The following is a 130704-nucleotide window of genomic DNA, read 5'->3' as shown; positions in this document are numbered from 1 at the left end:
AAGTTGTTGGAGTGAATCCTGAGGGACAGGATGTACATGTATTTGGAAAGGCAAGGACTGATTCGGGATCGTCAACATGGCTTTGTGTGTGGGAAATAATGTCTCACAAACTTGATTGAGTTTTTTGAAGAAGTAACAAAGAAGATTGATGAGGGCAGAGCAGTAGACGTGATCTATATGGACTTCAGTAAGGCGTTTGACAAGGTTCCCCATGGGAGAATGACTGGCAAGGTTAGATCTCATGGAATACAAGGAGAACTAGCCATTTGGATACAGAACTGGCTCAAAGGTAGAAGACAGCAGGTGGTGGTGGAGGGTTGTTTTTCACACTGGAGGCCTGTGACCAATGGGGTGCCACAAGGATCGGTGCTGGGTCCTCTACTTTTTGTCATTTACATGATTTGGATGCGAGCATAAGAGGTACAGTTAGTAAGTTTGCAGGTGACATCAAAATTGGAGGTGTCGTGGACAGCAAAGAGGGTTACCTCAGATTACAACAGGATCTGGACCAAATGGGCCAATGGTTTGAGAAGTGGCAGATGGAGTTTAATTCAGATAAATGCGAGGTGCTGCATTTTGGGAAAGTAAATCTTAGCAGGACTTATACACTTAATGATAAGGTCCTAGGGAGTGTTGCTGAACAAAGAGACCTTGGAGTGCAGGTTCATAGCTCCTTGAAAGTGGAGTCGCAGGTAGATAGGATCGTGAAGAAGGCTTTTCTTTATTGGTCAGAGTATTGAGTACAGAGGTTGGGAGATCATGTTGCGGCTGTACAGGACATTAGTTAGGCCGCTGTTGGAATATTGCATGCAATTCTGGTCTCCTTCCTATCGGAAAGATGTTGTGAAACCTGAAAGGGTTCAGAAAAGATTTACAAGGATGTTTTCAGGTTTGGAGGATTTGAGCTACAGGTAGAGGCTGAACAGGCTGGGGCTGTTTTTCCTGGAGCGTCGGAGGCTGAGGGGTGACCTTATAGAAGTTTACAAAATCATGAGAGGAATGGATAGGATAAATAGACAAAGTCTTTTCCCTGGGGTTGGGGAGTCCAGAACTAGAGGGCTATGTTTAGGATGAGAGGGGAAAGATATAAAAGAGACCTAAAGGGCAACTTTTTCATGCAGAGGGTGGTACGTGTATGGAATGAGCTGCCAGAGGATGTGGTGGAGGCTGGTACAATGGCAACATTTAAGAGGCATTTAGATGGGTATATGAATAGAAAGGGTTTGGAGGGATATGGGCCAGATGCTGGCAGGTGGGACTAGATTGGGTTGGGATATCTGGTTGGCATGGACAGGTTGGACCAAAGGGTCTGTTTCCATGCTGTACATCTTTATGACTCTGTGACTCTCCATCTGTAATCTGACTCCATATTCCTGCCCTTCCCTCTATCCATTTAACATTTGATGAAGAAAAATCTCAAATTTAGTATTAACCTTTGATTTGTCATTTATTTCAGTTGTTAAGTTTCAACTCTCTCCAGCTTTGGTGTGGAACAGAGACATAGAACCGTTCGGCATTCTTTCGAGATTGCTGCTGCAGCATGTTCATTCTTGTGAGCTGACCATCTCCCTCAATGCCATATTCCAGTTCTGACAAAATTTGTGTGATTTATATTTCTGACATAACTTTTAGAACTTGGATTTCAAACCTTTACCATATGGTTGTTTGTTACATTTGTGAGAAAAAAAGGTCAATCAATCCTTCCAGAACCATGATCTCATCCAATCTGTATCAGAGTACAGGGAACCCCTGCACTGTTAATGGCAAACTATATTGCTACTGTAATGTATTTAGGGCTGAGAGTGTAAACATTAAGGGCCAGCAACTTGTTTTTGGTTTATCACAATCAAGCCTTATTGATGTTTTTACACAGTTTTGAAGAGACTGGCTGAAGTCAGAAACACAGAAAATAAACCCTCTGAGTAGAAAGTTGGTTTGAGTAAATAACAGACAGGAGCGGTCAGTTCAAAACTTGCAGTTTATTTACAGCCTATAAGCTTTCAGTTTTATTGGCACTGAAGTAAGAAGAAATGCCAGCTGAATTACATTTGAAGATTTGAGACAGATCTCTCTGCATTTGATTCTGTAAAGTGATGGCTTATGGAGCAGGTGAAAACTTTGCTGTGTGTTTAAGATCTTTCAAACTGTGTGTTGCATTTAGATTGCTTGGTGTGGTTTATTTTATTATTTTTCCTGTTATGCAATAATAACATTTTAATAACTTCACAGGTAAATCTGGTCTTTGCCAGCACAACTTGAGCTCTCAGTGAATTGACAGCCCATTTTACATTCTGCCTGACTGTCTTTATAATTATCCTCATGGTACCTGGGAAGATGGGGTCTGGATGGTAGAAGGAAAGGAGCTACATTGTCTGTTCTTGGTCACTATCCACTGTCCCTGCTGGAACCAGAATGTGTGACAGTCAGCTAAGAAAAAAGGAAAGGAATACGGGGGAATAGCAGACTGGCAATCACTATGGAACAGTCTCTCACTGAGGGAGTTAGTCCCTTCAGCAAAGGAGGAGAGGGAGTTGGAGGGAATCATGCTTTCTTTTCCTGTTTTACAGAAGGATTGCACTATACTACACCAGAGAATACAGAGAGGATATACACTGCAGATAGATCCTGACCATCATCCAACGAACAACTGCATAGGTGTGGGAAGACATCCAGTCCCTTCACAGCATTGCTCAACACAGAGAAGGTTGGGCAGTGAAACCATCATCTGGAAATCAGTTGGATCAGGAAGGGTTGACATATCATCAGATCTGAAACTGGTCAGTGGGGTGGAGCCTTCCATCAGAACCAACCTTTCTGAAGGTTCGGCTGTGGGTGATCAGTCAGGGTGAGGCTGGGAAGAAATGTGAGTGGCTCCAAGTTTGGTGAGAGCTTCAATCATTCATCGAACATCCAAGTGTCCTATAATTCTTTTATCACACAATGCACTTGTTGTACAGCTGTTAAGAAAAGACAACACCATGGAAGAGAAACGCTTCAAGTGTGAAGTTTGTGGTAAAGCTTTTGTGAAGTCTACTCACCTGTTGATACATCAGAGGATCCACACAGGGGAGAAACCATTCAGGTGTCAGGTCTGTCAGACAGCTTTCACTCAATCTTCGCACCTCTTGACCCACCAGAGGTTTCATACAGGAGAAAAACCATTCAAATGTCAGGTTTGTAATAAATCATTCTCGCAGTCATCAGGTCTCCACACACACCAACGTGTTCACACAGGGGAAAAACCGTTCATGTGCAAAGTTTGTGACAAATCATTCTCAGTGTCATCTGCTCTCCGCAGGCACCAACAGATTCACACAGGGGAAAAGCCGTTTGTGTGCAAGATTTGTGATAAATCATTCTCACGGTCAACAGGCCTCCGTGAACACCAACGCACTCACACAGGGGAGACACCATACACTTGTGAGATGTGTGACAAATCATTTTCACGGTCAGGGAACCTTCGCGCACACCAACGCAATCACACTCGGGAGAAACTGTTCAAGTGCAAGGTTTGTGACATATCATTCTCAACGTCATTGAAACTCTGTGCACACCAATGTAATCACAGGGGGAAAATCATTTAGTATCTGAAGTATATAACAAGCAAGGGAAACAGATATATGTCACGAACTCTTTTGGAAGAAAGTTGATGCTGCTAGAGTATGGAATCTTCCAAATTTATCCAGCAACTGTATGACATGCTCTGACATCATTAGAAACATTGAGTCTGATATACATTTTTTCTGAGATTAGGGAAACTACACAATGTGATGCAACTCTTCAAATGTTACAGCAGTTTGGAATGAAAAGATAGCCTGAAACCATCAAAGACACACCTGTGACTGTAAGAAAGAACTGGACAAAGATAAAAGGATCACTCAAGGTGGTATCTTTTACAAAGGAAGCAGCATCATTATTCCAAAAGAGATACTGAAGCACATCGCACACAAACCATTGAGAAAGAGAATCTAGTCTGAGGAATGTATGAGCAAGTATGAGCAGTGAGGTGAAGGACCACATCAGCCAGTGCAGTGCTGTTATAAACATCAAACTAAACAAGACAATGGGCTACTCATGACTCATTACATCACAGACAGCCCATGCATGAAACTTGCAATAGACCTCTTCACTCCCACTCGAACTGATTATTTCATACAGTCAAGTATTATTCAGACCGCGGAGAGTTAGAGCAGCTGATGTCACTGACTCCCAGTGAGATTGTAGAATGTCTGAAAGCACATTCATGACATTCCTGACGTTGTGATCAATGAAAATGACCTTAATTCACGACTGAAGAATTCAGACATTTATGAATGGTTGGAAAATTTAGCACCATACGTCATCTTCACAACTGCAGTCAAATTGAAAGGCTAAGGCCAAGGTAAAAGTTGCCAAAGGATTGTAAAAAAAAGTCCCCTCAATTCAGCACAGATGTGTACAATGCAATCTGAGAGGAGGAAGCACACTGCCTGAAGGCAGGGAAAGTTGTCTCATCTGCAACAAATGTAACAATGCAGCTGCAATACTCAATAATTAAAAAGCCATTCACACCAGAGTATTGGCAGTGGTAGAATGGTTCTGTCACTCATAATCAAGAACATGTTGAGGACAAGGGTTCGATTCTTACCATGGTCAATGATGAAATCTGAATTCAGTAAAGATTTGGAATTTAAAAGAACTAGTCTGAATGATAAACATGCAACGATTACCCCCCCCATGAACTTACCTCCCCCAGCTGGTTCACTGACACATTTGTTATCCTTACTGGTCTGACCTATGTGTGACTCCAGATTTACAGAGCAATTGGTTGATTCCTAACACCTCTCTCAGCAATTGGTGATTATTAGTAAGTTTGCAGATGACACCAAACTTGGAGGTTACCTCAGAGTACAACGGGATATTGATCAGATGGGCCAAAGGGCTGAGGTTTGACAGATGGAGTTTAATTTAGGTAAATGCGAGGTGCTGCATTTTGGGAAAGCAAATCAGAACAGGATTTATACACTTAATGGTAAGGTCCTAGGGAGTGTTGCTGAACAGAGACCTTGGAGTGCAGGTTCATAGTTCCCTGAACGTAGAGTTGCAGATAAATAGAATAGTGAAGAAGGCGTTTGGTATGCTTTCCTTTATTGGTCACAGCATTGAGTATAGGGGTTGGGAGGTCATGTTGCAGCTGTACAGGACATTGGTTAGGCCACTTTTAGAGCATTGTGTGTCATTCTGGTCTCTTTCCTCTTGGAAGGATGTTGTGAAATTTGAAAGGGTTCATAGAAGATTTACAAGGATGTTGCCAGTGTTGGAGGATTTGAGCTATAGGGAGAGGCTGAATAGGCTGGGGCTGTTTTCCCTGGAGCGTCAGAGGCTGAGGGGTGACCTTATCGAGGTTTATAAAATCATGAGGGGCATGGATAGGATAAATATATAAAGTCTTTTCCCTGGGATGGGGGAGTCCAGAACTAGCGGGCATACGATTTAGCATGAGAGGGGAAAGATTTAAAAGGAACCTAAGGGGCAACGTTTTCATGCAGAAGATGGTGCATGTATGGAATGAGCTGCCAGAGGAAGTGGTAGAGGCTGGTACAATTGCAACATTTAAAAGGCATCTGGATGGGTATATGAATAGGAAGGGTTTAAAGGGATATGGGCCAAGTGCTGGCAAATGGGACTAGATTGGTTTGGCAATGGATTGGATTGGTTGGCATGGATTGGATTGAAGTGTCTGTTTCTGTGCTGTACATCTCTATGATGATCTAGCCAGTAACATTGAATCCCATGTGATTTTTAAGAAGTGTAACAAAATCAAAGTGCAAATTGGCTAAATTTCCTTTTGATGGAAACTGCCAAGCTGTTGCTTGAACTGCATGTTGGGAGCTATTCAGAGTGCCAACATTCAATGCATTCACCAAATGTGAGCTCACTTAGCAACTGGGGACCGGTGTTCTGAAGCTGTCACCTGAGGTGTACACACTGCAGTTGAACAATCAGATGCATCATTGTGCCTGAAGATATCTATCCCTAACGGGAGAAGCTGCTCCTTCACACAGTTAGCTGGTAGGCAGGTCTGCTTTCACTGACTGAGGAACTGAACGACCGTCAGTTACAGAGGTCAACCACTTGCCAACAAATCAGCAACAACGATATTCTCCAGACAGGCAACTTCACCTCAGGAACCACCAGACGCCAGATGAACAACCACCAATTCACTGGCATGTCTTAAGAAGGCCCAGCGCTTTAAAGATTATACGAGTAATGCTGTGCAGAGACAGACAAAATTGGAAGAGACTGAAGTTTTTTTTATCTGTAGTAATTTTCATGATAAAATATATATGTGGATCATATTGTAAACAGTGTATATAATTTATTTTTCTTTTCATAAAAGTGACACATTTTGGTTATTCTCTTTTAAACTGGTTTGTCATGTTTATCTAACCTCTGATGTACCATGACATAAATATTTTGGGCAGTATCCATTTTCCACAACACATGTTTCAAGGCACTTGTATTTTCTTCTGGTTCTGTGAGCTCTCTCCACTTCAGGCCGAGTGATTCCTGTGTAACAGTCATAGAGATGTAGAGCACGGAAAAGGACTCTTCAGTCCAACTCATCCACACTAACCAGATGTCTTAATCTACTCCTATTTGCCAGCATTTGGCCCATATCCCTCAACACCTTTCTTATTTCATATACACATCTGGATGCCTTTCACAAGCTTTCAACACCCACCACTTCCTCTGGCAGCTCATTCCACACATGCACCACCCTCTGCATGAAACAGTTGCCCCTCAGGTCCCTTTTAAAGCTTTCCCTCTTGCCTTGAACCTAGGCCCTCTAGTTTTGGACTCCCCTATCCTAGCAAAAAGATCTTGGCTTTTCATTCTGTCCATGCCCCTCATGATTTTGTAAACCTCTATAAGGTCACCCCTCAGTCTCTGGCGTTCCATGAAAAATAGCCCCAGCCTATTCAGCCTCTCCCTACAGCTCAAACCCTCCACCTGCCAACATCCTTGCAATTCTTTTCTGACCTCTTTCAACTATAACAGTGTTAACAAGAGATCAGAATTAGAACACAGCAAACATTATGTCAGGTAGATGTTGGAGGAGCTTAGAAATGGGAAGAGTTGTGGGGGCTAGAGGGGGTTAGAGAGTTAGAATTTTAAAATCAAGCTGTTAATTGACCAGACATCAGTCAGTGACCACATCAGTTAGACACGAAATGGGACTTGCTGCAAGTTAAGACATGCAGCAGAGCTTTGGATGCCCTCAAGTTAACAGAATATGGGAGAACAGCCAAGAGCAAGTTGAATATTCGAGTTCAGAACCAAAGAAGATGTGAATGAGGATTTCAACGAAGGGGAACTTGGCTATCAGTGATAAGGATAGTTTCTTATAACTTGGCAGGTTGCAGGAGGTGAGGACATGCGAAGCGAAGTAAAGCCTTTTTAATCAAAAATACATTCTCTTGCCTTGCTTTCTCAACAGACACTATAAATAGACTCAATGACCGATGGAATACAATTGAAGGAATTTCACAGAAAGCGTCAGTCTCAACTCCCGTTGTAGTTGAGTTTGTATGAAAGACATGCCAGATTAAATTCTAGAAGGAGACAGCCATTTACAGAACTGACAAAGGTTAGAAATCTCGGCAGGAGAAGGAAGGAGCAAAAGTTTTTCCTTAAAATTTAATGTGGTCCGTGTCCAGTTCAGACCAGGTGATTCCTGTGCTTTCGGAATGCTGTCTAATCTTGACCAAGTGTTTCTGTGCTTTGGGATTTTCATCCAGTGTTGTGAGTAAACGCAACCGAAAGGATAAAAAAAGCAGTGCTGGAAATGTGAAATGAAAACGGAACAGATGCTGCAAAAGCTGGAGTAACAAAGCACCGAGTAAACAGCTCTCTCAGCTGGATCTTCTCACACAGCATAAGGGACATTTCCACCCCTGACTGCCCACAGGATAGTCAGACTGCCTGAAGACTGGTGTGGATATTATGGGATACAATTTGTATAAAAGCTGCTCCTTCACTCACCATCTCCTCACTTGGTTTTCAGTCCCTATAGGAAGTGAACCAGCTCTGGAAGAGGAAGAGGAGACAATGGGCAGAGTGGGTGAGCTCTCTGATTGACGTCTCTCACAGTCAATCCAAATATTTCTGGAGCAACATGAGTTTTCTGAAACTTGGGAAACTGACCGAGGAAATGGAGGTGACTTTGAGCAGCAGATCAGGTGGGGATTTAAACTTGTCATTGTCCCATCTGAATAAAACCTCACTTATTGCAGCTGCTGTCTCAGTTCCCCTGGTAAATGTTTGACAAAGAACCTAGGAACTGAAGTTTGGCCCAATGAGCCGACTGTACCATTTAACATGGTCGTGCCTTATTCTTGTTCCCCCATCCTGTGACACGTTAGTCACTATTTGTTTCCTGAAGAGATTCAGTGACTTGGCATCCATGGTGTTCTGTGATAGAAAATCCTATATGTCCAACCCCCTCTGAGTGAAGAAATGTTTTCTTATTTCAGACTGATATGGCCGACCACGTATCCTGAGATCATGACCATGTGTTCTGGTAATCCCGGCCAAGGGAAACATCATTATTGCATCCTGTCTCTCCTACAGAAAATTATACATTTCAATGAAATTCACTTTTCTTCTGAACTTCAGTGACTACCGCAGCGGGATACAGATATATCAAGTGAATGGGCAAGGGTCTGGCAGTTGGAGTACAATGTTGGTAAATGTGAGGTCTTCCATTTCGGTCGGAATAACAGCAAAGTGGACTGCTATTTAAAAAGTGAAAAATTGCAGTATGCTGCTGTGTACAGGGATCTGGGTGCCCTTGTGCATGAATCACAAAATGTTGGATTGCAGGTGCATGTGGGAATTAAGAAAGCGAATGCAATATTGTCTTTCATTGCTAGAGGGATGGAGTTTAAAAACAGGGAGGTGATGCTGCAGTGCACTGGTGAAGCCACACCTGGAGTGCTGGGCACAGTTTTGCTCTCCTTACTTAAGAAAGGATGTACTGGCACTGGAGGGGGTGCAGAGGAGGTTCACCAGGTTGCTTCCGGAGTTGAGAGAGTTGCCTTATGAGGAGGGATTGAGTAGACTGGGACTATGCTCTTTGGAATTTAAAAGAATGAGGAGGGGATCTTATAATAACATATAAAATTACAAAGAGGATTGATAAAGTAGAAGCACTGCCAGGTGAAACTAGATCTACGGGGCATAGCTTCAAAATAAGGGGGAGCAGATTTCGGACTGTGTTGAGGAGGAACTTCTTCACCCGGTTGTGAAGAATCTGTGGAATTCCCTACTCAGTGAAGCAGTTGAATGTTTTAAAAGCAAAAATAGATTTTTGAACAGTAAAGGAATTAAGGGCCATGGCGTACGAGCGTGTAAGTGGAGCTGAGTCCATGATAAGGTCAGCAATGATTTTATTAAGTGGTGGAGCAGGCTCGATGGGCCAGTGGCCTACTCCTGCTCCTATTTCTTATGTTCTTTTTCTCATTCATTTCATTCATGGGACATAGGTGTCACTAGCTAGCCAGTATTTATTGCCAGTCCCTAGTTGCACTTGAGAAGGTGCTGGTGAGCTGCGTTCTTGTTCCTCTGCAGTCCACCTGCTGTGGGTTGGCCCACAATGCCATTAGGGAGGGAATTCCAGGATATTGACCCAGCGATAGTGAAGGTACGGCAATATATTTCTGAGCCACAATGGTGAGTGGGAACTTGAACCTGCTGCTGTTGTCCTTCAAGTGGAAGTGAATGTGGGTTTGGAAGTTGCTGTCTGAGGATCTTTGGTGAACTCTGCAGTGCATCTTGTAAAACTGCTGCTACTGAGCATCAGTGGGGAAGGGAGTAGATGCTTGTGGATGGAGTGCCAATCCAGCGGGCTGCTTTGTCTTGGATAGTGTCAAGCTTCTTGAATGTTATTGGAGCTGCACTTATCCAGGCAAATGGGGAGTAGTCCAGCACACTCTAGACTTGTGCCTTGTAGATGGTCAACAGGCTTTGAGAGTCGGAGGTGAATTACTCACTGCAGGATTCCTTGCCTCTGACCTGCTTGTAGCCACCGTATTTATATGGCTAGTTCAGTTCAGTTACTGGCCAATGGTAATCTACAGGATGTTGGTAGTGGGGTATTCAGTGATTGTAATGCTATTGGATATCAAGGGACAGAGTTTAAATCCTGAATTGTTTGAGAACATCGGTTTCTGGCACTTGTGGAGCACTGATGTTACTCAGTATGTTTTTACAATTATATAAGGAGTTGGTGAGACTATGTCTGGGGTATTGTGTTCAGTGTGGGTCTTTTTACTTGGGGAAGGATATGGTGACCCTGGAGTCAGTTCAGAGGAGGTTTACCAGGTTGATTCCAGGGATGAAAAGGCTATCATATGAGGAGCAGTCTAATAACTTGGGCTTGTGCACACTGGAATTCAGAAGATTGAGGTTTATAAGATGCTAAAGAGGATTGATGAGATAAATGTTGAACAGATGTTCTCCCTTGTGGGACAGTCCTAAACAAGAGGCCACAGATACAGAGTGAGAGGAGGTAGATTCAAAACCGAGATGAGGAGAAACGACTTCTCCCAGAGGGTTGGGAATCTGGGAGCAACGCCCCAGATTACAGTGGAGGGAGAATCAATCAACAGATTCAGGAAAGAAATGGATATGTTTCTGATGAACCATGGGATAAAGGGCTCTCGGGAACAGAAAGGAAAGTGGAGTTGAGACCAACAATGTTCTTGTTAAATCACAGAGCACGGTTGAAGGGCTGAATTGCCTATTTCTACTCCTAATTCCTAAGTTCCGAACATGGACCATAGCCTCTGGCTGTTCTGATACCACCGTCAGAATGCCCTGAAGCCACTTTTTAAGATCCTTAACCCTGGCTCCAGGGAGACAACATCGTGGTGTTATATCTGTGGCTACAGAATCATAAGATCATAAGACATACAAGCAGAATTTAGGCCATTTCCATTCAGCCCATTGAGATTGCTCCACCATTCAGTGATAGCTGATAGGTTTCTCATCCCCATAATCCTTGGTACTCAAGAACCTATCTCCATCTTAAACATACTCAATGACCTAGCCTCCACAGCCTTCTGTGGCAATGAATTCTCTAGAATCACCACTCTCTGGCTGGAGAAGTTTCTCCTTATCTCTGTTTTAAGAGATCTTCCCTTTACTCTAAGGCTGTGCCCACAAGTCCTTGTTTCTCCTACCATCTTCTCAACATCTAATCTGTCCAGGCTATTCAGTATTTTGCATGTTTAAATTTGATCCCCCCTTATCCTTCTAAACTCCATCAGGCATAAACTCAGCATCCTCAAAAGTGCCTCATATGTTAAACTTTTCATTCCTGGGACCATTCTTGTGAACCTCTTCTGAACACGCTCCAGGGCCAGTACATCCTTCCTGAGATATGGGGCTCAATACTCCAACTGTGCTCAATACTCCAAATGTGGTCTGACCAGACCCTTATTGAGCCTCAGAAGTACATCCCTGCTTTTATATTCAAGTCCTCTCAAAATAAATGCCATCATTGTGTTTGCCTTCCTAACTACTGACTCAACCTGCAAGTTTAGCTTGAGAGAATCCTGGACTAGAACTCTCAAGTCTCTTTGCACCTCAGACTTCTGAATTTTCTCCCCATTTAGAAAATAGTCCATGCCTCTATTCTTCCTATCAAAGTGCATGATCTCACACTTTCATACCTTGTACTCCATCTGCTACTTCTTTGCCCACTCTTCTAACATGTCCAAATCCTCCTGCAGCCTCCCTGCCTCCTCAATGCTGCCTGTCCCTCTACCTATCTTTGTATTGTCTGCAAACTTAGCCAGAATGACCTCAGTTCCTTCATCTAGATCATTAATGTATAAAATGAAAAGTTGTGGTCTCAACACTGAGCCTTGCCAAACACCACTCGTCACCAGCTGGCATCCTGAGAAGGACCCTTTTATTGCCATTCTGCTTTCATCTATCAGTTCCCCTTGCAATAGTATCCCTGTTCATTATTGCTTTCTCGCTATCCTCCAGCCCGCTCCCCTTGCCTGAAATCTGCAGCACTCCTGGTTTCATGATTTTGCTCTCACTGCACTCCCCTGAGAAATAATCTCCCCACGCAGTCTCTAAAACGAAAAAATACTCTCAGAGAAGGACATGGCCCTATGGTACTCCTGTATTACCTGCCTTCTTCTTTTAAACTGTCTGGTGGTTACCCATTACTTTTCTGCATATGCACTCTTTACCTGCAGTGTGACCTCCACATTGTACGTTATCAAAGATCTCAGCCTTGTAGAGACTCCACACTGACTCCAGATCTGAAACACCGATTTCCAGTAGCTGCAATTGGGGAAACTTCCTCCACATGCAGTCATACTGTACGCTGGATATATCTTCATTTCCCACATTGGATAGGAATTGCTGCTATGCCATAACTTACCGTAAATTACTCTGCTTCCATTTACTTCTTCAGTTTTAAATATTAATTATTTACTAGGTACTTACTCTGTTCCTGAGACTTGAAACACTCTTCATCTAAAGACCAGTTTTTACTCAACCTGTCCAGAGATGGTATTCCAGATAAATGGGACCTAAACCTGGGCCTTTTGGCTCAGAGGTAGAGACACTACCACTGCACCACAGGAGCCCTTTCATTTTTTACTTTGGTCAGTAGTAATATTCACCTTGCTTAACAAGATCATCGCTGGTCCCTGGCTAGCACCCTGTCCTACTTGATGAGCTTATGTTTTCCTTGAGATGCGACACTTGAATATTTCCAAATCTTACCTCTCATGTATGGCTTTTTAACTTCTGAGTTTGTTTTGTTGTGACTTTACACCTATTTTATCATGAAAATTTCCTCCACTCTCTCATGCTGAGCTTTAAACCCCCTCATCTCACTGTGCATTAATTGCCACTTTTCCTACTAAAAGTGACTCCATTTCATTGGATATGAAGTGTTTTTTGTTATCCTGGGTTTGTGGAAGTTGATGCATAATTGCAAGTCTTTCTTTCATCATTCTGCTTTCTGTAAACTGGTAATTATAAACCCATTGACGGAGAAAATATCCAGCTCACAGTGACATTGACCAAAAGCAGTGTACAGGAGCCTTACAGTAGTATCCTGTGTGTTTCAGTGAATAGGAACACACCATGCTGACTAATCATGTGGTTTGGGTTGTTAAAAATGAATTTATTTTTATCTATAAATCTATTCAGAAGATTGATAAATGAACAAACTACGCCATGTTGAGCTTACAGCAAACTTTGAATCAGTCAAAACTGCAAATCATTTAAAAAATAACTCAAACTCTTTCCCAGAACAGAAAATGAATCTTTGAATATAAGGTGAACATAACACTCCATTATTACAAAAGGGTATGATGGATCAAGGGAGCTCAAATCTGTAGAGACCCACCCCCACTCCCTCCCCATACACAGGATAGCTGTCCTCCCAGACAGAACAGTACAAACATTTCCCATGGTATTCGTCAAACATCTGTCACTTGAAGAGGATCTGTCTGTAATTCACATCACCAACTGAAGCAGGATCTGATTCTAACCCATACCCACTCCTGAGAGCTGGCTCACTTCACTAACACACAAATGTTCAAAATACACAGGGGCCATGTTGGGGGTCTGCCCCAAAAATCATCAGATCACCTGGGAAAATTTCCTCATTGAAGCAACCACTCCTGCCCCATGTACGCAGGATGGACAGGCTGCTCCTCCAATCAAAGGCTTAAATTATCCTATGCTGGCTTCTGATTGGTTCACTCATAAGGACATGTGCTGTGAAGAGAGAAGGATTCTGCATGGGAGAGGGAGCTACAAATATGGGGAGGGTGGCAACTAGAGTGGAGAAAAGAAAGGAAGGCTGCATGAGTGGGAAAAGTGGGTAGGGAAGGTGCAACTGCAGGTAAGGGAGGAATTGGCTGCAAGAGCAGGGAAAGGAGAATGAGACTCCAAAGGGAAAGCAGAACTGTGGGCACCCTACACAATTGGACTACAACAGCTCAAGAAGGTGGTTACCCATCACATTGTCAAGGGAAATAGGGAAGGACATTAAATTCTGGCCTGCCTGGCAATGCAAACTTTCCCTAAACTAATAACAAAATGAAATTTCAAAACCTAAAGACAGAATAACACTTTGCGAAGTGGAATCAGGAAAAGTTGGAATCAGGAAAAGTTGGAATAACTGAGATAATGAATTACATGTAAATGAATGTAGAATCTCTAATTTAAGACTGTATTTATTGAATGAATACAATGTCATTTATTAAATTTAAATCTGTGATTCAGTGAAAAGGGCATAAGCCCTTCATCATTCCTGATGAAACGTCGATTCTCCTGCTCTTCGGATGCTGCCTGACCTGCTGTGCTTTTCCAGCACCAAACTCTCAACTCCGATCTCCAGCATCTGCAGTCCTCACTTTCTTGCAGTAGAAAGGGTACTAACTACCCAATTAAAGTATTCACATGTTGTGCATATGTGATGGATACATATGAACTGTGCAGAATGTTGTTTAAGATGTTGCCAGTATATGTCAATTATTCTGAGAAAAAAAACAGTATTGGGAGCGTATACCTATTGTGCAAGTTTAAATACAGTAACATTGATGAAATTACAGCTTTCCTTGTGTGTTGTAGCTTTAAGCTTAGAGATGTTGAGAATTATTGAGGATATTGATGAATTATTCTAATTCTGCTTCCATCTGAGTCCAAATACCTTTTATGTCAACACAAATACACAAGGTAACTATTTAACTCAATCACAATAAATGAGTTAATGAAAATGAAAAAGTAGCCTCTGAAAATCCAAAGGAGGCCAAAAAAAAATCACCTAGTGCCCTGGACAATGCTGGTGTTGTTGTCACTAGTTGTTTGATGGGAATGAAAGGTACTTCTTATTCTGTGTCCCAAAACCGCTGAACATCCTGCACTGTCAGATTGTGTACAGGTTCATACTCTTGAAGGCAGATTGGGCAAGAACTTGGCTAGGTAACTCCCATTTCGGTTCACTGATGTTCCAGGAATTCCAGTAAATGTGTGAAGAACTTGCGACAAATAAGGGTTCTCCCCTGTACACTGACTGTCCGGGAGATACGCTCGGTCTGGTCACAAGTTACTCCGGTGTGTGAACCCTGTGGTGTTCCAGAAGACATTGTGAAAGATGCATCATAAACCTCACACTCAAATGGTAACTCCTGAGTAATGCCTCTGATGTAGGAGGAAGTTTCATGATTGGAACAAGACGTTTTTGCACAAATTGCACAGGAATGTTTTGTCCTCTGTATGAATGCACTGGTGACTGTAGATATCTGACAACGAGAATGATTTGTTGCACATGTTCACACCGTGTCAATGCATTGGTATCTGCATAGGAACAATGAATCTGAGAATTCACTCATTACTTGTGAATGGCTTCCCGCTTTTATGAACGTGCTGGTGGTTTTAAATGACACTGAGAATAATTTGTCAAAACTTCACTTGATGGATTCTACTCGTGGAAATCCTGAGTGAGTAAGAGGTTCTGTAATCACAGGAATGTTCAGTCACACATATCACTAGTGGAAGAATTTTTACATGTGAATGTGTTGAAGAGCACAGAACTTTGATAACTCAAGAACATGATTTGTCACGTGCATTACGTGTGGACGCGTTGATGTCTGTGGAGGTTCCCCAGTTGTGAGAATGATCTGTCACATATATTGCACCTGAATGGTTTCTCCCCATTGTGAATGCTGTGATGGAGCAGGAGGCTTGAGGAGGCGGAGAATGATTTGTCACATAGCTCACATGTGAACAATTTCTCCCCTGTGTGAATACGTTGGTGTCTGCGGAGGTTTCCCAACTGTGAGAATGATTTGTTGCACATCTCACATGTGAATGGTTTCTCCCCTGTGTGGATCCTTTGATGGAGCAGAAGGCTTGATGAGTCAGAGAATGATTTTGCACACACCTCACATTTGAATAGTTTCTCCCCTGTGTGAATGTGTTCATATCTGTGAAGGTGCATTGTCTGTGAGAATGATTTGATACGTGCATCACGTATGAATGATTTCTCCCCTGTGTGAGTGCGTTGGTGTCTACGGAGATTTCCCAACTGTGAGAATGATTTATCACACACCTTGCACGTGAATGGTTTCTCCCCGGTGTGAATGCTGTGATGGAGCAGGAGAGTTGATGAGTCAGAGAATGATTTGTCACACACCTTACACATAAATGCTTTCTCCCCTGTGTGAATACGTTGGTGTCTGCGGAGGTTTCCTAGCTGTGAGAATGATTTGTCACACACCTCACATGTGAATGGTTTCTCTCCTGTGTGAATCATTTGATGGAGTAGGAGGGTTGATGAATCTGAGAATGATTTGTCACACACTTCGCACTTGAATGGTTTCTCCCCTGTGTGAATTTGTTGGTGAGCAAGAAGCTTTGATGACTGTGAGAATGGTTTATCACACGTATCACAGATATATGGCTTCTCCCCTGTATGAATGCGTTGGTGAACATGGAGGGCCGACGAATAGGAAAATGATTTGTCACACACATCACATGTGAATGGTTTCTCCCCAGTGTGAATGCGTTGGTGTGTACGGAGGTTCCCTAACTGCGAGAATGATTTTTCACATATCTCACAGATGAACAGTTTCTCCCCTGTGTGAATGCGTCGGTGTGTACGGAGGTTCCCGGATTGTGAGAACGATTTGTCACACACTTCGCACGTGAAGGGTTTCTCCCCTGTGTGAGTGCGTTGGTGTGTGCGAAGATCTGATGACCATGAGAATGATTTGTTACACACCTTGCATGCGAATGGTTTCTTCCCAGTGTGTACAGGCTGATGATTAACCAGGCCCGATGACCGTGCAAAGCTTTTGTTACATTCCTCACACTTGAAAGGCTTCTCCCCAGTGTGGATGCGGCGGTGGTTTACAAATACCGATGACTGTCTGAAAGCCTGATCACACACATCACACTTGAAGGGTTTCTCTTCCATGTAGCTGTCTTTTTACTATTGGAGTCTACAGTGCACTTTGTAGACAAAGAAATTTTCTAAGTCTGAGGAGCCGTCCTCACACACCTCACACTTGAACAGCATCTCCGCTATAGGAATCAGTCAGTGGTTCATGAGGCTTAATGAACGATTGAAGCTCTCACTACACTTGAAGCCACTCACACTTCTTCCCAGCCTCACCCTGACCGATCACCCACAGCCGAACCTTCAGAAAGGTTGGTTCTGATGGAAGGCTCCACACCACTGACCAGTTTCAGATCTGATGATATGTCAAAGCTCCTCTGATCCGACCAATTTCCAGATGATGATTTAATTGCCCAACCTTCTCTGTGTTGAGCAATACTGTGAAGGGACTTGATGTCTTCCCAAAGTTGTTCCTTGGGTGATGGTCAGAATCTATCCTCTCTGTATTCTCTGGTGTAGTACGTTGCAATCCTACTGTAAAACAGGAAAAGAAAACATGATTTATGCCAACTCTCTTGACTCCTTTGCTGAAGGGACTGACTCCTCAGTTTTTTTACATTTACACTTTCAAAGGATATGGGGGTCACAGGCATTGCCAGATCATCCCTAATTTCTCTTGAGAAGGTGGGGATGAACTTACTATTCAATGTTATTCAATTGTGCCACTTTTCATGAGCAACACCTAGTCCACACTAAAACACAACAGGTCTGACTCCATATCAGACTTCAAACATTAATTCTATTTCTCGCCACAGATGCTGCCAATCCTGTTAACTTTTTACAGCAGAGAAATTTATTTCAGATTTCAAGCATCCACAATATTTTGCTTTTACTTCAAACCAACAAGCTGTTTTCAGTTCCACAAGATAGCTTTAATGATCAGGAAACAGGACAAAACAGTGCATCAGACTTTTCTAATTGATCTGTTCAGAGATTTTACTGTATACCTCTGGAGCAGGTGGGACCTAAACACGAGCAACCTGGTACAGAGTTTGTGACACTACCACTGCAGCACAAGAGGGTTTCCACATCAGACATTTCTTTCTATCAAATCAGATTCCATTCAGCTGGTGAGAGGTGAAGAGGAACGGAGGAGTCATTCCTAATGTCCCGGCCAATACTAATAGTTCAATCAGCACCACTGAAACTTGGATTATCTAATCATGACCACATTGCTGTTTGTGGGAACTTGCCAAGCACACATTCAATACCATAATTCCAAAGTTACAACAGTGACCACACTTAAGAAGAAAGTCATAACTGTTGCACATTTGGAGATCAGGGAGAGGCTCCATACATAAGCATGTTTACTTTGTTTACTTTCCTGAGGGACTTACAAAGATAGGGCAGTGGGAAGCCTTGTGAGGGATTTGTAAAGACAAGAAACATTCAGAGTTCAACACAGAGAGCGATCTGACCATTGACAGTCCACAGGATGATAACAGGTTCCAAGACACACAAAGAATATAACAACAGGAAATCAGTAAGAATCCTGACACTCTGCACCTCCCAGATAACGACACCTCGCCTTCTCATATTCAAGAATGAGCCATCAACAAAACTCAGCCTGGAAATCAGAGGGAAATGCTTCCAATAAACACACTCAATATCCAACACACAGCTCCAGTCACACAGTTCAGCACAAAGCACCGAGTAAACAGCTCTCTCAGCTGGATCTTCTCACACAGCATAAGGGACATTTCCACCCCTGACTGCCCACAGGATAGTCAGACTGCCTGAAGATTGGTGTGGATATTATGGGATACAATTTGTATAAAAGCTGCTCCTTCACTCACCATCTCCTCACTTGGTTTTCAGTCCCTATAGGAAGTGAACCAGCTCTGGAAGAGGAAGAGGAGACAATGTGCAGAGTGGGTGGGCTCTCTGATTGACGTCTCTCACAGTCAATCCAAATATTTGTGGAGCAACATGAGTTTCCCGAAACTTGGGAAACTGACCGGGGAAATGGAGGTGACTTTGAGCAGCAGATCAGGTGGGGGTTTAAACTTATCACTGTCCCATCTGAATAAAACCTCACTTATTGCAGCTGCTGTCTCAGTTCCCCTGGTAAATGTTTGACAGAGATTTCAAGTGTGGGAGTAGTATACTTTCTTATCACATGTGAATCCCCAGATGTGTGTGACAGCAGATGAGAAGAGGAAGAACCACAGCATCCAAGGCAGTGGATGATGTGCAGAGATGGGATTAGCATATATACAGCAGGGAGGTGCACGGGAGCAGGGGTCACATTACAAAATTCTCTGCGTGTTTGAAGAGTGTATTGGAGAGTTGCAAAGTGCCCCAATGATTCCGGACATGAAGTGGAGCTCGTTATGTTAGAGTAGATCTCCCATGAGTTACCGAGATTCAACATTCACTTCATCTGATTCCTCTCCTGGGCTATCCAAATCCAACCTTGTTTGAGAGTGATATAGTGCAGCGTGTGGTGTACAAGGGTGATTGTGATCATTCACTCTTTCTGAACACGGTGATCCAGTCCCAGGTCTACCTCGTACCTGAAGCAGTTCTTTAACGTCCCACTCGCTTCTCTCTGCGAGCTCCCTCAGAAAGACATGGGCATCAAGAAACACCTCCTCGAAGTGAGCTGAGGGAAATGGTGACACCCACCATGGAAAGAAGGGATGGGTCTAGTCAGCTGACCATCAGCACACTCGCCGTAAAACACATCCCACACTGATGTTGTCAGTTTGAAAGTCTCTGAGGATGAAGAATACTATTCCCACACTAGAAATCTCTGTCAAACATTTACCAGAGGAACTGAGACAGCAGCTGCAAAAAGTGAGGTTTTATTCAGATGGGACAATGATAAGTTTAAACCCCCACCTGATCTGCTGCTCAAAGTCACCTCCATTTCCCCGGTCAGTTTCCCAAGTTTCGGGAAACTCATGTTGCTCCAGAAATATTTGGATTGACTGTGAGAGACGTCAATCGGAGAGCCCACCCACTCTGCCCATTGTCTCCTCTTCCTCTTCCAGAGCTGGTTCACTTCCTACAGGGACTGAAAACCAAGTGAGGAGATGGTGAGTGAAGGAGCAGCTTTTATACAAATTGTATCCCATAATATCCACACCAATCTTCAGGCAGTCTGACTATCCTGTGGGCAGTCAGGGATGGAAATGTCCCTTATGCTGTGTGAGAAGATCCAGCTGAGAGAGCTGTTTACTCGGTGCTTTGTGCTGAACTGTGTGACTGGAGCTGTGTGTTGGATATTGAGTGTGTTTATTGGAAGCATTTCCCTCTGACTTCCAGGCTGAGTTTTGTTGATGGATCATTCCTGAATATGAGAACCCACCGACACCCAAGTTAGAATCCAACAGATTTATTTAAAGTCACAAGCTTTCACGTGACATGACATAACCTGGTGTCATGTGACTTCTAACTTTGTTCATCCCAGTCCAACACTGGCGCCTCCACATCACGAAAATGAGAAGGTGAGGTGTATTAACTGGAGGTGCAGTGTTTGAGGATTCTTGCTGATTTCCCATTGTTGAGTTGTGTGTGTAAATATTATCCTTTGGACTATGGATGGTGAAATAATTCTGGAAGAAGAGGAGGAGAGAATGGGCAGAGTGGATGCACTCTCTGATTGACGCCTCTCACAGTCAATCCCAATATTTCTAGATCAGGCCATGAACAGAGATGCCTTTAGGAAGAAATTAGATAAGCACATGAGGCAGAAAGGAACTGTAAGGTCTGCTTATCGGGTGAGTTAAAGAGGGGTGAGAGTAGGTCCTGTGAAGCATAAACATCAGCACGGGACAAGAGGCTTGTTCTTCACTGTAAATCTGTTTTGTGTAACTTTCCATGGTTGGATTTGAATTCCGAGCCCGTTGATTGTGCGGACAGCACCACAGCAATTCAGGATCTATCCCTGGAATCACATTTATTGAAATATATTTTATATTAAGCACACAATATAAGTGTAAAACATCTCTCCTCCAGAACAACGTGATCTCATTTTACACTCTGCCTGACCGTCTTTCCCATTGCCCTCACGATGTTTGGGAAGATGGGAGTCTGGATGGAGGAAAAAAAATAGCCACATTGTGCGCTCCTGGTCACTATCCAGTATCCCTGCTAGAAACAGGGGGTGTGTGACAGTCACGTGAGGAAAAAATAAGAACTTGGATATGATCCCCTCCCATGCAGGTAGACTGGCACTCACTTGTGGAACAGCCTCTTACTGAAGAGTCAGCCCGTTCAGCAAAGGAGGAGAGGGAGTTGGAGGAAATCATGTTTCCTTTCTGTATTTTACAGAAGGAATGCACCGTACTACACCAGAGAATACAGAGAGGATTTTGACCAACACCCAAGGAACAACTGCACAACTGTGGGAAGACATCCAGCCCCTTCACGGCATTGCTCAACACAGAGAAGGTTGGGCAGTGAAACCACCATCTGGAAATTGGTCAGGTCAGGGGAGCTTTGACATCTCATCAGATCTGAAACTGGTCAGTGGGGTGGAGCCTTCCATCAAAACCAACTTTTCTGAAGGTTCAGCTGTGGTGATCGGTCAGGGTGAGGCTGGGAAGAAGTGTGAGTGGCTCCAAGTGTGGTGAGAGCTTCAACCATTCATCGAGCCTCATGAACCCCTGACTCATTTCTATAAATGAAAGACTGTTCAAGTATGAGGTGTATGAGGAGGGCTTCACAGGCTCATAAGATCTCCTGATGGTAGGGTGCATTATTGAAGAGATACATGGAAGTGAAACCATTCACACATGATGTGTGGAACCGAAACTACACTCAACTGAGAGCCATGAGAGACAAAATTATTGATAGAGGCCACAAAACTTTCAGCTGCAAGCTGTGTGACAAATCATTCTCACAGTCATCATCCCTTCATGTGCACCAACGCATTCACACAGGGGAGAAACCATTTACCTGTGAGGTGTGTGACAAATCATTCTCGGATTCATCAACCCTCCGCAAACACCAACGCATTCACACAGGAGAGAAGCCATTCTCGTGTGAGGTTTGTGACAAATCGTTCTCTGATTCATCAAACTTTCGTGCACACCAACGTATTCATACTGGGGAGAAACCGTTCACATGTGAAGTGTGCAACAAATCATTTTTGAAGGTAACAAACCTCCGTGCACACCAACGCATTCACACAGGGGAGAAACCATTCACATGTGAAGTATGCAACAAATCATTTTCAAAATTAACAAACCTCCGCAGACACCAACACATTCACACGGGGGAGAAGCTGTTCTCCTGCGAAGTCTGTGAGAAAGCCTTTACACAGTCATCGAACCTCCTAGACCATCAGACAGTGCACACAGGAGAGAAACCCTTCAAATGTGAAATTTGTGATAAAGCTTTTGCTACATCTACAAGGCTGCTGAGACACCAGAGGATCCACACGGGGGAGAAACCATTCAAATGTTACATTTGTGAGATGTCTTTTATCCAAACCTCTGATCTCCTGAGACACCAACGGATTCACACAGGGTAGAAAAGCATTCACATGCAAGGTGTGCAACAAATTGTTCTCACAGTCACCACTGCTCTGTTTAACCAAAGCATTCCCAAAGAGGATAAGCCATTCAAGTGTTTGATACTGGTGAAACAGCAATACATTCACACTGGAGAATTTGGTAAAAAAGCTTTCTCAATTGTTAATCCTCTGCATATACTGCCGTGAAGGAGAGAAACTGTTTATGTAGGATATCCACAAAGTTAACCAACATCTGCAGACATCAACATATTGACACGTGCAAGGTGCATGTAAAGCCTTTACTAAGTATTGAACCTCCTAGTTCACCAGGAAATCCACAAGAAGAGAAACCTTCAAATGTAAAATTTGTCCTAAAGCCTTCGCAGCATCCATGAGGTTCCTGATACACCAGATGTTTCAACACAGAAAATATCCTCCAGATGTGGGGATGGTGAGATGGCTTTCATCCAATCTTCAATCACATTAAGCTGCACAGGAGAGAATTATTCAAGCTTATAATGAAAGATTTATATAGTCATTGGAACTTGAGAAGCCAGTCACATGCAATGTGTGTGACACATACATTTCTGAGTTACCAAATCTCTCTGTACACTCATACGTTAACAGAGAAGTAACTTTTCCTGTGGAAGATGTGTCACAAATCATTCTAGTAGTGATAGAAACACATATAGGCCAAAGTATTCACACATGCGAACCAATTCATGTACAAGTTGTATGACAAATCATCCTCTCAGTTGTCAAATATCTCCTCTATCAGAGGATCTGCAGAGTAGATTAGCCCTTCAGGAACAAGGTGTGTGACAAAACTTTTTTACAGTTAGCATGCCTCCTCAACCATTGATACATTCACACAGGAGAGGAAGGTGATTGGTGAGAAGTCCGTCATAATATCTTCACACAGTTGAACCTCCTGGAACTATGAATCCACATGTGTGACAAATCCTTCCTGTGTGACGTGTGTCAGAATTGATTCACCTCTTCCTTCCTCACCAGACACGGACTTGAAGCTGAGTCACCTGCTTCCATTACACTGAGAGTTGTCTGTGTTGTTACCCTCCAGTACTCACACAGGGGGAACTGTCATTCCAAAGCACTGTCTGTCTCACCTGTGTCCGTCTCAAGCCTCTCCCACCTTCAGGCCAATTGTTTCAAGGAGGTCAATTTAACATTGTTCAGACCTCCAAACATCACCAAAAGAAGACATCAGTATGTGTAGAAGCTCCTGTATAAATTCACATCCTTTCAGTACAAGTCACTCTCACCTCTGACCAAGAAGACAATCAGATACTCAGTGGTTAGAAAGGCTTCAGCTTCTGATTGACTAGCACCAGGACCCAGGGGAGGAACCATTTCCTGGGGTAGTAATGGAGGTACTTCAATTAGCCTCAGTGTCTCTGGTCTGTGGAGCAGGAGAATCAGACAGGAATCCCATTCCTCATCAGAGAGCCCAACTGGGAAGTCAAGGGGGAGAATAGGATGTATCTTGGCTGTGACAGTCTCTATTGTCTCACAACATTCACTGTCTAGCTGTCCACGTGCTGAACGGACACTCGACCAGAGCACTAGAGGCCAATGAATATCCACAGTCTGTAGTCCAGGAAAATTGGAGGGAATATAGGAGGACAACAACTTGCATTTATATAAAACATCCCAAAGTGTTTAATATTGACATCATCAGACATAAAATTAACACCAAGACAAAGAGATATTGGGAATGGATTACCAAAAATATGGCCAAAGAGGCAAAAACAGGAATTGCTGGAAAAGCTCAGCAGGTCTGGCAGCACCTGTGGAGACAAATCAGTGTTCATGTTTCGGGTTAAGGGACACTTCATGAACACATATGGCCAAAGTGGTTGGATTTAAGGGAACTTATGAGCATGGAGCATGGAATGGCTTGGCTGTTAATGGTATAAGGAACGACTGGGATAGAGGGATGTACCGTAGGCCAGAATTGCAGGAGCATTGAGATTTTGGTGGGTCATGGGTCTAGAGGTGACAGAGATGGAGAGATGTGAGGCTATGCACTTGGCACTGGAATTTTAAATTGTAGACACTGGGTGACTGGGAACCAGCGTAGTTCAATGAGCACAGGACTGACAGATGTCATAGGATGTAGAATACAGTGTTTCAGTCATGGTAATGGAGGTTGGAAAATGGGTGGAGCTGGGCAGGAGGGCTTTGGAATGGCCTACTCTAGTCTAGATGCAACATCAACATGGGTGAGGATTCCAATAGCAGATGGTCTAATATGGGTGTGATAGCTGTTTAGTAATGGGCAGTATTATAGAGGGAGACAGATACAGCCATAGTGATCTACAGCACAGAAAAGGGCCCTTCAGTCCATCATAACTGTGCTGGTCAAAAACAATCATGTAATATTTTAATCCCATTTTCCAGGAGTTGGCCCACAGCCCTGTATGCCTTAGCATTGCAAGGGTACGTCTAAATGCTTCTTAAAAGTTCTAAGGGTTTCACCTTTAACTTCTTTATATCTTTACAGATGTAACATCTTTACACGCAGTGAGTTCCAGATTCCCAACACCATCTGGTGATAAAACCTTCCCTCCCATCTCCTCAAAATCTCCTGCTGTTTCCCTTAAATCTGTGCTCCTGGATATTGATCCTTTCACCAAGGGGAAACTTTCTCCCTGTCTACCCTGTGTGTTCCCCTCATTATTTTAGATGTCATTTCCTAACTAAGTTTTCTTTTCTCCAAGGAAACAATCTCAGTCTGTCCAATCTGTCTTCATCACTGAAACTCTCCAGTCCAGGGAACATCCTGGTAAATCTCCTCTCCAGTCACCCACCCCAGTGCAATCACATGCCTCCTATAATGTGGATTTCAGACCTCTGCGTAATGCTCTATCTGTGGCCCAAACAATGCTTTATACAGTTCCAGCATTACCTCACTGTCTTTAAATTCTACGTCTGCACACTACATGCAGACTAAAGTCCCTCTGATCCTCAGTGTTTCCCAGGGTCCGACCATTCACCATGTATCCCTTCGCCTGCATTTGGTACAACAAACAAGGATAGGGCTTATACAATGAATGTTGGGCATTGGGTAGTGTTACAGAACAGAGGGATCGAGGGGTTCAGGCACAACATTCTTTGAAGTCTGCATCACATATATACAGGGTGGTTAAAAAGGCATTTGGCACGCTTGCCTTCATTGTTCAGTCCTTTGTGTATAGGAGTTGGGAAGTCATATTGTGGTTGTACAGGACATTGGTGAGGCCTCTTCTGGAATACTGTGTCCAGTTCTGGTTGCCTGTTATAGGAAAGATACTATCAAGCTGGAGAGGGCTCAGAAGAGATTTACCAGGATGTTACTGGGTATGGAAGGCTTGAGTTATAAAGAAAGGCTGGATAGGCTGGGACATTTTTCATTGGGGTGTGGGAGGTTGAAAGGTGACCTTATAAAGTAACGAGGGATATAGCATTAATGGTAGTTGTGTTTTCCTTAGGATGGGGGATTTCAAGATAAGGAGGCACATTGTTAAGGTGAGAGGAGAAAGATTTAAAAAGACACGAGGGGCAAATGTTTTACACAGAGGGTGGTTCAAGAGGGTGGAATGAACTTTCAAAGGAAGTGGGTACAGTTACAATATTTAAAAGACATTTGGATAACTACACAAATAGGAAAGGTTGAGGGATACAGACCAGGAGCAGGAAGGTGGGGCTAGTTTAGTTTGGGATTATGGTCAGCATAGACAGGTCAGACCGAAGGGTCTGTTTCCTTGCTGGAGGACGCTATAAGTGTATCAACTCAGATTTATCTGGAGTCAATTCTATTTGCCATTGATCAGCCCATCTGACCGGCCCGTCTATATCCACCTGTAATCTAAGGTTATTAGTATCTCTACTTACTACCCCATCAATTTTCATATCATCCATGAATTTACTGATCAACTCTACTACTGTACATTCCAATCCAAATCATTCACATAAACCATAAGCAGCAAGCATCCCAACACTGATCTCTGCAGGACCCACTGGATTTAGGCTTTCAGTCACAACAATCCCTCAAATATTACCCTCTGCAACTCAGCCAAATCTGGATCCTAATAGCTAAATTTCCTTGGATCCCTTGGGCTCTGCCCTTTGCTATCAGTCTCCCATGCTGGAGCTTATCAAAGGCCTTGCTGAAGTTCAAATAGACTACTTCAAATGCATTGCTCTTGTCTACATACCTGGTCACCTTTTCAAAACAATTGACCTCCCCTCCCCTCTGTCTGTTCTTGATTAATCCCTGCCTCTCCAAATGCCGAATAATTCTGTTCCTCAGAAGGAGGTAATCTTTGTGATGGAGATGGTATAGGTTGGGGAAATCAGTGTTTGAAGAGGATAAGACTGACCAATTATTGTTGGAGATGACAGTGGAGAAAGCAATCGAGGGGAATTTAAGGAATCTAAGACTGGAATAATCCCTTGAGCCTGTGACACCATTCAGTTAGATTACAACCAATCCATATTTTAACCCTGTCTGCCTGCCTTGATTCTGCTCTGCTTAATCCCCTTGCCCAACATTAAATGGAGAAATCTCAGTTTTGAAACTTTCAATTGACCTCCAATTTCAACAGATTTTTGCGGGGAGAGAGTTCCAAATTGAGTCCCCTTTTTGTGAAGAAGTGTTTGCTGAATAGCCTTACTATAATTTTAATGCTCTGCCCCTTGTTCTAGCCTCTTCAACCACAGGAATCATTTTTCTCAAACTGCTGAATTAAGTAATACCTTGTTAGAACCTAAACTTGTTAAAAAAGTGATGTGTAGTTGAAAGTTTTCATCTTGGTCTCATCAAGACTGAGAGACAAGAACCCAAAATCTCAAAGGGAACACCAATTTATATGGCATGAGATGAGGGGCTTGGTGTTTTCTCGGCAAGTGAACAGCTTCTGTGTAGACATTGTAGAGGCAGAAGGCCACAAAGAGACAAGATCTCTCTCTCTCTCCTCCCTCTCTGCAGCAAAGTACCAAAACTTAGATATAGCTAATTGTTTTCACCCACCAAAAGCTGTAAGCTGTTGCTTCTAAGCAGTGGCTGAAAGACTGTAGACTGTATAATTTATGGTCAACTGCCCTGTGTCTTTGGTAAAGAACTGAAAGGATATGGAAAAGTGGGACTGGATAAAAAGAGCTTGGGAAAAGCACAAGGGACATCTCATTGAACACTATGGACTTGTGCTATTGAAGAATGGTTTCCTTCATTTTTTGCTTTCATACATAACATCCATGTTTGCTTGCTTGTCTATGTGTGTTGGTATGTGCGTGCAGGGATTTAAGAAGGGATCAGATGTAACATGTTGATAATTTCTAATTTGTTTCCCTGTGGTTAGAATTGATTTATTTGTAATCATCAGCAGGTTAAGTATAGGTACATGGTCAGTGTTTTGTGTCCGATGGGTAAATTAGTGATTTGATTAAACCTGTAATTTCTCTGTGAGCCTCGGAGTAGTGGGGCTAAGTTTCATAAGTGGGCTTTGACACCGTGCCTACAAAACACTGATCACAGTGTCCAGAACCACATGTGACTCTTATTATTAAACAGCAACTTTACTAAATCATCCAGAGCTGAATTAGACTGAAAGCCAATCAGTTAGGCTCACAATGCATTTCAATTTTGTCATGGTGTGGAGGTGCCGGTGTTGGACTGGGGTGCACAAAGTTAAAAATCACACAACACCAGGTTATAGCTCGACAGATATAATTCCAAATGAACCTGTTGGACTATAACATGGTGTTGTGTGATTTTTAACTTTCAATTTTGAGTTGTAGAAGTTACATATATTCACATAGGACCATGTTCTGTGCAGGTTAAAGGAGTCTGTTCATGCACCTTTTTGCTGGAGAAAAAGTTATGGATACTTTCAATCCCTGTGCATTTGCCATGGCAACACCCTGACCAACCAACACTGCTGACTCATAGCACTGTGGCTGTCTCTATACCCAAAAGTAGAGAGTTCAATAAGACAGATCACCACCACGTTCCCAAGGGAATTTAGGGATGTCGACTTGAGGTTAATCAGGTCGCTAAGGTTGACAGTTAATAGTTCCTGCTGCATCTTCACAGCAGTCAGAGTCCAACGAACCAGTACCCTTTTCTCATGCTGAATAAATTTGTGTTCCTTATCATAGATTGGTTGCTGTTTTCCATTTCTGATGAGAGCAAGATGAAAGATGTGACTTTTAAACAACTTGTTAAATCATCTTAGACACTTCAGTTAGATTGCCTGTTATTGTTCACATTCAAGAGAATATAAGGTCAGTCTGTGTGATCCGTCCTCATAATTTAAAGCACAAGGATTTTAAAGCAACTTCTGCCTGTAATATTCTGAGAGAGCTTCCCTGACATATGTGTGTGTTGTAAAGTGAGCCAGCTCTCAGGTATGGGTAAAATTGGAACTATTTTATTGGTGATGTGAATTATAGACAGATCCCTTTAGGTAATTCAAATTTGACTAACACTGTAGGGAATATTTATACTTTCCTTTTTGGGAGAACCACAATCCCGAGTATGGTGAGGGAGGTGGTGGGTGGGTCGGGTGAGTCTCTACACTCTCAGTCCATTATACCTCGATGTAATAATGGTGTGATATGTTCACCTTACACTCCTCTGAGATTCATTTTTTGGGAGTCATTTGAGTCAGTTTTGAATCTTATGTTATCTTGATTGACTCAAAGTTTGATGTCAGCTGAATATTGTGTTTTGTTTTCTGATGCTTTATCAATCCTCTGTATAGATTTATTACTGTAAATAAATTTACTTTTTGGGTTAACCCAAAATTCCTGATTTGTCAGTATGGTGTGTTCCTATTCACTGAAACACTTAGGATCCTAATGTAAAGTGCCCGATATACAATATACTGGTCAATGTCACTGTGGACTGAAAAAATTTCTCCATCAATGGGTTTATAATTTACAGTTCACAGGGAGCAGAACATTTCCCTAGGGAAAAAAGGAAAAAGCTTTGGTCCTTTTTCTTTCACTCAGAGGATGTGGTTGGGCTAGCAGTTATTATCCTTGAGAAGGTGGTGCTGAGCTGTCATCTTGAACCACGGCAGTACATGCGCTGGAGGTAGACCAACAATGCCGTCAGGCTGGGAATTCCAGGATTTTGACTCAGCAACAGTGAAGGAATGGCATCATATTTCCAGTCAGGATTGTCTGTGTCTGCTCATGTGTCTGCTGCTCTTGTTCTTCTCAATGTCAGAGTTGGTTAACTCAGTTGGCTGGATAACAGGTTTATAATGCTGAATGACACCAAGCAGTCTGGATCCCATTCCCATACTAGCTGAGGTTACCATTAAAGTCCGACTTTCTCAACCTTGCCTGTCTCCTGAGGTGTGGTGGCTCTCAGTTAAATCACCACCAGTGTAATATGAGGGAGCAACCTTATGATCCTCTGGGATAAAGGCAACTTTACCTTACTCTTCTGGGTTTGGAAGATGCTCTCAAAGGAGCCTTGGTGAATTTCTGCAGTGCATCCCGTCGATGGTACACATTTCCCGTCGATGGTCCCAAATTCAGCCTATCTGAAAGCATCTTCTCTCCAATTAAGTCCTTTGTGAAGTTATCATTGTAATGTAGCAAAGGTGGCATCCAGTTTGTGGACAGCCATCTCTCAGAAACAATGGTGTGACAGTGACCACACAATCTCTTTTTGTGAAGTTTATCGGGAGATCCTTTTATGGGCAGGGCATCAGTGATGACTAAGTGAAAGTGAGGACTGCAGATGCTGGAGATCAGAGTCAAGATTAGAGTGGTACTGGAAAGGCACAGCAGGTCAGGCAGCATCTGAGGAGTAGGAAAATTGACATTTTGGGCAAAAGCCCTTCATCAGGAATTCTAATCTTGACATCAGTGATTACTTCTTTGCTGTTTATCACATAGTGCTCTGGGATCTTTTACTTTCCATAAAAGACAGTTTTAGTTCAACTCTCTAAAAATTGACAGCAGTACTCCCTTAGTTCTCCACTGGATTAGGTCAAAAATCACACAACGCCAGGTTATAGTCCAATGGTTTTATTTGAAAACGCTAGCTTTTGGAGCACTGCTCTTCATCAAGCGTTAGTGAGAGAGGAAGATCTTAGACACAGAATTTATAAGGAAAAGATTAAAGCGTCATACAACTCATGCAAATGAAGTGAACACATAAAATGACTCTTAAATCTTTAATCAGTTAGAATGGAGTTCCAGATTTTGATTGATATGCAAATCCCAGAGTTTCTTTCAAGTCACTGCCCTGAGATAACCTATGGTGTTGTTAATATAAAGGAGGCAGCATCTCTGGTCAGACAATGTATTTTAGGCGTGAGGCCTTATTTGGACTCTGTGTCTTTTATTTCCAAAATAGGAGTTTATAAAATGCCATATTGACTGATTATCTAAGGCACAGTGGCTCAGTAGTTAACACTGCTGTCTCACAATGGCAGGGACCCGGGTTTGACTCCAGCCTCAGGAGTCTGTTTGGAGTTTGCACATTCTCCCTGTGTCTGTGTGGGTTTCCTCCGCAATCCAAAGATTTGCAGGTCAGAATTGACCATGCTAATGTTCAGGGATGTGTAGGTTAGGTGCATTAGTCAGAGATAAATGTAGAGTAATAGGTTATGGCAATGGGTCTGACTGGGTTACTCTTCGGAAGGCCGGTGTAGATTTGTTGGGCCAAATGGCCTGTTTCCACATTGTAGGGATTCTACTCTATTCTAAATTGTGTGTTTTTGAACAAAATGAAATATAACTGCAAACACAAATGCACTCCATCGATTTATACATATGTGAGAGAGGGGAGGTAGAGAGTGTGTGTGTTTAAGAGGGGAAGAGAGAGAGAGAGTGAGAGAATGAGTGTGTGTGTTTGAGAGTGTGAGGAAGTCTGTGAGAAAGTACGTGTGTGTGTGTGTGCGCGTGCACTTATGCGCCTGAGTGTATAGTGTGTCGGGGTCACTTATAGTGCAACATGAACCCAAGGTCCTGATTGAGGCTGCCCTCATGGGTACTGAACTTGGCTATCAGCCTCTGTTCAGTGACTCTGCGTTGTTGTGTACCCAGAAGTCTGCCTTGGAGGATGCTTACCCGAAGATCCTTGGAGGATGCTTACCCGAGGCCGAATGTCCACTGGATTGTCAGCTTAGAGCACAAGTCCCGAAGTGAGGCTTGAACCCACAACTTTCTGACTCAGAGTCAAGTGTATAGGCTAAGCCACAGCTGACAATAACTTGGAATATTTCTGTTGTATTCAGTTTCCAAAGTGATGAGTCCCAAGACAGTGTAAAGAATGTTGTCCCCCTTTAAAGTAACAGCCTGAAAGTTTGATTTGACTGAAAGTGGTAACTGGTTAGAGCTGCGGGTGTCAGGGTTGTCTTTGTGTCTGGGTTCCTGAAATGGTAAAATCCCTGGTATCAAGAGAAGGAAAACTGATGGACAAAAGTGGGTTGACTCGAGGAGTGAGAAACAACCAACAGATTAGATCGCCACACCTCAGGAAAGATATATTAGCCTTGGCGGGATCACACCATAAATTCACCCCAATGTTCCTGGGGCTAAACAAGTTAAATTATGAGAACAGTTTGCACAGATTGAACTCCCATACCCTTGAATGTAGAAATTTAAGGGGTAATCTAATTGAAGTATTTAAGATGATTATAAAATTGATAGCATAGTTAAAGAGAAATTATTCCTCTGGTGAGAGAGTCCAGAATAAGTTCTCCTCCAAACCACTCAGTATTCAGATTTGGAAATATATTGCTGTTCCTTCAGTGTCGCTGTGTGAAAATCCTGAACTTCCTCCCCAATTAGGTTGTGGGTCTACCTACAGTGAATGGACAGCAGCAGTTCAAGAAGGCACTCTCAAGGGCAACTAGAAATAGGCAACAAATGCTGATCTAGCCAGTAACACACACATTTCTTGAATGAATGAACAACATATATAGGAGATGGAATATTTAGCTGGCCAGGAGTGTGTTGATTTGAGTTCTGTTCAAGGAGAGGCCAAGTCCCTTGTATTGAGAATTGAAGGTATCGTGGGTGGTCAACAAATCTGTGGCAGTGTCTACAAATGTAGATAATTTCCTGGCCAGTTTAGTTTTGGCAGAGAGCAGACCAAGATAAATGAATTTCCCATCAAGATTTAATACCAGCACCAGGTCATTGATGAGATGAATAGTCATTGTCAAATAAAATGGGGCTATCACACAGTTTTGCTTGACACCAGTCTGGATTTTGAAGGTTTCTGTTTCTGATCTCCCACCCAAGACAGTTTACAATAATATTGTCATGAAGGAATTGCAAGATTGGGACGGCGTTTCTTGACTATTCACATTAATAGCACACATTCACAAAGCCCCGCAGTTTACAGAGTTAAATACCTTGGGTCACATCGATGAATGTAATGAAGAACTCCTGGTGTTGGTAGTTCCTCTGGAACGTCCAAATCCCAGTCAATGTTCTAAGTGATGTTTTGTATCACTCAATCCATGTGGGTGAATGATGCTGTTGGACAGAACATCAACTTGTTCAATCAGTGATGAACACCATGCAGCACCAACACATCACAAAGCCCATTGTCCAAGAGGAAAAGATCAGCATTGCAGCCCAAAAACAATCCGAACAAAGACAAAAATTCCAGAAACAGCTCACAACAAATCTGTAAAATCTTCATACATCAGACTCAATTCTCAGAACAATGGGATCAATATAAATTCAATTGTAGTATACTGCTGAATGCAGATCATTGAAGTTGAGCATCGCCACCACCTGGATTGGCTCAGTGAACACAACCCTTAAATATATGGTCTCCTGAACAAAAACTATCAGTTTTCATTACTGGGCTCAACAATCCAAAGGTCACAGCTCAAAAAGGCAGCATTTCAACAGGTTAAGTCTGTTGCCAATTGACACATTCAGAAAATCAAAGGATATGTGGTGGGAAGAGAGAGTGTGAGAGATCCGACAATGTGCTGAACATTAGTTTTTTAGGTGCATTTATAGACCAAGGTCAAATGATAAATATCCTTCTTTCACAGGATCATGATTAACCTCTTTGCATTGATTGTCTTCTTGGCCAGAGTGAGAGTCACTTGTACCTGACGCTGCACTAAAAGGATGTTAAGTTTACACAGGAGCTTCTATACATATTGATGTCTTTTAGTGATATTTGGTGATCAGGTCAAAGGTTACACATTCTTGAAATGTTTGGACTGAGAGGTTTGAGATAGACCTTGCTGAAACAGACAGTGCTTTGGAATGACAGCTCCTCTTGTGTGAAGACTAGAGGATAAATGACACAGACAGCTCTCAGTGCGACAGAACCAGGTGACCTCACTCCAAGATTGTGTGAAGACATCGTTATATGGTGGAAGAGGAGGCAGAGTGAAGCAATCTTGACATACATCACTTGAGAAATTTGTTTTCCTTGTGAGTTTGTTCATGTTCCAGGAGCTAGCTATCTAATGCACTGCTAAAACTTGTACTTTTAAATAAACCTGTTGGACTATAACCTGGTGTTGTGTGATTTTTAACTTGCTCCACCCCAGTCTAACACTGGCACGTCCACATCATACCTTCTCTGTATTCTCTGGTGTAGTACAGTGCAACCCCTCTGTAAAACAGGAAAAGGAAACATTTCTTCCAACTCTGTCACCTTTGCTGAAAGAGCTGACTCCTCAGTTAGAGACTGCTACACAGTGAGTGCCGTCTGTTATTCTTCTATGTGGAGGATCAGACATTAGCCCTACCAGCACCTCACGAGAAGGCAGGTTTGATGGCCCATTTCTGGGATCACTATTTCTGCTTGAAAACATTAACGTTTTGTCAACTTTGATGGCAGAATGTTGCTCTAATTTATTGGTTGTGGGCAGTTTAGCTCAGCTTATTGCCTGTTATTGTAGATGTTTATCCTTCACATATCCCTGTGTCACAAGGAGAGAGAGAGGGGAAGATAGAGAATGATCGGAAGGGGGTCAAGGAAGAGTGATAGAGGCAAAGAAAAGGAAAGATAGATCAGAAGAAACATAGCAGGAGACCATTTGATATATCTAGCCTGCTCCACAACTCAATAACATCATGGTTGATGTGACTGTGGCCTTCCCTTCAGGAGGGATAGACAGTTGATAGAGCAAAGATGCAGTCAGTGTGATGGGTTCCAGTGTGTCTATTTTGATGCAAGAAGTATCAGGAATAAAGGTGATGAACTTACAGCATGGATCAATACTTGGAACTATGATGTTGTGGCCATTACGGAGACTTGGATATTACAGGGGCAGGAATGGTTGTTGGATGTTGCAGAGTTTCGATGTTTCAAAAGGAATGGGGGGGAACTAAAAGAGGTGGTGAAGTGACATTGCTAATCAGGTGTAGTATCACAGCTACAGAAAGGGAGGTCATTGAGGAGGGTTCGTCTACTGAGTCAGTATGGGTGGAAGTCAGAACCAGGAAAAGAGCAGTCACTTTATTGGGAATTTTCTGCAGACTCCGCAAGAGCAACAGAGACACGGAGGAGCAGATTGGGAGGCAGATTTTGGAAAGGTGCAGAAGTAGCAGGGTTGTTGTCATGGGTGATTTCAACTTCCCTAATATTGATTCTAATCTCCTTAGTTCAAACAGTTTGGATGGAGCAGTATTTGTTAAGTGTGTCCAGGAAGGATTCCTGACTCAATATGTGGATAGGTCAGCTAGAGGGGAGGCCATATTGGATTTGGTGCTTGGCAATGAACCAGGCCTAGTGTCAGATCTCTCGGTGGGAGAGCATTTTGGTGATAGTGGTCTCAACTCCGTGTCCCTTACTGTAGTCATGGAGAGGGAGAGGAGCAGAGGGTATGGCAAAGAATTTAATTGGGGGAGGGGGAATTACAATGCCATTAGGCAGGAACTGTGGAGCTTAAATTGGGAACAGATATTCTCAGGGAAATTCACAATAGAAATGCGGAGGTTGTTTAGGAAGCCCTTGCTGATAGTGCTGGACAGGTTTGTCTCACTGAGGCAAGGAAGGGATGATAGAGTGAAAGAACCTTTGGTGACAAGGGATGTGGAACATCTAGTCAAGAGGAAGAAGGAAGGTTGTTTCAGGTTGAGGAGGAAAGGATCACACAGGGCTCTAGAGAGTTACAAGGTAGCCAGGAAGGAACTGAAGCATGGACTTAGGAGAGATAGAAGTGGTCATGAAGAAAGCTTTAGCAGGTAGGATTAAGGAAAACCCTTAGGTTTCCACATACACTTATGTGAGGAACAAGAGGATGGCCAGAGTGAGGGGACGGTCGATCAGGGATAGTGGAGGGAACTTGTGCCTGGAGTCAGAGGAGGTAGGGGAAGTCCTTAATGAATACTTTGCTTCAGTATTCACCACTGAGAGAGACCTTGTTGTTTGTGAGGACAGCGTCAAACAGGCTGATATGCTAGAACAGGTTGATGTTAAGAAGAAGAATGTGCTGAAAATTTTTAAAAACATAAAGATAGACAAGTCCCCTGGGCCAAATGGGATATACCTAACATTAGTATGGGAAGTGAGGGAAAAAATTGCTGCACCTTTGGCGATAATCTTTGCATCCTCACTGGCCACTGGACTACTGTCAGATGAATGGAGGGTGGAAAATATTATTCCCTTGTTCAAGAAAGGGAATAGGGATAATCCTGGGAATAGGCGAAAGTGAGGACTGCAGATGCTAGAGATCAGAGTCAAGATTAGAGTGGTGCTGGAAAGGCACAGCAGGGCAGGCAGCATCTGAGGAGCAGGAAAATCGATGTTTCAGGCAAAAGCCCTTCATTAGGAATGAAGGGCTTTTGCCCAAAACGTCAGTTTTCCTGCTCCTCGGATGCTGCCTGACGTGCTGTGCTTTTCCAGCACCACTCTAATCTTGACTCTTAATCCTGAGAATTACAGACCAGTCAGTCTTACGTTTGTGGTGGGCAAATTATTGGGAGCATTCATATTACAGGGGCAGGAATAGCTGTTGCAGGGTTTGAGAGACAGGGTTTATGATTACTTGGAAAACCATAGTTTGATTAGTCTACATGGCTTTTTGAGGGGCAGGTCACATCTCACAAGCCTTACTGAATTCTTTGAGGATTTGACAAAATACATTGATAAAGATAGAGCAGTGGATGTGATGTACATAGATTTTAGCAAGGCGTTTGATAAGGTTCCCCATGATAGGGCCGTTCAGATACTAAGGAGGCATGGGATACAGGGAAATTTGGCTGTCTGGATACAGAACTGGCTGGCCCATAGAAGACAGAGGGTGGTATTAGATGGACAGTATATAGCCTGGAGCTTGGTGACCAGTAGTGTTCCACAGGGACCTCTGCTGTTTGTGATTTTTATAAATGACTTGAATGAGGAAGTGAAAGGATGGATTAGTAAGTTTGTTGATGACACGAAGGTTGATGGAGTGGTGGATAGTATAGAGGGCTGTTGTAGTTTGCAACAGGACAGTGACAGGATACAGAACTGGGCTGATAAGTGGCAGATGGAGTTCAATCTAGAAAAGTGTCAACTGATTCATTTTGGAAAGTTGAATTTGAATCAGAATACAGGGTTAAAGACAGGATTCTTGGCAGTGTGGAGGAACAGAAGGATCTTGGGGTCAATGTCTATAGATCTCTTGCCCGTAAGTGTTCAAAGTCTATAGATCTCTCAAAGTTGCCACCCAAGTTGATAGGGTTGTTAAGAAGACATATGGTACCACAGTGGGGTTGAGTCATGCAATTATGCTGCAGTTCTATAGAGCCTTGGTTATACTTGGAGTATTGTGTTCAGTTCTGGTCGCCTCATTATGGGAGGGATATGGTAGCTTTAGAGAGGCTGCTGAGGGGATCTACCAGGATACTGCCTGGACAGGAGGGCATGTTCTTATGAAGAAAAGTTGAGGGAGCTAAAGCTTTTCGCATTGGAGCGAAAATGGGCGACAGGCGACTTGATAGAGGTGTACAAGATGGTGAGAGCATAAATGGAGTGTATAGTCACCTTTTCCCAGCGCAGAAATGGCTATCACAAGGAGGCATAATTTTAAGGTGATTGGAGGAAGGTTTAGGGGACATTGTCAGAGGTCGGTTCTTTACACAAAGAGTGGTGGGTATATGGAATGCTCTGCCAGTGGTGGTAGTAGAGTCAGGTACATCAGGAACATTAAAACGACTTTTGCTTAGGCACATGGATGATAGTAAAATGAAGGGTATGCAGGTTATTTTGATCTTAGAGTAGGATAAAAGATTGGCACAACATTCAGGGCCGAGGGGCCTGTACTGTGCTGTACTGTTCTATGTTCATCTTCGGCCTGCCCCACATAATCATGGACTTCCTTGCAGATCAAATCTGTGTCTAACTCAGCCTTAAATAAATTCAATGACTGTGCCACCACTGATTTCTGGGGAAGAGAATTTCAAAGACCAGGAACCCGCTGAGAGAAGAAATTCCTCCTCATCTCAATTTTAAAACTTGACCTTTCTTCTAGATTCCCCCCTTCTCCAAGACTGGTGAAACATAGACATTTGGATCGAAGGTAGGAGACAGAGGATGGTGGTAGAGGGTTGCTTTTCAGACTGGAGGCCTGTGACCAGTCGTGTGCCACAAGGATCAGTGCTGGGTCTCATGCTTTTCATCATTTATATAAATTATTTGGTCATTGGTAGTATAGTTAGTAAGTTTGCAGATGACACCAAAATTGGTAATGTAGTGGACAGCGAAGAAGGTTACTTCAGAATACAAGTGATCTTGATCAGATAGGCCAACGGGTTGTGGAGTGGAGATGGAGTTTAATTGAGATAAATGTGAGATGCTGCATTTTGGAAAGGCAAATCAGGGCAGGATTTATACACTGAAAAATGTGATGCTGGAAAAGCGCAGCAGGTCAGGCAGCATCCAAGGAGCAGGAGAATCGACGTTTTGGGCATAAGCCCTTCTTCAGGAAACGTCCCAAAACGTCGATTCTCCTGTTCCCTGGATGCTGCCTGACCTGCTGCGCTTTTCCAGCAACACATTTTTCAGCTCTGATCTCCAGCATCTGCAGTCCTCACTTTATCCCAGGATTTATACAGTTAATGGTAAGATTCTGGGGAGTGTTGCTGAACAAAGAGACCTTGGAGTGCAGGTTCATAGTTCCTTGAAAGTGGAGCCGCCGGTAGATAGGATAGTGAAGAAGGCATTTGGTATGCTTTCCTTTATTGGCAGAGCACTGAGTAGAGGAATTGGGAGATCATGCTGAGGCTGTACAGGACATTGGTTAGGCGACTTTTGGAATATTGTGTGCAGATCTGGTCTCCTTCCTATAGTAAGGATGTTGTGAAACTTGAAAGGGTTCAGAATAGATTTACAAGGATGTTGCCAGGGTTGGAGGGTTTGAGCTATAGGGAGAGGTTGAACAGGCTGGGGCTGTTTTCCCTGGAAAGTCTGAGGCTTAGGCGTGACCTTTTAGAGGTTTATAAAATCATGAGGGGAATGGATAGAGTAAATAGACAATGTCTTTTCCTTGGGTCGGGGAGTCCAAAACTAGAGGACATAGAGTTTAAGGTGAGAGGGGAAAGATTTAAAAGGGACCTAAGGGGCAATGTTTTCACTCAGGGTGGAGCATGTTTGCACTGAGCTGCCAGAGAAAGTGATGGAGGCTGGTACAATTGCAACATTTAAAAGGCATCTGGATGGGTATATGAATAGGAAGGGTTTAGAGGGATATGGGCCAAGTGCTGGTAGGTGGGATAAGATTAATTTGGGATATCTGGTCGGCATGGATGCGTTGGACCGAAGAATCTTGTTTCCGTGCTGTACTTCTCCATGACTCCATGCCTATATGACAGGCAGGCTAATTGAAGTCAAACACATGCCAGGATACAGATTCCACACTGTTGTTGCCAGTTTGAAACTCTCAGAGGATGAAGAATATTATATCTCTCTCAAAGATTTACCAGGGGAACTGAGACAGTAGCTGCGATAAATGAGGTTTTATTCAGATGGGACAGTGACAAGTTTAAATCTCCTTCTGATCTGGTGCTCAAAGTCACCTCAATTTCCCCGGTCACATGCTGCTCTGGAAATATTTGTGATTTGGAGATGCCGGTGTTGGACTGGGGTGCACGAAGTTAAATATCACACAACACCAGGTTATAGTCCAACAGGTTTAATTGGAAGCACTAGCTTTCGGAGCAACGCTCCTTCATCAGGTGACTGACAATTACTTCGAAAGCTAGTGCTTCCAATTAAACCTGTTGGACTATAACCTGGTGTTGTGTGATTTTTAACAGAAATATTTGGATTGACTGTGAGAGACGTCAATCAGAGAGCCACCCACTCTGCACATTGTCTCCTCTTCCTCTTCCAGAGCTGGTTCACTTCCTATAGGGACTGAAAACCAAGTGAGGAGATGGTGAGTGAAGGAGCAGCTTTTATACAAATTGTATCCCAAAATATCCACACCAATCTTCAGGCAGTCTGACTATCCTGTGGGTAATCAGGGGTGGAAATGTCCCTTATGCTGTGTGAGAGGATCCAGCTGAGAGAGCTGTTTACTCGGTGCTTTGTGCTGAACTGTTTGAATGGAGCTGTGTATTGGATATTGAGTGTTTACTGGAAACATTTCCCTCTGATTTCCAGGCTGAATTTTGTTGATGGTTCATTCCTGAATATGAATCATAGAATCCATAGAGTGTGGAGAGCGGCCATTCGGCCCATCGATTCAGTACTGACCCTCCGAAGAGCATTCCACCAGACCCAGCATCCCTGTAAACCCACATGAACTCTGGCTAATCCTCCTAAACTACACGTCCCTAGAAACTACAGGCAATTTAGTATGGGCAATCCACCTAATCTGTATATCTGTGAGCCGGTGAAATGAATAGTGTCTGAGGGTTCTTACTGATTTCCTGTTGAGTTCTGTGTGTGTGTGTTGGAAGCTGGGTATTATCCTGTCGACTGTCAATTGTTAATTCAATGCTAACCCTGGGGCAAGATCCTGAACTCCCCTTCTGGGCCTAACAATGCCTCCAGCCCAGGACCACCTGGAGAAATGTAATTAAGGATTGAAAGCAAATTAGTTTTACCTATATCCTGTTAATTTTGATTCGGAAAAGACTTGAGGAGTCAGCCCTTTTTGCAATGAAGAGAGATTTGGACGAAATCATGTTTCTTTTTCATGTTTTACAGAAGGATTGAACTGTACTGCACCAGAGAATACAGGGAGGATAGACACTGCAGATAGATGCTGACCATCACCCAGGGAACAACTGTGGGAAGACATCCAGTCCCTTCACAATATTGCTCAACACAGAGAAGGTTGGGCAGTGAAACTATCATCTGGAAATCGGTCAGGTCAGGGGAGCTCTGACGTATCATCAGATCTGAAACTGGTCAGTGGTGTGGAGCCTTCTATCAGAACCAACCTTTCTGAAGGTTCGGCGATCAATCAGGGTGAGGCTGGGAAGAAGTGTGAGTGGCTCCAAGTGTGATGAGAGCTTCAATCATTCATCGAGCCTCATGAACCGCTGACTCGTTCTTGCAGGTGAGAAGTGGTTTTTTGAGTGTGAGGAGAGTTCCTAGCCTGGTAGTATCTCTTTACACATAAGGTGCATCTGTTTGACTATTAACATAGAAAAGACTGTTAACTACATGGAAGAGAAACATTTCAAGTGTGACATGTGTGACCGAGCTTTTGCAAGGTCCTCGATGCTTGTGAATCACCGACGCAGTCACACTGGGGAGAAGCCATTCAAATGCGAGGAGTGTAACAAGGGCTATGCACGATTATCGGGTCTGGTGATTCATCGGCGAGTTCATACTGGGAAAAAACCATTCACCTGTGTGGTGTGTGAGAAATCATTCTTACAGTCCTCAACCCTCCTCATGCACCAACGCATTCACACAGGAGAGAAACCATTCACATGCAAGATTTGCAATAAATCATTCTCACAGTCCTCAACACTTGTTGTACACCAACGCATTCACACTGGGGAGAAACCATTCACATGCGAGGTGTGTGACAAATCATTCTCATCATCATCAGAACTCCGTGTACACCAACGCATTCACACAGGAGAGAAACCATTCAGTTGTGAGTTGTGTGATAAATCATTCTTTAGGTCATCAGAACTCCGTGTCCATCAACGCATTCACACCGGGGAGAAACCATTCACCTGCGAAGTATGTGACAAATCATTCTCATCATCATCGCACCTTCGTGTCCATCAACGTATTCACACAGGGGAGAAACCATTCACCTGTAAAGTGTGTGACAAATCATTCTCATCATCATCAAACCTTCATGTGCACCAACGTATCCACACAGGGGAGAAACCATTCAAGTGTGAGATGTGTGACAAATCATTCTCTCAGTCAGGAGACCTCTGCACACATCATCTCATTCACACAGGGGAGAAACTGTTTAAATGTGAGATGTGTGAGAAATCATTCTCCAATTCATCGAGACTCCTGCGCCATCAGATGATTCACACGGGAGAAAAGCCTTTCAGGTGTGAGATGTGTGGCAAATTATTTTCACAGTTAGGAGACCTCCACAGTCACCAACGCATTCACACAGGGGAGAAACCATACACGTGTGATGTGTGCATTAAATCATTCTCGCATTCATCAACCCTCCGCAGACACCAACGTATTCACTCAGTGGATAAACCGTTTGCTTGTGAGGTTTGTGATAAATCATTCTCAAAGTCATTGAGACTTCTGCTTCATCAGAGGACCCACAAAGGGAAGAAACTATTTCCATGTGAAGTGTGTCATAAATTATTCGCAAATTCATCGAATCTCCGCAGACACAAAAGCATCCACACAGGAGAGAAACCATTCACATGTGAGATATGTGACAAATCGTTCTCAAAGTCATGGAACCTCCTGCTCCATCAGAGGATCCACACAGGGGAGTAACCTTTCAACTGTGAGGTTTAACATTTTGTGCTGATTTCACTGATTTCATCTGGAACACTATCGGATTGACACAGGAGAGAAATTTTTCAGGTGTGATGTTTGTGACTATTTTTGTTTAGTCAGCATATCTCCTCGTCCATCAATGCTTTCACTAGGGAGACACCCTATCAGAGTCAGTTCACACAGTTGTTGGATCTCTTGGAACATCAGCAAACATACCAGAGCAACCGTGCCTGTGCCAGGATTGTTTCATATCCTTTTCTTCTCACTACAGACTAACATCTGCAACCGGCTTTGTAGCTGGGTCACCTGCACTGAGGACTGTCTGTGTTATTTACCATCCAGTGCTCAGACAGAAGAGCTGACATTCCAAAGCACTGTCTGTCTCAGCAGGGTCTGTCTCTAACCTCTCCCACCATCAGGCCAATCGTTTCAAGTAGGTCAATCTCACCTTTTGACCAGATCACCAAACATCAGCAAAAGAAGACACAAGCAGAGGGTCAGTTCAGCTATAATGTTTGTAATGAGCTCACTGTGCAGGATGTTCAGTGGGACTGGGACACAGAACAAGAAGCAGCTTTCACTCCCATCAAACAACTAGTGATGACATCACCAGTGCTGAGGGATTATGATGTAACAATGGAGTGACCCTGCAGTGTGATGTCAGTGAAACAGGACTTGGAGTAACCCCCAGGCAGTGAGGACAACCCGCTGTGTTTGTATCCAGAGCGCAAGCACAAATTGAACAACACTACACAGATTGAGAAAGAGAGCCTGCCTACTGATTTTGCTTGTGAGCTTTTTAACCAATAGTTGTTTGGAAGAGGGAAAGTGTTGGTGGAATCTGACCACATGCCAATTCAAAGCATCTTTCGAAAACCATTACTGAGTTCTCCAAAGCATTTGCAGAGTATGTTACTGTTATGACCAGAGTGCACCTACCTCTCTTTTTAGTCCCGCTACTCCACAGGCACAACATAAAGGTAACTGTTTTACCCTGTTCCCAATATGGCCAATCTTATGCTGAGTCAATATTAGACTTAGAATAAAAAGATACACCAACCTATTTGCTTTAATCGGAACAACGTTATTGACTTATTATGAAAGAACTTATTCATTGAAGATGTAGTAGTGGTTAACACACAGTTTGCAATCTGAAAATATAAATATTACCCCACCATCACCACACACACACACATACACATATATATCAGGTAAAGAAGAAAATAATGATTCTTTTGTAGAAATTTATATTGGAGAAAAGCACTCTTGGTGAATACAGGTTATTTCTTGAAGGAAAAAGAAACAAGGTGTGGAATGTGCAGCTAGCTATCAACCTGGTGTTCTGGCATCCATAGACAGGTCATTATCTCTGGATCTTGGCAGATGCACCTTGCCTAAGAAACACAGCATTGGTACGTTTGTAATACCAAACTGCACCAAAACAGTTTGGCATTTCAGTTTTTAAATGTTTCCACAAAAGCAAAAGGGTTGTGAATTATATATATTGGTGATTCCCTGTAGCAAATGTGGACGTATCTTCAAAATATAATCTTAAGGTTTCTTTGTCCCTGTGGATGATCTATTTTAGTGTCAATGAACTTTTCAGAAAAGTATCCATTGACTTCTCTACGTCTGGCTCATCTTCTTGTAACAGGACTGCATCTAGTCCCAAGTCACAGCATCAATTACTACCTTCAAGGGTTTAATGAAATTACGGGCCGCAACAATGGTCCATTTATTAAAATGACTTTCAACTCCTTGAAAGCTGTTTGATAATCATCTAAACAAAAACAGAAATTTCTGGAAAAGTTCAGCAGGTCTGGCAGCATCTGTGGAGAGAAATCAGAGTTAAAGTTTCAGGTTGAGTGACCCTTCCTCAGAACTTGTTGTTTCTGATTTAGAGCATCTGCAATTCTTTCAGTTTTGACAATCTCCTGACCTCGTTACTCTAATTTTCTTTCGTAAATCTGTCAGTGGAGCATAAACTTAAGATTGAAACCACCTATCCCTGAAAATCTTCCTAATTTCAGCTTTAGTTTTAGGGCCAGGGAACTCAACCAAAGTCTGTACTTCTGTTGTTCTCGGCAGCAGTTGTCCTTGCCCTATTGTAGGTTCTAAATGCTTTACCTGCACATTTGCAGACTTTGGCATCAAACCAGTTGATTATAATTTTCTAAAAGAACTTTTGATTGTTCCAAGTGGTTCTTCCATTATTCCTCACATACCAGTACATACACAGTGAGGAACACTGGCTATCACTTGGTGCATGAGTCTCTGGAGAGTGGCTCGGTTATCCTTTAACCCGAATCACATCACTCAGCACTGGAAAAGACTGTCCAATGTGACAAAGTTTGAAATCTCTTTTAGTTATGGTATCCCTTTAACAAATCTATTTTAGTAAGAAATCTAGTACTGTAGTCCCTAATGATACAGCTTTCTGACCAAGGAATTGAGTAGGCGTCTGGCTTTGTTACTGCATTAACCATTCTGTAGTATGCAAAATCTAGATTGAGCCATCAATCTTAAGCACTAACATGACTGGGGAATTCCAGCTAGGTTCACTTCAGTGGTTTTCCAACATGGATTGGATTTCTCCTTTCATGTGGGCCTTGCTTTACTCAACCTAAATGATAAGAATGTTATTTTATTCTGATGAGTCACCAAATTTGAAATGTTAGTTCAGATTTCTCCCCATAGATGCTGTCAGACCTGCAGAGTTTCACCAGCAATTCCTGTTTTTGTTTCACATCTTCAGCATTTGCAGTTCTTTATTTCAGGTCACTTTGTTGGTCTGCCTATGAATATGAGGGCATGATGTCTATCCTCTCTAACAGTTCAGTATTAACTAACCAGATAGTAACTTCAACATATTGATGTGACACACCCTATTCTTCTGGTGATCTAGGGTGTCAGTTCAAAAAATTGCTTTAGCAATCCTTTTGACTACCACAGAGGGATCTCTGAACAACACTTTAATTGGACAATGCTTGATAGCTGTTGGGGAAGCTCCTATATTTAATCATTAAGGAGGCTGTCGCCGAACACTTGGATAATTGTAAAGAGTCAGCATGGTTTTGTGGAAGAGAAATCATGTTTAACCAACTTATTGATGTTTTCTGGAGGAGTAATGTACTTTGGACAAGGGGAAGTCTGTTGAAGTACTATACTTGGATTTCCTGATGGCAATTGATAAGGTGCTACAGGAAGTTGGGACAATTCTGGATGTCTCGATGTCTAATGTTTTGCTTAAATGTAAGTTTTATATTAAAGTAAACTTTATAAAGTTTCTAATTGTATGGACTTTAGATTTTCATCACACAAGGCAATGTATTAGACTAATAATGTGACCACTTCATTCTTTTACATCGCTGTTTCAGTTTGTTGAGGCTGGCGCTTTGTGGTATGCTGTATTAGCTTTAGTTTTTAAATAGTTTTGAAGTGACAAACAACTTTTTACATTGTGCCTTTTGCGTTTTTTTTAAAGACTACTATAAACTCTTTCCAAGCATTCAAACACAGCAGAAACCAACTTGAATGAACAGATGGCTGTAAGAGAAACTGAACGGTTAGTCATAAGTGACCGACTTAGTGGAAGCTCCGACAACTAGGTGAGAATTGAGACATGAGCTTGGACATTGAATCCTGACTACAAATGGTTGCCTTTTATTAAACCGAAACACATAGAACATTTCAATCAATCCTCTAAACAAATAGTCATAAAGTAACAATAAACAGACCAGAGTGAAGAGGTGACATTAGTGAATGTCCATCATCCTTAACAGCCAATTAGAGATTGATCATGCATCTCATAAACCAATTAGCAATAAACCCTACCTAGCCGAGGTCATTCCGAATAATGATATAATTGATCTTGTTGAAGGATGTGACTTAGAAAGAGTTAAGAGTTTTGGTGATGAAAGTACACGTCAAGTTTGAAAATGAAGTTATTCTGCTATCCATGTGGAACAGAAGACCCTCAATGTGTTGTGTACAGAGACCAAGGACCGAATAACAACCTGTTCCCTAAACTGAACTGGGAAATAAGAGTTACAGTGTGCCTCTAAAATCAATGCCCTGCCTTAATAGGTATTGTTTATAATCTAAGTAAAGGTCACTGAGTTCTTGCACCAGACTGTTTCCTGTTGCTTAATAGTTAAAGTGTCAAATGAACCAAGTGATATTGGAATTTGAGTGTAGATTTTGACCCAGAGATCTTACACCAGCTTTCCACAATCTTCAAACTCAAGTCTTCAAAATTGATTAAAAATGAAGCCAATATACAAATGGGGACAAATTTTTTTGTTGCTTTGACCATCTTAGGAGCAATGCTACATAAAACCAAGAACTCTCTTTTCTTGATCACAATCCAATTCACTCCAAATTAATTGCCATTTTGACTGGACCTCTCATAACTGAGATATCTCACATCTCTCCAAAGGCAATGGGGGTTGCAGTTGTTGTAATGTAGCAAACACAACTACACACAACCAGCTCCCACAAAGATCACATGGACAATGACCAGATAATTGGTGTTCTGTTGTGTTGTCTGGGACAACTCCATTGCCCTTGCAAAAATTACAAAGGATCTTTTAAGTCCACTTGAGAACATGTTGGTCCTTGGGTTCTAGTTTAGCCAATACCTCCACTGCATCTGAGTAACACACAATAACACACCCTCAAACACATGTTCTAGTTTCACATGTACATCAGGTGTCTACTTGTTAGGGTGGGGAAAAGATTAATGTTGATGAGACTTATGTAGTTCTGGTGCAAAATTATGACTCTTTATTGAAATATTTATACTTGGTACAGTTACTTGATTAGATTGCTCAGGAATCCGTCCAGACTTGTGCTCCAGAACTACTCACACTGTGTTATCCCACAATGCTTTAATTGTCAGGAATTCAGACATCACACCCATATTTGGGGAAGGAGAGGGAGCTGATGGTCAGCTGATTAGGGACAAGGTCTCTGAGGCAGCCCACAGAGAGAGGCAGGATGTTGAAGAATTGTTTCAACTACTGGCTACATGTGGGGATGGATCACAGTATACCCAAGAAAAAGAGAATGGCCACAATCGTTCTAGTATACTGCACGCTGAAAAAGAAAGTCCAGTCTGGGACAGCCCAGGTTAGGAACAAGAAAAGATTAATGGAATGGGACATCTCAGTAGAGGTAAATGGATCAGGAAATCCTGAGGATGGTGAATGGACCAGAGGTGAACGGAATGGCTTGTCCGAGGACAAGAGTCAGACAAGGTAAATGTGAAGCCTCAGAAACTGGAACTGAGCAGCTGAAGCTCCACATAAGGTGGCCATTCGACAGGGCAGGACAGATATTAGGTCATGGGGCATCTACGCAGACAATAAGACATCTTTGCCTCCAAACATTCAATTATCTCAGTGAATCTCTCCAACCACCCAGTCACTGTCCTCTCACATTCCCTCCCGTGCCCCTCTCCACCATGCGTTTGCAGATCCCATCCTCACACCATCATCTCTGTCCCAGATGCTGTGGATCTTGCTCTTCCGATCTGTTGTCAAGCACATCCCCCACTGATGCTGCCAGTATGAAACTCTCTGAGGATGAAGAATGTTATTCCCACACTAGAAATCTCTGCCAAACATGTACCGGGGAACTGAGACAGCAGCTGCAATAAGTGAGGTTTTATTCAGATGGGACAATGACAATGTAAATCCCCACCTGATCTGCTGCTCAAAGTCACCTCCATTTCCCTGGTCACTTTCCCAAGTTTCAGGAAACTCAAGTTGCTCCAGAAATATTTGGATTGACTGTGAGAGACGTCAATCAGAGAGCCCACCCACTCTGCACATTGTCTCCTCTTCCTCTTCCAGAGCTGGTTCACTTCCTATAGGGACTGAAAACCAAGTGAAGAAATGGTGAGTGAAGGAGCAGCTTTTATACAAATTGTATCCGATAATATCCACACCAATCTTCAGGCAGTCTGACTATTCAGTGGGAAGTCAGGGGTGGAAATGTCCCTTATGCTGTGTGAGAAGATCGAGCTGAGAGAGCTGTTTATTCGGTGCTTTGTGCTGAACTGTGTGACTGGAGCTGTGTGTTGGATATTGAGTGTGTTTATTGGAAGCATTTCGGTCTGATTTCCAGGCTGAGTTTTGCTGTTGCCTCATTTCCGAACGTGAGAAGGTGAGATGTGATTATCTGGAAGGTGCAGAGGGTCTGAGGATTCTTACTGAATTCCTGTTGTTGTGTTCTGTGTGTTGCGAGCTGCTTTTTATCCTGTGAACTGTCATTTACACAGTTCTTCTGAGGAAATGTACACTTTTGGAGAGATCATACGCAGGAGAGAGCTACCACCTTGGAAGGGTAAAAATGAGGGTGTGCTGCCTCGTTTAGTGGGCTGTACAGATGAATAAGTATCAGACATTTGGTGTCTCCAGTATGTCCCATCATTCATTTAGATCATGGTACCTTTGTGATCAAACTCCATATTCCTGGCTTTCCTCCATGTCCCATCAAAACTTTAGTGAACAGAAAGCTGTCAGTCTCAGATTGAAAGTCGTTAATTGATGTTCCATTGAAGATGGTTTGTGGATGTGAATTTCAATTTCCTTCTACCCTTTGTGTCTCATACAATTTCCTGATTTCACTCCTGAAGGTTTTTGCTGCAAGTTTGCAATGATGCCACTGTTCCCCAACCAATGAAAGTAGTTTATCTCTTTCTTCCCCATTATACCTTAAAAACTTTAATTATATCAGCTTCTGAAGTGTTGAGAAATATAATTTCTGTTAATCTTTTCTCGTAATTTTGTCTTGCTGACAAGGGAGCATTCCAGCAAATCCATACAGCAGTCCCTCCAAAAACAATATATCTTATTCTGACACTATGTCAGGATTGTCTCAATCATGATGATTTTCCTCATTATTAAACTTTGTAGTGATCATTTACGATCGTTTACTTGGCCACTTTAAAGGGCAGTTCAGAGTCAGCCATGTTGTGTGGGACTGGAGTCACATGTGGACCACATCAGGCAGTTGTAGGAGGTTCCCTTTACTGAGGATAATATTTCAGGTTAAGAACAAGATTTTCATGTTTCTCTTATGATTTTGTTCCACAGATTCCAAACTGTATTAAATTTGCCTTCACAACATGGAGCCGTTAAGGTGAAGTGCAGAGACATCTTAAGGGGAAGGTTGTGTTACGACAGAATGAGCAAATGTGCAACAATAATTGTTTCCTTCAGTTCCAAAAGTAGTCAAAATATGTATAAATGTACACAAATCCCAATGAGACCATTAAAACCCAATTTTCTAGACTGAATAGCATTCAGGGTAGTCCAAGTTGGAGGATGGGGAAAAATATCGATGTAAGAACCCCTCCTTTTGTGAGGTATTTTCTGTGTTGGAGCTGATTTTATTGAATTCGAGGAACAGTAATTACTATTTTATATGCTGTAGCATTGTTTTGGAACTTTGGGAGGAAAAAAGATTAAAAGGAGGAGGAAGGAAGAGGAAGCAGATACCATGTGGGAAGTGAAACAAATGGAGAAGTAAACCTGCACAGCTGTCTTTCCCAGCAGTGAACCTGCATAGCTGTTTCACCCAGCAGTGAACTTGTACAGCTCACTGCTTCAGCTGTTTGTATTCAAGTATCTCTGGACATGAAGTTTGTCAAGAAAAATAAACAAACAGTGAAATTCACAGCTGGTGACATCTTGCAAAATGTCCAGATTACAGAGGAGGAAGTGCTGGATGTCTTGAAACGATTAAAGGTGGATAAATCCCCAGGACCTGATCAAGTGTACCTGAGAACTCTGTCGGAAGCTAGAGAAGTGATTGCTGGGCCTCTTGCTGAGATATTTGTATCATCGATACTCACAGGTAAAGTGCCGGAAAACTGGAGGTTGGCAAAAGTAGTGCCACTGTTTAAGAAGGGTGGTAAGAACAAGCCAGGGAACTATAGACCAGTGAGCCTGACCTTGGTGGTGGGCAAGTTGTTGGAGGGAATCCTGAGGGACAGGATGTACAAGTATTTAGAAAGACAAGGACTGATTCGGGATAGTCAACATGGCTTTGTGCGTGGGAAATCATGTCTCACAAACTTGATTGAGTTTTTTGACGAAGTAACAAAGAAGATTGATGAGGGCAGAGCAGTAGATGTGATCTATATGGACTTCAGTAAGGTGTTCGACAAGGTTCCCCAAGGGAGACTGATTAGCAAGGTTAGATCTCATGGAATACAGGGAGAACTAGCCATTTGCAGCAGAGAGCGGCGGGAGCAGGGTGGAAGTGAAGTCGGAGCGCAGAGCTGGTTGGGAAGGTAAGTGATTGTTATTTGAGTGGAGAAGGAACCCGAGACACTACATGTGTAGTGTCTCCCACCCTCCCTCCTCCTCTAACCTAAAAAATAAAGGACTCAGTCGGCTGAACAGGTAAGCTACTTCGTGTTCTTGTTTTGGAGACTAAGTGTAGAGTTGTGGCAGCGCAGGCAGTTGTTCCTCCTGCAGGATGTTTGAGGTAGGGGTGACCACCGAGCTCCTGCCGACTTCATCTGCAGGAAGTACGGCCAGCTCAAGCTCCTCACAGACCGCGTTAGGGAACTGGAGCTGGAGTTGGATGAACTGAGGATAATTCGAGGGGCTGATAGATAGAAGCTACAGGGACACAGTTACGCCAGAGAACAGAGGTAGCTGGGTAACAGTTAGAGGTGGGAAGGGGAGAAAGCAGGCAGTGGAGGGATCCCATGTGGTCGTTCCCCTCAACAATAAGTATACCGCTTTGGATAATGTTGGGGGGACGGCCTAGCAGGGGGAAGCTGCAGTGACCGCGTCTCTGGCACGAGGTCCGGCTCTGAGGCTCAGAAGGGAAAGGGGGAGAGGAGGAGAGTGCTAGTTATAGGAGACTCTATAGTTAGAGGGACAGACAGGCGGTTCTGTGGACATGGGCGAGGCTCTCGGATAGTTTGTTGCCTCCCGGGTGCCAGGGTCCGAGACGTCTCGGACCGTGTCTTCAGAATCCTTAAGGGGGAGGATGTGCAGCCAGAAGTCGTGGTGCACATTGGCACCAACGACATAGGTAGGAAGAGGGGTGGGGAGGTCATTCAGGAGCTCAGGGAGTTAGGCTGGAAGCTAAAAGCTAGGACGGACAGAGTTGTCATCTCTGGGTTGTTGCCGGTGCCACGTGACAGTGAGGCAAGGAGTAGGGAGAGAGTGCAGTTGAACAAGGATCAGTGCTGGGCCCTCTACTTTTTGGATGCAAGCATAAGAGGTACAGTTAGTAAGTTTGAAGGTGACACCAAAATTGGAGGTGTAGTGGACAGCGAAGAGGGTTACCTCAGATTACAACAGGATCTGGACCAGATGGGCCAATGGGCTGAGAAGTGGCAGATGGAGTTTAATTCAGATAAATGTGAGGTGCTGCATTTTGGGAAAGCAAATCTTAGCAGGACTTATACACTTAATGGTCAGGTCCTAGGGAGTGTTGCTGAACAAAGAGACCTTGGAGTGCAGTTTCATAGCTCCTTGAAAGTGGAGTCGCAGGTAGATAGGATAGTGAAGAAGGCGTTTGGTATGCTTTCCTTTATTGGTCAGAGTATTGAGGACAGGAATTGGGAGGTCATGTTGTGGCATGTACAGGACATTGGTTAGGCCACTGTTGGAATATTGTGTGCCATTCTGGTCTCCTTCCTATCGGAAAGATGTTGTGAAACTTGAAAGGGTTCAGAAAAGATTTACAAGGATGTTGCCAGGGTTGGAGGATCTGAGCTACAGGGAGAGGCTGAACAGGCTGGGGCTGTTTTCCCTGGAGCGTCGGAGGCTGAGGGGCGACCTTATAGAGTTTTAAAAAATTATGAGGGGCATGGATAGGATAAATTGGCAAAGTATTTTCCCTGGGGTCAGGGAGTCCAGAACTAGAGGGCATAGGTTTAGGGTGAGAGGGGAAAGATATAAAAGAGACCGAAGGGGCAACTTTTTCACGCAGAGGGTGGTACGTGTATGGAATGAGCTGCCAGAGGATGTGGTGGAGGCTGGTACAATTGCAACATTTAAGAGGCATTTGGATGGGTATATGAATAGGAAGGGTTTGGAGGGATATGGGCTGGGTGCTGGCAGGTGGGACTAGATTGGGTTGGGATATCTGGTCGGCATGGACGGGTTGGACCGAAGGGTCTGTTTCCATGCTGTATATCTCTATGACTCTATAAACCTGTGTGGGGGAACTCACAGTAGGGGAGCAGCTAAATGGCTAGTTTTAAAGTATAAACTTTCAGTTTATTTTGTAAATCAACAAGTGAGGAGAGTGGGTTCTTTTTTGATTGTGTTTTTATTGAGATCTGTTTCTTGATTAAAGTTTAAAAATATAAAACATAGCTATTAAGTTAACATCGAGTAGTGTTTTTAGAGTAGTAACACTGGGTTATTTTCTGGGTCTTTAGATTGTTAAGGTGCAAAGATGGCCTTTAGTAGAGTGACATGTTCTCCTGCCAGATGTTGGAGATTAGCGAGAATTTCTATGTTACTGATGATTATATCTGCAGGAAATGTGTTTGGTTGCAAATTCTATTGGATCACATGGATCGATTGGAGTGTCAGTTAGAGGCAGTGAAGAATTTACAGGGGCTGGGGGATGACAGTTGCAAGAAGAGAGAAACAAATGCATGTACATTAAGATAGATGGACTACCTCCAGGAATGGTAGGAGGGATAGGCAGGTAGCACGGGAGACACTTGTGGCTGTCCCCATCTCAAACAAATATGTTGTTTTGGAAAATGTAAGGGACAATGCACGCTTAAGGAAATGTAGCACTGACAGCCAGGTTCCTAGTACTGAGACTGGCTCTCCTGTAAGTAGAAGTATGTCAGATTCCAAGTGATCGATTGTGATAGGAGACTGCCCAGTCAGAAGTACAGAATGACAATGGTTGACAATGGATCAGGATATCTTGGAGCAAGTGTAGGATATTCTCAAAGGGGAAAGGGACTAGCAGGAGGTTGTACACATTGGAACTAATTTCATTGGAAGAGAGAAGGATGAAATTCTGATGCGAGAATATAGGAAGTTGGGATGGAATTTAAAAAGTAGGTCCTAGAGGGTAGTAATATCTGGATTACTCTCGGTGCCACGAGCTAATGAGGGCAGGAACAGGAGGATACAGCAGATGAATGCGTAGCTGAGGAGTTGGTGCAGGGGAGAAGGATGCACATTTTTAGATCATCAGAATCTTTTCTGGGGTAGAACTGACCTGTGTAAGAAGGATGGATTGCACCTGAATGGAAGGGGACTGATATGCTGGCGGGGAGATTTGCTAGAGCTGCTTGGGAGGATTTAAACAATGGGTGGGTGGGATCCAAGGAGAATGAGAAAAAGAGATCAGTCTGAGACTTGTGCAGTTAGGAAAGTGAGTCAGTCAAACAGTAGGGGCAGGCAGGAACAGAGAATGAGTTAGGACTGATGCATTAAACTGCATTTACTTCAATGCAAGAGGCCTAATAGGTAAGGCAGATGTACTCGGAGCATGGTTGATGACATGGAACTGGGAAATCAGTGATTAAGGAGATATGGCTCAGGGGTGGACAGGACTGGCAGCTTAATGTTACAGGATATAGATACTATAGGAAGGATAGAAAGGGGAGGCAAGAGAGGAGGGAGAATGGAATTTTTGATTGGGGATTACATTATGGCTGTACTTATGGAGGATATTCCTGGAATATGTCCACGAAAGTTATTTGGATAGAACTGAGAAATAAGAAAGGGATGATCACTTTATTGGGATTGTACCACAGAACCCCCCAATAGTGAGAGGGAAATTGAGAAGCAAACTTGTAAGGAGATTTCAGTTATATGTAAGAATAATCGGGTGGTCGTGGTAGGGGATTTTAACTTTCCAAACATGGACTGGGACTGCCATAGTGCTAAGGGCTTGGATGGAGAGAAATTTATTAAGTGTGTACAAGAAAAGTTTCCAATTCAGTATGTGGATGTGCCTACTAGAGTAGGTGCAAAACCTGACCTACTCTTGGGAAATAAGGCAGGGCAGGTGACTGAGGTGTCAGTGGGGAAGCAATTTGGGGCCAGTGATCATAATTCTATTAGTTTTAAAATAGTGATGGAAAAGGACAGAATGAATCTAAAAGTTAAAATTCTAAATTGGAGAAAGGCTGATTTTGATGCTATGAGGGAAGAACTTTCAAAAGTTGATTGGGGGCAGATATAAAGGGATGGCTGAAAAATTCGAGGAGAAAGTGAGGTCTGCAGACGCTGGAGATCAAAGCTGAAACTTTATTGCTGGAACAGCACAGCAGGTCAGGCAGCATCTAGGGAACAGAAGATTCGACGTTTCGGGCACATGCCCTTCTTCAGGAATGAGCAGAGATGGCTGAAAAATGTAAAGCCTTCAAAAATGAGATAATGAGACTCCAGAGATGGTATGTTCCTGTTAGGGTGAAGGGCAAGGCGAGTACGTGTACAGAATGCTGGATGACTAGAGAAATTGTGGTTTTGGTCAAGAAAAAGAAGAAATCATATTGTCAATTGAGACCAAGGAATTGAGTGAATCCTGAGAAGAGTAAAAGGCAGTGGGAGTATACTTAAGAGGGAAATCAGGAGAGCAAAAAAGGGACAAGAGATAGTATTGGTGAATAGGGTTAAGGAGAATCCAAAGGAATTTTATAAATACATTGAGGATGAAAGAGTAACAGAGGAGAGAATAGGACCCCTCAAAGATCAGCAAGGCAGCTTATAACTGGAGCTACAGGAGATGGGGGAGATACCAAACAAGTATTTTGCATCAATGTTTACTGTGGAGAAGGACATGGAAGATATAGGATGAGGCAAGATATAGGATGTGGGGAAATAAACAGCCACATCTTGAAAAATGTCCATATTACAGAGGAGGTGGTACTGGACGACTTAAAACGCATAAAAATGGATAAATCCCCAGGACCTGATCAGGTGTACCCTAGAACTCTGTGGGAATCAAAGGAAGTGATTACTGGGCCCCTTGCTGAGATTTTTATATTATCAATAGCCACAGGTGAGGTGCTGGAAGACTGGAGGGTGGCTAACGTGGTGCCACTATTTAAAACAGGTGGTAAGGAAAATGCAGGGAACTATAGACAGGTGAGCCTGACCTCAGTGGTGGGCAAGTTGCCTTCTAGTTCTGGACTCCCTGACCCCAGGGAAAAGACTTTGCCTATTTACCCTATCCATGCCCCTCATAATTTTGTAAACCTCTATAAGGTCACCTCTCAGCCTCCGACGCTCCAGGGAAAACAGCCCCAGCCTGTTCAGCCTCTCCCTGCAGCTCAAATCCTCCAACCCTGGCAACATTCTTGTAAATCTTTTCTGAATCCTTTCAAGTTTCACAATATCTTTCCAATAGGAAGGAGACCAGAATTGCATGCAATATTCCAACAGTGGTCTAACCAATGTCCTGTACGGCCGCAACATGACCTCCCAACTCCTGTCCTCAATACTCTGACAAATAAAAGAAAGCATACCAAACATCTTCTTCACTATTCTACCTACCTGTGACTCCACTTTCAAGGAGCTATGAACCTGCACTCCAAGGTCTCTTTGTTCAGCAACACTCCCTCAGACCTTACCATTAAGTGTATAAGTCCTGCTAAGATTAGCTTTCCCAAAATGTAGCACCTTGCATTTATCTGAATTAAAGTCCATCTGCCACTTCTCAGCCCATTGGCCCATCTCATAGAGTCATAGAAATGTACAGCACGGAAACAGACCCTTCGGTCCAACCCGTCCATGCCGACCAGATATCCCAACCAATCTAGTCCTACCTGCCAGCACCTGGCCCATAACCTTCCAAACCCTTCCTATTCATATATCCATCCAAATGCCTCTTAAATGTTACAATTGTACCAGCCTCCACCACTTACACTGGCAGCTCATTCCTGGTCAAGTTTCTGTTGTAATCTGAGGTAACCCTCTTCGCTTTCCACTACACCTCCAATTTTGGTGTTATCTGCAAACTTACTAACTGTACCTCTTATGCTCACATCCAAATCATTTATGTAAATGACAAAAAGTAGTGGACCCAGCACCGATCCTTGTGGCACTCCACTGGTCACAGGCCTCCAGTCTGAAAAACAACCCTCCACCACCACCCTCTGTCTTCTACCTTTGAGCCAGTTCTGTATCCAAATGGCTAGTTCTCCCTGTATTTCATGAGATCTAACCTTGCTAACCAGTCTCCCATGGGGAAACTTGTCAAACACCTTACTGAAGTCCATATAGATCACATCTACTGCTCTGCCCTCATAAATCTTCTTTGTTACTTCTTCAAAAAACTCAGTCAAGTTTGTGAGAAATGATTTCCCACGCACAAAGCCATGTTGACTATCCCTAATCAGTCCTTGCCTTTCCAAATATATGTACCTCAGGATTCCTTCCAACAACTTGCCTACCACCGACGTCAGGCTCACTGGTCTATAGTTCCCTGGCTTGTCCTTACTACCCTTCTTAAACAGTGACAGCACGTTAGCCTTCCGGCACCTCACCTGTGATTATCGATGATACAAATATCTCAGCAAGAGGCCCAGCAATCACTTCTCTAGCTTCCCACAGAGTTCTTGAGTACACCTGATCAGGTCCTGGGGATGTACCCACCTTTACGCATTTCAAGACATCCAGCACTTCCTCCTCTGTAATCTGAACATTTTGCCAGGTGCCTGTCCTTGAAAGTGGAGTATAGGAGTTGAGAAGTAATGTTGTGGTTGTACAGGACATTGGCTGGGCCACTTTTGAAATAATGCATGCAATTCTGGTCTCCCTGCTATATAAAGGATGTTGTGAAACTTGAACGGGTCCAGAAAAGACTTCCAAGGATGTTGCCAAGGTTGGAGAGTTTGAGCTGTAGAGAGAAGCTGAATAGGCTGGGGCTATTTTCCTTGGAGCACGAAGGCTGAAGGATGACCTTATAGAGGTTTATAAATTCATGAAGGGCATGGATAGGGTAAATAGGCAAGTCTTTTCCCTCAGATAGGGGAGTCCAGAACTAGAGGGCATAGGTTTAAGGTGAGAGGAAAAAGATCTAAAAGGGCCCTAACAGGCAAAGTTTTCACACAAAGGATGCTGCATGTGTGGAATGAGCTGCCAGAGGAAGTGGTGGAGGCTGGTACAAATACATTTAAAAGACATCTGGATGGGTATGTGAATAGGAAGGGTTAAGACAGATATGGGCTAAATGCTAGCAAATGGGAATAGATTAATTTACGATATCTGGTCCGCAAGGACAAGTTGGACCAAAGGGTCTGTTTCCATGCTGTACAGCTCTTTGACTTTATGACTGCTTCCAGAACTAAAGCAAACTACATTAAGTTCTTCATTAACAATAAAAATAACTCTGTTGATTGAAACACACTTAACTTTAACAAGAATAATGAAAAGAAAGGATATGCAAGTTAAACTATATTCCTTTATAACTCTGAATGCATTTATGCTCTTTAAAAGTGAAGATAGACAAAATTTCAGGCAATTTGACACATCTAATATGGGCGCAAAATTACTAGATAGTGACAGGGTGAACAAAACTCCTAACATCATTAACTCAGACCACAAGGTGAAAAATTGTTTTACACTTACAGTCCTTTTCTAAATTTTTGCAATGATAAGACCATAAGACATAGGGGTGGAAGTAAGGCCATTCGGCCCATCGAGTCCACTCCGCCATTCAATCATGGCTGATGGGCATTTCAACTCCACTTACCCGCATTCTCCCCGTAGCCCTTAATTCTTTGTGACATCAAGAATTTATCAATCTCTGCCTTGAAGACATATGGCGTCCCGGCCTCCACTGCACTCCGTGGCAATGAATTCCACAGGCCCACCACTCTCTGGCTGAAGAAATGTCTCCACATTTCTGTTCTAAATTTACCCCTCTAATTCTAAGGCTGTGTCCACGGGTCCTAGTCTCCTCGCCTAATGGAAACAATTTCCTAGCGTCCACCCTTTCCAAGCCATGTATTATCTTGTAAGTTTCTATTAGATCTCCCCTTAATCTTCTAGACTCCAATGAATACAATCCCAGGTTCCTCAGCCATTCCTCGTATGTTAGACCTACCATTCCAGGGATCATCCTTATGAATCTCTGCTGGACACGCTCCAGTGCCAGTATGTCCTTCCTAAGATGTGGGGACCAAAACTGGACACAGTACTCCAAATGGGGCCTAACCAGAGCTTTATAAAGTCTCTGTAGCACAACGGTGCTTTTATGTTCCAACCCTCTTGACATAAATGACAACATTGCATTTGCTTTCTTAATCTCTGACTCAATCTGCATGTTTACCTTTAGAGAATCCTCGACTAGCACTCCCAGATCCCTTTGTACTTTGGTTTTATGAATTTTCTCACCGTTTAGAAAGTAGTCCATGCTTGTATTCTTTTTTCCAAAGTGCAAGACCTCGCATTTGCTCACATTGAATTTCATCAGCCATTTCCTGGACCACTCTCCCAAACTGTCTAGATCCTTCTGCAGCCTCCCCACTTCCTCAGTACTACCTGCCTGTCCACCTAACTTCGTATCATCGGCAAACTTCGCTAGAATGCCCCCAGTCCCTTTATCCAGATCATTAATATATAACGTGAACAGCTGCGGCCCCAACACTGAACCCTGCGGGACACCGCTTGTCACCGGCTGCCATTCCGAAAAAGAACATTTTATCCCAACTCTCTGCCTTGTGTCAGACAGCCAATCCTCAATCCATAAAAATAGCTCACCTTGAACACCATAGGCCCACACCTTGCTCAGCAGCCTCCCGTGTGGCACCTTTTGGAAGTCTAGATAGACCACATCCACTGGGTTTCCCTGGTCTAACCTACTTGTCACCTCTTCAAAGAATGTTGTGTGTGTATACACTAATGATCATCTTTAATTTGACAGTTGATCAGGTGAACTGAGGTCTTCTCCTGTATGATTTCTATCTTTTAAAATTTCTGGGGTTTTCTATCTTTTTCTGCACAAGGAGAGGGAGAAGGATGCAGTCTATCTGCAAAATCTGGATTGTTTCACTCTCTGCTACCCTTGATGCCGACAGCTTTAACACTGCAGCTCAACTGATCAGAAAGCTGTTGCCAGGTGAATTTTCATAACTTGAAAGATTATTAGTGCCATTCAGTCTTGAATTTTCCTTTTTTTTAATTCCTAAAAGCTACATTGTACTAAGCTTAATAATACACACTATTATTCCAGGTTGTAAACAACTTTTTTAGTATTCCAGTTACAGCATTCCAATTTCCGTTTCTGCCATACCTGGTGACACATTTATTGTAATGTCTTTCAATGTCTTTTTTAAAGATTTTACCTGAAGGCTTTAGCTTTTCCCGTAAGCCTGAACTGTATTTGTCCAGTATTGTGGCTGAGAGTTGAATTTGGGTTGTGCGGTCTGAGAGTTTGCAGTGTATCTGATTTCCCAGTGTAGCTTCAATCAGCTACACTGAAGCAATATTTTCTTCAGCATTTGCTGACAAGTTTACTTTCTTCAAATAATTTTCAAAAATAAGGGGAAAAATTTCTTAATCGCCATTGAATTAAAACATCTCCTGAGTATTTTTTCATATTCAATACATACTCTAAGCGTAAACTAGTCTTCACCAGTATAACACAAGCTAATACTGAATTGAGAGCCAGTTTTATACCTGGCCCAACTATCATTTTCATTGCCCTCATGTTGCCTGAGAAGGTGGGGATCTGAGCAGAGGAAAAGGACGTAGTCTCATTGCCTGCTCCTGGTCAATATCCAGTGTCCCTGCTGGGAAGAGGATGTATGACAGTCAAGTGAGGAAATAGAAAGAACTTGTATCTGATTCCCCCACATAGGGGAATAGCAGACTGGCAATCACTGTGGAACAGTCTGTCACTGAGCAGTCAGCTCCTTCAGCAAAGGAGGAGAGGGAGTTGGAGAAAATCATGTTTCCTTTTCTTGTTTTCCAGAAGGATTGCATTGTACTACACCAGAGAATACAGAGAGGATAGACTCCGCAGATAGATGCTGACCATCACCTAAAGCACAACTGAGGGAAGACATCCAGTCCCTTTGCAGTGTTGCTCAACACAGAACAGGTTGGGCAGTGAAACCATCATCTGGAAATCGGTCAGGACAGGGGAGTTTTGACATATCATCAGTTCTGAAACTGGTTAGTGGTGTGGAACCTTCAATTAAAACCAACAATTTAAAGATTTGGGTGTGAGTGATTGATGAGAGTGAGGGTGGGAGGTGAGTGTGAGGGACTCCACAAGGTTACAAGATATCGAACACATAGAGTGGATTTGTTGTAGACCTGCTAAGGAAAGGACAGATTCATGGAAGAAAAACGCTTCAGGTGTGAGGTTTGTGATAAAGCTTTTGTGAAGTCTACTCACCTGTTGATACACCAGAGGATCCACACAGGGGAGAAACCATTCAGGTGTCAGGTCTGTCAGACAGCTTTCACTCAATCTTCACACCTCTTGACCCACCAGAGGTTTCACACAGGAGAAAAACCATTCACATGTCAGGTTTGTGATAAATCATTCTCGCAATCATCAAGCCTTCTTGAACACCAACGTATTCACACAGGCGAGAGGCCATTCAAATGCAAAATTTGTGAGAAATCATTCTCAGTGTCATCTGCTCTCCACAGTCATCAACGAACTCACACAGGGGAAAAGCCGTTTGTGTGCAAGATTTGTGGTAAATCATTCTCGCGGTCAACAGGTCTCTGTGAACACAAACGCACTCACACAGGAGAGAAACCATTCAAGTGTGAGGTGTGTAACAAATTATTTTCAAGGTCAGGGAATCTCCGTGTACACCGACGCATCCACACTGGGGAGAAACTGTTCAAGTGCAATATGTGTGACAAATTATTCCCTGATTCATCAAGACTTCTGCTCCATCAGAGGATTCACACAGGAGAAAAACCATTCGTATGTAAGATGTGTGACAAGTCATTCTCAACATCATCAAAACTCTGTGCACACCATCGTATTCACACTGGGGAGAAACCATTCACATGTGAGGTATGTGACAAATCATTTTCGGAATCATCAAACCTCCATAAACATCAACGTCTTCACACAAGAAATACAAGCAAGGGAAGCAGATGTATGTCACCGATATGCTGTTGAGAGCTGCCCTCTCTCTGAAGGAAGTTTATGCTGGTCAAGAATGAAACAAAGACATTGAATTGGACAGAAGGCGTCTGGATCAGAGGATCAAATCAAATTATACAATGACATGCAACTCTTCAAATGCAACAAGTGGTTGTGATGAACGGATGGCCAGAGACAATCTGTTGCCCTAAGAGAGAACTGGACAGAGACAAAGATATACAATAGGAGGGGGATTATTATTCCTGTTGTAGTGGAAAATCAAACCCAGCTAGGATCTCAGTACAGTACAACAGTGTTTACACAGAGGGAGGACTCTCTTATGAGTGGCCAAGCGGATTCCAATTATTCAACAAACAGCACTTACTTTATGTTCAGAAACCGCAATAAGCAATGTGTTCTTTTACATGTACGTGTTTACGCTGAAATATCACACAGCTACTGTCTACCACTTTAATGGTAAAAGTTGCTTTTGACACCTATTGATAAAGGTCTTGCTTTGCTTATTAGCACTAGTTGTAGTTTGTTGTCTAGATTACAATGTTCAGACTAACCCAATTCCTGGAGCCCTCAGCATTTATCAATGTAAGTCCAGCTCCCTTATGCTTTATGTTTCCCCATGCTCGATATCTCAATAATCCCAAAAGAGATGAGAAACAAGATATTGAAGTGTTATCAAGTCAATGAGTCTAATCTGATAAAAGTAAGAAAAGTGCTGTACTGACTATACTGACTAAACATCAGCAATGAATTTAAGGACCACATCAGTCAATGCTATGTAGTATGTCTTACCGGTCTCGTGGAAATGAAGTGTCACTATTCTCAGATCATCATAAAATCTCAAGATTTTTGTAAGTATGCAGGATTCTCAAATCTACCTATCTTTTAGACCCAGGTTTCACAGAAAGCACAGACCAGGTTTCTGTACTTAACAAAAATTACGATTATTAGAAATAAATCCTTTCACTAGAGATAAACAATTATGAACCATCAATATAAAACTGCAACCCATACGTATAATTCCCCTCTACACACTCATACAAATGGACGCACAAAATATGGGTGTTTTGGGCAGGCAATTCAGTGATCCTTGGCCACAGCTTTTGCTCAGATAATCCTTTCACTGATCAGAACACTGCTTCTTGATCTTCCTTCTCCAGGTACTTTCACTTGTTTACAGGAGGCACTGGGTGACTGGTTCACACTTATAAAGGTCTCTGATGTATTAATTACAAGTCACAGCTTACAGCAACTGGTGAAGTTCAGGCTTGAGCAGAAACAACTTTCCTTCCAGATGTCCAATTGCTTCTGCCTAAACATTCTCTCCCAAAAGCTGTTCACCTATCTTACAGCCAATCATATTGTTGTTGATAGGCTGGAGGCTTTTGTCATTGGTAACTAATCATTAGTCCACAGACCAATCAGCTATTGGTTGCTGGCCAAAGCTCTGTTCGTACATAGCTTAACTCATAGCTTTCCCTGCTGCTTGAACCAATAGCTGTGTAAACAGCACTTACAATGAGTTTCAGGTTATTTGCTTTTATAAAATGCAACAAGTGCATTAGATTCAACAAACCAAGATTTTTAAAACAGTTACTTTCCCAGGTAAGGATCCCATTATCATTGCTCACGTAGTTACCGCTGACATTGTCAGTATGAGAGGCTCACTGCCTAATAAAGAAGCAGAACACAAAAGGTCATAATCTGTACTTTAATATCTGAGCCACGTGTATATTGGCAGATGGCACATCATAATAGAGAGATGAATACTCAAAGACCGATTTAGGAAAAGTGGATTCTGCTTTGTGTGGCACCGGCAGCACTACTGGAGAAAGTGGGATCGGTACTGATAGGGTGGTCTCCACCTGTACCATGCTGGGGCCAGTATTCCTATTGCCAAAGAGTATGGTGCTGGAAAAGCACAGCCGGTCAGGCAGCATCGAGGAGCAGGGGAATTGACATTTCGAGCATAAACTCTTCATCAGGAATGCCTTTCATTGCTTTGAACATTCAGTATATGGGGGTTGGGACTTCATGTTGAGGTTGAAAGGAATTTTTGAGGTCGCTTTTGGAGTATTGTGTATAGTTCTGATTTCCCTGCTATAGAAAGGATATTATTAAATTGGGGAGGATTCAGAAAACATTTACGAGGATGTTGCCAGAACTAGAGGGCTTGAGTTATAAGGAGAGGCTGGATACGCTGGGACTCTTTTTCACTGGAGCATAAGAGATTGAGAGGTGACCTTGTAGAGGTTTATAGCATCATGAAGGCTATAGATAAGGTAAGGTCCTAGGGAGTGTTGCTGAACAAAGAGACCTTGGAGTGCAGGTTCATAGCTCCTTGAAAGTGGAGTCGCAGGTAGATAGGATCGTGAAGAAGGCGTTTGGTATGCTTTACTTTATTGGTCAGAATATTGAGGACAGGAGTTGGGGGGTCACGTTGCGGCATGTACAGGACATTGGTTAGACCACTGTTGGAATATTGCGTGCAATTCTGGTCTCCTTCCTATCGGAAAGATGTTGTGAAACTTGAAAGGGTTCAGAAAAGATTTACAAGGATGTTGCCAGGGTTGGAGGATCTGAGCTACAGGGAGAGGCTGAACAGGCTGGGGCTGTTTTCCCTGGAGCGTCAGAGGATGAGGGGTGACCTTATAGAGGTTTACAAATTTTGAAGGGCATGGATAGGATTAATAGACAAAGTCTTTTCCCTGGGGGCAAGGAGTCCAGAACTAGAGGGCATAGGTTTAGGGTGAGAGGGGAAAGATATAAAAGAGACCCAAGGGCAACTTTTTCACGCAGAGGGTGGTACGTGTATGGAATGAGCTGCCAGACGATGTGGTGGAGGCTGGTACAATTGCAACATTTAAGAGGCATTTGGATGGTATATGAATAGGAAGGGTTTGGAGGAATATGGGCCGGGTGTTGGCAGGTGGGACTAGATTGGGTTGGGATATCTGGTCGGCATGGACGGGTTGGACCGAAGGGTCTGTTTCCATGCTGTACATCTCTATGACTCTGTGACTCGATGAATGGGAAAGATAGGGGAGTTCAAAGCTAGGGACATATTTTGAAGGTGGGAGGGGAAACTTTGTTACATAGAGGTGGTTTGTGCATAGAATGGTGGTTTGCATCACTGCATCACAGAGGAAGTGTTGATTCCAGATACAGTTACAACATTTAAAAGACATTGGTACACAAAAGGGAAAGATTAGAGGGAGAGAGGGCAAATCCAGGAAAGCGAGACTAATTTAGTTTGGAAAATTTTGGTCGGCATGGACAAGTTGGTCTGAAAGATGTCTTTCTGTGCTGTTATGACTCTATGATTCTCGAAGAAGACATGGATTTTGACCTGAATTTCAAAAGGGTGCTGCATATTTAGGAATGACAGGAAATAGGAAAAGGTGGATAGGGTGGCTCTGTTAGAGAATGATCTGCAATTTTTCTCTTGCAAAATTTTTAAATAGATCATTTGGTCCTCTAAATAATTTGTCCAAATGAACATAAATCACTAACTATCAAAATATCTGTAAAGTGCACGCACCTTCATCCTCTCCAAAGGCAAAATACCATGAATGCTGGAAAGCTGACATATCTTCAGAAACTGCTGGTAATCCTCAGATCAGGTAACATCTGTGGAGAGAGGAGCAAATTCTTTGCAACCTTAGACATGCCTGAAACACAATATCCTCCAGTTTTCAGAAGAATTCATTCAGCTGATGTGAGGTTTGCTGGATGAGAATGCATTTATTTCCCATTCCTAATTGACTTGGAGAAGTCAATGGTGAACAGCCTTCATGAACTGTTGTAATCCATATGATGTGGGACATCCATAATGCTATAGAGGAGTTGCAGGATTTTGACCAAGCAATGCTTGGCACACTTGTGCCTCAACAGTGATAGCTCGAGAATCTCCTGAAATAGTTCATTTTTCCAGCCCCACAACACTCCTCTATCCTTGACCCCTATCTTATTCCTCAGAAACATACCAACAGATGGTGTCCCCAAACCATTTGATGACTTGAGCTCCAATTTCTACTTAAGAGACCCTATCTGATAAAATTTACAGCGACTGGTGCCCAATATTCAGAAGTTCAAATCTGAGTTCTGTAGAAAGGTCACTGAACCAGAGACATTAACTATGCTTTCTCTCCACAACTGCTGCCAGAACTGCTGACTTCTTCCACCTGGTTGGTTCCCTGGAGGGTTGGTATCTGTCTGCTTCATACACCCAGAAGGGGTGGGAAGGGAATTGGAGAAGAAGATGAGGAAAGTACCCTAGCCCACAGTGGCATTGTGTGCAGGACTCTTACTGTTGGATGTGGAGTGTTTTAGTGAATAGGAACATGTCATGCTGACAAATCAAGTGGTTTGGATTCAGCTGAACAGTGAATTTATTGTGAGTTATAAAATGTACTAGAAGGTCAGTAACCAACAAGGAGCAATAATACTCAGTTCGTCAAACAAAATAACAAAACATTTCAAAACGACATGCAATGAATCTTGGAAGAGTATAAAATGAGCTTACCAGACTGTTCTTATATTGAGGTGTAATGGATCGAGGAAATTCATTTCTGGAGAGACTCAATCCCCACTCCCTCAACATACTCAGGATAGCAATCCTCCCACAGAGGATAGTACAAACATGGTATTAGTCTAACACCCATCATCTGAAGATCTCTCTATAATTCACATCCCCAACTTAAGCTGGGTCTGATTCTAACCCATACCCACTCCTGAAAGCTGGCTCACTTTACTAATACACAGATACGTATCAGGGGAAACTTCTCAGAATATTACAGACAGAAGTTTCTTTAAAATGGAGATGATGTATTCTGCTTTAGTCTGGCTCCCAACTCTGATGGTCAGAAATGCTACTGAACTTTAGTGACACAGGATAGGGGCTTAAAAATGTGTTGCTGGAAAAGCGCAGCAGGTCAGGCAGCATCCAAGGAGAAGGAGAATCGACGTTTCGGGCATAAGCCCTTCTTCAGGATAGGGCTCATTTCCATCATACAAACCGACCAATGGTTGCAGAGATCCAGTGATCGTGTGGGTCCAAGGACCAATCAGTTTCCATTCCTGGAAGACTCTCTTCCCTCAGGTGAGTTGGACAGTGTTTCCTAATTCCCAACTCCCTGCCATTTGCCCTCCATTTACCAGTTGGCAGTTAGTGTGTAAAGAAAGTCTTAATTTATTTTAAAATCTAATTATGGTATTCATTTACAATTCACTCAGTTTAAATTATGAAGTTCCCAGCCTGAAACAAGCTTTGTTATTTTAATCAAACTTTTCAGGCATGTTATGATTCAACTCCAAATCAGGTGGAACCTGAACGCAGACCTTCTGTCCAACAGGCAGGGATAACATCACTGCACTTCAAGACTATTCTAAGCATTGGCATCTAATATTGGGAAAAATGCAGTAGTCCATTTCATTTATTATGAAAAATGTATTAACAGAACATTTGATAAACAGTGTTAGGATTGGACAGTCAGCACGAATTTATAAAAGAGAAATCGTACTCAACAAATCTATTAGAATTTTCTGAGGATATAACTTCTAATAGCTTTGATCAAAGGAACTACTGGATGTCATTGGACTTTCAGAAGAAATTTGGAAAGGTCCCACATAAGAGATTAGCTTTTAAAATTTAAAGTGCATGGATTGGGTCAGTGTACTGAAATGGATAAAGACCTGGCTGGCAGACAGGAAACAAAGAGTAGAAATAAACTGGTCATTTTCAGACTGACATCCAGTGACTATTAAGGTTCTGCGCTGAAAATGTGTTGCTGGAAAAGCGCAGCAGGTCAGGCAGCATCCAAGGAACAGGAGAATCGACGTTTCGGGCATAAGCCCTTCTCCAGGAATCTTCAGGCTGATGCCCGAAACGTCGATTCTCCTGTTTCTTGGATGCTGCCTGACCTGCTGCGCTTTTCCAGCAACACATTTTCAGCTCTGATCTCCAGCATCTGCAGTCCTCACTTTCTCCACTATTGAGGTTCTGCAAGGATCAGTGCTTGGACCCCAGCTATTCACAATATACATTAATGAACTAAATGTAATATTTTCATGTTTGCACATGACACTAAGCTGGGTATGATGGTGAAGTATGAGGAAGATGCAGAGGTGCTTCAGTGTGATTTGGACAACTTTAGTGAGTGAGCAAATGTATGGCACATTAAGTGTAACGTAGATAAGTGTGAGGTTATCCATTTTGGTAGCAAAACCAAGAAGGCAGATTATTTGGTTGGCAACTGATTCAGAAAGGGAGAGGTGCAACATGATCTGTGTGTCTTTGTACACCAGTCACTGAAAGTAAGCATTGTGTGCTGGGCTTTATAATGAGGGATTTGAGTTCAGGAGCAGGAATGTCTTGCTACAATTGTGGAAGTACTTGGTGAGACCACCTCTGGAGTACTGTGTGCAGTTTTGGTCTCCCTGTGTGAGGAGGAATATTCTGGTTATGGAGGCATTGCAACGAAGGTTCACCAGCCTGGGAGGACATATGAAGAGAGACAGGACCAGTGAGGATTATAATCACTGGAGTTTCGAAGAATGAGGGAGGATCTCATTGAAACCTATAAAATTCTAACAGGACTAACTGTTAACGCAGAAAAGATGTTCCTGATGACTGGGGAATCCAGAGCCAGGGGTCACAGTCTAAGGATACAAGGTTGATTATTTAGGACTGACATGAGGAGAAATTTCTTCATCCAGAGAGTGGTATTCTCTGCCACAGAAAGTGATTGAAGCCACCACATTGAATGTTTTTAAGTAGAAGTTACGTATAATTTTTAGTGCGAAAGGAATCAAAGGGTCTTAGGTGAAAGTGGGGAGAGGGTATTAAATTAGTTAAATCAACCATGATCATATTGAATGGCAGATCAGGCTCAAAATGCCAAATGATCTATTCCTGTTTCATTCTTAATGTAAGCAAAGTTTTCCATTTGGAAGAGTAGTTGGGCTTCATTAGCAAAGAAGCTCAAATTGGTTCCTCTGTAACTGGGCCTGTTGTATCAGAAGCAAATGACCTTGTCAATTTAGAATGATTGGACACTTGAGAAAGGGGAGAAAGGAGATGATATATTCTGTTGCTTTTGATTTTTCTAAACTTTTCAGCCTCACTATTTGCTGAGAATCCGGTAAGTAATTAAGATTTATTCTATTCCTAGGATTCATCGTGGTATTGCAACTGGTGGAAAGGTTAATAAAATATATAAATGCTTACATTTTAAAAATATATAATTAAAGTCTTTGTGTTTGAATGGCCAAAACAAAGATGGACTGACAGCAAAAATAGAAATAAGCAAGTCAGATTTGTAGCCTTTACAGAGACATAACTACAGGATGACATGGATTGGGACCTGAATATTGAAAGGTACAGGATACTTTGGAAGGACAGGAAACTAGGAAAACTCTGATAATTAATTATGATATTAGCACAATATGTGGAAATGGTTTGGCTGGAAATGAGAAACGATAAAGGCAATAAATCATCTGTTGGAATGATGTACAGGTCCTCTACAGCAATCACAACAGAGTGAAGCAGAAAAAAATAAATAATGGTAGCTTGTCTGGAAGGGTTATAATCATGAGAAAATGTCAGGTGTATAAATGTAAATGGATGAGGAGTTGAGAGAATGTTTTTGGATATTTTCTTAGAATACCATGTTTTGGAGCTGACCAGCTAGACCTAGTATTGCGCAATAAGATAGAATTAATTAATAATCTTCTCGTGAAGATTATTATGCATCAGCGATCATAGTATGATTGAATTTTATATTCAGTTTTGGGAAGACAGGAATAAGACCATATTTAAAACTTTAAATAAGATCAATTATGACAGCACAAAAGTAGAACTGGATAAAGTGAATTGGCAAATCACGTTAAAGGATAGGTTAATAGAGATGCAGTACTTAAGGGGATATTTTGCAATTTACAGAATAGATATATTCCAGTGAGTAGGAAAAATTCCAAGGGATGTATCTAGTATCCACAGTTAACTAGAAAAAGCAGAAATAGCTTCAGACTTAAAGAAAAAAACATACATTTATGCAAAAACAGATGACAAGTCACAAGACTGGACTGATTATAAAAACAGAAAGAATAACAAAAAAGAGGAAAATTACATTGAGAGAAAGCCAGTGAGAAATATAAAAACAAACAGCACAAGTTTTCATTAGTATCTCAAAAGGAAAATAAAATAACAAAGAGAGCGTTGATACTATAGAATTTGAGTATAGATAATTACTAAAATAAGGAGCTGGCAGATGAATTGAACATGTTTTCACATTAATCTTCACTTTCACTATACAGGATAGCAGGAGTTACTCCAAGTCCTCTTTCACTGGCATCACGTTGCAGGGTGACTCCATTGTTGACATCATAGTCGCTCATTTCTGATGAAGAGCTTATGCTCGAAACGTCGAGTCTTGTGCTCCTCGGATGCTGCCTGACTGGCTGTGTTTTTCTAGCACCACATTCTGATCTCCAGCATCTACAGTCCTCACTTTCTCACAATCCCTCAGCACTGGTGATGTCATCACTAGTTGTTTGATGGGAGTGAAAGCTGCTTCTTGTTCTGTGTCCCACTCCCACTGAACATCCTGCACAGTGACACTGTATACAGGTTCACACTCTGAGGACTGATTGGGCAAGAACCTGGCTGGGTAGTCCCCATGTGAGTTTGTTGATGTTCCAGGAGTTCCAAAAATTGTGTGAAATGTTTGTTATAGAACTCAACAGCTTTATGGTTTTTCCATTGCATGAGTGCGTTGATGGACCAACAAATGCACAGTCTGTGTGAAAGCCTTGTCACACATCTCACACCTGAATGGTTTCTCTCCTGTGTGAATGCGTTCATGTTTGCGGAGGTTTGATGAATCTGGGAACGATTTGTCGCACACGTCACATGTGAATGGTTTCTCCCCTGTGTGAATGCGTTGATGTACATGGAGGTTTGATGAATTTTGGAATGATTTCTCACACACTTCACATGTGAATGGTTTCTCCCCTGTGTGTATATGTTGGTGCACGAGGAGGGCAGATGACTGGAAGAATGCTTTGTCGCAAGTCTGACACTTGAACAGTTTTTCGCCTGAGTGAATCCTCTGATGGACATGGAGGATTGATAATCTTGAGAATGATTTCTTGCACACTTCACATGTAAATGGTTTTTCCCCCGTATGGATCCTTTGATGGAGCAAGAGTTCTGATGACCTTGAGAATGATTTGTCACACACCTCACACCGGAATGGTTTCTCTCCCGTGTGAATATGCTGGTGTGTGTGGAGGCTTACTGACTGTGAGAATGATTTGTCACACACTTTGCATGTGAAATGCTTCTCCCCTGTGTGGATGCGTTGGTGTCTGAGGAGGCTCTCTGACTGTGAGAATGATTTGTTACACTCGTCACATCTGAAAGGTTTCTCCCCTGTGTGAATACGTTGGTGTCTATGGAGGTTTGAAAACACTGAGAATGACTTGCTGCACACCTCACACTGGAATGGTTTCTCCCCTGTGTGAGTGCGATGGTGTGTGCGTAGGTTCGATGAGTCTGAGAAAGATTTGTTACACATCTCACATATGAATGGTTTCTTTTCCATGTAGCTGTTCTTTTGTTAACATTTATACAACAAAAGTACTTTGTACGTAAAGAGATCATATCACGCTCCGGGACTCTTCAGATCCCTGGTATTTGAGCAATCTCTCACTTCCAGAATGAATCACTAGTTCATGTGGCTCAATGAATGATTGAAGCTCTCACCAAATTGGAGTCCACTCACACTTCTTCTCAGTCTCATCCTGAGTCTCATCACTTCTCCTCAGTCCCATCTCTTCAGAAAGGTTGCTTCTGATGGAAGGCTCCACACCACTGACCAGTTTCAGATCTGATGATATGTCAAAGCTCCCCTGGCCTGATCAATTTCCAGAGGATGGTTTCACTGCTGAACCTTCTCTGTGTTGAGCAATGCTGTGAAGGGACTGGATGTCTTCCCACAGTTGTGCAGTTGTTCTTTGAGTCACGGTCAGGATATATCTGTGGAATCTATCCTTCTGTACTTCCTAGTACAGTACAATCCTTCTGTAAAACAGGAAATGAAAACATGATTTCCTTTAACTCCCTCTCCCTCCTTGCTGCAGGGGCTGATTCCTCAGTTAGAGACTGTTCCACAGTGAGTGCCAGTCTGTTATTCCCTCGTTGTGTGTGCTTTGGATGGAGGGGGGTGGGGGAGACACAATGCTTTCTTTTTCCGCATTTGACTGTCACACACCCTCTGATTCTGTCAGGAACACTGATAGTGACCAAGAGCAAACAACTACTTTATTTTCTCCATTCAGTCCCCTATCTTCCTAGGTACTGTGAGGGCAATGGAAAAGACGGTCAGGAGTGTAAGATGTTTTCTCAATTCACAATGAATTCTAGTCTTGCTGGTGAAGACCAGTTTACTGTTAGAGTATATAATATAACCAACATACAAGAGGAATGAAACATCTCCCTTGTTTTCAAAAACAACTTGAAGAAAACCCACTGAACAGAATGTGTCAGATCCTCAGGAATCTAACACTTCAGTGTATCTGATTAAAAGGTTCTGGCTTATCCTGGGAAGTTAGATGCACCGTACTCTTTCTGATTGCACATCCCAATTTCAGCTATCAGCTAAGGCACTGGGCAAAACTGTCAAATGTAACCCGAGGCCTTCAGGTAAAACCTTGGAAGGAGGCATTCAAAGACATTTCAATAAATGTGTCACCAGGCAAAGCCAATGAATTTCTATGATGCTGGATTAACAATTCAGAGATTGTGAGTTCAACTCCAATCCCAGAAAGGTACGTAGATAGCGTTACAGTGATAATTTGGCCTATTTGTTTCATTTTGATGTTTATAGTTGACACAAGTATCTTCTCACTCTCCTGTATCTTACCCTATCAACAGAACCTTCTGTTCCTTTCTCCCTCGTGAGCTTATCTAGTTTCATTTAAAGATGTCTCTCCTCTTCACCTCAACCATTCTGTGTTGTGAAGGTGAATTTAATTAACTTTGGAATTTGTGGAACAGAATCAAAGTAAAATGAAGGAAATTTTCAGAATGCCCAAAAAACACAAGTAATGTCCTTCAGGGAAGGGAAGCTGCTACAACTGTCTGGTTTTATCTCCATATAACTCTCATCCCACATGATAGAGTTGACTCTGAACTTCCTTCTGATGTGGCAGAGCAAACAAACTCTCCAAAGTTCATAATAAGAGGAAAGTCAATGTGAGCTAGAGAGAGCTACAGATTGGAAAACAGCTAATGTGATGCCACTGTTTAAAAAGGGAGGTAGACAAAATATGGGGAATTATAGACCAGTGAGCTTAACCTCTGTAGTAGAGAAGATACTTGAGTCTGGTATCAGAGAAGAAATAGCATGAGCTCATGAAGGGCAGGTCATGCTTGACAAATCTTTTGGAATTCCATGAAGACATTTTGAGCAAGGTGGACAACAGGGACCCAGTGGATGTGGTGTACTCAGATTTCCAAAAGGCCTTTGACAAGGTGCTGCACAAGAGGCTGCTTCATGAGATAAGGATGCATGGTGTTGGGGTAGAGTATTAGCATGGATGGAGGATTGATTGACTAACAGGAAGCAAAGAGTGGGGATAAAAGAGTGCTATTCTGGCTGGCAATCAGTGACTAGTGGTGTGCTTCAGGATCGGGATCACAATTTATACAGATGATTTGGAGTTGGGGGACCACGTGTATGGTGTCAAAATTTGCAGATGACATGAAGATGAGTGGCAGAGCAAAGTGTGCAGATGATTGTGATTCTTTGCAGAGGAACACAGATACATTGAGTGAGTGGGCAAAGGTCTGGCAGATGGAATACAATGTTAATAAATGTGAAGTCATACATTTTGGTAGGGGTAACAGTAAAAAGATTATTACATGAATGGTAAAAGGTTGCAGCATGTTGCTATGCAGAGGGACCTGGGTGTCCTTGTGCATGAATCAAAGAAGGTTGGTCTGCAGGTACAACAAGTGATTAGGAAGGCAAATGGAATGTTGTCCTTCATTGCTAAAGGGGTTGAGTTTAAAAACAGAGATATAATGTTGCAGCTGTGCAAAGTGTTGTTGAGGCCACACCTGGAGTACTGTGTGCAGTTTTGGTCTCCTTACTTGAGAAAGGATGTACAGACACTGGAGGGGGTGCAGGGGAGGTTCACTAGTTTGATTACTGAGTTGAGGAGGTTGGCTTATGAGGAGAGACTGAGTAGATTGGGATTATATTTATTGGAATTCAAAAAGATTGGGGGGGGGATCTTATAGAAACATATAAAATCATGATTGGAATGGATAAGATAGAGGTAGAGAGGATGTTTCCACTGGCAGGTGAAGCTAGGACAAGAGGGCAGAGCCTCAAGATTAGAAGGAGCAGATTTAGGTCTGAATTGAGCAGGAACGTCTTCACACAGAAGGTAGTTAAGCTATGGAATTCCTTGCCCAGGGAAGTAGTTGAGACTACTTCAGTAAATGTTTTTAAAGTTACAGTAAATATTTTTTTGAAAAATAAAGGAATTAAGGGTTATGGTGAGAGCACGTGTAAGTCGGTCTGAGTCCATGAAAAGATCAGCCATGATCACATTGAATGGCAGAGCAGGCTTGAAGGGTGGATGGCCTACTCCTGGTTCTTATATTCTTATGACCAGTGGGGATCCACAGGGATCAGTGCTAGAATCACAACTGTTTACAATATATAACTTGGAAGAATCAAGTGAATATACTGTAACCAAATTTGCAGATTATACAAATATAGATAGAAAGGCAGGTTGAGGGAGGGATACAAACAGTTCACAGAGAGATATTGATAGGTTAAGTAAATGGGCAAAAGGTTGGCAAATACAATTTAATGTGGGAAAATGTAAAGTTGTTCATTTTGGAAGGGAGAACAAAAGAACAGAATATTATTTAAATGGAGAAAAACTGCAGAAAGCTGCAATACAAACAAATTTGAGGGTACTCATGACAAAACACAGAAAGCCAGCACACATGTATGGGAAGTGTGAGGTTACAGGGATAGGGTGGGTCTGGGTCGGATGTTGTTCGGAGTATCTGTGTGGACTAGATGGGTCGATAGCCTGCTTCCATATTGTCGGGATTCGATCATTCTATTCTGTGTGCAACAGGTAATCAGGAAGGCTAATAGAATGTTAGCCCTTTCAAGGAGGTTGGTGTATAAAAATAGAGAAGTCTTACTGTAATTGTACAAGGTGCTGGTGAGACCACATCTGGTGTGCTGTGAGTTTTGTTCCCCTAATTTAAGCAAAGATATAATTTCATTGGAGACAATTCAGCAAAGGTTCACAAGGATGTGTATGGAGGGAATGAGTTATGAGCAAACACTAAACAACTTTGGACTCTACTCACTGGAGTTTGAAAGAATAACAGGTGAAAGAGGATGCTTCCGGAGCTTGACAAGGTAAATTCTGAGAGAATGTTTTGCCTCACAGGAGAATCTAGGACCAGAAGGAATAGTCTCAGAATAAAGGGGCTCCAATTTAAGAATATTATAAGAAGGAATTTCTTCCCTCGGCATGTTCACAGGCTTTGAAACTCCCTGCTCTTGGGGCAGTGTCCTTATATATTCAAGGCTGAGATATAAAGATTCTTGATCATAAGGGAAGTGAAGGGTAATGGGGAAACTGGAGGAAAATAGACACGATGAATGCTAGATCAGCTGTGATACTACTGAATAGTAAAGCAGGTTGTCGGGGCCGAAAGCCTACTCCTGTTTCTATTTCTTTAATCAGTAAGAATTCTCAGACACTCTGCACCTCCCAGATAATGACACCTCACCTTCTCATATTCAGGAATGAGCCATCATCAAAACTTAGCCTGGAAATCAGAGGGAAATGCTTCCAATAAACACACTCAATATCCAACACATAGCTCCAGTCAAACAATTCAGCACAAAACACCAAGTAAACAGCTCTCTCAGCTGGATCTTCTCACACAGCATAAGGGACATTTCCACCCCTGACTGCCCACAGGATAATCAGACTGCCTGAAGATTGGTGTGGATATTATGGGATACAATTTGTATAAAAGCTGCTCCTTCACTCACCATCTCCTCACTTGGTTTTCAGTCCCTATAGGAAGTGAACCAGCTCTGGAAGAGGAAGAGGAGACAATGGGCAGAGAGGGTGGGCTCTCTGATTGACGTCTCTCACAATCAATTCAAATATTTCTGATTTGGAGATGGTGTTGGACTGGGGTATACATCATACAACTTCATCAGGTGGTTGTGGAGTACAGGATCGTAAGACATAGAATTTAGAGCAAAAGTTCACAGTGTGATGTAACTGAAATTATATATTGAAAAACTGGATTGTTTGTTAAGTCTCTCATCTTTTGGAATGAACATGTTGGGTTCAGTTCTTTCATATGTAAATCGCAGAACTTTTTTAAAGTTACATTCTCACATGAACTTTAACAATTGGTGTCATATCGGCCCAGATAATACATTTAAGGTTTTCCTTTCTTCCTGGTGGTGGAAATTTGAATAAAGATTTGTGCACCTTGTGTCTTTCACTGTGTCTCACACCTGCACACACACAACATGGGTGCTGGAGTAAAAATAAGCACTACCGCAGTTAGGCGGTAGTGTGGGGGTGTAAAAACAAAGAGCAGGAGGACAGCCATCCTGTAAAAGAAAAAAAAGAGCAGGAGGTCAGCCATCAAAAAAAAGAAAAAAAAATACATTTAAGGTGTGAGGTTCCCTGTGTGAGACTATCTGTGCCACAATGTTCAGACTGATTCTAATCTAAAAAAGGGATTTACAGAATCTTACATGGATTCATACAGTTTTAGAGCAAAATAAAATAACTCTGCAAGTACAAATTCACCCCACAAACTTATATATGTGTGTGTGTGTGTGTGCATGTGGGTGGGTATTGGTGGTGGGGTGATTATGAGTGTCTGTGATAGAGTGTGTGAGTGTAAAGGGGTATAAGTCTGTGAGAGGGTGCGTGTGGGAGTGTATGTGTGAGCGTATAAGAAAGAGCAATAGCAGGATTTATACCTTCTTATTTAAGGCACACAATCAGGAAACTGATTGCAGCTACTGAAGGGGATAATGAGGAGAGTGTTCTTCAATTTTGGAAGAACTTTAACATTAAGAATGCCATTGACATCATTGTGGAGGTCTGGGGTGAAGTCAGTAAGGATGAGAGTCATAGAGTCATAGAGATGTACAGCACGGAAACAGACCCTTCGGTCCAACCCGTTCATGCTGACCAGATATCCAACCCAATCTAGTCCCACCTGCCAGCACCCTGCCCATATCCCTCAAATTCCTTCCTAGTCATATACAGATCCAAATGCCTTTTAAATGTTGCAATTATACTAGCCTCCACCACTTCCTCTGGTAGCTCATTTCATACGCGTACCACCCTCTGCGTGAATAAGTTGCCCCTTAGGTCACTTTAATATCTTTCCCCTCTCACCCTAAACCTATGCCCTCTAGTTCTGGACTTCCCCACCCCAGGGAAGAGACTTTGTCTATTTATCCTATCCATGCCCCTCATAATTTTGTAAACCTCTATAAGGTCACCCCTCACTCTACGATACTCCAGGGAAAACAGCCCCAACCTGTTCAGCTTCTCCCTGTAGCTCAAATCCTTCAATCCTGGCAACATCCTTGTAAATCTTTTCTGAGCCCTTTCAAGTTCCACAACATCTTTCCGATAGGAAGGTGATCAGAGTTGCACGCAATATTTCAACAGTGGTCTAACCTATGTCCTGTACAGCTGCAACATGACCTCCCAACTCCGGTACTCAGTACTCTGACCAATAAAGGAAAGCATACAAAATGCCTTCTTCACTATCCTATCTGCTTGTGACTCCACTTTCAAGGAGCTATGAATCTGCACTCCAAGATCTCTTTGTTCAGCAACATTCTCTCACCATTAAGTGTATAAGTCCTGCTAAGATTTGCTTTCCCAAAATGCAGCACCTCGCATTTATCTGAATTAAACTCCATCTGCCACTTCTCAGCCCATTGGCCCATCTCATCAAGATCCCGTTGTGGTCTGAGGTAACCTTCTTCGCTGTCCACTACACCTCTAATTTTGGTGTCATCTGCAAACTTACTAACCATACATCTTATGCTCACATCCAAATCATTTGTATAAATGATGAAAAATACTGGACCAAGCACCAATCCTTGTGACACTCCACTGGTCACAGGCCTCTAGTCTGAAAAACAACCCTCCACCACCACCTTCTGTCTTCTACCTTTCAGCCAGTTCTCTATCCAAATGGCTAGTTCTCCCTTTACTCCATGAGATCTAACCTTGCTAATCAATCTCCCATGAGGAACCTTGTCGAACGCCTTACTGAAAATCCATATAGATCACATCTACTGCTCTGCCCTCATCAATCCTCTTTGTTACTTCTTCAAAAGACTCAATCAAGTTTGTGAGACATGATTTCCCACGCACAAAGCCATGTTGACTAGTCCTAATCAATCCTTGCTTTTCCAAATACATGTACATCCTGTCCCTCAGGATTCCCTCCAACAACATGCCCACCACCGACGCCAGGCCAACTGGTCTATAGTTCCTTGGCTTGTCCTTACCACCTTTCTTAAACAGTGGCACCACGTTAGGCAACCTCAGTCTTCCGGCACCTTACCTGTGACTATCGATGATACAAATATTTCAGCAAGGGGCCCAGCAATCACTTCCCTAGCTTCCTGCAGAGTTTGAGGCTACACCTGATCAGGTCCTGGGGATTTACCCACCTTTATGCGTTTCAAGATATCCATCACATCCTCCTCTGTAATCTGGATATTTTTCAAGGTGTCGCCATCTATTTCCCTACAGTCTATATCTTCCGTATCCTTTTCCACAGTAAATGCTGATGCAAAATACTCATTTAGTATCTCTCCTATTTTCTGTGGCTCCACACAAAGGCCCCCTTGCTGATCTTTGAGGGGCCCTATTGTCTCCCTAGTTACCCTTTTGTCCTTAATATATTTATAAAAACCCTTTGGATTCTCCTTAATTCTATTTGCCAAAGTTATCTCATGTCCCCTTTTTGCCCTCCTGATCTCCCTTTTAAGTATACTCCCACTGCCTTTGTACTCTTCTAAGGATTCACTCCCTCTATCCTGTCTATACCTGCTTGCATATAGTTTGGCAGAAGCTTCTCCCAGATTTTCTTCATGATTTTAAAGGCGTTGAGCTGTCAGAGGAGCTTCCAGAAATCAAAGAACATTGTGTCGCTCTTGCAAAGCAAATTGGATTTGAAAAAGTGGAGACTGAGCTACAACAACTTGTTGCTGCAGGGGAAATTGAAGCTTGAGTTGAAATCCAGGATGCAGCACCTTGAGAACTTTCACTTCTCTTTTGCTTTCCACCCTGAGGAAAACTGAGAAGCAGATGCAGCTCTTCGAAGAAAATGATTACATGGCAGAAAGCAGCAGGATAGCAGTTCGTGGCATTAAGAGTTACCTGGCACCCTATGAACAGCTTCTTCATGAAAGAAGAAAGAACCAGATGCTTTTTTAAAGCCAACCCCCAAGAAACATTCTGAGGGCAATGAACCACAGGCGTCCACTTGTGGACTAAATATTTTCTTTTGTCACAACACTACACCCAGAACTGCACCGAAAGTAATGATAATGCTGATGATGATCCTCAGATGATCCTCTTAACACAGTACTGTAACTCAGCAAACTTAGAAACCCATTAAAGTGTTAAATTTATTATATTATTTCATTAAAATATATGATTTTAACATTTATTTAGATTATGCTATTGTTTGTGTTAGGCTAACTATTATTTTTGTTTCAATTTTTACTGATATTCTTGGTGGTTTGCTCCTAACCCTGTTTTTCCCATCGCCCCCATTATTTCTATTGCACAATTTTCTGTAACACAAGGTCGCTTGAGAACACAACTACTGCATTATAGTAGAACAGACTATGGGGATAGGGTGTGGGGCGTAGGGCTGGCTCTGTGTGGAATGGTCTTTGGAGGATAGGTGCAGACTAAATGGGCTGAATGGCCTCTATCTGCATTGGAAGGATTCTATGATTCACCAAACTCATCTAATCCCGTTTTCAGCATTTGGCCCATAGCCTTGTATGCCTTTGCATCACAAGTATCTACATACTTATTTAATGTTGGGTGGCACGGTGGCTCAGTGGTTAGCACTGCTGCCTCACAGCACCAAGGACCCAGGTTCAATTCCAGCCTTGGGCAACTGTCTGTGTGGAGTTTGCACATTCTCTCCGTGTTTGCATAGGTTTTCTCCGGGTGCTAACGGTTTCCTCCCACAGTCCAAAGATGTGCCGGCCAGGTGAATTGGCCATTCTAAATTGACCATAGTGTTAGGTGCATTAGTCAGAGGGATATGGGTCTGGTTGGGTTACTCTTCAGAGGGTTGGTATGGGCTTGTTGGGCCGAAGGGCATGTTTCCACACTGTCAGCAATCTAATCTGATAAGAGGTTCTGCCTCTACCACCCTTACAGGCAGTGTGTTCCAGATTCCCATCACCCCCTGGGTGAAAAGAAATCTTCCCTCACATCCCCTCTAAACTTCCTGCTCCCTTACAATAAATCTATTCCCCTAGTTATTGATCCTTCAATCAATGGAAAAAAAAGTTTTCCCTGTCTATGCGCCTCATAATTTATGCATCTCAATCATGTGCCCACTCAGGTTCCTCTGCTCCAAGGAAACAAACTCAGTCTGTCCAAACAGTCTTCAAAACTGAAACTCTCTAGCCCAGTGAACATCCTGGTAATCACTTCTGCAGCCATCCTCACCAGTGCAATCACATCTCTCCTGTAATGTGGATTTCAGACTATGCACAAGATTCTAGCTGGGCCTAAACAACTTTGTGTGCAGTTCTAGCATAACCTTCCTGTTCTTAAACTCTATGCCTCAGCTAAAAAAGGCATGTATACCATATACCTTCCTAACCATTTTGTATACCTGTCCTGATACCTTAAGGGATCGGTGTACATGCACATCAAGATTCCTATGATCTTCAGTGGTTCCCGGAGTCATCATGTCTTCCCTTGCCTTGTAAAAAGTGCTTTACCTCACATTTATCCAGACTGAATTTCATTTGCCACTTATCTGTATCTTATTGTAACGTGATGCTATTCTCCTAATATTCAACACACCACCAATTTTATTTTATTTTTCTGCATTTGGTTGTGGGATCTAAATTGGTCCATATGGATAAATCCCCTCTTCTTCTATGACATAGTGTCATGCGATCTTTAACATTCACCTGAGAGGATGGATGAGGCCTTGGTTTAACTGACTTGAAAGATCGTAACTCTTACGGTGCATCACTGTGTATTGCAATGGAGTGTCAACCACAGTGGTCAAACGTCTGGAGCAAATCTTGTACTTATAATCTTCTAACTTAGACAAGAGTGCTAATTTAGCCACAATTTGCATCTCTACACATTCCACATCAGACTTAGAGTCATAGAGATGTACAGCATGGAAACAGACCCTTCGGTCCAACCTGTCCATGCCGACCAGATATCCCAACCCAACCTAGTCCCACCTGCCGGCATCCAGCCCATATCCCTCCAAACCCTTCCTCTTCATATACCCATCCAAATGCCTCTTAAATGTTGCAATTGTACCAGCCTCCACCACATCCTCTGGCAGCTCATTCCATACACATACCACCCTCTGCGTGAATAAGTTGCCCCTTAGGTCTCTTTTATATCTTTCCCCTTTCACCCTAAACCTATGCCCTCTAGTTCTGGACTCCCCGACCCCAGGGAAAAGACTTTGCCTATTTATCCTATCCATGCCCCTCATAATTTTGTAAACCTCTATAAGGTCACCCCTCAACCTCTGACGCTCCAGGGAAAACAGCCCCAGCCTGTTCAGCCTCTCCCTGTAGCTCAAATCCTTCAATCCAGGCAACATCCTTGTAAATCTTTTCTGAACCCTTTCAAGTTTCACAACATCTTTCCGATAGGAAGGAGACCAGAATTGCATGCAATATTCCAACAGTGGCCTAACCAATGTCCTGTACAGCCGCAACATGACCTCCCAACTCCTGTACTCAATACTCTGACCAATAAAGGAAAGCATACCAAACGCCTTCTTCACTATCCTATCTACCTGCGAATCCACTTTCAAGGAGCTATGAGCCTGCACTCCAAGGTACCTTTGTTCAGCAACACTCCCTAGGACCTTACCATTAAGTGTATAAGTCCTGCTAAGATTTGCTTTCCCAAAATGCAGCACCTCACATTGAGCTGAATTGAACTCCATCTGCCACTTCTCAGCCCATTGGCCCATCTGGTCCAGATCCTGTTGTAATCTGAGGTAACCCGCTTTGCTGTCCACTACACTTCCAATTTTGGTGTCATCTGCAAACTTACTAACTGTACCTCTTATGCTCGCATCCAAATCATTTATGTAAATGACAAAACGTAGAGGGCCCAGCACCGATTTTTATGGCACTCCACTGGTCACAGGCCTCCAGTCTGAAAAACAACCCTCCACCACCACTCTCTGTCTTCTACCTTTGAGCCAGTTCTCTATCCAAATGGCTAGTTCTCCCTATATTCCATGAAATCTAACCTTGCTAATCAGTCTTCCATGGGGAACCTTGTCGAACGCCTTACTGAAGTCCATATAGATCACATCTACTGCTCTCCCCTCATCAATCGTTTTTGTTACTTCATCAAAAAACTCAATCAAGTTTGTGAGACATGATTTCCCATGCACAAAGCCATGTTGACTATCCCTAATCAGCCCTTGCCTTTCCAAATACATGTACATTCTGTCCCTCAGGATTCCCTCCAACAACTTGCCCACCACCGAGGTCAGGCTCACCAGTCTATAGTTCCCTGGCTTGTTTTTACCACCCTTCTTAAACAGCGGCACCATGTTTGCCAACCTCCAGTCTTCCGGCACCTCACCTGTGAGTATCGATGATACAAATATCTCAGCAAGAGGCCCAGCAATCACTTCTCTAGCTTCCCACAGAGTTCTCGGGTACACCTGATCAGGTCCTGGGGATTTATCCACCTTTAACTGTTTCAAGACATCCAGTACTTCCTCCTCTATAATCTGGACATTTTGCAAGATGTGACCATCTATTTCCCTACAGTCTATATAGACTATAGGGAAATAGATCTTCCATATCCTTTTCCACAGTAAATACTGATGCAAAATATTCATTTAGTATCTCCCTCATTTTCTGTGGCTCCACACAAAGGCCACCTTGCTGATCTTTGAGGGGCCCTATTCTCTCCCTAGTTACCCTTTTGTCCTTAATATATTTGTAAAACCCCTTTGGATTCTTCTTAATTCTATTTTCCAAAGCTATCTCATGTCCCCGTTTTGCCCTCCTGATTTCCCTCGTAAGTATACTCCCACTTTCTTTATACTCTTCTAAGGATTCATTCGATCTATCCTGTCTATATCTGACATATACTTCCTTCTTTTTCTTAACCAAACCCTCAATTTCTTTCATCATCCAGCATTCCCTATAGCTTCCAGCCTTCCCTTCACCCTGACAGGAATATACTTTCTCTGGATTCTTGTTATCTCTTTTCTGAAGGCTTCCCATTTTCCAGCCGTCCCTTTACCTGCGAACATCTGCCTCCAATCAGCTTTTGAAAGTTCTTGCCTAATACCGTCAAAATTGGCCTTTCTCCAATTTAGAACTTCAACTTTTAGATCTGGTCTATCCTTTTCCATCACTATTTTAAAATGAATAGAATTATGGTCGCTGGCCCCTCCACTGACACCTCAGTCACCTGCCCTGCCTTATTTCCCAAGAGTAGGTCAAGTTTTGTACCTTCTCTAGTAGGTACATCCACATACTGAATCAGAAATTCCTCTCCATCTAAACCTTTAACACTATGGCAGTCCAGTCGATGTTTGGAAAGTTAAAATCCCCGACCATAACCACCCTATTATTCTTACAGATAGCTGAGATCTCCTTACAAGTTTGTTTCTCAATTTCCCTCTATGTTTCAAGTGAAGAGAGGATTCAACTGTGTACCATCAACAAAAATATTTAATGTATACACAAATATTCAGAGAATTAAATGTAACTCAAGGGAGAAAATTCAAGGCAAGAATATAACAAACTTGCTGAAGTCACAGCACTACTTAACAGAATCAGAAGTGATGCTAAAATATTGTGGATGAAGTAAAATCAAGAATTTTAGGATGTGGAGTGAGTCGGAACACCAAAAAGATAAATACAATGGTGATTGAGAATACATTAGAAGAATCTAGAGAGAAGGCTGAAGAGGATGATGTCATGCTGCAACAAGTGGATGTGTTTATCTGTTTCAGTGTCATGAAGATGTGCTCTTTGAAATTGATTTTAATCCAGTTTCTGGAAGCTTCAACTTGAACTTTTAAAAATACTTTTTTTTAAAGAAAGAGCCACAGGCTAAGCAGGATGACTAGAAATTAGAATCAGAAACGGCTGCTCCAATTTGCATCCCTCTATACACTCCATTTCATTGAGATGGAGACACAGGGCCTGTAAAGACAATAAAACCCGTAGGAATATGGAAGACTCGATCTATGGGGCCATTAACAAAACATTAAGACAGGGATTTGAGTTTCAGCTGTCTAATCGAGTGGTCCAGAAGACAATCACTCAGCACATCTTGCCGGTATGAGCTAATTGTGCTCCCTTTTGGAAGACATGAAAATCAACCTTATTTCAATTTCAACTCCCTGACAATAGAGAGCAAGTCACATGACCCTTTTGTGCATTAAAGACATATTTGGCAAAGTATGAGTTGCTGCTTAATTAAGTTCAAGCAGCAGTGGCTGCTTAGCCTTGCTCTCTCTCTTTCTCCAAACCTCCTGGAAAGCTTCAAGTCCTGTCTGCAGATTGAGGCATATGAGGGGCAGACTGACTGAAGACACTTTTTATTGCATACGTTTTGCTCAACACCATCATCTCAAGGGGAAAAAAAAACAAATTAATGACTGTTATTTTACACAGAAACATCATGGCTAGCAGAGGAACATTTGACCAAGACAACCACTGGGTCATTCACCAGATACTCCTCACTTATACACTTTAATGTGATCTATCTATCCTTCCCTACTCTATAATTTGTAGTTGTGTGGGCCAACTGAGTGTGAAAGATGGCGCTTATTTCTATTAGGATGGATTCCCTGAGGAGTAACAATTTCTGGCCTTTTTTTAATGAAAGAAGGGTGCTCCACATTTCTGATTGGAGATTCTGCTCAGGTTTCCCTCAGAAATGTGAAATCTGACAGTCCTTTTGTTGCACAGAACTATCAGAGGAAGGTAGATCACACACCTTTTCAAATCAGTCAGCTGCATTATTCTGAAATGTAAAAGTCCTGACAGCTACTTTTAGAGCTGCTGGCAAAAGTAGGTAAGGGGAGAGCTGTGTTAAGTTTCTCCGTTCTGAGGGTCACTGGACCTGAAATGTCAATGCTGATTTCTCTCCACTGATGCTGCCAGACCTGCTGAGGTATTTTCAGCAATTTTGAGCAGTCTTAGGGTGCTGGGTGGATAGAGAGCCAGGGGGTATGAATACCAAATGGGTAGGGGTGAGGTGCCAAGTCGTTTGGTAGTCAGAGTGCAAAGCATCCCAATGTGAATGTAAACAACATTGCTTCTAACTGCATACTGCTCCGATGTTCCATGTATGGTGATTGGCATCACATACTGATCACAGCATTGACTTGCATGTCCAAAAGGCACTACTGCGTGCAGGCCTCAGAGGACCACACAGCTGGGAAGAAAATTGGAGGGACTGCTGGCTGGAAGGGTTGGTGTTGGGTCCGGTGGAGGCAGTGGGCTGGGGGATTGTATCTAACAGTGGTGCACCTCTGATCTACACAGGAAAAACAATTTTCTGGACACGAGAAAATCCAGGACATTACGTTTATCCAGATGAGCAAAAGTTTAATGAAAATACCCTTTTCTTCAATCTCAAGATTGCATGTTAGATTGGCTCTTTTATGAGCATGTAAATGGTTAAGCACATACAGAAGTACATCCTTCTTAAAAAAAACATTATGATCAAATAGAAGACAGCAGATGTGATGCATAAGTTTGAAGGACAGAGAGAGCCAGAAGTAATGCTATGACAATGAAGCTGTTAACAAGAAAACTCATGGGGAATTAAAAGCTCATAACATGCTAAATTCTTTCCACCTTTCTCTCTCCCTCAGACAATAATATCTGTAGAAAAGAATAAAGCCTTTGGATGTATGAGGGTGCCCCTCTGCCCACTCTCTCTAGTATAAGGTTGATGTAAAAAAGATCAAGATTTTATTGCATGCCAACATACCCCTTCACAAGAATAGCTAAGAGCAGCAGCAGAACATTTTCCCATTACCTGTCTTGACCTGAAATGTTAACTCTGATTTCTCTCTACAGATACTGCCAGACCTGCTGAGCTTTGCCAGTAATTTCTGAGCTTGACTTTATATCTGACTTGTTTTGCACCTTCTCTCTGAGTGCTTGATGGAACAGTGTCTGTGTGGAGTTATTCCATACCCATTTTAAATGTGGGGACATTCTTCCTTCAAGTTCTTTTCTGAGGTTTTTAAATGTTATGAGTGATTTCTGTCTCTATCAGTATTTCAGACAGAGTTCCAGACCATCACCATCTCTGGGTGAAAAATATCGCTCCTCAACCCCCCTCTAATCCTTCCATCAATGACTTTATATCTACTTCCCGGTTTCTGACTTCTGCACAGGAAATATCTGCTCCCCAGTTTCTGACTTCTGCATAATGAAACAATCCCATCAAATGCCTCTGCCACTTCCCTCTGTTCCACTAACCCACCCCCTATGGACAAACTTACATCAATACTCCTCCCGGCCCTAGCCCTGAACTGTCACCTGTGTCTAGTTTCTCTCCCATAAATTCGAATCACATCATCAAGTTCACTGATGACATGACTGTAATGGGTCTCATCAGCAGCAACAATGAGTCAGCATACAGAGAGGAGGTGCACTGGCTAACAGACTGGTGCAGAGTCAACAACCTCTCTCTGAACATGGACAAAAGAGATGGTTGTTGACTTCAGGAGGGCATGGAGCGACCACTCTCCATTGGACATCGACAGCTCCCCTGTGGAGATTGTGAAGAGCACCAAATTTCTTGGCATCCACCTGGCAGAGAATCTCACCTGGTCCCTCAACACCAAATCCATAGCCAAGAAAGCTCAGCAGCATCTCTACTTTCTGCGTCAGCTGAGGAAAGTCCATCTCCCACACCCCATCCTCACCACATTCTACAAAGGGTTCATTGAGAGTATCTAGAACTGCTGCATCACTGCATGGTTCAGGAATTGCACAATCTCGGATCGTAAGACCCTACAAAGCATAGTGAGGACAGCCGAGAAGATCATCAGGGTCTCTCTTCCTTCCACTACAGATATTTACAGATATGCCTCATCCGAAAGGCTTAGAGAGGAGTGGACAACCCCACACACCCCTCAATCAAACTCGTCTCCCTCCTGCCATCTGGCAGAAGATACCGGAGCATTCGGTCTCTCACATCCACTGCAACAGTTTCTTCCCCAGGCCATCAGGCTCCTTAATATTGTATGATCACTTTCTTTCCCACCTGAAATTCTTTGCACGACTTCAGATTGCTGCTAGAACAATGTCTATTAATTATCATTCTCTTATTACACTTTAATTTGTGTGTTTTGCACTTCTATGCATTTATGCCACCCTGTGCATAATTGAGAAGTTTGTGCTGTCCGTGTAGTACCTTGGTTCTGGAGGAACACTGTCTCTGGCGACTCTCTGTGTGGAGTTTGCACATTCTCCCTGTGTCTGCGTGGGTTTCCTCCGGGTGCTCCGGTTTCCTCCCACAATCCAAAAATGTGCAGGTTAGGTGAATTGGCCAAGCTAAATTGCCGTAGTGTTAGGTGAAGAGGTAAATGTAGGGGAATGGGTCTGGGTGGGTTGCGCTTCGGCGGGTCGGTGTGGACTTGTTGGGCCGAAGGGCCTGTTTCCACACTGTAAGTAATCTAATCTAATCTAATTTTTACTTTATCAGTTGTATATGGTAGAAATAACAAATAAAAGCTCAGCTACTACATCTCTCTGCATGCTTTTTTTTATGAGACCTGCCTCGTATTCCTCTATCTCCTGTGTTCCTCTGACACAACCTCTTTGCTCCTGTGCACATGCTGATGCCATCACTGCGTGGGATTGCAGCCTTGAATGCTGTGGATCTTCCTCTTCTGATCTGTTGTCAAACACATCTGAGATGACACATCCCATACTGATGTTCTCAGCTTGAAACCCTCTGAGGATAAACAGTGCTATTCCCAAACTGGAAATCTCTGTCAAGTGTTTACCAGGGGAACTGAGACAGCAGTTGCACAAAGTGAGATTTTATTCAGATGGGACAATGATTAGTTTAAATCCTCATCTGATCTGCTGCTCAGAGTCACCTCTATTTCTCCAGTCAGTTTCCCAAGTTTCTGAAAACTCATATTGCTCTGGAAATATTTGGAATAATTTGAATTTTAAACAATGTACCATGTGGTGTGTAAAATTGCTACTTGGCCCAAACAGTTTATTTACATAATAACATTGAGGTCACATTAATATAGGAAGCCACAATGTGAAGAGTTTCATAAAAACATTCCCATTTTCTTACAAAAGGAAAAAGACTGCATGCATTACAATTTGTGAGTGCCTCTACACACATAATTCATCAAGAATCACACATGAATTTTTTTAAAAAACTGTTCTTGCTATCCTGTTTCAAGTTTGTCTGTCCCTATTCCTTATCGCACACATTATCTTTAAAGCATTCAGGTCACCTTATGGTACATGTATGAGTTGTTATTGTCTTTTTGTACAGTGGCTGTTGGTTCCAGATGCAACAATGCCTTTTAGGAGAACATTGTTGCCAATTGATGAATATTGATGATGATTAATTGTTGCATTGGTTGGCAAATAGTCCACTTCTGGAACTGATAGTCATCAAGTGTCTTGCTCACTTGGTGAAATCAGATCTGCTTCATTGGCTGTCTGCCCCTCCATTTGCAGTGTTATCTATTACGTGACAATTTATCTTATCATTGACTTTCACCAAGTACAACTGAGGTGAAAATGTCTCTCCACACATCCCAAGTAGTCAAGTGAGCTGGCTTCTGTTGAATACAGTGAATGTCTGCACTCTGACCAGTTCACCAGCAGCTTCATCAAATTAAACTTTTGCTATCATTTCACTTTTATCGTGTCACTTTCTAATGTTACTAATTCTACCCTCAACAAGTTTTGGCTGATTGGAAGAGGAGTCTGGTGGAATGTGACATCGGTCACTTAACAGAATAATTATCCCTGACTTCAACTGTTGTGTTTTTCCAAAGATTGCCTTGAACACATCTATGCTTGATCTAATTGATTTGTAGATTATCCCTTTGGCAATTCTCACTGCTGTGGAGATAGTATGTTGTGCTAAATTTCCCAAACACTCAAGAAGTTACTGAATTCTTCATGCATGAATTAAAAATGACTGCTATAATGCCTGAACTATGCAATGACAGCAACTTGTATAAATCCCCACCATATGAATAATAGAAAGTGAGGACTGCAGATGGTGGAAATCAGAGTTGAAAAATGTGGTGCTGGAAAAGCACAGGCGGTCAGCCAGCATCCGAGGAGCAGGAGAGTTGACATTTTAAGCATAAGCTCTTCATCAGGAATTCCTGATGACGCGCTTATGCTTGAAGCATTGACTCTGCTGCTCCTCGGATGCTCCCTGACCGGCTGTGCTTTTCCAGCACCACACTTTTCGCCATATGAATAGTAGTTGACTGTGATAAGGTTATGAGTTCCAGTGAACGAAGAGATCTACTCCAAGTTTCATCCAAAGGCTGCCTGGGATGTCACAAGTCATGAGCTGCTCTTTATCATGTTTAGCTCAATGTTCATCACAAATATTGCTACTGGCTGATGTGGTCCTTCATCTCATTGCTCATGTTTGGCCAGGAGAGCACTTCTCTTATCTTCCTCAGACTATCATTGATTCCTTGATGGTTTGTGTGGAATGTGTTTCAGTATCTCTTTTCTCTTCTCTACAGAAAATTACCCTTTGAACAGGACACCATCTCAGGTGATCAACTATTCTCTGTTGGTTCAATACTCTGTTAGTTACAGGGATATCCTGGATGGTTTCAGGCCATCCTTTCATCACAAATGCCTGTTACATTCACCTTGCTGTGTAGTTTAATGGTCTGAGGAAGATGTCTGTTTTGTCAGATCCAAGATATCTGCTGGGTTGATGATTTCCAGAGCATGTCATGCTGTTGCTTCTGGTTGAATCTGGAAGATTTCATACTGTGTATTAGTATCAACTTCCTTTAAAGACAGAGCAGTTCTCAACAGTGTCAGTGATGTACCTCTGCTTCCCTTGAAGAAGTGGCTTGACAAAAATATTCTTAATTATCTTGTGGCTAAATTCTCTCTTCCAAACAGGTACTGGTTGAAATCCTGACAAGAAAAATCAATAAGGAGAAAGCGAGGACTGCAGATGTTGGAGATCTGAGTCAAAGAGTGTAGTGCTGGAAAAGCACAGCCGGTCAGGTAGCATCCGAGGAGCAGGAAAACTGATATTTCGAGCATAAGCTCTTTTTCAGGAATGAGACTAGTGATCTAAAGGGACTGAGAGATAAATGGGGAGGTGGTAGCTGTGAAAGTGATAGGTAGATAAACGAGGGGGTGATAGGTTGGAGGGGAGGGTGGGGAGGAAGAGGGACAGATAGGACAGTTCAAGTGGGCAGTGCCAAGTTGGAAGGTTGGACCTAGGATAAGGTAGGGGAAGGGGAAATGAGTAAACTGGTGAAATCCACATTGATCCCGTGTGGTTGGAGGGTCCCAAGGTGGAAGATGAGGCGTTCCTCCTCCAGGCCTCGGGTGGTTAGGGTTTGGCAGTGGAGGAGGCCCAGGACCTGCTCGTCCTTGGTAGAGTGGGAGGGGGAGTTAAAGTGTTCAGCCACAGGATGGTGGGGTTGTTTGGTTTGGGTGTCCGGAGATGTTCTCTGAAATGGTCCGCAAGTTGGTGTCCTGTCTCCCCGATGTACAGGAGACCACATTGGGAGAAATGGACACAACAGATGACATGTGTGGAAGTACAGGTGAATCTTTGTCAGATATGGAAGGAATCTTTGGGACCTTGGACAGAGGTGAGGGGGGAGGTGTGGGCACAGGTTTTACACTTCTTGCAGTGGCAGGGGAAGGTGCCAAGAGTGGAGGGTGGGTTGGTGGGAGGCGTGGACCTAAGAAGGGAGTCGCGGAGTGAATGGTCTCTCCGGAAAGCAGATAGGGGTGGAGATGGAAATATATCTCTGGTGGTGGGGTCAGTATATAGGTGGCAGAAATGGCGGAAATATGATGTATCTGGAGGTTGGTGGGGTGGAAGGTGAGAACCAGGGGGATGGAGATATATCTCATCCATCTTTCTCCATCTGTTTAGTGTTGTTCAGTTTGTGTTCACACTCTGGAGACAAACATAACGGGTTGTCCTCACTGCATGGGGGTTACTCCAAGTCCTGTTTCACTGACATCACACTGCAGGGTGACTGCATTGTTGACATCACAATCCCTCAGCACTGGTGATGTCATCACTAGTTGTTTGATGGGAGTGAAAGCTGCTTCTTGTTCTGTGTCCCACTTCCACTGAACACCCTGCACAGTGAGACTGGGTACAGATTCACATTCTGAGGGCAGACTGAGCAAGAAGTTGGCCATGTAGTTTCCATGATGATCCTGGAGATCCAAGAATTGCATAAGAGCATTTATTGCAGAATTTACATTGATGGGGTTTCTCTTGTGTGAGTGCATAGATGGACCAGGAGATATGCTGATTGGGTGAAAGCCATGTCACATACTTCACACCTGAATAGTTCCTTCGCAGTGTGAATGCGTTGATGTCTGCGGAGATTTGATGAATCTGGGAAAGACTTGTCACACATTTCACACTTAAACGGTTTCTCTCCTGTGTGAATACGTTGGTGTTTGCATAAATCTGATGATGATGAAAATGATTTCTCACATACCTCACACATGAATGGTTTCTCACCTGTGTGAATGTGTTGATGTACAAGGAGGGTAGATGACTGTGTGAAAGATTTATCGCATAATTCACAGTTGAATGGTTTCTCCCCCGTATGAATCCTCTGATGGACTAGGAGAATTGATGACCTTGAGAATGATTTGCCACACACCTCACATGTGAATGGTTTCTCCCCCGTGTGAATTCTCTGATGGAGCAAGAGGTTTGATGATCTCGAGAATGACTTACTGCACACTTGACAAGTGAATGGTTTCTCCCCTGTGTGAATCCTCTGATGGAGAAGGAGGTCTGATGATGTCAGGAATGATTTGTTACAAACGTCACATATAAATGGTCTCTCCCCTGTGTGAATCCTCTGATGTACAAGAAGGACAGATGACCTTGAGAATGACTCATCACACATCACACATCTGAAAGGTTTCTCCCCTGTGTGAATACGTTGGTGAGTACGAAGGTTCGATGACTGTGAGAATGATTTCTCACACACTTTGCACATAAATGGTTTCTCCCCGGTGTGAACGTGTTTATGTGCCTGGAGGGTTGATGAGGATGAGAATGCTTTCTCACACACTTGGCATAGGAATGGTTTCTCCCCTGTGTGGATACGTTGGTGTTTGCGGAGGGTTGATGAGTCTGTGAATGATTTGTCACACACCTCACAAGTGAATGGTTTCTCTCCTGTGTGAATGCGTTGATGTACACGAAGAGTGGATGATGACGTGAATGATTTCATGCAAACTTTACATGTGAATGGTTTCTCCCCAGTGTGAATATATTGGTGTTCAAGGAAGGTCGACGACTGCGAGAATGATTTGTGACACACGTCACACGTGAATGGTTTCTCTCCAGTGTGAATGCGGCGATGTTTCACCAGGCCTGATGATTGTGCAAATCCCTGGTTACACACTTCACATTTGAAGGGCTTCTCACCTGTGTGAATACGTTGATGTGCACGGAGATTAGAAGGGTCTGCAAATGGTTTGTTGCACATCTGACAGGTGTATGGTTTCTCTCCGGTATGAATCCTGCGATGGAGCAGAAGTGTCGATGATTGTGAAAATAGTTTGTTGCACACCTCACATCTGTACGGCTTCTCTCCCGTGTGAACACGTTGGTGTGAGCGGAGGTTTGATGGTTCCGTAAATGATTGGGCACACACCTCACAGGTATATGGTTTCTCGCCAGTGTGAATCCTGTGATGCAGCAGCAGCCTCGATTTCCGTGAGAAGGATTTGTCACACACAGTGCATGTGAATGGTCTCTCCCCAGTGTGGGTACGCTGGTGATTCACCAGGCCTGATGAATGTGCAAAACTTTGATCACACACCTTACACTTGAATGGCTTCTGCATAAAGTGAATGTATCTATGAGTCATGAGTATTGATTTGTGTTGGAAAGCTTGGCCGCACACCTCACACATGAATTGTTCAACCTCCATGAAGTGACCCGAATAAGTTAACATTCAGATAACAGAAATACCTTGTGTTTTAGGAGATCTTATGAGCCTCACACAACTCACACTTGAACAGGCTCTCATCAGTATGAATGAGTCAATGGTTCACGAGGCTCAATGAATGATTGAAGCTCTCACCACACTTGGAACCCACTCACACTTCTTCCTAGCCTCACCCTCACTGATCACCCACAGCTGAACCTTCAGAAAGACTGGATCTGATGGAAGGCCAGTGACCAGTTTATGTGCCTGGAGGGTCGATGACGATGAGAATGATTTCTCACACACCTGACATGGGAATAATTTCTCCCCTGTGTGGATACATTGGTGTTGGCAGAGGGTCGATGAGTCTGTGAATGATTTGTCACACACCTCACATGTGAATGGTTTCTCTCCTGTGTGAATGCGTTGATGTACACGGAGATTGGATGATATGTCAAAACTCTCCTGACCCGATTGATTTCCAGATGATAGTTTCCCTGTCCGACCTTTTCTGGATTGAGCAATACTGTGAAGGGACTTGATGACTTCCCGCAGTTGTGCAGATGTTCCTTGGGTGATGGTCAGGATCTATCTATAGTGTCTATCCTCTCTGTATTTTCTGGTGTAGTACAGGGCAATCCTTCTGTAAAATAGGAAAAGGAAACATGATTTCCTCCCAATACCCCTCATTTACTAAAAAGGTTGACGTCTCAATTATGACTGTTCCACGGTGGATTGTGAAAGGGAGGAGACACATGGCTATAGTTTTTTATTTTCTCTGCCCAACCTTTTCAGGTACTGTGAGGACAATGGAAAAGGTAGTCAGGTAGCGAGTAAGGTAAGTTGTCAATTCACTATGACCATGTAAGGTATTGGCAAACAGTAGCTTTATCTTTGATGTGTTAAATATAAAAATACATTCAAGAGAAAGTGAGTTAGTACCTCCTGCAGAGAGACAGCATAGACACAATGGACCAAATGGCCTGTCTAAACTGGGATCATTGCATGATTTTATATGAGCGCAGCCACAAGACCACCAGAATAGTTGAATCCAGAGCCTGCAAATGTATGGATATGGATTTCAGCAGTAGATCAGTTGAGGCAGTGTCATCAGTCTCTCATGTGAGTGAACCTTGTCCCCACTCCTGACCAAATTGAGAAATGATTGTGTGGCCCAGGGTTATACTGGAGAACCCTTCTTAGAATCAGACATAATCACAGATTGGGCCAATACAAAAGGAATGTGGCCAAGCCCAACTTTCAGAGGAGCCATTTTTTTAGATGGGATCTCAAACGAGGCCCCTTCTGCTCTCTCTGAGATGTTGGTACAGATCCCATGGCAATAGTTTGAAGAACAGTGGAGTTATCCCTTATGAACTGGTCAACATTAATTTCAAAATCAACTCCAACAAGAAAACAGTTTATCTGGGTCATTATCATATTGCCGTTTTGTGGCAGCTTGCTGTGCACACATTGTAATGTAAGAAACGTTGTAGTCAAAGTGATTACATTTTAAAAATACTTTGTTGGCAGTACCAAGCGTTGGAGTATTTGGTAGCTGTAAAAGGCTCCATATAAATGCAGGTCTTTGTTTTTCCCTTCCTGAGGATAATACAGAGATAGGCTGATGGGAAACCACGGGATGGATTTGAAAGACAGAAAAAATCCAAATCTCAACACCAAGAAAACAGTGACCATTTTCAGGCCACAGGATAATAACCAGCTCCCCAAAACACACACAGAACTCAACACCAGGAAATCAGTAAGAATCCTCAGACGCTCTACACCTTTCAGATAATTACACCTCACCTTCTCCTATTCAGGAATGAGCCATCAACAAAACTCAGTCTGGAAATCAGAGGGAAATTCTTCCAATAAACACACTCAGTATCCAACACACAGCTCCAGTCAAACAGTTCAGCACAAAGCACCGAGTAAACAGCTCTCTCAGCTGGATCTTCTCACACAGCATAAGGGACATTTCCACCCCTGACTGCCCACAGGATAGTCAGACTGCCTGAAGATTGGTGTGGATATTGTGGGATACAATTTGTATAAAAGCTGCTCCTTCACTCACCATCTCCTCACTCGGTTTTCAGTCCCTATAGGAAGTGAACCAGCTCTGGAAGAGGAAGATGAGACAATGGGCAGAGTGGGTGGGCTCTCTGATTGACGTCTCTCACAGTCAATCCAAATATTTCTGGACCAACATTGAGTTTCCTGAAACCTGGGAAACTGACCGGGGAAATGGAGGTGAGTTTGAACAGCAGATCAGGTGGGGGTTTAAACTTGTTATTGTCTGATCTGAGGGAAACCTCACTTATTGCAGCTGTTGTATCAGTTTCCCTGGTTTATAGAGTCAATAAAACAATTTTAAAAATAAGGAAACAGACTGTTCGGTCCAATTTGGTTTGACAGATTTCTAGTATGGAATAGCATTCTTCATCCTCAGAGGCTTTCAAACTGACAACAGTGTGGAATGTTTAGTTTTGGATGTGTTTGTCAGCCAGTCAGATTTGTCCATTTAAAATGGCAGCAAGGGCAAGGCAGGTAGCGTCTGGTTCTTCAGCTTGTCCGCTCCCGAACATCAGGCTGGCGACATCCTTGTTTCTCCTTTTCTTTCTTATTTTCTCTTTCATCTTCATCTTTTCTTTCTTTGTGGCGATAGCAAATGTAGATTGCACCAGGCTGGCCAAGGCAGCTAGTGGCGAGAGCAGGATCGTGCTGCAAGGTGAGGTTGAACTCAAAAAGGGGTAGGTTGAGCCCATGTGGGGTGTCAAAGGTTGCCACGCGCTTATGGACTGTGGTGTTGACTGTGTTTCTAACTTTTTTAGTAAGAAGGACTGTAATGTTTAATTTTTTAAATTTTGTTTTCCTTATGTTTCTGCTTTGTAACTAAGATTATGCACCTAGGTACCTTTGTATCTAATTCTGGATTAGTGAGGCTGGAAGAGCACAGCAGTTCGGGCAGCATCCAAGGAGCAGCGAAATCGACGTTTCGGGCAAAAGCCCTTCATCAGGAATAAAGGCAGAGAGCCTGAAGTGTGGAGAGATAAGCTAGAGGAGGGTGGGGTTGGGGAGAAAGTAGCATAGAGTACAATAGGTGAGCGGGGGAGGGGATGAAGGTGATAGGTCAGGGAGGAGAGGGTGGAGTGGATAGGTGGAAAAGGAGATAGGCAGGTAGGACAAGTCCGGACAAGTCATGGGGACAGTGCTGAGCTGGAAGTTTGGAACTAGGATGAGGTGGGGGAAGGGGAAATGAGGAAACTGTTGAAGTCCACATTGATGCCCTGGAGTTGAAGTGTTCCGAGGCGGAAGATGAGGCGTTCTTCCTCCAGGCGTCTGGTTGTGAGGGAGCGGCGGTGAAGGAGGCCCAGGACTTCCATGTCCTCGGCAGAGTGGGAGGGGGAGTTGAAATATTGGGCCACGGGGCGGTGTGGTTGATTGGTGCGGGTGTCCCAGAGATGTTCCCTAAAGCGCTCTGCTAGGCGGCGCCCAGTCTCCCCAATGTAGAGGAGACCGCATCGGGAGCAACGGATACAATAAATGATATGAGTGGATGTACAGGTAAAACTTTGATGGATGTGGAAGGCTCCTTTAAGGCCTTGGATAGAGGTGAGGGAGGAGGTGTGGGCGCAGGTTTTACAGTTCCTGCAGGGGATCCTTTAGGGCCTTGGATAAGGTGAGGGAGGAGGTGTGGGCGCAGGTTTTACAGTTCCTGCGGTGCCAGGGGATTCTTTAGGGCCTTGGATAGAGGTGAGGGAGGAGGTGTGGGCGCAGGTATTACAGTTCCTGCGGTGGCAGGAATCCCTTTCCGCCCCTATCCGCCTTTCGCAAAGACCGTTCCCTCTGTGACTACCTGGTCAGGTCCACGCCCCCCTACAACCCACCCTCCCATCCTGGCACCTTCCCCTGCCACCGCATTGAGTATCCAATGAGTATCTCTGTGCTGGAATGAAGGTCTTCACCAGACATCTGTGCCAGCTTCTTGCCCCTCACTTTGTTCCCCATGTCTTACTTGACTCTAAGCACTTTTGCAGAAATTGGGAGGCAACTGTAGGCTTAAGAACATGGAAAATTAAAGAAAAATTAGAGATAAGACATTAGATTTCAAGGACAAAGGGGTCAGGGGATTTTGTTTCAGGAGACGGTGATAATGGCAGATTGAAAGGAGAAAGGGACAACACCTGAAGAGAGAAAACTCTGAACTACATAAGCTACCATGGGAACCAGAAGGTGCATCTCATGGGCAAGATGAATTCAGAGGGAGCAGGAGGGGAACTAGGAGAGAAAGTAAAGGATGATGTGAGTTCAGGGCTAGGGCAGGTTAATGGAAGTTTGTCCCAGTGGGTTAGTGGAAGGGGGGGAAGTGACAGAGGCAGTGAATGGGATTGTTTCGCTCTTACTTCCCTGAGCAGTGAGGTCGATAACCAAGGAGCAGAGTTTTAAAGTCCTATTTAACTCAGGAGGTAGTAAGAATATGGAACTTACTGTCTGAAAGAGTGATAGATGCAGCAATCCTTATTAGATTTAAAAAAACTCAGATATTAATTAAAGGGATTAACTTCTCCATATTTAATTTGAAATAATCTTTCCATGTTTACACTATCCCATTAGATACCGGGTAAAGTATCCCAGCTGACAATGACATTTACCAATATATTGTGTACACAGCCTGAGTATTTTGGTGTGAAAAACACAACAGGCTAAGAAATTGGATCGCTTGGATTAAGCTAAACAATGAATTTATTGTGAGACACATGTCTATACAGAAGACTGAAAAAACAACAGACAAACAAAACAATGTTCAGCATCTACCCTAACCTTCTCTCTAACGAAAACAGCCTCAAGTCCCTCAGCCTTTCCTCATAAGATCTTTCCTCCATACCAGGCAACATCCTAGTAAATCCCCTCTGCACCCTTTCCAATGCTTCCACGTCCTTCCCATAATGCAGCGACCAGAACTGTACGTCATTCTCCAAGTGCAGCCGCACCAGAATTTTGTACAGCTGCAACATGACCTCACGGCTCCAAAACTCAATCCATCTACCAATAAAAACTATCACACCGTATGCTTTCCTAACAACCCTATCAACATGAACAACTCCTTAACCCTGAATCCATAAGGATGGCTGTTCCCCTCCGATCAACCCCCCAGTGCCCTGTAGTAGAATCCATGGATGAGTCACCGTCATGAGAAAGCTGCAACAGCAATCAAACATATGGGAAACAACAAAGGCTAAAGCCCTAATAGTATTCCAGGTGAGGACTACAAAGCAGGGGGAATCTTACATACATCAAGACTCCATGAACGTTTTTTTTCACATTTGAGAGGACATTAGTGAACCTGATGAAATTTTACAACAATTGACAATGGATTAATGGCCATCACTAAACTTTTAATCACAGATTTTTATTAAATTCAAATTCCACCGTCTACTGTGGTGAGATTCAAACCCAGGTCCCCAGAACATTACCTGGGTATCTGGATTAACAGTCCACGAATAATACCATTAGGTTGTCATCTCCTTATTGCTGTGTCAGCAACTTGGAATTCCTTCCTTAATTGTGAGTTTATCTATACCACATGAACTGCAGCAATTTAAGAAGGCAGCTCATCACCACCTTCACGAGGACAACTATGGATAGGCAATAAAAGTACTTGCCAGTCAGCAACACCCACATCTAACAGGTGAATAAAAATAATTCAGATAACAGGATATTTTGAAAGGTTCTTTACTGTTAAAGGAAACAAAGGACCCAATGATTAATACCCTTGATACTCTTGTCTCAATATTTGTTTAATTGGTGAAGTTCCTATTAAATCACTTATTTATCACTGACCATTTGCTTTTTCCTTAGAGTCAACCATTATTTAATGTTAGCTAGTTTTGAGAAGATTTGTTCCTCATGTTGAGGTTCTGGATGTAGGTTTGCTTGCTGAGCTGGAAGGTTCATTTCCAGACGTTTCGTCACCCTACTAGGTAACATCTTCAGTGGCCCTCCAGCCTCTGGAAATTAACCCTTCCAGTTCAGCGAGTAAACTTACATCCATTATTTAATGTGTGTTTTGCTTCTGCTGCATTTGAATGTTTGGAAAAAGTTACATTTTAAAAGCAAAATTTCGGCACCATACTAGTATGGGTGGCAAAGTGGTTAGCACTGCTGCCTCACCCTAGAGACCCGGGTTCAATTCCCGCCTCATGCAACTGTCTGTGTGGAGTTTGCATAATCTCCCTGTGTCTGCGTGGGTTTCCTCCAGGTGCTCTAGTTTCCTCCCACAGTCCAAAAATGTGCAGATTAGGTGAATTGGCCATGCTAAATCGCCCATTGCGTTAGGTGCATTAGTCAGGGGTAAATGTAGGGGAATAGGTCTGGGTGGGTTCCTCTTCGGAGGGTCGGTGTGGACTTGTTGGGCCGAAGGACCTGTTTCCATACTGTAAGTAAATTAATCTAATCTAATCTAGGTAACATCTTCATTGGCCCTCCAGCCTCTGGAAATGAACTTTCCAGTTCAGTGAGCAAACCTACATCTATTATTTAATGTATGTTTTGCTTCTGCTGCATTTGAATGTTTGAAAAAAGTTACATTTTAAAAGCAAAATTAATAATAAGATGAGGAAGTACCAAATAGAAAACACTAATCTCATCAAATTGTTACACAGGATATGTTAAAATTGCAAAGGATTATACATTTGTAATAATGTGCAAATTTGCAGAACTAACTCACATACAAAGGTTACATTTAATTAATTGATGCACTTCAAGAAAAAAGTAAAACAGACCAGTACAAGGACACAGCTTTGGTTATCGTTTCTTGGGAAGAGTGAAAGGGCAGGAATATGCCACCTCTGTCTTTTTCCACCTTGGAAGCCTGGACATAAGCTACACAGAAGCTAAATAAGGACCTCTCATCCTTACAGCTCGCAGTCTCAAACATTAGGGTTTCATCTGCACTCTGTGTAATTCATCATGTTTCTTTGTCAAATGAAGCTAAGCAGAGTCACATAATGTTACAGTACCAAGCAAACCATACCAGTAAAACCCTGTTAACTCTGCAAAGTCCTCCTTATTATCATAGAGTGTGGAAGTTGTAAGAACTTAACATACTACTGCACGATGGGATATTTGACCACAATAAAAGCTGACCTGGCTCTCATGCTCACAGCTGTAGTGGAAAAATACTGCTGGAGATAAAGACACATTGTATAATTATAGCTTGATGAAATATAGAGAGTGTATATTAAGCTCATTAGTCTCTCTGTCCTTGAGCAACATCGGGAACAAAGAGACTTGTTGCACTGTACTTTTCTCTATCTTGATTTATTGTATTCAAGATTAATTGAGTGCTGCATGTAATTGAAGTAACACAAGCAAAGTTGTTGTTGTGGAAATGACTTAGTCTGAGACTTTGAGTCTTGTTTTAAGAAGCTTTATTTTACTGTGAATTCTCCGAGATGCTGCCACAGTCTTCACTGTCCTACAGCACTCTCCCGAGCCGAACAGACAGCCAATATTTATACAATGATACAAACAAGTTTGCTGTTTTACTTAGATGTCAGACCTTGGTACAATATCTCGGCTGCATGCTGGAGAACAGTAGCAGTTGCCTGGGTCCTGATCATGTTACTGCTATTCTCAACATCCCACGACCCTCGACACAACAGGAGATGCTGTCTTTTTTTGGCATGGCGAAATTGCTGCCAATGGGTGCCTGAATATCGGTGCATGGATGCGATTTTGCATCAGGTTACCCTCCAGGGTCAGCCTCATTCTATTAATCGGATCCCCGAGCGGCTGTGAGCATTTGAGAAACTTTGTACTACTATGACACAGGCCCCAGCCTTGGGCTTACCCGATTATTGTAGGCCTTTCATCCTCTATGTTAACGAATGAGAGGGTTTCACAAGTGGAGTCTTTGCCCAAAACCATGGCAGTTTGAAGTGACCAGTGGTCTATTAGTCCTCTCAGTTACCTCCGGTGGTCCGTGGCCTGCCATCCTGCCTCTGCGCTGTTGCCGCTGCGACCATGCTGGAAAAGGCAAAGCCTGTTGTTCTGGATCGCCATTGTACTGTTATGACCCCTCATGCCGTTTTGCTCCTTTTCAATTCGACTGCTATTCAGCATTACATTGCAGCCTGTAAGACTGGGTGCGAGGTCATGCTGTTGTCCAAGCCAAATCTATCATTCCACCATGCCCCTTCAGTGAATCCTGCTCCCCTCCTTTCTTCTTCCTCTGACTTGAAATCCTACCACCATGACTGCCTCCAGGTGGTAGCCCCGTGGCCTCTTCTCGCCCTAATTTATCTTCCTCGCCTCTTGACAATCCTGACATTGTCCTGTTCACGGATGGCTCATCCATGCGTCCACCTCTGATTGTTTTCTTGCTGGCTATGTGGTCGTTACTCCCTTCGAAACGCTAGAATCGTGTGCTCTCCCGTCCGGAACGTCAGCCCAAGTTGCTGAACTCTTTGCCCTTACTCGTGCATGTACCCTTGCCATGGGAAAATTTGTTACTATTTATACTGATTCCCGTTATGTCTTTGGTGTGGTCCATGACTTTGGTACACTCTGAAAGAATCGTGGGTTTATTATCTCATCCAGCAAACCTATTCAACATGCGACTCTTATCAACAACCTATTGTGGGCAGTGCTTTGCACGTTTGGCGGTTGTCAAATGTGCAGCTTACATCACCGAGGTTTCCCACGGCTACGCTGCTGCAGATGCTGACGCCCGTGAGGCTGCTTGGACACATGCGGTCACTGTCCCATCCACCGTCAAACTTACAGCAGCTTGTGGAGGAAGCGGCTGCAAAGATGGAATGCAATTTCCGGGCTCATGCTGGATGCTCCTCTGATACTACTTTTGGTCTTTTGCGGCATCCTGTTGGTAGGGTGGTCTGTCTGCATTCTCTCCTCCATGCTCTTGCCTGCTGGCACACGGGCAGGGACATATAGGAAAAAGAGGGACGCTACATCAAATTGCCTAACAATGGTTTGCTCCCAGTATATCTGCTATCTTAAAACACAGCCGAAACCTGCGTTATTTGCCAACAGTATCATAGAGGAAGGACTCCTGCACATTTTGATCATCTATCCATCCCTTAAGGGTCACTTGGGAACTTGCAGATTGATTTTGTCCATATGACTCCCTCGGGAGGGTTTAAATACATACTGCTCATAAGTAGATATGTTCTTTGGATGGATAGAGGCATTTCCCACTAGAAGGGCTAATGCCCGAACAGGAGTAAAATGTTGTATGAAAGATATAATCCCCCGACTTAGAATATCGGGAAAAATGAATAGTATCAGGGATACCCACGTTACTGGGAAAACAGCAACAGCACTGTGTGTTGTATTGGGAATTGTGTGGAAAGTTCATCTCCCCTATCAACTCCAGTACATTCAGGAATAATGGAACAAGTAACAGGGTGCTAAAAAAATACCCTTGCAGCCTTGCCAATACCCTGCATACCCTTCGAAACCAGGTTAATAGAACCACTGGTGGAACCCCATTTAAAACTCTTATTGGAAGACCTGACCCCCTCCGTCGACATTAAAAGTAGCCCTGATGTGGGTAGATGGGAAAACCCTACAGTACGCTCGAGCACTGAGCGAAGAAGCCCGGGCCAATCATTCAAAGGTTGTAGAGGCCATGCCAAACCCCATAGGTTAAACACACACCTTTTTAGACCTGGTGATTTAGTGTATGTTAAGTCTTTTGACAAAGGTTCTCTCTCTCTCTCTCTCCTAGACGGAAGGGACCATATCAAATGTTACTGACAACCCGAACTGCAGTTAAATTGGAAGGATGCGACCAACTGTAAAATGCATAACCCCACCAACTCGGCAACTACTAAAACAATGATGAGAACGCTGTGGATGCAATTCCAAAACCTCCTCAGCTTGCAAACGAGATGTAGGCCTTGTGATGATCGTGCCAAAAGTACCCGTCAGATATGTAATGATGACACAATACAATGTGTATCGCACTCTAACATGTTTTTAGTTGGAATGTGCAAAGGATGGGTCAGGGTCTGGGGAGAGTTAACCATCCGCAGTCAGAGGTCAAAAAAGAGTATCAGATACTTTGTAATGTTGGTTCTTCTAAGTTCAGCTTCCGCTGTCAGGTGGTTTTCCAGTATTCCCTTGCAGAGCTCCTCAGGGACGTGAGGGGTGATCACGACCCGGATGGACTCCATCGCAGGGGAAAATATGAAAACTAAAAGGGTTTTCTGTGAAAGGAGGGGTCAGGTTGCGGGCATGTATCATACAGAGATGTGATCTGAATTGCTTCTGATCCCTTATCAAGATTACTGACAATTCTCGTATAACACACCGGGCTTGCCAAACAGGGTCAGGGAGGCAGAGTGTATTTTTCCCTTGGGCAGAACCCCTTGCACTGGTGCCTAGAGTCTCAGGTTGGGCTTTTAGAGAAACTTCGGGTGCCAGAGATATTGCTCAGAAAAACAGCTTTCCCTTTGTAACGGGAACAAAGCGACAAGACGATCAATACACCACAATATTTTTTTGTATCTGGCCTATCAAAGCGCTCGTTTGGCGGGAAAAGAAACTGCCTATTGGATGCCCTTATGCCGAACCATTCAGAGGGGGGTATCCCCTTGTGGCCTGAAGTTGCCAAATGGCTAATACGCCAAAACTTTTCAGGTGAACCCGATGAGGACATGCAGGAGTGGAAGTCAGCATAGTATCATCTGGCCTGATTTTGAGATTAGTACCAACCCAACTATAACAGATCCCAAATGCCCCCTTTCTTTGTTATCCTCTGGACTGAACCAATCCAAAATTTGACGAGCTGAGGTCACCTTTAGTTTAATTGGACTGGTGTCCTTAATAAGACTCACTGTGGAAAGACCATGGTTCCCAAGTTATGGAGGGGCAGAGATCACAACATAACCTCTTCCAAGGGCACCTATTTGATTTGCTGTCTTCAGACTCTCTCCTCTGGCTTCCCTCAAATCGATGAGTGTCATGGTGTATGGGATATGTAGTACCTTGCAGCAGAGTTTTGGATGGGTTACTTTCACCCCAAAACCCAAGAGATCCCTCACTTGGGTAGGGATGTCTTCCCCTCCTATCGGAATCTATCTGCATTCCCAAGAATTGGGCAAATTAAAAACCGTATTGGAAATTGTGGCCAATGATACCGCTGAAGTCCTGATTGAGATCAATGCTGAGCTAGTTGCAGTTAGAACAGTGGCCCTTCAGAACTGCTTGGCCTTGGATTTTCTGTTATCCAAGGAGGGTGGCATTTGTGCTGTTGTTGTTTGGGAATGCTGTACCTACATATGTGACAATTCTAAAAATGTGATTTGGTGACTCACATTCACATGGATGTCAAGAAATTGAGCTCCCTTTTTGATTCCGGGTGGTCTTTTGATGTTGCCTGGCTGGGTAAGTGGGGATCCTCCTTAGTCATTGGGCTCGTCACCTTTACTATCATAATCTTGATACTTTGTATCATATAGAGAACTACAGGCTGTTGTTGTGCACAGTTTGTTCCTACCATATTTTCCACTCCAAAAGCTGGTGATCATCTACTGGATCGCCCATGACAACCCCTACGATGAACAGGCATGTATGAGTATGCGTCCTTTTCCAGAAGGATGTGCACCTCCTTAGGTGGGAGATCAACAAGGAAAGAACTGTGGAAGTAGTAACTGTGGAACTTGACATACTGCTGCATAATGGGATACTTGATCAAGGTAAAAGGTGACCTGGCTCTCAGCTGTAGGGGAAAATACTGCTGGAGATAAAGTTGACAATCACACAACACCAGGTGAGAATCCAACAGGTTTATTTGGAGGCACTAGCTTTCGAAGTGCTGCTTCTCCATCAGGTGGTTGTGGAGCAGAATCATAAGACAGAATTTATAGTAACAGGATTGCTGTGTCATGGAATGTGATATTAAACAAATTTAGCTTAAGTCTTTCACCCTTTAGAATGATCGTGTTAGTTTCGGTTCCATCATATGCAAATCCCAGAACTCTCTTAAAGTTATATTCTCAAAATAACTTTAACAGTAGGTGCCACCTCAGCTTAGATAATGCATTGAAGGTGTGAAGTTAAAGTCTGTCTGTATCCCAATGTTAGGTCAGACTGATTCTATTTCTAAAGTGAGATTTACAGAATGTTACATTGTTTTATGCAGTTTTTGAGCAAAATAACGTAATTCTGCAAGTACAAATTCACCCTACAAACCTGTGTGTGCGCGCGCGCATGCAGGGGAGACCGAGTGAGGGTGTGCATGTCGGGGTGTGTCTGTGAGAGTGTGTGTGTATGCGTAGGTGTGTGAATGTAATGGGGTATAGGTCTGTGAGAGGGTGTTGTGTGTGGGTGTGAGTGTGGGTATGTGTGAGCATATGAGAGAGAGCTTGTCTATGAGTGTGTGTGTGTGCGCGCGCATGCACACGGGAGTATGTAGTGCAGTGGGGGTCACCTGTAGTGTGACACGAACCCAAGGTCCCAGTTGAGACCATCCCCATGGGTATTGAATTTGGTTATCAGTCTCTGCTCGGCCACTTTGTGTTGTTGCCTGTCCCAAAGTCCTCATAATTTTATAAACTTCTATAAGGTCACCCCTCGGCCTGTAATGCTCCAGGGAAAAGAAAAGCCACAGCCTATTCAGCATCTCCCTATAACTCAAAATCTCCAGTCCCAGCTTCATTCTTGTAACCCTTTTCTGGAACCTCTCAAGTTTAACAATATTCTTCCTACAGAAGGGTGTCCAGAGTTGAATGCAGTATTCTAAAAGTGGCCTCACCAATGTCTTGTACAGCCATAACATGATGTCCCAACTCCTATACTCAAAATTCTGACTAATTATCTGGGAACCAGGGCCAAAATTGGGTGAGCTGTTTTGTGGACTAGTCAAGTAACAGCTTGACAAAGTTACACTTATGGAATCATACCTTGCATACAATGTCTCAGACACCACCGTCAACACTGACAGGACAGACCCAGTGGAGGTCCTGAGGGAGGGGTTTGCTTTGGAAATCCTCAACATTGAGTTCAGACCCCATGAAGTCTCATGGCTTCAGGTTAAACATCAGCAAGGAAACCTCCTGCTGATTAGCAAGTACATCTCAGGTGATGAATCACCTTCAACATTGAGCAATAGTTGAAGGAAACAATGAGATTGGCAAGGCCACAAAATGTACTCTGGGTGGGGGATTTCAACGTCCACCAAGAAGATTGGCTTGGACGCAGCATTACCCATCAAGTTGGTCAGGTCCTAAATGACATTGCTGATAAATTGGATCTGTGGCAGGTGGTGAGGGAATCAACAAGACAAAAAAACATATATCACATCATCCTTACCTATCTGCTGGCTGCACTGCATGACAGTATTGGTAAGAGTGACCACTACACAATCATTGCAGAGACAAAGTCCTGCCTTCACATTGAGAATACCTTCCAACTTGTTGTGTGGCACTATTACTGTACCAAAGAGACAGACTTCCAACAGATCTAGCAACTCAAGACTGGGCATCTACGAGTTGCTGTGGGAAATCAACAGCAGCAGAATTGTATTCCAGCACAATCTTCAACCTCATGGTCTGGCATATTCCCCCACTCAACCCTGGTTCAACAGAGAGTATGCGATGGCATGCCAGAAGCAGCATTACGCATACCTAAAAATGAGGTGACAACTGGGTGAAGCTACTAAACAGGATTATATCCATGCCAAATAACATAAGCAACAAGTTATACACGAGGCTAAACAATCCCACAAGCAATGGATCAGATCTAAGTTCTGCAGATCAATACATCCAATCATGAATGGTGGTGGACATTTAAACAACTCACTGGAGGAGAATGTTCTACAAATATCCCTATTCTTGATATTAGAATATCTTTCATTGTCACATACATTCAATATAAAATATAGTGAAAAATGTGGATTGTCGCCCCTACATAGGCAGCATTCAAATTAACTTAGAATAAAATTTTTTAAACATTTAAAGAGAGTCCAGATTTTCCTTCTTCATTGCTACAGCACACCGCCATCAGAGCCACGCTCTGGAGTTCCCAGCTCACACCATACCACTGTCCTTGATATCAAGGTCACATTTGACCAAATATGGCACCAAAGAACCCCAACAAAACTGAGTATAAGGAGAGAAACTCTCTGCTGGTTGGTGTCATACCTGGCACATAGGAAGATGGCTGAGGTCTGTCATCCCAGCTCCAGGGCAGCTTTGCAGAAATTCCTCAGGGTAGTGTCCTAGGCTCACCCATCTTCAGCTGCTCCAATGAGGCTAGTTTATTTTGGGATTATGTTTAGCATGGTCTGGTTGCAACAAGGAGCCTGTCTCCATGCTGTATGACTCTATGACCTTCCCTCTGTCATAACATCAGACGTGGGTATGTTTGTCAATTATTACACAACATTCAGCACCAATCATAACTTCTCAGGTACTGAAGAAATCTATGTTTAAATGCAACAATATCTGGGCAATATCAGGATTGGGCTGATAAGTAGCAACACAGATATACCAGGCAATGCCCATCTCCAATAAGAGACAACCTAAGTACTGACACTTGACAGTCAATGGTGTTACCATCTCTAAATCCCCCACTCTAATATTCCCAAGCATTATCACTGACCAGACTCAACAAATAAATAGTTGCTACAACAGCAGGTCAGAGTTTAGAAGGAGTAATTGGAATACAGAGTACTGGGCTGGCTAGTGGTAAAATTGTTGATAGTGTAGATGAGCAGAGAGATCTTGGTGTTCAGGTACATAGATCCTTGAAAGTTGTGACCCAGGTTGATAGGGTTATTAAGAAGGCATACGATGTGTTAGCTTTTACTGGTAGAGGGATTGAGTTTCAGAACCATGAGATCATGCTGCAGCTGTACAAACTCTGGTGCGGCCATATTTGAAGTATTGCATGCAGTTCTGGTCATTGCATTATAGGAAGGATGTGGAAGCTTTGGAAATGGTTCAGAGAAGACTTATTAAGATGTTGCCTGGTATGAAGAGAAGGTCTTATGAGAAAAGGCTGAGGGACTTGAGGTTGTTTCATTAGAGAGAAGGTTGAGAGGTGACTTAATTGAGGTATATAAGATAATCAGAGGATTGGATAGGTTGGACAGTGAGAGCCTTTTTCCTTGGATGGTGATGACTAGCATGAGGGGACATAGATTTAAATTGAGGGGTGATAGATATAGGACAGAGATTAGAGGTGGTTTCTTTACTCAGAGAGTAGTACAGGCGTAGAGCGCACTGCCTATGACAATAGTAGCCTCACCACTTTAAGTGCATTTAAATGGTCATTGAATAGGCATATGGACAAGAATGGAATACTGTAGGTTAGATGGGTTTCAGATTGGTTCCAAATGTCGGCGCAACATTGAGGGCCAAAGGGCCTGTACTGCGCTGTAATGTTCTAGAGCCTAGGCAAGTTACTCACCCCCGATTCCCCAAAGCCTGTTCACCATCTACATGACACAATTCAGGGGTGTGATGGAATACTCACCACTTGCCTGGATTGCTGTAGCTCCAATAACACTCAAGAATCAACTAGGACAAAGCAGTACACTTGATTGGCAACACATCCATAACCATCCACTTCCTTCACCACCATGCTCAGCAGCAGCAATGTGTACTATCTACAAGAGGCTCTGCAGAAATCCACAGATCTTTAGATATCACTTTCCAAACCTACAGCCACTTCCATCTGGAATGACAAGGGCAGCAGATAGATGGGAACACCACCTCCTGAAAGTTCCCCTCCAAACAAGTAACATTCTGCCCTGGAAATATAACGTTGTTCCTTCCCTGTCACTGAGTCAAAATCCTGGAATTCCCTTCCTAAGAACATTAGGGGTCAACTCGAATGCACTGGTTCAAGAAGTCAGCTAACTGCCACCTACTCAAGAGCAACTCGGGGCAGACAATATATGATCAGCCAGTGATGCCCATTCCCCATGGATGAATAGAGAAAGGAGCTGCATTAGATAAACTTAGGCAAAATATAATGTTAGTGAATATACTTGAATTGTGTGATTACAAGTAAACTAAGTCAATCATGAATTGTTAGTTTCTCCACTAATCCAACACGACCTCCAGATAATTATACGGCAGATGCTATTGAAGTATTTCACTGTTATTCACAATTGGGAACGTCCTGATACATATTCTCCTGAATCACCTTCTTCCTGTGACTAAGGAAATCCTTCCAAGAAAACAGCGGCATCTGTACATAATCAGGAGCTTCTGTACATATTGACGTCTTCATTTGGTAATGTTTGATAAATCAGTTCAAAGGTTAAGTTGACTGTCTTGAAATGATTGGCTTGATGGTGGGAGAGGTTTGAGACAGATCGTGCTGAGACAGACAGTGCTTTGGAACGACAGCTCTCCCTGTGTGAGCACTGGAGAGTAAACAAAGATAGCTGTCAGTGCAATAGGAGCAGATGACCTGGCTCCAAGTCTGTGTGGAGATGGTATATATGAGAAGAGGTGCAGGTGAAACCATTGTGGCACATCCCAGTATAAGGGATTGTCTTCCATGTAGATTTGGTGATGTTCTCAGAGGTCCAACACTGCAGAGGCTTTATTAGAGACCTCCCGCATATAGGGTTTATTCATGAGAGTGCACATTGATAGGAAGATAGGAGCAGAAAAAGGCCATTTAGCTTGTCAAGCAGCCCCATCATTCAAACTGATTACCCACTTCAATGCCATTTTCCCACAATATTTCCATATGCCTTAATGCAATTGTTATTTGGCAGTCTGTCACTCTGTACTGTGAACATACTGAATGAATGAATTTCCTCAGTCCTCTTGGATAGAGAAATCCCAAAATTCACAACCCTGAGTGTAAAAAGAAATCTTCATCTCAGTACAGAGTGCCTATTTGAGACACTGAAATTATGCCTTCAGATTCTCGACTCCTCGACCAGAAGGAACTTCTTACCAATGATTAACCTGGAGAAAGTGAGGACTGCAGATGCTGGAGAGTCAGAGTCGAAAAGTGTGGCCTGGAAAAGCACAGCAGGTCAGGCAGCATCCGAGGAGCTTAAGAGTCGCGATTTCGGGCATAATCCCTTCATCGGGAATCTGGGGGGGGAGGAGGATAGAGAGATAAATAGGTAGGTAGGGGTGGAGCTGTGGGAAAAGGTGGCTGGGAAAGCAATAGGTGAATGCATATGTAATTGCGGTAGGTCAGTGGCGGGGGGGAGCAGATCGGTATGAAGGAAGATGGACAGGTAGAACAGAGGGTGGTGCTGAGTTGGAGGGTCGGATCTGGGATGTGGTGGGGGTAGGGGAGATTTAGAAACTAATGAAGTCGATGTTGATACCATGTAGTTGAAAGATCCTAAGGCATAAGATGAGGCCTTCTTCCTCCAGTTGTTGGGTGGCTTGGTTTTAATGGTGGAGGAGGACCAGGACTTGCATGTCCTTGGGGGAGTAGGAGGGAGTGTTAAAGTGGTCAGCCATTTGACGGTGGGGTTGTTTAGTTCACCTGTTCCAGAGATGTTCCCTGAAATGCTCAGTGACTGCAGCAAATTCAAAGCCTCTAAAAACAGTTCTCCCTCCGCTCCATGCTTGCAGCCACACATTGCCACCTACTGTCCCAGTAGGAGGCCCTGCCGAAGCTCAAGGCCACACTCTGTCACCTCCAGCCCCACCCCCACATTAGTGATGAAAGACTTAAGCCTGAAACATTGACTCTCCTTCTCCTTGATGCTGCCTGACGTGCTGTGCTTTTCCAGTGCCACACTTTTAGACAATAATAAACCTGTCTATCCTTTTAAGTATTTTGTAGGTTTCTATGAACTCATCCCTTGCTCTTCAGAACTAGTGAAAGTAAAGGTTTGGGTTCCCCAATCTCTCTTGATAGAACAGTCTTGCCAACTGGGGAACAGATCCAGTGAACCTTCGCCTTTGGCAAAATCCTCCTTAAGTTAATAGAACTAAAACTGCACACAATACTAAGGTAGAGTATAACCAAAGTTCTTTACAACTCAAGCAAAGCCATGTTACTCCTATTATCAAATCCTCTTGTGACTGAAGGCGAGGTCCCATTCGCCTTGCCATGTGGTCTTTGGCACAGCAACAATGTCACTGGATTGCAAATGGACCAGATAAATAGCCTGAGGATACAGGTTTAGAAGCCAGCATGGCAGCTCATGAAATCTGAATCAAAAGGGGGAGTTATGGCTCGGTAGTAATGTTCCTACCTCTGGAAGGTCTGTGTTCAAATTCTATCTACTCTGGAAGTGAATCATAACTCACCCAGAACAGTTGTTTAAAAATAATTTAATGATTCCTCTGGGTCAGAAGGTCCAGGCTTAAGTCCCACCTGCTGCTCAGGTTGTCATAAAATGTTCAAAATAGGGCTGATTAAGAATAATTTAGTGACTCTTGCGGTGCAGTGGTAGTATCAATACCTCTGGGTCAGAAGACCTGGGTTCAAGTCCCACCTGCCCTGGAGCTCTACCATCATTGTCTTAACAGGGTGATTAATAGTTTACCATCAGCCTTCATATTTGGTTGCTGCAATTGCACATTCGCCTTCAGTAACTGATTTATGAGGACACCCAAGTACCTTTGCATATATCCATTTCTAAACTTTTATGACTTAAGAAATACTCTGCACATTTGTTCCTATTACCAAAGTGGTTAATCTCTTATATTCCAATTCTGTTTTCTATTACCAAGGTATTAACTAAAATCCCAACTGATAATTTATGTCAGTACATTACTTCCTATACCATCTGCTTTAATGTTGCCAACCAAACTCCTGTGGGGAAATTTTTATCAAAAACTGGAAATTTGAAAACCAATGTATATTCCGTCCAATTTGCGTTTACCAATTCTGTGACAACCCCAAATCTCCACCAGATTTGTCAAAAATACATTTGTCAAACATGATTTCCCATTCACCAATCTATGCAGACAATGTCCAATCAGATCATTGTTATCAAATGTCCACTGACCATACCTATAATACATTCCAACATTTTCCTTATCACTGATGTACCAAGGTCTGTAGTTCTGCGTTTTCTTTCTCCCTCCCATCTAAAACAGGTGGTCACATTTTTGACCTGCCAATCTGCAGGAACTGTTCCAGAATTTTGGAAGATAACTCCACAGCTCCATTTTCAATGTGTTCTGGGATGTAGAGTATCAGGTTCCAGACTTATCAAACTTTGTCCCATTTATTTCTCCATTAAATCTTCATATGAATACTGTTGGTGTACATATTTAATAAGTAAGGAGGATGAAAACTGAAATTTGGAACTGTTTGGACATTTTGGATTCAATGGTGTTTGGAGTGCTATGTGTTTTTTATTGGAGTTTTGTTCAGCAGTAATTACTGAAGTCAATGTTTAATGTGTGTTGTAAGTCACCCATTTTTCTGAAAATCAAGTGACTTTGGAAAAGCAATGGAGGTAATCAAAGAGTTAAGAAATAAGGCTTATTGCCTTAAGTACTTGGAAATATAGCTTCATAACACACTCTGAGAGAACTTGAAGCCTGTGTGTTCGCCTAGCAACACAGAATCGTAGAATCCCTGTGTTGAAAGAGTCTATTCAGCCAATTGAGTCTGTTCCCAGCCAATGAAGACGATCCCACCCAGACCCCTCAACTATCTCCGTAATCCCACATTTATCAAGGCTAATCCACCTCACCTGCACATCTTTGGGCTGTGGGTGGAAACAGGAGCACCTGGTGTAAACCCTTGCAAACCTTTATTGTGACACAACTTTGTGACAGCTTCAGATCATCATAGTGAAAAGACAGTCAAAAAGTTTCCAAGTAGCTTTTTTCATAAAGCTCAAGGTCATAGCACACACCCCGCTTGTACACTATTGGTCAGAAGAGCTGAGTTGTCCAACTATAATTGGATCTTTGGTACAGCATTATATATCAGCAATTTGCCTCCATAATTTACTTGCTATCGTGTCCTGATTGGACTGGTCTGGCGTTCCAAAAGTTTAACTATTGATCATAATTTTAATTTACTTAACCCAACAGACATTCTGCCACCCTCAGCAATTTCAATGTACAATAGCTTGCATATTCCCTACCAGGTAGTTCCTATACCAATGATTCATTTCTCCCTGGCTTAGACATAGTCTGTGCAGTGCAGAAGAGGTCTACTGGAAATGTCAAAGCATCTCACCTAGGGAGAAGTAGCTGCAGCTGCCTGTTGCCAGCAACATTTAACTAACAAAAACAAACAATATAAAATGAGAATCCCTACAAGTAAAACTATATACTCTACCAGTGATGCCCCCAGTGAACCCAACCATCCAGTTGCCCAACTCCATAAGGCAGGAGATGGAGCTTGACTGAATTTGTCCAACTCTTTTCGGATATGTGCTGCTAAATCAGTGATCCCATCAGAATTGTCTGGGATATAAATACACCATTCAGCCCCAATTAGGGCCTCCCTTTTCAGCCAGTATCGAATCAATGGCTAGTCTGTTCTACAGCGCGGTTTCATGGATGGCTACCATTTCAGCGTTTATTTTATCCTTTGTAATGTCATTGGCCATCTGTTCCAGAGCAGCTACCATGTTGATAGATTCCCTCGTCAGTTTTGCGGTCCCATTCCAGGGAAACAAGATGCCAAAGAATCTGTTTCTGTCATGACCCTTGTGAATCGTTGCCGTCAGGGTATCCCAGATAGAGAGAATGAGTGACAAACAAAGGAACAAGATAACTCAAACAACTCAGTCCCATCCATGATGAGGGTAACCAGGCAACAGCCTTTCGGTCGCAAACAAATTAAGTGCCATTATCAGTGGTAAACCTAATTATTATCTCAGGATGCCACACCTTTGCTGGAAAGTACCTTGCTGGTGAGGTTTTGGAACGTCAGGAAGGTAGAGTCAACATCTTAGGTTACATTCCAATATTGGGAAAACGTGCTGTATCCCATCTCCTGTGCTCCAGTCTGGGTTTTACATAAACATATCCCTCCTGATCGTCTCCCATTTCTGAAGGTGTTAGTAAGGGTCAAGAAAGGACATCATTGTGAGGTGTTGTAATTAGGCAGATACCACCTCTGAAAGGCAGTCAGGTTGTAACCCGTTGACTCCCACTGCTATCAGCGGGGGGGTCAGTCATGCGCACCCAATATACCCTTGTCTCTGCTGAGGACAGCCATGTCAGTTATGCCAGTTACTCTAAGGAGAGTTTCTGGCAAATTATCCATTCTGCCATTTAGATGTATTAAAAGGGATTCGTCTTAAGGGAACATTCCTTTTCAAATGGATGGAAATGTGGGAGCACACCCAATAACTGGAAATACTAGCTTGTTTGTAATAGGTATAGGAGATACATAAAAAGGTATTTACATGTAATTCCCTTTTCCTTCGTCTCCCTCCTGGTGCAGGGGACTGATAAGTTACTAGTCAGCAAACATTCAAAATACATAGTTAGTAATATAACTAACTTCCACAGGATCAAATGGTTTTGGATCAAACATTTTAGTCCTTATTAAGCTTCAACTTCAGTCACTAGTTGCTCTTTCAATGTGTGACACATGTATCCAAGCTTTCTTCCCTTGGACCTTTACTGTGGCTTGTGTGGTCAGCAACACCTGGTAAGGTCCTTCCCACCTGGCTCCCAATGGCTCCTTACGTATTTTCTTAATGTAAAGCCAGGCTCCCAGGGATATCATGACACCCTTCTGGTAGATCACCCAGGGTGCCCATACCTGTCAGGAGGTAGGACTGACAGTATTGGTCAGGTTTCTCTGTGTTCGATGGTCAGATCACTTGACATCATCAGACACCTCATTGCCGATGAAGGGCTTATGGCCGAAACGTTGATTTCCACTGCTCCACGGATGTGGCCTTACATGCTGTGCTTTTCCAGCACCATACTCATGACAGATGCTGAGTCACGTTGAGTTTTCGGACCAGCCACACAGAGCTGTTAGAGGAACTATGTTTTCACCAGTACATATTGTTCTTCAAGTTGTTGGATCATGGATAAGATTCCTGCGTTTGAGGCTGGGCTGATGGGATATTGGTGCACGGGGTGATGACACCAGTAAACGATTTGGGTTCCATCCGGAGTCGACCGCAATTGTTCTCGTTCTTTGCCCAGAGTGGGTGTTTTTTCAATTCTTCTTTTCTCAAACGTCTAATCAACCATGTCACCCAGCCATCCTCAGAATGCAATGAGGAATTTACCTGGATCAGGACGTCCCTACCTAAGAGAGTTTTTCCCACCAAGCCCACCAAGACCAATGCAGTTAATTCATGTGGACTAAGTTCTATTGATACCGGACATGTTCTTTTGATGGTCAGGCTTTCACCCCCAGCACCACGGGATGATCGTATTTTACTATCTAAAGGCAAAGAGTTTCCATTTCATAGCCACAAGGAGGTCAATTCTGTCCGTGTCCAGGAGAAAGTCTGTATCTTGATTGCCTACCCACGTAAATATATACATTCCATCACCTCATTGTACTAGTGTAAGGGCAGACTCAGCTAGTGCTTTGTCAAATTAAGCAACTCCTTTTGTTGTGCAGTGGAGAGCTGTTTAAATCTCTCCAAGGGATGTGGTTCTCTAGGGGTGGTCCTCCAGACATCAACATTTCGGCCTATTTGTTTGCCCTATATACCTTGGGAAAATGGCCCTCTTTTTTGCAATAGAGACACTTCTCACGAGGTCTTCCTGACAACTGTTTGTCTGGTTCTCTGGATTTCCCTGCAGAACCTGCAAGGTCCTAACTTTAGCTCCCATGCCCTATCCAAGTGGTTACACCAGTCCACCATGCCCACCTAAGTTATTCCTCTGCCTTCTCAGTCTGGTAGGGATATCTTCATTATCTTGGCCCACTACAAAATTGGTTTTTAAGGGGACCATTTCCTCAGGTCCCTCCTTCCTGATCCCTGAGTTATCTGTTCCCATCTGGCCTCTATCCATTGTTCATCATCCCAAAGGGACTCTTAGGCCCTCCTAACTGATCTCTTCCATTCTTGGCTAGGTACCATCATAATCAGAATCGGATCCCCATCCAATAGATGGATGTAGATGCCTTTCAAATGTTTCAATATTTCTCACATTTTCAACCTTCCCTTTTAGAGATGGTAGTTCTGTAGACTGTTTATCAATTTTCTTAGGATCTACTGGCTTATGATTAAAAAAGCTTGTGTGACCATAACCATGTCACCCAGCCATCCTCAGAATGCAATGAGGAATTTACCATGTGTGGCCAGAACCACCCCATCATTATTCTTCATTTCTTCACATTTAACTTTAGTTCGTCTTATTTTCAAAGGGGTGAGCCTTGAGCCACCTTTTTCACTCGAGACTCTGGAGGATTCCGAATCTGTTTCAAAACCCGTCTGTGTCTCTGCACTTTTCGCTGTTCACTTCCTAGTTGACTTATGCAAGGGTACCCTGGCCAAGATCCAGTGCATTTCCCCTTGACAGCTAATTGTGTTTCCAATTCTTCACAAACTGCTTCCAGTTGGCTCTTGGTACTGGGCAAATCATGCTCACATTGGGAACACATCATGATTTTGGTTTTGCTGTTGGACCTATCCCATGAGGACCAGGGAATCACCTGACTCATCCTTTCTCTTCATGTAAGTCACTTTTTCCCAAATGCTTTAAATGTCATCCAGGGACCATTGGAGTTTTAAATTCGCATGGAGGACAGACTGAATCTAGACAATCAACCACTACTCTGCAGTTGTTTTATATTTTTGCAGATATCTCAGGAAGTTTCAGAAAACAACTTCTTTAACTCTCTCACAATCTGTTATCTATGTTCAAAAAAACCACACCTGTCTGACTTTGCATTTGAATTGAAATCTGTCAGAAAGATACTCTATCATTCAACAGACATCAGCAATTCGATCTCGTTTACAGGAAGCTCGGGAAGAAGTTAACTCACTTCATTGTGAAAATCTGGATGTTTGACTGGGTATCGCTTTTCACAAACATCGTACTTGGAGGGTTTCTTCTCCATGACAATCTCATGGTGTTTCAACAAGTTGACAATAATACAAGATTATCCCAAAACTCACATGTGAACAATTCGTTTCTTGTGTGGGTCCTCTGATTCACAGCAATGACTTCGTGGTTCAAGAAGTTCAATGACCATCTGAATGACTAGTCACACATCCTGCACCTGGAAGGTATCCCCCCTGTGTGAATGTTCTTGTTTAACAGAACTGTCCAACATGTCACAAAGATTTTGTTGAAATTTAGGTCTGAAGTCTTATTTTCCAGTGTGGAGCTTCTGATGGACTCTCAGGCTCAAATGTGTTGCGATGGCTTTGACACACATCTCTCCTTTTAAGGCTTTCTAATTATCATGAACCTTCTGATGTCTCAGGAAAGTGCTAGATGTGGCAAAAGCCTTCTCACATACCTCACATTTGAACGGTTTCTCGCTAGCATGCAAACGTTTGTGTGCTCGAAGACCAGATGGGTCTGAGAATGATTTATCACACTGCTGACAAGTGAATGGTTTCTCCCCTGTGTGAATGCGTCGATGTTTGCAAAGGGAGGATGACTCTGAGAATGATTTGTCACAGACCTTACATGTGAATGGTTTCTCCCCAGTATGCAAACGTTCATGTCTGCGAAGACCAGATGACTGTGAGAATGATTTATTACACTGCTCACATGTGAACGGTTTGTCCCCTGTGTGAATGCGTCGATGTTGGCAAAGGGACGATGATGCTGAGAATGATTTGTCACACACTTCACATGTGAATGGTTTCTCCCCAGTATGAATGTATTGGTGTACGCAAAGGTGAGATGAATTTGAAAATGATTTGTCACAGACCTCACAAGTGAATGGTTTCTCCCGCATATGCAAACATTCCTGTCCACAAAGACCAGATGACTGTGAGAATGATTTTTCACAGACCTCAAGTTTGAATGGTTTCTCCCGAGCATGCGAACGTTCGTGTCTACGAAGACCAGATGGCTGTGCGAATGATTTATTACACTGTTCACATGTGAATGGCTTTTCCCCTGTGTGAACACGTCGATGTTTGTGAAGGGATGATGAGTCTGAGAATGATCTGTCACACACTTCACATATGAATGGTTTCTCCCCAGTATGAATGCGTTGGTGTACACGAAGGTGAGATGAATGTGTGAATGGTTTGTCACAGACTTCACACATGAATGGTTTCTCCCCAGTGTGAATGCGTTGATGCAGACGGAGATGTGCCGTCTGCGAGAATGATTTTTCACACACGCTACATGTGAACGGCTTTTCTCCTGTGTGAATATGTTGGTGGGACAGAAAGGTTGTGGATGTTGCAAAAGCTTTACCACAGTCTTCACATTTGAACGGTTTCTCCCCTGTGTGAATGTATTGGTGTATGCGGAGGTGTGATGACTTGGAGTATGATTTGTTGCACACCTCACACATGAAAGGTTTCTTCCTGTGATGGATACTTTGGTGTTTCATAAGCATCGATGATTGTCTGAAGTCTTGGTCACAGACCTCACACTTAAATTGTTTCTCTTCCATATAAGTATTCAACAAATGCACATATGTTTTGGAGATCTTGACAGACTTGGAGCCCACCTCACATTCCTTACCCTTGAAAAGCCTCTCACCTGTAGATATGAGTCAGTGGTTCATAAGGCTCCAGGAATCATTGAAGCTGTCATCACACTTGGAGCCACTCACACTTCTTCCCAGCCTCACTCTCATCAAGCTGAACCGTTGGCTGGTTCTGATGGAAGGCTCCACATTACTGATCAATTTCAGATCTGATGATCTGTCAAAGCTCCCCTGACCCGACCAACTTTCAAATGATAGTTTCACTGCCCAACCTTCTCTGTGTTGAGCAATGCAGTGAAAGGATTTCCCACAGTTGTGCAGTTGTGACTTGGGTGATGGTCAGGATCTATCTGCAGTCTCTATTCTCTCTGTATTCTCTGGAGAAGTACTGTGAAATCCTTCTGTAAAACAAGAAAAGGAAATATGTGGGTGCTTTTGCTCCATTTTCAATGGAGGGGTTTGTCAAGTGAGAGTCATGGCTCCTAATCTGACTTCAGACAGACTTTTCTCACACAATCGGCTTCTCTTCTGCTCAGTAATAGAGGAACTGAGTTCTTGGGTGCCTAGCTCAAGGAGTCACATGACCAGAGATGTGGAAGTGCTCACCAGTGCCTGACCTTCTGTGTTTATACCATTGGTGCCCTATCGAAAGCTGAGCTTCATACCATCTCAGACACTGCAAACCAGGAGCTGTCCCTTCCTCTGTGGAGTTTGACCGTTATCACCAGAGGGGAGGAATCTTGTTCCTGCATCACAGGCAGGGACTGGAGGTATTGCTGGATGGATTGGAAGGGAGCAGGACAGTCCTTTTAGTCTCCCATAGGAGCCACAGCACCAGCCCAAGTCTGCGTGGACACAAATTGTAGCCTAGGTTGATGAAGCATCCTGGGTGCAACATAATATCCAGCACTGCAGGAGAAATGTCAATGATCTTCTCAGTTCCCCAAGGTTAAGTGCCTCCATCTTCTCTCAGCACCTCACACTCACAGGATCACCACTTAATCTAATGTTGCCACAGCATATGCCTCTCACCCAACGTTCAGAGAATACAAGTCTCAATATTGCAGATATCATGTCCATCCTCACCAATCCCATTGTCCCATACGGCTAACCCTTCCTGCCTTCTGCATTTCCTACAACCTCACTGGTGACACTTCACTACCTCTCCAGCTCATACACCACCAATAACTGCTCTTCCATCGATTTCAATCAAATGCAATTCCTCCCTTTGTCTCATTGATAAATATGGGGTCACGGGGAGAGGGTGGGCAGTTTGGCCTGGATGGGATGCTCTTTGGAAGATGAGTGTAGTCTCAATGAGCTGAATGGCCTCTTTACACATTGTGGGAATTCTATGAACTCAGCAGGTCTGGCAAAACCAGCAGAGAGAGAAAAATAGTGTTAATGTTTCAAGTTCAGTGACAGGTCAAAAGGATTAGTTGACTTGAAACAGTAACTGTTTTCTCTCCACAGATGCAGAGCTTTTTTGTTTGGAACATGCTGCAGGTCTGACTTGAGTAAGCAGGGCACTATAAACTGACAGGTCCACCCCACGATTGTTCAGTGCTGCCCACTATGACAAATAGCCTGCCTCATCCTCCACATTAAAAAAAAATGCAGGTCATAGAGAACTGACAACCTGTAACTGAGCATTAAAACCCTCTGCTTTAGGAAAGCTACCTTATGAACACTGGCAGTTTGTGAGTCAATGCTGAAGTCAGTGAGTGTGAGGTGCCAGTGAGGATGTCAAAAAAAATCGAGACCACAGATCATGCTTTAGTGTTCAACACTGAATTTTGGAGATTATAATTTACCATAACAGAAAATGAGCTGCTATTCCCTGAGCTTATGTTCTGCATTGTTGTAGCAGACAGAGGACAAACGATTGACAAATGAAAACATGCGACTGAAAACGTTTTGATGTGGTGGGTGGTCATGATTTGGAATGCACAGCCGGAGAGAAGGTGGAGACTGAAACTTAAAAAAAACTGTAGAATGATCTGAAGAGAAATATTGTGCAGGCACAGGAAACAGGTGAGTAAGTGCGATTGACCAAGTGGCTCTTGTAGAAAAGCAACTGGCAGTAAATCCCTTCCTTGTGCCCTAAGCCGATGATGTTTTTTTGTTTAACCTATTTTGATATTAAACACCTATGGACTTTCGGTCCAGAGGTAGGGACACTACCACTGTGCCACAAGAGAGCCACTAAAATTGTGGTTCCCAGCCTGTATCCAACTCCCCTGACAATGGGGAAGAGCAACAGGATAGGAACAAAAAAGCGAGAATGGGAGCAATGAGGAGAGCATTGGACGACTTGAGTCAGGAGCCTACAAAGGCATGGATGAGGGTTTAAACATGAAATAAGCTAACATAGAACAAAACAGCATAGTACAAGCCTTTCCGCCCTTGAGGTTACACTGACCTGTGGAACCAATCTGAAGCTTATCTATTTTACACTATTCCATTTTCATCCACATGTGTATCCAATGACCATTTAAATTCCCTTCAGGTTCCACACCCATACTACACTCTTGAGTCAAGAAACTACCTCGGACATCTGTCCCCTAGCTATCAGCCCTCAATTTAAAGCTCTTTCCCCTTGTGCTAGCCATCACCATCCGAGGAAAAAGGCTCCCACTGTCCACCCTATCTAACCCTCTGATTATCTTATATGTCTCAATTAAGTCACCTCAACCTTCTTCTCTCTAATAAAAACAGCCTAAATTCCCTGAGTCTTTCCTCATAAGACCTTCCCTCCATACCAGGCAAATTCGTGGTAAGTCACATATGAACCCTTTCCAAAGCTTCCAAGGCACTGCATCACTGGCCTCTCCTGAAAGTGAACCTTTATCATTTTTCACTTTGTGGTGTTCCTGACAGAGAACTCTTCATCAAATCAGACACAGTCACAGATAATCCAATACAAAAGGAATGTGGTAAAGCTGCATTGATCGAGGAGCAAGTGAGAATTCAAATGAGGCCCCTTCTCTCTGAGATGAGGGTAAAAGAAGCCACAGCATGATTTTGAAGAACGGGGAGTTATCCCTGGTGTCCTGGCCAATATTAATCGTTAATGAATGCCATTAAAAATCTCATTGTCTGGATATTATCACATTACTGTTTGTGGGAGTTTGCTATGTGCAGACTTGGCTGCCAGTTTTCCTAAAAAAACCTTCAGGACATCAGGTTGTTCTGAAAAGCTCCATATAAATGTAAGTCTTTCCCTTACATCTCTCCTGAGGATGCTATAGATATTGAATGTGCTTACATGGATCTGAAAAGAGAGGCAGCATCCAAATTCCAACTCACAGAGCTGACCTTTCATTTTCCACAGGATAATAACCAGCTCCAAAAACATACTCACAACTCAACAACAACACACACACATAACCACACACAACCAGGAAGAATCTGCAGACACTTAACAACCCCCAAATAATGACACTCACCTTCTCAAATTCAGGCATCAGCCATCAACAAAATTCAACCAGTAAATCAGAAGGGAAATGCTTCCAATAAACACACTCAATATCCAACACACAGCTCCAGTCACACAGTTCAGCACAAAGCACCGAGTAAACAGCTCTCTCAGCTGGATCTTCTCACACAGCATAAGGGACATTTCCACCCCGATTGCCCACAGGATAGTCAGACTGCCTGAAGATTGGTGTGGATATTATGGGATACAATTTGTATAAAAGCTACTCCTTCACTCACCATCTCCTCACTTGGTTTTCAGTCTCTATAGGAAGTGAACCAGCTCTGGAAGAGGAAGAGGAGACAATGGGCAGAGTGGGTGGGCTCTCTGATTGACGTCTCTCACAGTCAATCCAAATATTTCTGGAGCAACATGAGTTTCCTGAAACTTGGGAAACTGACCGGGGAAATGGAGGTGACTTTGAGCAGCAGATCAGGTGGGGATTTAAACTTGTCACTGTCCCGTCTGAATAAAACCTCACTTATTGCAGCTGCTGTCTCAATTCCCCTGGTAAATGTTTGACAGAGATTTCTGGCGTGGGAATAGTATTCTTCATCCCTGGAGGCTTTCAAACTGTCGTCAGTGACAGACATGTACCTTCACATATGTATCCTGAAGTGTATTACACCCACAGCATACAAAGCACCGATGGAATCAGCATATGGAGCCATATAGTCATCAAGATGTTCAACTCAGAAACAGACCTTTCAGTCCAAATCTTCCATGCTGACCAGTTATCCTAACCTAATCCAGTCTCATTTGTCAGGACCTGTCCCATATCCCTCCAAACTCCTCCTGTTTATATACTCATCCAGATGCCTTTTAAATGTTGCAATTGTACCAATCTCCACCACATACTCTGCCAGCTCATTCCACACATGCACCACCCTCTAAGTGAAAAGGTTGCCCCTTAGATCTTTTTATATATTTTTCCTCTCACCTTGAACCTATGCTCTCTAGTTCTGGACTCCCCCACCCCAGGGAAAAGACCTTGTCTGTTTATCCGATCCAGGCCCCTAATGATTTTACAAACCTCTATAAGGTGACCCCAGAGCCTCCAACACTCCAGGGAAAACAGCCCCAACCTATTCAGCCTCTCTCTATAAGCTTAAACCGTCCACTGCTGGCAACATCCTTGCAAATACTTTCTGAACCCTTTCAAGTTTCACAACATCCTTCTGATAGCACACAATATTCCAAAGTGGCCTAACCAATATCCTGTACAGCCACAACATGACCTCCCAACTCCTAAAGTCAGTGCTCTGACTAATAAAGGAAAGCATACGAAATGCCTTCTTCACAATCCTATCTACCTGTGACTCTAATTTCAAGCAACTATGAACCTGCACCCCAAGGTTTCCTTGTTCAGCAACACTCCCCAGGAATGTACCATTAAGTAAGTCCTGCTCTGATTTGCTTTTCCAAAATGCAGCACCTCATATTTATCTAAATTAAATTCCATCTGCCATTTCTCAGCCCATTGGCCCATCTAATCAAGATCCTGATGTAATTTGAGGTAATCTTTTTTTCTATCCACTACATCTCCAATTTTGATGTCATCTGCAAATTTACGAATTATACCACCTGTTCACATCCAAATTGTTTATACAAACGATGAAAAGTAGTGGACTCAGCACCAATTCTTGTGATACACCACTGGTCACAGGCCTCCAGTCTGAAAAGCAACCTTCCACCACCACCCTCTGTTTTCTACATTCCTGCCAGTTCAACCCCAAGGAAAAGACTTTGTCTATTTATTTTATCCATGCCCCTCATAATTTTGTAAACCTCTAAAAGGTCACCTCTCAGCCTCCCACGCTCCAGGGAAAACAGCCCCAGCCTATTCAGTCTCTACCTGTAGCTCAGATCCTACAACCCTGGCAACATCCTTGCAAATCTTTTCTGAACCCTTTCAAGTTTCACAACATCTTTTTGATAGGAAGGAGACCATAATTGCATGCAATATTCCAACAGTGGCCTAACCAATGTCCTGTACAGCCGCAACATGACCTCCCAACTCCTGTACTCAATACTCTGACCAATAAAGGAAAGCATACCAAATGCCTTCTTCACTCTTCTATCTACTTGTGACTCCACTTTCAAGGAGCTATAGGTTTAGGTGAGAGGGGAAAGATATAAAAGAGATCCAAGGGGCAACTTTTTCATGCAGAGGGTGGTACGTGTGTGGAATGAGCTGCCAGAGGATGTGGTGGAGGCTGGTACGATTGCATCATTTAAGAGGCATTTGGAGGGGTATATGAATAGGAAGGGTTTGGAGGGATATGGGCCAGGTGCTGGCAGGTGGGACTAGATTGGGTTGGGATATCTTTTCCACATGGACGGGTTGGACCGAAGGGTCTGTTGCCATGCTGTACATTTCTATGACTCTATATCCAATTGGCTAGTTCTCTTTGAATTCCTTGTTAACCAACCTCCCATGAGGAACCTTATCGAAGTCTTACTGAAGTCCATATAGATCAAGTCCTCTGCTCTGCCCTCATCAATCTTCTTTGTTACTTCTTCAAAAAACTCAATCAAGTTTGTGAGACATGATTTCCGATGCATAAAGCTATGCCGACTGTCCCTAATCAGTCCTTGCCTTACCAGATACATATAAATCATATCCCTCGGGATTTCCTCCAACAATTTACCCACCATCGATGTCAGGCTCACCAATGTATAGTTCCCTGGCCTTTCCTTACATTCTTTCTTAAATAGTGGCGTCACATTAGCCAGCCTCCAATCTTCCGGCACCTCACCTATGACTATCCATGATACAAATATCTCAGCAAGAGGCCCTGCAATCATTTCCCTGGCTTCCCACAGAGTTCTGGGGTACACCTGATCACGTGCAGGAAAGAGAAATACAGAGGGGTACAGAGGGATGTTGGGAGTATGATTGGGGTTGGGTATGTCACCTGTGACTGAAAGAGTGATTTGGGACACATTGTGACAGTCTCCAACATGAGTTGATATCTGACATCTCTGCCAAGTTCAATGGCGGAGGACCCTCCTGTAAAGATTCAGCTCCCTTCTCAACTCCAATTTCTAAATATCAATGTTCATCTCATCCATTTCCTCTACCAGAATGTTCCAGTCCATTCACATCTCTCAGGAACCTTGTTTGAGAGTGATATTGTTCAGAGTTCAGTACAATAGAATGTTTATGGCCATTCTCTCTCTCTCTCAACCTGAAATACAGCAATCCACACCAAGATACGGCCAATACTTTGATCAGTTCTTCAACATCTGTGGTGTAAAATTATGTCCCAATACATGTGTGAATCATAATGTAACACATGTATTGGGCCAAGCAGTGGAATGTGGTGAAAGGGTTAAAATTGTGTTCCAATACATGTGTGAATCTAACCGAAAATGGAAGGTGTCGCTTAGTCCCGTGTGAATCTTATTACACACCTTCCCGTGTGAATCTTCTTATCTGTATGTGACCAGAATGGAATGTGTTTTTCAGCCTTGCTCTGCTGTTCACATGAATGTTTAGATCTCGAAAAGAGTATATCAGCTGGAAAAGTCTCCAGTTCGGTAGAGTCTGCTCCGGGGTTGCGTTTAACCGCCGAGCGTGGGTTGTTGGCAACCGCTCTACGAGAACTGACGGCTCCCAGTTCCGGTAACACGTAGAGTGAGTATAAACCAGACCCGTTGTAAGTACGAGACCTGGTTGTGGCGACGCTGCGGGGAATAAAACACTTATATTCTAGCAGACTCGCCTCTTGGCTGTTTGTTCTGTGTCAGACTACTTTCCTGCGAGCCTGGTCCTTGACCTTGAGAATTTTTTAAAACATTTTGGCGTAGTCGGCAGGATCAATCGCAATTGAGGAAAGATTTTGATACAGAACAATGTTTTGGAAAAAGGCTAAGAAACCAGAGGAACAAACTGTGGAGGTCCCGACCGTCCCGGGATGGCATGGACCGTGGCATGGCGTGGCAGTTTGTTTGAGAAATGGAGGGGGGCGACCGGAGAACTGGGAGGCCGAGGGCGTAGGAACCCCAGGGTCGCTGCTGTCCACCCTTGAGAGGATCCCAGTCCTGCCGAAGAACCCCTTGCCTGGGGTACAGCGGAGGATGTGGGCCTGTGCGGCGGCTTGTAGACAACAGTCAGACAAGCGCCAAAAAGCTGAAGCAGAATTAGCCCTCCTGAAACATGAGCAGGGACTCAGTTCGGGAGATGCCTCTATGTTGAGGCAGGAAATTATGAAGTTAAAAGCTGAATTGACAGCATTAACTGAACTAGCAGGACGAACTATTATGTATCTGTCTGCTAAGAAACGGAAAGAGAAAAGGAAGGTCCCTCGAACCCCGGACCCAGTACAAGTACGGGCGTTTGTAGCCCAGTTAAATAACGGGGATCGGTGGGATATCGATCATTGGGATGGGAACATTTGGGGAGATTCAGATGATCAGTACGAAGAGGACCTACCCATACTCCAAGCTAAACCAGTGGTTAGGAGAAAGCAGGTTCAGAGACGTCTCCCAGTGCAACGGGAGGTAATGTTAGATGAGGAAGGAAACCCTATACGGAATGAACAAGGGGAGGCAATTATGCATGAATTACCGCGGGCTCAGCCTCCTGCAGAATTCTCTGAATTAACGGAAGACTTCACTACCGATGAGGTGCTGTTTATCACCCAGAAAACCCGACGTAATCCTGGGGAGCCGTTAGAGCTATGGCTAATTCGGCTCCTCGAGGAAGGGGGGCAACAAGTGCAGGTAGACTATCAGGATGCTCCCAAGTTTGGTGGATTAGCAAAGGATGCTGCCATAGACCTGGGGTACCGCAGACAAGCCAAGGATATGGTAATAGATCGCAGTATGGGGACCTTATTTGGGATGTATGCCAGGGCAGTGGCCGAACAGTATCCCTTCCCGTCCGATTGGCCCCCCTTGGAAGGAACTTGGACAACAATTAAGGAAGGGGTTCAGAGGCTAACCCGTTTGTGTGTGCGGGATGCCCTGTTGCTGGGAGTGCTGGACGAGGTAGATAACACAAATGTTAGTAGACAGACTAGAGACCACCTAGTGAAGACTGCCCCCCCCCCATTATAAACCACTGTTATTAACCATAATGTTGAGTGGACGGGGAGAAACCCTAGGAGATGCCCGTAGTATGATGAGGGAGATGGGTGGTTTGGGGGATTGGGGACCCACAACCCGTGCTTCTCAGGGGGGCACGGAGGGGCGTCGCCCTGAGGCTCGGGCAGGGGGAAAAGTAAACCCTAATCAAGGAAGTAACCAAGGCCCCTCACGGCGTGCTTTGTGGCAAGCTTTGATACGGGCGCAGGTCCCAGCATCGGAGATTGATGGCCTACCTACACCGGAATTAAAAGACTTATGCAGACGAAAGGGACTGAAGGTGTCCCGGGTAGAGACGGAGTCCCGACCCACTATGGAAGACCTAGTGGAATTACTAACACAAAAATGTCAGACACGGGGTCCGGTTGTTAATGAGCCTCGAAGGGGTAGAACTTCCACTTCCCAGCGGTGGGAATCCTCGGAGGACGAGGAGGAGGAGGAGGTACGGCCTCCCCTCCGAGAGTGTTATAAAGTGGATAGGCGTGGCCGGAAACCTAGTAAGAAAGGCAAGAACAAAGAAGGGCGAGGCAAACGTCTTTACCCAGTGCTGTCTGGGGAAGATGAATGGGAGGAACAATAGGAAGCGGGCCAAGCCCCAAGGGTTTGCCCACGAACGAGCCAATGGTCAGCAGACGACATTCGACCTCATGTATCATTGACTATCTATTGGCGCAAATCCGTCCAAACCGTTATGGCTCTAGTGGACACAGGGGCGGAGGCCACCTTAATCTATGGGACGCCCCATAAGTTTAAAGGAACCCCAGTCACGCTGGTTGGGCTGGGAGGTAATCTGATTGAAGGAAAAACAGTACAATTGCCCCTAAAGATAGGTACAATGCCCATTAAAACTTATTCAATTATCATTACACCAGTTAGAGAATGGATCCTGGGAATGGACATTCTGGCCGGTTTAACACTTCACCTCCAACAAGGGAAGTTTGAATTTGGAATCACGAAAATGGCTTTGCGCTGTAGGACGGTGTTAGTGGGAAAGGTTAAAATGGACCCCTTCCCCATCCCGATCGCCGATCGCGTAATAAGTCTTAGACAGTATAGGATTCCCGGCGGACATAAAGAAATATCCGCCACAATTAAGGATTATTTGGAAGCGGGAGTGCTTAGGACATGCACCACGGCGTGGAATAACCCCTTATGGCCCGTACATAAAGCCGATGGGTCATGGCGGATGACGGTAGATTATCGGCAACTAAACCGTCACACTCCGGCCTTGACGGCAGCGGTCCCGGATGCCGTCACTATTATAGGACGAATCCAACATCATCCAGGGGTGTGGTACGGAGTAATTGATTTGGCTAATGCCTTCTTCACAATTCCTATTCCCGAAGATAGGCAGGAACAGTTCGCATTCACTTGGGAGGGTAGACAATTCACGTTCACGCGATTGCCCCAAGGATATCTGCATAGCCCTACTATCTGCCACCGGATAGTTGCAGAACACTTGGCTGCCTTTAAAGTGCCTGACGAAGTGATGATCTCGCACTATATTGACGATATGATGATACAGGGGACAAGTCAGAAGCAGGTTCAGGAATTGCTGGACCAACTGGTTCAACATATGCGAGGATATGGGTGGGAGATCAACCCAGCCAAAATCCAGGGTCCCTCACAAACGGTAAAATTCTTAGGAATCGTGTGGAACAAGGGGGAAAGGGAAATCACTGCGAAAGCTAAAAATAAGATTCAGGTCTTTGCCGTCCCTCACACCCAGAAGGACGTGCAGCAATTTATTGGGTTATTCGGATTCTGGAGACAGCATATTCCCCATTTAGGACAAATTTTAAAACCTTTGTATCGAGTTACGAGGAAAAAGGCAGCGTTCGAATGGACGGAGGTCCATCAAACTGCATTTGAAATGGCCAAGCAAGCGATACAGCAAGCTGTATCCTTGGGAAAGATACAGTCAGGACCTGTAGAACTGCAAGTCTCAGCACAGGGGGATTATGCCAATTGGAGCTTATGGCAAAAACAGGGAAGAACCCGTAAGCCATTGGGATTTTGGTCCCGAAAATTACCCCCGGCAGGGGAACGGTATACCCCCTTTGAGAAACAGTTATTAGCATGCTACTGGGGCTTGGTGGAAACCGAAGCCCTGACCATTGGATATGAAGTGATCATGAGAACAGCTATCCCTATTCTTCCGTGGGTACTTAGTGACCCCACTACCCACCGAATAGGAACTGCCCAAGAGAGCAGCATCATTAAATGGAAATGGTATGTGTCGGAGAGAGTGCGGACTGGACAGAAAGGAGTGTCAGTCCTACATGAGCAAGTGGCGGAGGCCCCTGAGGAAGGGGAAAAACGGTTTGAGGTGATTGAATACAAGGAATCACCCGTTAAGATGGGAAAACGGTATGATGAACTGACCCCGGATGAACAAGCCACGGCTTGGTTCGTAGATGGGTCAGCCCAATGGAAAGCGGGACAGCGTAGATGGAAAGCTGCCGCCTTTAACCCAAAACAAGGCACTACCCTAGAAGAATTAGGGGAGGGAAAAAGTAGTCAGTGGGCAGAATTAAAAGCAGTGCATATGGTAGTCATGCAAGCAGGGGTCATGGGAGTTTGTTTGTTCTCTGACTCGTGGTCAGTGGTTAACGGCATGACACAATGGATGCCAACTTGGCAGGCCAATCAGTGGATGATCCAGAATAGGGAAGTATGGGGTAAACAGTTATGGGAAGATATATGGGAGAAAGCTCAATACCTGGTCATATACATCACCCACGTAGATGCCCATACATCTCGAAATGATGTGGAAGCTCTACATAACCGATATGTGGATGGTATCGTCCGAACCATGATTGTGCAAAGGGGCACCTCAGTGGACCTAGCTAGATGGGCACACCTTAAGGCTGGGCACTGGGGAGTGCAAGGAACCTTGCAATGGGCTCGAGACCGAGGAATAGATCTTATGGTAGATGATGTTAAGACTGCAGTAAACCAGTGTGAGCAGTGTCAACATCAGCGGCAGGGAGTGCCCCAACACATGATGGGACATATCCATCGGGGGGATGGTCCGGGACAGAGCTGGCAAATGGACTTTGTGGGTCCCTTACCCTCCTCACAAGGATGTAACCACATATGTACAGCTGTGGACACTATGTCTGGGGTTTTGGTAGCCCATCCCTGTCGTCACAACAATCAACAGGCTACCTTGCGATGTTTAGATTTGATTGAACAATTTTATGGATTGCCCATACAGGTCCAGAGTGACAATGGCTCCCATTTCACAGGAAGGGTGGTAAAGCAGTGGTGTCACGATAACCACGTGGAATGGGTTTATCATGTACCCTATCACCCACAAGCTGCGGGACTTATAGAACGAATGAATGGGCTTCTGAAGTCCTCACTACGAAAAGCAGGAGGTTGCAATGACTTAACAGGTTGGAAGAAGCAACTAATTCGGGTGGTGAAACAAATTAATAACCGCCCATTAGGAAATGGGGTAACACCCTTGAATAGGATGATACGAGTATGTGATACCCCAAAGACTCAGCCTATTAAAATGTGGAAATTCGCTGAGGAAGCTGATATTCCCGTAAGGGCCACGCCGGCTTCGGCTGGACTGGACCTACGAGCACTAACTGCCCAGACTTTGATCCAACAGAAACCTACGGTGATTAAGACCGGATTA

General features: G+C 43.3%; 7 protein-coding genes across 7 annotated transcripts; 4 read left to right on the top strand and 3 right to left on the bottom strand.

Annotated features, from left to right (window-relative positions):
* Positions 1-2868: 2868 nt before the first annotated feature.
* On the top strand, positions 2869-6503 carry LOC122541642 (uncharacterized). The gene has a single exon (XM_043678572.2). The coding sequence runs from the start codon at positions 2979-2981 to the stop codon at positions 3582-3584; it is 606 nt and encodes a 201-aa protein (XP_043534507.1). The 5' UTR covers positions 2869-2978; the 3' UTR covers positions 3585-6503.
* A 7739-nt stretch (positions 6504-14242) lies between these two features.
* Positions 14243-118879, bottom strand: LOC122541201 (uncharacterized). The gene is made up of 3 exons (XM_087979055.1): positions 118537-118879; positions 70169-71503; positions 14243-17010 (listed from the first exon to the last, which is right to left on the bottom strand). The coding sequence occupies exons 2-3, from the start codon at positions 71022-71024 to the stop codon at positions 15653-15655; spliced, it is 2214 nt and encodes a 737-aa protein (XP_087835181.1). The 5' UTR covers positions 71025-71503; positions 118537-118879; the 3' UTR covers positions 14243-15652.
* LOC122541634 (uncharacterized) lies at positions 20081-33957 on the top strand. The gene has a single exon (XM_087978783.1). The coding sequence runs from the start codon at positions 21705-21707 to the stop codon at positions 22464-22466; it is 762 nt and encodes a 253-aa protein (XP_087834909.1). The 5' UTR covers positions 20081-21704; the 3' UTR covers positions 22467-33957.
* Positions 40602-45767, top strand: LOC148141011 (uncharacterized). The gene has a single exon (XM_087978737.1). It carries the CDS (start codon positions 41056-41058, stop codon positions 42325-42327), a length of 1272 nt encoding a protein of 423 aa, XP_087834863.1. The 5' UTR covers positions 40602-41055; the 3' UTR covers positions 42328-45767.
* LOC122541648 (uncharacterized) lies at positions 48305-63154 on the top strand. The gene is made up of 3 exons (XM_087978776.1): positions 48305-48498; positions 49431-50193; positions 60262-63154. Exon 3 carries the CDS (start codon positions 60631-60633, stop codon positions 61435-61437), a length of 807 nt encoding a protein of 268 aa, XP_087834902.1. The 5' UTR covers positions 48305-48498; positions 49431-50193; positions 60262-60630; the 3' UTR covers positions 61438-63154.
* Positions 89162-93064, bottom strand: LOC122541581 (uncharacterized). The gene has a single exon (XM_043678419.2). It carries the CDS (start codon positions 92969-92971, stop codon positions 91244-91246), a length of 1728 nt encoding a protein of 575 aa, XP_043534354.1. The 5' UTR covers positions 92972-93064; the 3' UTR covers positions 89162-91243.
* LOC122541606 (uncharacterized) lies at positions 100008-118542 on the bottom strand. The gene is made up of 2 exons (XM_087978743.1): positions 116849-118542; positions 100008-101874 (listed from the first exon to the last, which is right to left on the bottom strand). Exon 1 carries the CDS (start codon positions 118445-118447, stop codon positions 117263-117265), a length of 1185 nt encoding a protein of 394 aa, XP_087834869.1. The 5' UTR covers positions 118448-118542; the 3' UTR covers positions 100008-101874; positions 116849-117262.
* Positions 118880-130704: the final 11825 nt, after the last annotated feature.

This window comes from Chiloscyllium plagiosum, unplaced genomic scaffold, assembly GCF_037043375.1.
Source record: "Chiloscyllium plagiosum isolate Xiang-an unplaced genomic scaffold, Cpla_swu_hap1 HiC_scaffold_35, whole genome shotgun sequence".
Lineage (NCBI taxonomy): Eukaryota > Metazoa > Chordata > Chondrichthyes > Orectolobiformes > Hemiscylliidae > Chiloscyllium > Chiloscyllium plagiosum.
Note: the sequence above shows the minus strand (reverse complement) of the source record. Positions and strands in the feature narration are given on the sequence as shown.

Bases quoted from the DNA above. Each gene is read 5' to 3' on its own strand.
- LOC122541642 (XM_043678572.2), top strand. From the start codon at position 2,979: ATGGAAGAGAAACGCTTCAAGTGTGAAGTTTGTGGTAAAGCTTTTGTG.
- LOC122541634 (XM_087978783.1), top strand. From the start codon at position 21,705: ATGGAAGTGAAACCATTCACACATGATGTGTGGAACCGAAACTACACT.
- LOC148141011 (XM_087978737.1), top strand. From the start codon at position 41,056: ATGGAAGAGAAACATTTCAAGTGTGACATGTGTGACCGAGCTTTTGCA.
- LOC122541648 (XM_087978776.1), top strand. From the start codon at position 60,631: ATGGAAGAAAAACGCTTCAGGTGTGAGGTTTGTGATAAAGCTTTTGTG.
- LOC122541201 (XM_087979055.1), bottom strand. From the start codon at position 71,024: ATGGAAAAGAAACCATTCATATGTGAGATGTGTAACAAATCTTTCTCA. The intron at 17,011-70,168 runs AAAGCTGTTGAG...AATAGTAAAAAG, and splicing joins TCATGCAATGGAAAAACCAT to ACAGCTACATGGAAGAGAAA.
- LOC122541581 (XM_043678419.2), bottom strand. From the start codon at position 92,971: ATGTTAACTTATTCGGGTCACTTCATGGAGGTTGAACAATTCATGTGT.
- LOC122541606 (XM_087978743.1), bottom strand. From the start codon at position 118,447: ATGGAAGAGAAACAATTTAAGTGTGAGGTCTGTGACCAAGACTTCAGA.